This window comes from Melanotaenia boesemani, chromosome 5 (genome assembly GCF_017639745.1).
Source record: "Melanotaenia boesemani isolate fMelBoe1 chromosome 5, fMelBoe1.pri, whole genome shotgun sequence".
Classification (NCBI taxonomy): Eukaryota; Metazoa; Chordata; class Actinopteri; order Atheriniformes; family Melanotaeniidae; genus Melanotaenia; species Melanotaenia boesemani.
In genome coordinates, this window is record NC_055686.1 from 7,258,591 (window position 1) to 7,365,483 (window position 106,893).

General features: G+C 38.9%; 5 protein-coding genes and 1 long non-coding RNA gene across 6 annotated transcripts; 5 read left to right on the forward strand and 1 right to left on the reverse strand.

The window, feature by feature from the left end:
• Positions 1-428: 428 nt before the first annotated feature.
• On the forward strand, positions 429-3,126 carry LOC121640315 (butyrophilin subfamily 3 member A2-like). Its single transcript, XM_041986025.1, has 7 exons — positions 429-456; positions 1,020-1,119; positions 1,342-1,659; positions 1,737-2,021; positions 2,108-2,239; positions 2,422-2,531; positions 3,094-3,126. The coding sequence occupies exons 2-7, from the start codon at positions 1,029-1,031 to the stop codon at positions 3,124-3,126; spliced, it is 969 nt and encodes a 322-aa protein (XP_041841959.1). The 5' UTR covers positions 429-456; positions 1,020-1,028.
• A 14,407-nt stretch (positions 3,127-17,533) lies between these two features.
• On the forward strand, positions 17,534-19,782 carry LOC121640316 (butyrophilin subfamily 1 member A1-like). Its single transcript, XM_041986026.1, has 4 exons — positions 17,534-17,604; positions 18,639-18,739; positions 19,066-19,383; positions 19,478-19,782. Exons 2-4 carry the CDS (start codon positions 18,646-18,648, stop codon positions 19,780-19,782), a joined length of 717 nt encoding a protein of 238 aa, XP_041841960.1. The 5' UTR covers positions 17,534-17,604; positions 18,639-18,645.
• Positions 19,783-19,841: 59 nt separating this feature from the next.
• Positions 19,842-36,672, forward strand: LOC121640317 (spindle assembly abnormal protein 6-like). The gene is made up of 6 exons (XM_041986027.1): positions 19,842-19,977; positions 20,192-20,301; positions 20,815-20,877; positions 26,181-26,264; positions 35,443-35,526; positions 36,643-36,672. Exons 1-6 carry the CDS (start codon positions 19,950-19,952, stop codon positions 36,670-36,672), a joined length of 399 nt encoding a protein of 132 aa, XP_041841961.1. The 5' UTR covers positions 19,842-19,949.
• Positions 36,673-44,711: 8,039 nt separating this feature from the next.
• On the forward strand, positions 44,712-47,708 carry LOC121640318 (butyrophilin subfamily 1 member A1-like). The gene is made up of 7 exons (XM_041986028.1): positions 44,712-44,828; positions 45,051-45,368; positions 45,446-45,730; positions 45,817-45,948; positions 46,131-46,240; positions 46,330-46,404; positions 47,550-47,708. Exons 1-7 carry the CDS (start codon positions 44,735-44,737, stop codon positions 47,706-47,708), a joined length of 1,173 nt encoding a protein of 390 aa, XP_041841962.1. The 5' UTR covers positions 44,712-44,734.
• A 4,263-nt stretch (positions 47,709-51,971) lies between these two features.
• On the forward strand, positions 51,972-95,156 carry LOC121640319 (DNA ligase 1-like). Its single transcript, XM_041986029.1, has 12 exons — positions 51,972-51,987; positions 52,149-52,193; positions 53,306-53,389; positions 72,856-72,939; positions 74,364-74,447; positions 74,727-74,810; positions 74,966-75,028; positions 82,784-82,825; positions 82,961-83,023; positions 83,819-83,890; positions 94,962-95,043; positions 95,146-95,156. Exons 4-12 carry the CDS (start codon positions 72,868-72,870, stop codon positions 95,154-95,156), a joined length of 573 nt encoding a protein of 190 aa, XP_041841963.1. The 5' UTR covers positions 51,972-51,987; positions 52,149-52,193; positions 53,306-53,389; positions 72,856-72,867.
• A 5,685-nt stretch (positions 95,157-100,841) lies between these two features.
• On the reverse strand, positions 100,842-101,212 carry LOC121640241. The gene is made up of 3 exons (XR_006010425.1): positions 101,171-101,212; positions 101,001-101,042; positions 100,842-100,887 (listed from the first exon to the last, which is right to left on the reverse strand). It is a non-coding gene; the product is annotated as an uncharacterized LOC121640241 (long non-coding RNA).
• Between the last annotated feature and the right edge of the window lie 5,681 nt (positions 101,213-106,893).

Below are 106,893 nucleotides of genomic sequence, written 5' to 3' on the forward strand. Positions count from 1 at the left end.
AGAGGTGTGAGTTAATGTAGGAGAAAGTAGCTGCAGAGGATAACATCCAGATGTAATTAATGCTTTAATGGGAAGCTAATAAAAAAAAAAGTGAAGTTGGGTATTCATTGCGCTACTTCAGATGTCCATGAGAAGAAAACTGAAAAGCTAATCCAAGTTTCCAGATTTCCCAGATTTCTATAGAACATAGGACTGCCTGTGTGACACACGCCAATAATAAGCTAATAAGCTGCTAATTTGTTAAAATATTTGAACTCTTCAGTGTTAGTTTCATGTGTTTAAGTTCCATACAGGCTTAAATCTGTAAATATTTACTGATTTAAATGTAAAAAAAAAAAAAGAAAAAGAAAAAGAACTGTGATTACTGTGGTGTGGAAAGTCCATGAAGCAGCTCATTAAACGACCAATGATTTACAGACCTCAGTCAGACGGTGAGACGACTGGATCCGTTGACAGGTATGTAGTATTTGTCTGTGATATAATGTAAAATAAATCAGAAACTACCAGGAATAACAATGTTTAAAGACCAAGCCGTGTCACTAAAATTCACCTTCATGCTGATGATTTTCAACCAAATGATTTCTAAGTAGAGTCTTGTCATTACGGGAGAGAAACTGAAACTAAAAGCCATGAACCTGATGCATAAACATACTGGAAAAAATATTCCAGCATGGTCTGTGATTCTGTATGTGTAAAAGAAAATCTTACATAACAGAGGTGTGAAATATTACTGTTTGTGGAAGAATTGACGTAGCAAAGCATGCATAGTGTAAGTTAATATTAACTGGTGATGATTACAAGACTGGATTAAATCCAAACTTGTGATCAGTTGACTGAAAACAAGGAAAGACAGGACATGCTGTATCATAAACGTTATGTTGGTAAACTGATTGCCTTTAGGTTTCAAGCTTATTTGAAATATATATATATATATATATATATATATATATATATATATATATATATATATATATATATATTTTTTTTTTTTACCAATGTTTGACTCATTTCATTTTCAGAGCACTGCAATGCATCACCAGAGAAATGAATCTGTTCCATCTCATCTAAAATCTCTGGGCGGGATTTTTTTCCTTCTCCTACAAACCCAAGTTTATACAGGTGAGTAAAAATCAAATAAAATGTCAGTGTAGGTCATAGAAGTGGGTTTTTATTACGATACTTATTGCTGCTCTACAGACATGAGTACTAAAGTACAACACTGCATTTATAGTTAAAGTTTATGGTGTAAAAATATAAAACCTTACCTTTGTACTGTAACACAGAAACTATTATATTCTTACATTTTATTTAGTAATATTAACCCAGAGTTGTGATTTCCAGGTCAGCCGGTAGTAGCGACTATTGGTGATGATGTGATCCTGCCATGTCTCCTGGAGCCTGCAAAAGATGTCTCTGGCTTTACGCTGGAGTGGTCCAGACCTGATCTGGACCCCAGATTTGTTCATGTGCAGCGCAGTGGTCAGGAACTTGTGGACAAAACGCATAAACTGTTTGAGGGAAGAACTTCGATGTTTATTGATGAGCAGAAACACGGAAACGTTTCCCTGAAACTCTCCAAAGTGAGAATATCCGATGAGGGAACGTACAAATGTTTTATTCCCGAGCTGAGTAAGCAGTCGTTTGTCCAACTAATTGTTGGTAAGTTCACATTTAATATACATGTTTAAAATTAATTAAGCAGAATTAAACTAAATTCCTAAACATTTCTTTGTTAGCATCAGATGTCGCCTCCTCACCTGTTATCAGTGTAGCTGGAATCGACAGAGACAGCAGAGGACTGGTGTTCCTGTGCGAGTCTGCAGGCTGGTATCCGAAACCCGAGGTGTTCTGGCTGGACGGCGAGGGAAACCTGCTCTCTGGATCTACAGAGATAAACCAAGGTCCTGATGGTCTGTACACCGTCACCAGCACAGTGACTGTGGAGAAGAGAAGCAACTTCACCTGCAGAGTCACACAGGAAAATATCAACCATCCAAGAGAGGGACACGTACATCTTCCAGGTCCAAGTCATTTTCACTACAATAAGTACAAATAAGTAAAACTGTATTCCACTGAAATAACATAATTCTGTTTTGTATGTTTTCAGATGATTTCTTCAGGGTCTCAACCAGTTCAGCTGTTCCCATCATCACTGGTTTGGCCGTTACTTTGGCTGTTTGCCTCCTGTTTGTTTTAGCAGGAGGCGTTTTTATGTGGAGACGGAGACAAAATATCACCAGTATGTCACATATATGTTTCCATGTTGTCTAAATGTCACATTAAGTCAAGACCTTCAAAAGGAATTATCAGATTAAATTGGATTTAGTCTCAACATCCCATTTTATATCTAATTTTAAACTTGTATTTATAAATCTTTATTGCAGTGGAAATTTTCATTTTGCCTGTTCTATTTGTGCCCAGAAGTCAATGAAGCAGTAAGAGAGAACCAGACTGAGATTGCAAAAAGTGTCCAAGAGGAAGAAAATCTTATTAATAATCCGTCTGACTCAAAGGAGGAGACATTCAGCTCGGTAAGAAGCTTTTATCTGAGTTCAAAATGACATGAACAGACTGAGAATCACCTGGAGAATCAGCTGGAGAAGAAGTCAGCAATGATCACAGACCTTCATACAAAAGTATCCACTCCGTCTCTAACAGTACACTTTAAGATTGATTCTAATGTTTATTTATGGATATGAGGCGCTTCTAGTGTTTTTTTTTTTTTTTTTCTTGCATAACAGTAGGGCAGCATTTAAATCTGTCATTAATTTATTCCAGATGAGCATATATTTTATTTATATTTAAAATAAAGCTAGAATTTAATATTATGCAACTGTTATAAATCAGTGTTTTGTTCACATATCTTGAAAAACCTCTGATATTTTAAGGTGTTTTAATATTTGTTGAAAAGATTAGATAAATTTGAATTTGATGGTAGAAACATGTATGTAAAAAGATGTGCCAGGTCGAATGTCTGCAACTCTGCTTCATTCTTCTTCTAATGGCACCTCAGAGACTATCTTAGGTGCTCATCCCACCGATGTTACTGACATGTTGCCAATTAGCTTAATTATTTGCAGCATGTTCCTCCAGCTGTGTGATCCAAACGGCAACTTCCAGCGGTGAAATGTGAAGCCTATGCAGAAGTGCAAAAAATTGCAGTTCACCCCTCATCCACTAGGGGCTGGCTCCAAAACAAAGTCAATCCCCATAGAGTCCCATGTTAAAAAGACCAACTTCACAGCAGACATAAACATGATTAAAACCTGGTAAAAAAAAAAAAAAAAAAATCCATTTTAGGATTAATAGGTCAAGTTTACCTTCATGACAACTCCAAGAGAGTTTATTTTTTTTCTAACTCATCTGTTTGGATGTTATTTAATTTTAAAATACAGCATAATTAGGGGTGTGTCTTTTTAATTGACAGATATCCAAAATCCGCGGCAAGAAAAGAGAGTGTAGCACAAACGTGGTTTTTAGCCGGCTAAATCAGCTAGAGGCAGATTGGAGTTTGATGGTTGTCAATCATCCACCCCCACCTTCGCAGTCTGGATTTTCCGGGACTAACGATACACGTGACGCTACCAAGATGGCGATGGTGGGAACGCCCAATGAGCTTAACTTTTGCTCTTCAGAATCCTGCGGGTGATGTCATTTTTTAGCCAGTTAGCTAATGTTAGATCCGAGTTGGCTCAGTTTGCTCTTAGCTACAGGCAGCTCAGAGTTTGATAGACATCAATCATCCACCCCCACGCTCACAGCCCCCCTCTCAGCTCCACCATTTTGCCCATTTTTTTATTTTTCTGGACCAACAGCAGGAACTTCACTTTTGCTGTTCAGAAACCTACGGGTGACGTCACAGAGGATCCATCCATCTTTTAAATACAGCCTATGGTGTGATTTTAGTACCACTTACTTTTCCAACCTTTTTCTTAAAACTTAAAAACAATTTTAAGTATTTTACTTTCAACATTTGATATGCATTACATGTTCTATCATGAATAAATACATATTTTACACACTGTCCTACTTTTTGGACAACAACTATTATTTTTAAAGTTTAACAGTGAAGCAGTTTTTAATAATCATCTTTGTTTTTGTCTGACAGCTGCAAACATCTGAAATGACAAAAGAAGAGCTGCAGAGTGCCCAAGATGAAGTGATGAGGAAATCAGGAATCATGACCCTCCTTCAACAACTAGTACTCACGTCCTGTCAACATAAGAACACACAATTTTTCCCCCACAGTTCTCAAAGGAAATGGTTACCTAAACTACAGATGTGTTGGATTTAAAACCTTATTAGCTATTAAAGTTTAGCATGGTGTTGCTATGGAAACAACATGCAAAGAAAAAAAATGCGTATTATACAGAAAAAAAAAAACTTATACTGAACCCCCTCAAAGAGAATTTAACTGCTTTTGTGAAGACAAACTTTTTAGAAAAAAATTCAAATAAAAGCTTGACTGAATGATGTGGTGGGATTGTTCACATTGTTTACATGAGAGACTGAATTATCCTTCAATTCAGAATAAAAATTAAATCCTCTTTAAAATGACCTTGTAAACACATAATTTCAAATGAAAACAGCCATGTAATAATACATTATTAAATACATTTTTAAATATTGAAGTAACGGAAATATTTTAATAGTTTTATTTGTTTTTTGTCATTCAGTCAGAAACTCATTTGTCCACTTAAATTTACTCATGAAAGAGAAACTGGTTAAAATAATAATAGAAATTCCTGTAAGTGTTTGTGTTCGTCAGTTTAAAATCTTAATAAATAATTATTTCCACACCTAGCTGGAGAAACATGAAAGTGCCAGGTCCTCCTGGTTTTCCAGAGTAAGTAGTCGCAGTATTATTACAGTAAATCCATTTTCATTTATCATCTCATCCTGAAAACTGTTTACTTTCTTCATAAAACTGTTCCTCATCTTGTTTAATCTCTTTTCCATCATCTCATCTCTCACAGAGATCAAAGAAGCAGCAAAGACATGAGGAAATAAAAAAGGAGGTGGAGTCTGCAAAGCAAGAGGTTTGTCTGTTGTTTCTTTTTAACACCCAAGTAACAGACATGTATACACACACACACACACACACACACACACACACACACACACACACACACACACACACACACACACACGGCTAACACACTAAACCAGCATTGTAGTCACACTCCACTCTTTGATCTCCTGTTAATGAGAAGCTAACCTGGATACACAGCTTTGTTATCCAGACCCTGCAGGAATTTACATTGTTGATCATATTTTTATTCTCCCTCTGGATTTTCTCTGCTGGCTCAGACTGAAACAACCCCGTTAAAAGTTCCAGTCAGAGTTCCAGATGTCATCCTGATGTTACTGCCTCCTGGTGGTTGGCGTGTTTTACTTCCCAGCATTCCCTCCAGCACATTAGTTTTATTCCATAGCGTCATATTGTACAGCATGGTTATCTTGGTTGATTGACAGTTTGTTCCTCTCTGGTTGTTCATGGATACCACGTCACTGATAGAGAGAATACAAGTGAGGTTAAACACTGAACATGATCTTTACTTAGTGGAGCATGGAGCGCTTCCTTTTATTGTTGATGTTAAAAGACAAGATATGGAAGTTTCTCTCTTAATCTTCTCTCCTTATAGTTAGAGGAACTATTTTCTGCAAACAAGAATCTCAAAGTGGAGAAGCAGCAGCTGGAAGATGAGCTGGTTAACATGAAAACAGAGGTTAGTTTTTTCTCTTCTGTCCATTTTAAATCCATGAAAAGCTACAGATGATAAAATTGACACAGTTCCACTTTTAGTTTGGTTTATTGTTCTTCTCTCTCAGATGATGCAGCTCCAGCAGGAGAAGAAAGAAAAAGAAGAATCTGAGAGAAATCTGAAGAACCAGAACGAGAAGGTTTGTCTATTAATGCAAATTATTTATACATTTATTTTTTCTTTTTTAACATTTACAGGACGCATGTTTACGTGGTAACTGCTGGTACACTGCAGCTTCTCCTGATGGTTCAAACAAAATAAGAGAAGCAACCAGACGAGGACTTCATCAGAACATGTGATAGATTGTTTAGTTTAACGAAGAAACTAAAGGAAAACATCTTTACAAAGATTTCAGTCATTAAAGAAAAAACCATCATGTTCTTATTCAGACATTCTCCAACCTGAAGACCAGCTGGTCCAGAGTTTCCTCCAAAATCTACCTGCTTCCTAAACCCTGCAGAACGTTAATCTGTGGGATTTATAGTCATTGGCTGGAATAACACCTCTTCATCTGTCCTGCTTCCAGTTGGAAGAGCAGCTCAGGGAGGAGAAGAAGAAGAGAGAGAAATCTGAGAAAGATCTGAAAGACCTGCAGAATGAAAAACACCAGGTTTGTTTTCTAAAGCAAATTATTTTCTGTTTTTCTCTCTAAATACATCAAAGTTCTGCTGAGACCAAACTGATACAGAAACCCAGAAAACAAGCAGACAAGACTCCAAACAAGTTAAAATAAAAAGAAAGTTTTATCTTTGCGACATTTGGTCCAGATTCTTGAATTAATAAAAGCAGTGGAAGTGGGAATTATAGTTAGAGTGGAGATATTGTAAAAAAGGATTATTTTAAGTATGATATTACTAAAAGCTCGTTTCATTCCTCTCCTTTCCCAGTCTGAGAAGCAGCTCCTGCAGGAGAAGAAACAACATGATGAAACTCAGAAAAAGTTAAAAGAGATGCAGATAAAAAACGATCAGGTTTGTTTCTTACTGCGAATGTTTACTTTTCTTCTCCATGTACTCAGATGATACAAAAAGAAAAAAACCAGAGAGATGAGACACTGAAACGCTGGAAATGAGACATCTGTGTCCCCTGATAGACAAAATCTCATTTCATTCTTCTTCTCTCTCAGATGCAGAAGCAGCTCCAGCAGAAAGAGGAATCTGAGAGATACATGAAGAACCACATCAGGGAGGTTTGTCAATTAATACAAATTATTTATACATTTATTTTTCTTTTCTCCACCAACATCAACGTGTTGCTGAGACCAAGCTGGCAGGATGGATCCAAACGTTCAGAAACCAAACAGACGAGACACCAAAACTCTGAAACTGAAGAAGACAGTTTAACATTGAAGTATATTTACAGGACGCATGTTTACCTGGTAACTGCTGGTACACTGCAGCTTCTCCTGCTGGTTCAAACATGAATGAATCAATAAAATAAGAGAAGCAACCAGACGAGGGCTTCATCAGAACATGTGATAGGTTTTTAGTTTAATGAAGAAACTAAAGAAAACATCTTAACAAAGATTTCAGTCATTAAAGAAAAACCCAACATGTTCTGATTCAGAAGTTCTCCAAACTGAAGACCAGCTGGTCCAGAGTTTCCTCCAAAATCTACCTGCTTCCTAAACCCTGCAGAACGTTTATCTGTGGGATTTATAGTCATTGGCTGGAATAACATCTCTTCATCTCTCCTGCTTCCAGTTGGAGGAGCAGCTCAGGGAGGAGAAGAAGCAGAGAGAGAAATCTGAGAAAGACCTGCAGTCCGAAATCCACCAGGTTTGTTTTCTAATGCAAATTATTTTCTGTTTTTCTCTCTAAATACATCAAAGTTCTACTGAGACCAAACTGATACAGAAACCCAGAAAACAAGCAGACGAGACTCCAAACAAGTTAAAATAAAAATAAAGTTTTATCTTTGCAACATTTGGTCCAGATTCTTGAATTAATAAAAGCAGTGGAAGTGGGAATTACAGTTAGAGTGGAGATATTGCAAAAAAGGATTATTTTAAGTATGATATTACTAAAAGCTCGTTTCATTCCTCTCCCAGTCTGAGAAGCAGCTCCTGCAGGAGAAGAAACAACATGATGAAACTCAGAGATGAGAGATGAGACACTGAAACGCTGGAAATGAGACATCAATTTCCCCTGATAGACAAAATCTCATTTCATTCTTCTTCTCTCTCAGATGCAGAAGCTGCTCCAGCAGAAAGAGGAATCTGAGAAAGACCTGCAGTCTAAAAACAACTAGGTTTGTTTTCTAAAGCAAATTATTTCCTGTTTTTCTCTCTAAATACATCAAAGTTCTGCTGAGACCAAACTGATACAGAAACCCAGAAAACAAGCAGACGAGACTCCAAACAAGTTAAAATAAAAAGAAAGTTTTATCTTTGCAACATTTGGTCCAGTTTCTTGAATTAATAAAAGCAGTGGAAGTGGGAATTACAGTTAGAGTGGAGATATTGCAAAAAAGGATTATTTTAAGTATGTCATTATTTCCTTTATGCTGGATGAGACATTTTACAAGTTTTAACGTGTCGCCGAAAGACTGGAGGGTCCATGTGGAAGTTTCTGTTCAAAAACATTCAGAGAGACGACAGAAAGACAGAGATGCTGCAGAAAGATGTAGGAAATGATACTAATTCAATTCAGCTTCATTTGTTAAGCACCAATTCACAGCATCCTCCTCTCATGACTCAAACTAACCACAGTCATCCAGTCAGAGTTCATACAGGCTAGTTCAGTATTACAGAATTATAGAATACAGAATTACTTGCATATTGAGAGTTGTCGTCCGACTCAGAGAAGTCAGCAGAGAACTCTGACTTGCTGCATCAAAGAAAAACAGTTTTTTTAAACCCAACTCTAGCTGAGGACTAGAAAAAGAACCATAGAAACTGATAAAGTGAGTGGGGAGAGACTGGATGGCACCACTGTCTTCTGGTTCCCAGAAAGGATTCACACATAAACAGGCTGGTATTTCTAAACAACTGTTTCTATCTAGCAGGTGTAACCACCAGTCACATTTCCAAGGCCTGGAAGAGTTTGGTCAGCCTGACCTGACACAAGCCTGCACCATGACCCAGCAGAAAGGCAATAACTTCACTGTTCTGTAAAAGGAAAACACACGTTATGTAAATATAACGTAATAAAGGAAAAGTATATAATGTAATGTAATAAATGAATAACTGTAATAAATGAATAAAGAACAATGATTATACGTGTTTATTATAAGAGTAAATATGAGTGATTATCATATGCAGTAAAATTACTTCCACACAGGTCCTCACATGTTGGGAAATATTCGCGTTATGATGAGGTTCATCTCTGTATGTTAAACATGTATATTTGCTTTGGTCTTATAAAGCATTGTGATGACCTGAGGAAAGGAAATTGAGACATATTTACTCTGACCTGCTTTATTTTCATCAGATTAAGATGTTTCACCACAGCTTCCTCTCCTCCTTCCTCTGTTAGTGATCAGCTGATCGGCTTTTCTGCCCCTGCATCGTCTCTCTTGTTTATCATTCAGCTCGTGTTGAGGAGGAAACTATCAGGACATTGATGTGAAACGGTTTTAATTAGATAGTCTATTGTTTGCATTGATTTAATTTAAATTTTGTTATTAGCTGAGGTTTGCAGGAGCCACACCTGTGAAATCTGCTGGTTATAACACAGCCGGATGGATCAGGTTCAGATATCTAGTGAGAGTGAAAATCTAAGCTCAAACAAGGGGATGTCTTCTCTAAACCACTGGTTTACTGTTTAGGAGACATTAATGTCATGGAGGGAAATTAGAAACAGGTTCTGAAATACAAATCAGAGCAGGACCTTCTCTAGTCTTGACAGGTGGAAAAAATGTTTCTATGCAGGGGCGGGTCTAGAAAGGCTTGATGAGGGTACCAGGCAGGGCCAGGTGATGTTTTTCAGTGCTGATGTAGAAGAACATATAAAGGTGCTTTACAAGCTGAGTTCATATCAAGGTGCCTTAAATCTTAACATTTGTTAGCAACCCCCTCCCCTCCTGGAAGTGTGTTAAGGAGTGTGTAGTTTGTTGTACTTTGTTCATGTAGGTGTGTCCAAATAATTTACAGTAAGTGTAGAAACATGTTTTTAAAGGATTAATTATAAATAAATTTAAACAACAAAAATATATTAGATATTATTCTTTGAATAATCTACGAAGAACTTGTTATAGAAAAAAAAGTGCTTTTTGTAACTCAGTCGGGCAGAAATTCGTGATAAATCCTACACGTCTGCTGTTTAAGAGTTTTACATTAAACATTTCCAGGCTGCTTGTTTTTGTATGAACGAGAGAAAATGATGATTTATAATAATAATAATAATAATAATAATAATAATAATAATAATAATAAAATAAATAAATAAATAAAAGTTCAGAAAACATTTCAATGCAGATATAAAATTCTTTTACGCTTAATATTTTTGGTGAAAGATGAACTTTAAAAAAAAAAAAATTTTCTATCTTGAACGTTTTGATCATGAAGATGTTTAAAAATTCATAACTCTGAACAACAAAAACAACATATCCTCCAGGCTGTTCTACAGTTGCTGCTGTTTTTCAATTCTTCCCTGAAACTCATTACATCACCTAACATGGTTTAGCACATAAACACAAACTATTTTATAATTCCCACATTTACAGAATGTGTAGAAACTCAGATGCAGTAACAGCATCCACCACAGAGACAGTCAGAATACGTGTAAACATGGTTTTTGTTTCCTATAAAACCATTGTGAATTCTTTCTGATCGGATCAGCTGACATGATGCATTTTATTCTGATTGGACATGTGATCAGATTAAAAGTGCTCCATGTAAACACATTACTGATCTAAAACAGTGGTTTTCATCACTTTTCAGGCCAAGGACTCATAAGTGGATGCAGAGATGGAGCAGGTACCATCATGCAGCTGGCTTGCATGTGTACTGTAAGCTTATGTATGAGTGTTACGCTTGTTTAGCTAAAAAGTCTAATGAGATCTGTAGGTTTGGTGACCCAGACATTGTCACTATGCAGCAGCTCTGAGAGCTTCTAGAGGAGTAAACACTTCCAGACAGATGAGTAATTCCACCACCATGACAACATTGTTCCACTATCAAACCTCAGAGTGGGTCTTCTTCTCCCACAGCAACACAGAGATTAAAGAGACACATCTGCACTCTTCTTGAATATAATGACACCTTCCACCTTCTGGTGGAGGACATGTCTCTTGGGCTTGGTGAGTTCTTTAGTCAACACATTTAATATGAAGAAACTGAAGAGGCTCTAGTGTCTAGACCAGTAATGGGGAACCAGACCCAGCCAGCATGTAACAGTCTAGTGGTGGGTCCTCCTCTTCGTGTGCAGGAGGTGTGGGAGGACAGGTCTAGGTTAGTCTCCTACTGGGAATGAACTGGTGTCCAGCTTGAGAGAGTTCCTGAATGTTGCTGAAGATCTTTTTTACTGAAAGATAAAATTTTCTGCCTCCATTTATCCATTGACTAAAATATGTTGGATTCATGTTAATATGTATTAAAATTTGAGGGGAAAATATATAAAAAAATGTATTTAACACTAAATGTCTGATCAACCGAAAGCTTCAGGACCCCTGTAGTACCTCTAGACCTCCTGCTGAAGACCTCTGGTTTAATGCATGAGATGTCTTAAAATAACCACTAGGTGGCAGTAAAACTCTATTTCTTGTTCTCTTTGCTCACAGAGATGATGTCACTGTTTGCTGTTTGGTCAAATAACAGAAACCAACATGAAAATATCTTTGTTTAGTTTTACATAACTGTTCCTAAAAAGGTGGATAAAAACAAAGATGATAAAATATTAAAAATATTCATCATCTAATGATTAGTGAAGAAAATTGATGTATTTCGTTGACGCTTTCTCCTCTTTTTACTTTGTATTATGGGTTGATTTGTACAGAACTTTGGTTCTGGCTTTTTTGTAAATATGTGCAAATAAACTAGACATTATTTACTTAAACGTCACGTTACTTTGCTTGGTATGTATATATATATATATATATATATATATATGTGTGTGTGTGTGTGTGTGTGTGTTTTGTTTCTTTTTTTTCTGGCATGAAGGAGAGTAATAATGGGCAGCGTTGGCATGCTCTCCTCTGACATCACCAGGTTAGCATCCTTCATTGGCTTGAGTCCCCATGATAATTTCTTACACTAGTCTCTACTGTAAAACAAAAAATAGGATTAACCAAACCTATGTATATATCTCTAGGGTTTACAGAGAATGGTCTGAAGAAGAGAAAATATCCAGTGAGCAGCAGTTGTCTGGAGCAGAATATCTTGTTGGTGTCAGAGGTCAGAAGAGAATGGACAGACTGGTTGGAGATGATAGAAAGACAACAGGAAGTCAAATCAGCACCGGTTCCAACCAAGGTCTGTAGAATAGCATCTCTGAACTAGGGCTGCAACGATTAGTCGACGCTGTCGACAATAGTCGACAATAAAAATAGTCGACAACTAATTTACCCGTCGACTATTGTCGGCCAAGAAGAAAAACAAACAAAAAAAAAAACTACAGTGAGACATCATGTTCTTCTCTATCTCCTGAGAGTTGCACATGCACAATAAAGTCCGCCAGGGGAAAATGACTGCTCCGACTACGGAATATAATGGCGCAGACAATGTCAACAGTCTGAAATAACTTCACGTTAAACTTAGAAAATAAATGAAATACATGTGAGATTTGTAAAGAGGACCTTGCGTACCACGGAAGTACGTCTGCAATGCTCGAAAAGGAGGCACGTCAGACTTACATAACAACCTCATGCAAGATTTCAAAGCTGAAAGTGAAATAAGAGCCATTTATTAATTATGACATACATAATCCGATTGGTCAACTAGTCGTTTTAATAGTCGGTGACTGATCAATCATCAGAATAGTCATTAGTTGCAGCCCTACTCGGAACACACAACACATCCATCCTTGAAGCAGACGGGCCACAGCAGCAGAAGACCACACCGGTGCCACCTGTAGGCTAAGAACAGGAAACTGAGGCTACAATTCACACAGACTCACCAACACTGGACAATAGAAGATGGAGAAACGTTGTTGGTCTGATGAGTTGGGATCTCAATCCAATAGAGCAGCTTTGTGATGTGATGGAACGAGAGATTCTCATCATGGATGCAGCCGATAAATCTGCAGCAACTGTGTGATGCTGTCATGTCAATATGGAGCAAAACCTCTGAGAAATGCTTCCAACACGATGTTCAATCTATCACACCAAGAATTAAAGCAGTTCTGTAGGAAAAAAAGGGTCCGACCCAGGACTAGAAGGTGGCTGAAGAGAGTAATCTTAAACATTTGAATGTTTTTATAAATAATCACTTAAACTATTTGAAAATGAATGAGCCATCCCTGTGAAAAGTGATGGACTCGTTCTCAAAGAACTGCTGTCTGTCTGTAACAATACGGACACCTGCCTCGGAAAAAAAAACCAAAAAAAAAAAACACAGTCCATCTAAAAACATCCTTTGGATTCCTTGACATCAAACATCAGTCCCTGTTTTACTGAATCAACTTAGAAGCTTTTGGAGCTATCAAGGAGTAATATAAAAGCAGACGCACACTGTAAATTTGCAGGATTATGTTATTTTTAGTCACTGCTGCTTTAAGAATGACTGTCCAGTTTGCACCCAACAGCAAGATTGTAATGAGGACTGTAACTAGTTTGTATGTGGATCAGCAATCACTTCAGGGTGTCGGATCAGGACAGCAATTATATATATTCAGGTGAGTTGAGATGAATGAGAGAATGTCCAGGTCCAGGATTTAACTTTGAACTTGTCCTTTATTTAAACATGAACATCATGATGAGAGTGGTTGATTAGGATTGTGTGTGTTTGTGTGTGGTTTTCTACAAAAGAGAATAAAAGAAATACAAATTATGAGTACAGGTCTACAATTACATTTCCTATGGTAAATGCAACTAAAAGTGCCCACACGGGAATAAACATGTGACTAAAGGCCCGCCATAGGACTAAGACCCGGTTATAATTAGCTATGAAATGTGCAACCTAAATGCACATAAAATAATAAAGCTACCATTAATTCACTCGACATAATGTATACCTCACATGAACAATGTAATAAGGCATTTCAGATAAAAACAATATGAGCCACAGACATGAATCGCGTCAAATGGAGGCCTACAGGCTGTAATCATACAAGTCTAAATGGTTAGCAGTTAGCTTCCCAAAATACTCTGAGAAGAGCTTAAAAACAGCCATTACCCTTGACAAAACTTAGCAGGAATAGAGCATTGGGGCTTATACAAGGCAAGAGTAAAGCACAAGTAATGTTACTCACTTTTAATGGACGCACGCTATTACTGAGACTGATTAAATGATGGCGGTGTCATGCCAAAACCTCTCTGAGCCACGCTGCGTGCAGATTATGCGTTTGTGCATTTGGGTGGCTGCCTAGTGGCGGAACATAGGAACTACATGCAAACACAATAATCTGAAGATATAGTATAAAGGAGGGCTAAACAGAAAACAGCACAGTCCTTTGTACAAAGATCAAAACCATGTCTGGATGAGATAATAATCAGAAATGTACAATAGTTAGAAATGGTTTCATGTACAAAACTGTTTTAAAAAAACAGCTTCAGTACTCACATAGTCTGAAAGAGAGACTTTTAATGGCATGAAGTCTTTCTGCCAACTGTTAGAGCATCAAACTGAAGCAGCTCATGTACAATGTGGACGATCACTTCCTGTTCCTGCGCAGTTTTTCTGATGGTAGAGGAGATTTGGTTTCAGACTATATATATATATATATATATATAGTCTGAAACCAAATCTCCTTAGAAAATGAACACTTATCCCCTTTTGAATTGGCATTTATGAAAAAATAAATCTCAAATTCAAATACATCTTTTAGATAACCAAAATAAGCTTCCAGCATTTTGCTTAAAGTTTTGTATTCCTACAAGTAGTTTTGACTTCTAATTTGTGTATATTTGTGGACTCTTATAAAAAAATTATTCCGTTATCACAAGAAAATGGTGTCATCAGATCATGGGAGCCCAGCCGCTACCAGCTTCTGTAAAATTCAATTTGGTATGTCATCTGAGATTTCAAATCCTCTCTCTCATGAACTGGAATAACATGCAAAACAGGCTAAAAAAGTGCCTGTACCTTGAGAGAGAGGGGTGATGGGTGAGGTTGTGGGTGACTCCATGCCTCTGAAGTATTCCGTTTGAACAGAGGTGTGAGTTAACATCCAGATCAAATTACCGGTATGCTTTAATGGGAAGTTAATTAAACAAACGGTGAAGGGTATTCATTGCGCTGCTGCAGAGGTCCATGAGGAGATAATTGAAAAGCTAATCCAAGTTTCCAGATTTCCCAGATTTCTATAGAACATAGGACTGCCAGGGGCGTTCCCTCATGCTGAAACACTATACCGTGTAAAAATATAATAAGAACTCTGTTTTAAGTTTTTATTGGACAGGGACACAGAAAAAAATTACCTCAAAGAGAAAAATGTTTGCTTTAGCAAAGCTGCCATTTTTTTTAAATATTTGAACTTGTCAGTGTTAGTTTCATACCTTTAACATCCATACAGGCGTAAATATGTAAATATTTACAGATTTAAAAGTGAAAAAAAAGACAAAGAACTGTGATTACTGTGGTGTGGAAAGTCCATGAAGCAGCTCATTAAACGGCCAATGATTTACAGACCTCAGTCATACGGTGAGGCGACTGGATCCATTGACAGGTATGTGGTCTTTGTCTGTCTTATAATGTGAAATAAATCAAAAACTACAAGGAATAACAAGGTTTAAAGTCCAAGCCGTGTCACTAAAATTCACTTTGATTCAACATTTAAACAGGAAAGATGAGGATTTTCAACCAAACGATTTCTAAGAGGAGTCTTTATTGTCATTACGGGAGAGAAACTGAAACTAAAAACCATCTTACATAGAATAATTGAATAATAATAGAACAATAGAATAGAATAATAGATCTTTATTTGTCATTGCAACAAGTGCAACAAAATTACAAAGTCCTGCAAGTGCAGCTCATGATATTTTGAGCTGTGTTTATGACCCTTTGAAGTGACGTCCTCTCAGCCACCGTGCAGCTGGTGTACCACACACACAAGCAGCTGGTGTACCACACACACACATACAGCTGGTGTACGACACACACATGCAGCTGGTGCACCACACACACACATACAGCTGGTGTGCGACACACGCATGCAGCTGGTGTACCAGACACGCATGCAGCTAGTGTACCACACACGCATGCAGCTGGTGTACCACACACGCATGCAGCTGGTGTACCACACACGCATGCAGCTGGTGTACCAGACACGCATGCAGCTGGTGTACCACACACGCATGCAGCTGGTGTACCACACACGCATGCAGCTGGTGTAACACACACGCATGCAGCTGGTGTACCACACACGCATGCAGCTGGTGTACCACACACGCATGCAGCTGGTGTACCATACATGCATGCAGCTGGTGTACCACACACGCATGCAGCTGGTGTACCACACACGCATGCAGCTGGTGTACCAGACACGCATGCAGCTGGTGTACCACACACGCATGCAGCTGGTGTACCACACACACACATACAGCTGGTGTACGACACTCGCATGCAGCTGGTGTACCACACACGCATGCAGCTGGTGTACCACACACGCATGCAGCTGGTGTACCAGACACGCATGCAGCTGGTGTACCACACACGCATGCAGCTGGTGTACCACACACACACATACAGCTGGTGTACGACACTCGCATGCAGCTGGTGTACCACACACGCATGCAGCTGGTGTACCAGACACGCATGCAGCTGGTGTACCACACACACATGCAGCTGGTGTACCACACACGCATGCAGCTGGTGTACCACACACGCATGCAGCTGGTGTAACACACACGCATGCAGCTGGTGTACCACACACGCATGCAGCTGGTGTACCACACACGCATGCAGCTGGTGTACCACACACGCATGCAGCTGGTGTACCACACACGCATGCAGCTGGTGTACCATACATGCATGCAGCTAGTGTACCACACACGCATGCAGCTGGTGTACCACACACGCATGCAGCTGATGTACCACACACGCATGCAGCTGGTGTACCAGACACGCATGCAGCTGGTGTACCACACACGCATGCAGCTGGTGTACCACACACACACATACAGCTGGTGTACGACACTCGCATGCAGCTGGTGTACCAGACACGCATGCAGCTGGTGTATCACACACACATGCAGTACACCAAGATGCTCTCCGTAGTGGATCTGTAGAAGAAAACCAGCAGCTTCTGGTTATGTTATTCTTCCTGAGCGTCCTCAGGAAGTGCAGTCTCTGCAGGGCCTTCTTCAGTAGCTCACAGGTGTTCACAGTCCAGATCAGGTCCTCCTCGAAATGGAATCCCAAAAAGCAGAAGTCATCCACCCTCTCCACACACTCCCCACTGATGAAATGTGGTGGAATGCCAATTTTTTTCCTCCTAAAGTTTATGATTAGCTCCTTGGTCTTTGATATTTTTATGAGCAGGTTGTTCTCTCTACATCACCCACTCAGCTGCTCAGTAGTCATTGAGGCTGGAGATGTGCTGCTTCTTAGGCAGGGGGACAATGATGAAGAACTAGGCAGGGTGGGACAATGGACTGAGACAGGGACTGGTTGAAGATCTTAGTAAAAACTCCAGCCCGCTGGTCAGCACAGTCCCTCAGCACCTGTCCAGGGACACCATCAGGTCCAATGGCCTTCCATGGATTGACGCGCGCCTCACGCAACATATTTAGCAACAGAGATGTGAAATATTACTGTTCATGGAAGAGCTGACATAGCAAAGCATGCATAGTGTAATTTATGTTAACTGGTGATGATTACAAGACTGGATTTTATGACTCTGTGGTAGCCTCTGCTGTCCTCTACGCCGTTGTCTGCTGGGGAGCAAGCAGCACTGACCGGGACAGGAAGAGACTGAACAAGCTGGTCAGGAGGGCCAGCTCTGTCCTGGGCTGCCCGTTGGACTCTGTGGAGGAGGTGGGTGAGAGGAGGATGTTGGCCAAGCTCACATCCATCATGGACAACACCTCTCACCCGCTGCACCAGACTGTGGGGGGGCTGAGCAGCTCCTTCAGCAGCAGACTGAGACACCCTCAGTGTAGGAAGGAGTGCTACCGCAGGTCCTTCATTCCCACTGCTGTCAGACTGTACAACTTATCTGTATAGTCATAATACTGTGTAATATTTATTTATATTTTACTGTGCAATACCCCCCATTATCAATGTCATCATATTCTCCATATCCCACTATCACCATGTAAATATGTATATAGTCTGTGAAGTTGTTGTTATATTTTATAGCATATATATATATATATATATATATATATATATATATATATATACACACATATATATATATATATATATATATATATATATATATATATATATATATATATATATATATATATATCTTTTATATTTATAATGGTACATATTTTTGCTTTTCTTAGACTTTTTCTTGTAAATAATTTATATTGCACCTTCTTGCTGTGATGCATGTTCACCTTATTCTGTCTTTCTGCACTTTATTCTATAACAAGAGCTGCTGTAACAAGTGAATTTCTCCACTGTGAGATAATAAAGTCTAATCTAATCTATCTAATCTAAAATCCAAACTTGTGATTAGTTGACTAAGAAAACCAAGGAAAAGACAAGACAGACTGTATCATAAATCTTATGGTTATAAACTGATGGCCTTTATGTTTAAAGCCTGTTTGAATTTTTTTTTTTTTTTTTTTTTAACCAACGTTTGACTCGTTTCATTTTCAGAGCTCCGCGATGCATCACCAGATAAATGAACTGTCCTTTTCATCTCATCTAAAATCTCTGGGCGGGATTTTTTTTCTTCTCCTACAAACCCAAGTTTGTACAGGTGAATTATAATCAAATAAAATGTCAGTGTAGGTCATAAAAGTGTGTTTTTATTACTATACTTATTGCTGCTCTGCAGACATGAGTACTAAAGTACAACACCACCTTTCTAGATAAAGTTCATGGTGTAAAAATAGAAAACCGTACCTTTCTACTGTAAAACGGACACCAGTATATTCTAATATATATATATACATACACTACCGTTCAAAAGTTTGGGGTCACTTTGCCATGGGATTCAATAGGGAAGTGACCCCAAACTTTTGAATGGTAGGGTATTTATTTATTCTTTTTTTTGTAATATTAACCCAGAGTTGTGATTTCCAGGTCAGCCAGTAGAAGCAACTTTTGGTGATGATGTGATCCTGCCATGTCTCCTGGAGCCTGCCGAAGATGTCTCTGGCCTTACGCTGGTGTGGTCCAGACTTGATCTGGACCCCAGATTTGTTCATGTGCAGCGCAGTGGTCAGGAACTTGTGGACAAAAAGCATAAACTGTTTGAGGGAAGAACTTCGATGTTTATTGATGAGCAGAAACATGGAAATGTTTCCCTGAAACTCTCCAAAGTGAGAATATCTGATGAGGGAACGTACAAATGTTTTATTCCACTGCTGAATAAGCAGTCGTTTGTCCAACTAATTGTTGGTGAGTTCACATTTAATATACAAGTTTCATTATCTTTAAAATAACTTCAGCAGGATTAACCGCATCATTTTCCAATCTTCCCTTTCATTGTTAGCATCAGATGTTGCCTCCTCACCTGTTATCAGTGTAGCTGGAATCGACAGAGACAGCAGAGGACTGGTGTTCCTGTGCGAGTCTGCAGGCTGGTATCCGAAACCCGAGGTGTTCTGGCTGGACGGCGAGGGAAACCTGCTCTCTGGATCTACAGAGATAAACGAAGGTCCTGATGGTCTGTACACCGTCACCAGCACAGTGACTGTGGAGAAGAGAAGCAACTTCACCTGCAGAGTCACACAGGAAAATATCAACCATCCAAGAGAGGGACACGTACATCTTCCAGGTCCGAGTCATTTTCCCTAAATAAGTAAATAAGTAAAACTGTATTCCACTGAAATAACATAATTCTGTTTTGTATGTTTTCAGATGATTTCTTCAGGGTCTCAACCAGTTCAGCTGTTCCCATCATCACTGGTTTGGCCGTCACTTTGGCTGTTTGCCTCCTGTTTGTTTTAGCAGGAGGTGTTTTTATGTGGAGACGGAGACAAAACATCACCAGTATGTCACATATATGTCTCCATGTTGTCTAAATGTCCCGTTAAGTCAAGACCTTTAATAAGAATTATTAGATTAAATTTAGCTTAGTCTCAATATCCTATTTTAAATCAAATTTCAAACTTAAACCTACAGGCTACATCTTTAAAGCAGTGGTAATTCTTAAAGGTGTTAATGAAAGTATTTTTAATTGTGACTGTGTTTTAATTGTACCCAGAAGGAAATGCAGCCGTAGGAAAGAACCAGATTGAGATGGCAGAAAGTGTCCAAGAAGGAGAAATTCTCATGAATAATCCATCTGACTCAAGAGATGAAACATTCAACCATGTAAGAAGCTTTTATCTCAGTTCAAAATGATTGGTCACTTTAAGATTAATGCTTGTTTTTTTTTTTGTTTTTTTTATGGATGGGAAGTGCTTCTAGTGTGTTTCTTCTTTTTTTTATCAGAAGCAGTAGGACAGCATTTTATTCTGTCAATAATTTATTCCAGATGAGCATATATTGTATTTATAATTAAAATAAAATTAGAATTTAATATTATGCAACTGTTAAAAACCAATGTTTTGTTCACATATCTTGAAAAATCTCTGATATTTTGACTCTGCTTCATTATTCCTCTAATGACACCTGAGAAACTCTGCCTTAGGTCCTCATCCCACCAATCTCCCATCCCACAGTCCTCAAAGGAAATGGTTACCTAAACCACAGATGTGTTCAATTTAAAACTTTAACAGCTGCAAAATTTTCATTTATCATCTACATCCTGAAAACTGTTTACTGTCTTCATAAAACTGTTCCTCATCTTGTTTAATCTCTTTTCCATCATCTCATCTCTCACAGAGATCAAAGAAGCAGCAGAGAATCGAGGAATTAGAAAAGGAGGTGGAGTCTGCAAAGGAAGAGGTTTGTCATTTCTTTTCATCACCTCAGTAACAGACATGTATCCACACACACACACACACTGCTAACACACTAAACTTGCCCTCGTTAAACTCAGGCTGGAGGCATCTTATCAGCATTGTAGTCACACTTCACTGTTAATGAGAAGCTAACTTCCTGGATACACAGCTTTGTTATCCAGACCCTCCGGGGGGATATTCCACAAAGCTGGATTAAGGGAAAGCCGGGCTTATCTTGATAAGTCTGGCTTATTTAAGAGAGGGTTCAGTTCCATCAACATGGCTTATTTGAATGCTCACTGAGTAACCATGGTAATTTATGCACCAGAACTAGCCTTCTCGGGGCAGGCTAAGGTTCAAGCTTAGCTTAGTTGTGTCCCAAAGGTCTGATACAGACTCCCAAAAGAAAGTTCCACCTGGCAGAATGCTGCACTCCTACCAGTCATTCTGGTATAAAAGTAACAACAACAAAAAACAAACAACAAAACAAAACACGTGTTACCATATTACTACTTTGACTGTCTTGAATAATCAATAAATCTGTCAGTGCCAATGTAACTAAAGAAATGCAACTTTACAAGTACTGAAAATAACATCAAAATAAAAAGAACATGGTATTTATTTAAAGTAATTAATAACTTTTTAACCCCCCTTCCCAATTTCATGAACACCCGACCTCCACTACCTCTGGTTGGCTAACAGTAAAACTGGGATCATCTGAGCCCCGTCCATACAGGTCTAGGGCATTTAAAGAGAGAGGGAGAGAAAGAGAAAGCTAAAATAAAGAGATAGATGGAGAAAGATATAGACAGAGACAGAGTTCCTTTTTGGTCACCATGGCTTGGTCTTTTATTAATAACCCTGCAGAGGGCACACGCTTAATTCAACACACATTCAGGCCACCAGCCCCATGGGTTTTTAGGGGGAGGACCCCCACCCGTAGCAGTGCTCTCTTACGTCTTAGTAGCTACAGTGCAACGTATTTACAGCTCAACACGTTTTGAACAAACACATTTTATTAAAGGCTACCAAACACTCTGAAATATGTTCTTTATTATTATTTATGTGCTTTATTTCCACCTGCTGCAGGTACGCTTTGGCTGGTAAGATTGCTTTTGTTGAGATGTAATAGTGCACAATAACAGACAGATTGCTTCTGTTGCTTCATGTACAAAACAATTCAAAGTGTTTTACATAAAACATTACAGCAGGGTGCAGAAAGCAATACAAGTGCATTAAAAAACAAAGATTAAAAGAAATCAAATTAACAATGATTAAAAAAACAGAAAGAAAAAGCTACAATAAAATAGATAAAATGCAAGAAATGAAGTCCCAGTGTGGGGAAACACAGTATTAAAACATGATTTCAGCTTAAAAGAACCAGATGCAGATCTGGACTCTAAATAAAAACTAGTTCCATGCAGAAGAAAACAGGTGGGTCTTCAACCTGGATTTAAATTAACTGAGTGTTTCAGCTGATCTGAGGCTTTCTGGGAGTTTGTTCCAGACATGTGGAGCATAGAAGCTGAATGCAGCTTCTCCATGTCTGGTTCTGACTCTGGGAACTGATAAGAAACTGGAACCAGGTGACCAGAGGGTTCTGGCAGGTTCATACTGGGTCAAGAGGTCACTGATGTATTTTGGTCCTAAACCATTCAGAGCTTTATAGACCAGCAGCAGAACTTTAAAGTCTATCCTCTGACGAACAGGCAGCCAGTGTAAAGACCTCAGAGATGGACTGATGTGGTCCACTTCTTGGTCTTAGTGAGGACTCGAGCAGCAGAGTTCTGAATAAGCTGCAGGTGTCTAATTGATTTTTTTAGGTAGAACCTGTAAAAACACTGTTACAATAATCAAGCCAACTAAAGATGAATACATGGACTAGTTTTTCCAGATCCTGCTGAGATCTTTTACTCGTGATATATTCTTAAGGTGATAGTAGGCTGATTTTGTGATTCCATTAATGTGTTTTTCAAAGTTAAGGTCTGAGTCCATCAATACACCCAGATTTCTGGTCTGGTTGGTGGTTTTTAGGTGTATAGACTGAAGCTCTGTGGTGACACTTAATCTTTTCTCTTCATTATAAATATTTCTCTAAAGTTCATATTGGCGATAATATATTCATAAAGTAGGATGATGCTTATTGATTATTGGGTTATTAATGAACTGAGCAGGGCTGGTACATCTTATACAGGGACAATTCAGCTGCTTTATGTAAACGGATTTATAACACAAGAGGAGACCAGATATAAACCAGAACTGTGAAATCAACATGTAACAATTGACAATGGTATGAAACTTGTATAACTTACACATTTAGTCTGTCAGCAGTTGTTTGCCACTTCCCTCGCTTTATTGATCACGGCTGTATCATCTTTTCTGGGGGTGACACTTTTAAAATCCTCATACATCTCCATCAGTACTTGCGGTCTGGAGGGGCAGGTGAGGCAGTGTTTAGCTGTCATGATAAAAAGGAAAAAAAGTACATAAAATAAATATTAATATTTTCCAATGATCTGTGTTAAAAATGGATTTTCAGTATGACTCTACACAAAAATCCTCCAATTTGAGAATTTCCCGATCAAATCCAGGGCAGAAATCCCAGGTGAAACAGGGGCGAGCTGTGCCTGTGATCCAATACAAAATGGGTTGCGTGATGCACATTTCTGTTCCTCAGCATATCGCCAATATGAACGTTACAGAGATATTTGTTATACACCATGACTTTCTACAGTCTGTGTAATTCTGAGAGAATTATTTCTGCTGATCGAACAATAAAGTGCAGAAAAAAGTCACCCAATGAGACGGGCAGTACTCTGGCTCACCTCAAGGGGAGCATACAGTAGTTGCATGTGGTTGGATGAATAGTAAAATAAGGCAAGGCAGTTTATTTGTACAGCACATTTCATATACAGTACAATTCAAAGTGCTTTACATAAAACAAAGGCATTACAGATATTTAGAAATAGTAAAAGGCATCAACACATAATCACAATAAAATAAAAAATTACATTAAAATGATTAAAAGCAAGATAAGTTAAAAAAAATGTTTAGTTTAAAAAAAACCCATGTTTAGTCTGGACTCTGGTCTGGACTAGTTGACCAGAGTCTTTGGATCTAAGAGCTCTGCTAGGTTTATATTCTCTGAACATATCACAGATGTATTCTGGGTCTAAACCATTCTGGGATTTGTAAACAATCAGAAGGGTTTTAAAATCTATTCTGTGACTGACTGGAAGCCAGTGTAACGGTTTAAAAACTGGTGTGATGTGTTCAGATCTCTTAGTCCTGGTTAAAACTCTAACAGCAGCGTTCTGGATGAGCTGCAGATGTTTAATGCTCTTTTTAGGAAGTCCTGTTAAAAGACCATTACAGTAATCCAGTGTACTGGAGATGAATGCATGGATGAGTTTCTCCTGGTCTTTCTGGGAGACTAAACTTTTAATTCTGTTGATGTTTCTGAGCCGGTAAAAAGCTTCTTAGTGAAGCTTTGATGTGGCTGCTGAAAGTCAGGTCTGAGTCTATCAACACTCCAAGGTTACGAACTTGGTGGTGATTTTAAGAGCCCGAGTCTCCAGGTGTTTGCCAATACTGACCCTCTTCTCTTTGCTACCAAACAGAATAATCTCAGTTTTGTCTTCATTTAATTTTAGAAAATTCTCCTTCATCCAGGTGTTTATTTGCTCCAGACACTGAAACAATAAGTCTATTGGACTGGAGTCATCTGATGACAGAGACACGTAAAGTTGGGTATCATCTGCATAACTTTGATAATTAATGCTATAGTTCTGTAATATTTGACCCAAAGGGAGCACATACAAGTTGAACAGAAGAGGTCCAAGGACTGACCCCTGGGGGACTCCACAAGTCATGGCCACTCTCTCAGATTCATAGCTGCCGATCATAACAAAATAACTCCGGCCTTCAAAATAGGACCTGAACCAGTTAAGGACCACTCCAGAAAGTCCAACCCAGTTTTCCAGCCTGTGCAACAGGATTCTGTGATCTACAGTATCAAACGCAGCACTGAGATCCAGCAGAACCAGGACTGATACTTGACCAGAATCAGTATTCAACCTAATGTCGTTTAACACTTTGACCAAAGCTGTTTCAGTGCTGTGATGAGGTCGGAAGCGGGACTGAAATTTATCAAGATTTCCCCTTTCATTTAAAAAGTCATTAAGCTGGTGAAATACAACTTTCTCAATAATCTTGGAAATAAAACTTTTAAAACAAATATTTTAAATTGTGACATAACATCAAATTATTTCCGGGGTTTAGACACAGACTAGTTTTCTTGTTTGACTGTGTGGAATTAATATTTTGCCATATGTTTTAAGTTTTTGGCTAAAAAAATTGATTGATTGAATTTCTCAGCGGAAAGGAGTTCTGGGTTTATCTGTATAGAAGGATTAGTAAGTTTTTCAATTATAGTAAACAGAGTGCTGTTAATCATTTCAGATGAATGCAGCTCTCTGGCCTTGCACAGCTCATTGTTATAGTTACGCAGGCTTTGTTTGTACAGCTCATAGTGAATTTGAAGTTTATTTTTCCACCATTTCCACTCAGTTTTTCTGCATTCTCTTTTTAGGCTGGTGACCACAGTGGTGTTTCTCCATGGTGTTTTCTGTTTGCTCAAAGTGCTCTTGATTCTTATCGGAGCAAGACTTTCAAATTGAAATGATCCAGGACTCCGTCAACTGACTCTGCTCTGGTTGTTGGTAGTATAACATAACATAAGATGCTTTTTTTTGGTTCTTACAATTGTAAATCTGACTCCAGAGGAGTCAGTGCCTCACCAGCCACGAACCTCACAACATGTCACTGATCTCCATCAGCATTCTTTGTTCAGCTGCTGAACAATGCCGTTAAAAGTTCCAGCCAGAGTTCCAGATGTCATCCTGATGTTACTGCCTCCTGGTGGTTGGCGTGTTTTACTTCCCAGCATTCCCTCCAGCACATTAGTTTTATTCCATAGCATCATATTGTACAGCATGGTTATCTTGGTTGATTGACAGTTTGTTCCTCTCTGGTTGTTCATGGATACCATGATCTTTACTTAGTGGAGCATGGAGTGCTTCCTCTCTTTTATTGTTGATGTTAAAAGCAGACATATGTAAGGACCTGTTGGCTTATACAACCACATTTCTGAAACACACCAACAAACTGTACAAGATTATACTGTTTTCTTTATTAGTGATTGAGAAATGAAATCTGTATATGTTAGAGCACAGAGTGCTTTATTTCCTCCTTTATTCCTTTATTTATTCTTTTTATTGTTCTCTCTTTGTCTTTTCTTCCTCTCAGGTGACCAAATTAATGTCTGAAAGCCAGAAACTCAAAGAGGAGAAACAGCAGATGCAACTTGATCTGGATAACATGAAAACAGAGGTTAGTTCTTTTCTAATCCATGAAATTATTTATGTAGAATTTAGAAAATATAACTTATTGAAGTTATTGTAATCGATTCCTTCAGTCGATCAGATTACAGGACGTAACTGCTGCGAGGTCTCAGAGGAATAATATGTTTCTGGTAGATTAAACACGAGATTCTTCTAAATGTGGAGAATAATTAAACTGACAGAACTCTAGAACAACGTTATAACTGTCTGTCTGTTTTTGTTTTACTGATGTTGGGTGTCAGTGAGATGTCCTGTATCTCTAAAAGTGATAATGAAATAGGAATTAAAGTCAGAGAATCCATTCAAGCCAAAGACGCAACGGTGAGAAAAATCAGAGAAAGATTTAAATGATCAGACAAAGAAATATCAGGTTTGATGATTTTTCTCGTCTCGATCAAACCAAAGTAAAACATATAATAGAGACGAGACACTAAAATACTGAAGTGAAAAGAAAAATGACTGAATCTCATTGAACTTATTGTAACCGATTACTTCAGTCGATCAGATTACAGGATGTAACCGCTGCGAGGTCTCAGAGTAATAATACGTTTATAATAATAACACGTTTGTTGTAGGTTAAACATGAGATTCTCCTAAATGTGGAGAATAAAAAAACTGACAGAACACTAGAACAATATTATAACTATATACTGCTGTTTACTGGTTTCCAGTTTGCTGTACTGACACATTACTGCTGTTTATTGTTTGTCTTTTTGTTTCACTAATGCAAAGAGTATATTGAGTGTCATTTAGACATCCAGTATATCTATATATAATAATAAAATGGGAATTAAAGTCAGAGAAGCCACAGTGAGAAAAACAGAGAAAAATTTAAATGATCAGACAAGAAAGAAATATCAGGTTTGATGATCTTTCTCGTCTCCACAATCACTGATGTGCTGCTGAGACCAGGATCAAACCAAAGTAAAACATATAACAGAGGCGAGACACTAAAATACTGAAGTGAAGCCGACAATCTAAAGTTAAAAGGTTTTAGAGGATATCTGTATAACTTAAAACTAAATTTTGTTCCAGTTTTCACATGAGAAAGAGACGATTCAGAGAGAGCTGTCATCCAGGAAGAAGGAGGTTTGTCTGCTGATGCAAATTCTTCTTTCTTTCTTCTTTCTCTGCTCGTCTCTGATGTGTGGCTGAGACGAAGCTCATTAATCTACATGAAAAACACAGAACACACAGTTCAGACACCAAACAACAGAAGGACCTTTACATGATTCCTGTTTCCCTTTCAGTGTTCTGCATAGATTCTTTCTTTAGTACCAACTTTTCTATCAGAAACAGTTAAGATGGATTGTTTAATAAAACCAGTAAATGGATCTGATTTATTTAAACCTTTTAGTCTGTGGAACACTTAAAGAGCAACATTGAGCCAGTCACACACACACACACACACACACACACACATATATATATATATATATATATATATATATATATATGTGTGTGTGTTTAGTCTTTTGTTTTATTGTGGGGTTCAGTTGAAGCAGTGATTGAACCACCAACACTGGCAGAGTTAAACATTTAAAGTAGCGCTATGTGACCTTCTGACCTTCTGACTGGTTTTGATACCACAGTGACATCAGTTATGTCGTAGTTTCCCAGCAGCATCCTGAAGACAAGAAAGCACTTCCAGCACAGAACTCGTGGGCTGTTTTTTTTTTTTTTTTTTTTTTGCAACACACTGGTTGTTTTGAATGTGTAGCGTTGCTGATTCACCAAAGGCAGTCAGGAGGACATTACTGGAGGAAAAGAGAGACAGGGACAGAATAAGACATGAGACCAGAGTTAACATCAGACTGCAGGTAGGATGCAAGACGGATGCTGGATCAATCGTCTTTAGGAGGCGCTTCACCAAGAACGTCTACCGAGGTTCAGCAGCACCTCTTTCATCAGAAACCAGGAAACAACACAGACCAGTAAACACCATTAATCAGACTCTCCAACATGGTCATGTTCTTATTCAGAAGTTCTCCAAACTGAAGACCAGCTGGTCCAGAGTTTCCTCCAAAATCTACCTGCTTCCTAAACCCTGCAGAACGTTTATCTGTGGGATTTATAGTCATTGACTGGAATAACATCTCTTCATCTCTCCTGCTTCCAGTTAGAGGAGCCGCACAGGGAGGAGAAGAAGAAGAGAGAGAAATCTGAGAAAGACCTGCAGTCTAAAAACAACCAGGTTTGTTTTCTAATGCAAATTATTTTCTGTTTTTCTCTCTAAATACATCAAAGTTCTGCTGAGACCAAACTGATACAGAAACCCAGAAAACAAGCAGACAAGACTCCAGACAAGTTAAAATAAAAAGAAAGTTTTATCTTTGCAACATTTGGTCCAGATTCTTGAATTAATAAAAGCAGTGGAAGTGGGAATTACAGTTAGAGTGGAGATATTGTAAAAACAGATTATTTTTACTATGTTATTAGTTCCTTTATATGTTAGATGAGACATTTTACAAGTTTTAACGTGTTGTCGACAGACTGGAGAGTCCATGTGGACGTTTCTGTTATAAAACATTCAGAGAGACGACAGAAAGACAGAGATGCTGAGCAGAAAGATGCAGGAAATACTTATTAATTCAATCCAACTTTATTTGTAAAGCACCAATTCACAGCATTGTCCTCTCATGACTCAAACTAACCACAGTCATCCTGTCATGAATGGTGGGCGTCGGAAGAGGTGAGGACCCAATTGCAGGCAGTCAGGCAGGAGGCAGAATTAGTGCAGGGAAAAAGGTTTATTGCCAGGATCCAAAACAAGAAAAACAGAAAACACTAACCAGAGGGAACAGGCAAACATGAATGGTGAATGGTGAGGATCCAACCAGCAACAAAAGAAAACCAGGGGTACTTATACACTGAGGGAGTAACAAGACATTAAATCCATAACCGTGACTCATCCAGTCAGCATTCATACAAGCTAGTTCATCATTAATAGCCGAGCTCGGCTGATTCCTCCTGCAGTGTGAGATCTGTTAGACTGAACACCTGAAGGATCAATTTATCCTAAACTCAATGAGGAATCAATATTTCTCATCTTCTGTAAAAACAACTGATCAACAGTGAGACATTGAGACGTGCTGCAAAACTGCCCACAGATACATTTGCCAAGCTTGTGGCTTTATATTCAAAAGTATTTGAGACTGTATTTGCTGTCAAAGGTACATCAACAAAGTATTGCGTACTGTGATTATGTAGTTTTTTATTTTAGTACATTTGTAAACATTTAAAATAAAAACCTTTGTCATTATGAGGTATTTTTGTAGAAATTTGGGAAATAAAATGAATTCATTCTATTTTAAATAAAGGTTGTTTTATAAGAAGATATGGAAAAAGAGAAGCATTGAGAATACTTTCCATATGTACTGTGTATACTCAAAAAAATAATCACCCTTATTTGTAAAGTAAACATGAATCCCAGTCCATGTGGTCTCTCAGGTCCCTGGTTCTCACCATTTTATCCAGCTCATAGGTGAAACTAGCGCCCCTACAGGCAGCAGGAGATATTTCACATCTTACTTTGAATATTATTTTTAAGCAAGTTTTTACTCAAACAAGCCAAAAAATGACAGATTTCAGTCATGAGATTCCAGCTGAAAACTACAGTAAAACAGCAGTTTTTATTCTTTTGTGTTTTATTTATTAAGTTTTTCTTTCAGTTTTACTTGATGTTTACACATTAAAATGTGTTTGTAGTGTTTTTCATTATTTTACTGAATATTAGGTATTAGGATGATAAAACAAATGTGGTTTAACTTTATAAAAATGATGACATAAATTTTTAAATATTGAAGTAACGGAAACATTTTAATAGTTTTGTTTGTTTTTTGTCTTTCAGTCAGAAACTTATTTGTCCACTTAAATTTACTCATGAAAGAAAAACTGGTTAGAATAATAATAGAAATTCCTGTAAGTGTTTGTGTTCTATTGTTAGTTTTAAATTGTAATAAAAACTGAATTATTTCCAAACCGAGTTGGAGAAACATGGCGGTACCTGGTTCTCCAAGTTTTCCAGAGTAAGTAGTTGCAGTATTATTACAGTAATACAATCAGAAAGTTCTAAAACCATTTCCATTTATCATCTACATCCTGAAAACTGTTTACTTTCTTCATAAAACTGTTCATCATCTTGTTTAATCTCTTTTCCATCATCTCTTCACTCACTGGGATCAAATCAGGGAAAAGAGGAAATAGAAAAGGAGGTGGCGTCTGCAAAGAAGGAGGTTTGTCCGTTGCTTATTTTCACCACCCCAGTAACAGACATGTATCATCACACACACACACACGGCTAACACACTAAACCTGCCCTCCTTAAACTCAGGCTGGAGGCATCTTATCAGCATTGTAGTCACACTCCACTCTTTGATCTCCTGTTAATGAAAAGCTAACTTCCTGGATACACAGCTTTGTTATCCAGATCCTGCAGGAATTTACACTGTTGATCATATTTTATTCTCCCTCTGGATTTTCTCTGCTGGCTCGGAGTTCCTGATGTCATCCTGATGTTACTGCCTCCTTGTGGTTGGCGTGTTTTACTTCCCAGCATTCCCTCCAGCACATTAGTTTTATTCCATAGCGTCATATTGTACAGCATGGTTATCTTGGTTGATTGACAGTTTATTCCTCTCTGGTTGTTCATGGATACCACGTCACTGATAGAGAGAATACAAGTGAGGTTAAACACTGAACATGATCTTTACTTAGTGGAGCATGGAGTGCTTCCTTTCATTGTTGATGTTAAAAGACAAGATATGGAAGTTTCTCTCTGAATCTTCTCTCCTTATAGTTAGAGGAACTATTTTCTGCAAACAAGAATCTCAAAGTGGAGAAGCAGCAGCTGGAAAATGAGCTGGTTAACATAAAAACAGAGGTTAGTTTTTTCTCTTCTGTCCATTTTAAATCCATGAAAAGCTACAGATGATAAAATTGACACAGTTCCACTTTTAGTTTGGTTAATTATTCTTCTCTCTCAGATGATGCAGCTCCAGCAGGAGAAGAAAGAAAAAGAGGAATCTGAGAGAAATCTGAAGGACCAGAACGAGAAGGTTTGTCTAGTAATGTAAATTAAAAAATACTTTTTTAACATTGAAGTATATTTACAGAACGCATGTTTACCTGGTAACTGCTGGTACACTGCTGATGGGTATTTTTCTATCATAGAATAAGACACAAAGAACTCAGAGTGAAGTCAGCTTCATCGCGATGGGGAGAGACGGTGGTTCAGCACTCAGAGAGTGTCTGGTGTCAACTCCGAAGTCTCAACCCCAGCACAGCCCCTTTATTGAGCAGATATCGCACTTCAGTAGAGCAAGCAAAGTTCAAACAAAGTTCAAACTCTCAACTTCTGCTTACTCTAGCATTTCCCTCCTGTTTGACATTTAAAGTTATCAATTCCAAGCATAAACCAAACATAAATCAAAAACATGAATCAAAAATATGTGAAGAAATGCAAATATAAAACGAAGTCCACTTTTCAAAGCATCAGACTGTATCACTTGTCTTCACATTTTCAATACAGGCATCATAACAGTGAACATTACAGACCTATGTCTGTAGCATCAACTGGGAGTGGAGCATAGTCCCGTGACAACCTAAGCTGTTGCACATAAGCATGTGAAATTGCTCGAGAAATCATGGATTTAAGACATGGAATCACACAAGAAATCAGAATGTAAAACAGAATCAATACTGATAGGAATGGAGCACACACCCTTAATATCACAGTCCACCATGGTCCACTAGTAAGCCATGACCAGAAACCCCACTCAGGGGGTGACGGACGATCTGTCCCTGAGATTCCGCAGGCCAGCCATTGCCTGCGCCACATCTCCATTAACTTCATCAGGAATATAGGTACAGCAGGTGGTATTTATCATCACGCAAACGCCTCCTTGAGCAGCAGTGAGCATGTCCAAGACCATCCGATTCTGCATGATCATCATCCTGAGTGCATCAGTCTCTATTCTTTCCTTCGTTGATAGCGATGGAAAAGTTCACAAACGTTTTAAACCTGTAGTCAATCGTTTCTAAACGGAGAATGTTCTTACCAACACCGGTGCAGGGAAACAAAGCTAGAGTCACTTTTCCCCCAACAGTCCAGTGCTTGTGTTCTTCAGGTACATCAGTCCCCAGTTTGTCGTCATGTGGAGCGAAGGTGGGTGGAACGATGGGGCTTAAAGCTCTTTTCTTCCTGGAATGTGTGGTTTCGATGTGTTGCAGACTCACCAGAATGGTGTGATCGGACAGATGCACAGGTGCACATTGGCCTGTCCAGTTGAACGGCAGAGACCTTTTTTCCACACAGCCACCAGCCCCCCTCAAGAAGAAACGTGGCCCCTCGTGCCAGGCTGTACCATTTGTCCTTAGGGCTGGACTTGATGTTGTCGCATTGGCCTGGTGGTATGGATCCAACTGGTACTGTCCCCATGGATTGGTTGTAACACCACGAGAGGTTCACGTGGGCAGGTAGATATGCCTGTTGGACAGGTGGTGAATCACCCTGAGGAAGGCGGCCTCTGCGGGACACAAAGATATTGAGGTGAGAGATGTTAAACTGTGTCTTGCGGCAGTCACATCCCCCGAAACGGTACGGGTTGTACCCTCTGCTTGTGAGATAAGCAAAACATATGGCATCACAGTGGGTCATAGCTCGACCTACTGGTAGAGATCATTGACCCCAAATTGCCCTGCTGCTGCTTGCTTCGCGGTTGCATCTGCAAACCTGTTTCCTGTTGATACGTCATCTTGTCCAAAAGGGCTGTTTTAAGCTGTTGCTGATACGGGCCTTTTTCGTCAGTATTATAGGGAATGCCACTGTGTATTTTAAATTCTTTCTCAAACCGTATGCGGAAATCATCCACTTCTTCATTTGGCTTCTGTTTTACAGCTGCAAGGTGGGTGTAATTAGCTATTTTCTTAAAGGCAACACGCACACGGTCAAAAAGTGCATCTAGCTGAGTTTTATAGGCTCCAGTTATGTCACCATCTGCTGGGTAGGGGCTAACTGCTCCTACCGCATCTCTGCCTGTATAATCTCCTCTCACTCTGCCCCAGTCTTTCCCCAAAGAGGACATCATAGCTTCTCCTACCTCGTGAGCATTCAGTCTGTAGGAGTGTATAATATCAGTTATGTCCTGGACCCAGTCATCAGCATTCTCACGAGGAGGAGTCACACCTGCCACTGCCTTGGCAGCTTCCTCAAGAGTCCATGGTCTGAACACATACATGTGTCTGTCAGCTGCCTCAGGGTTAGGATTAGCAACCTGAATCATGGGGAAAGTCTCTGTGTATCTGGCTGGTGGGCGCACACTATCTGATGGTCTTAAGTCATATGCAGGTGGCAGCAACGGATATAACGGGGCTGCCAGGCCTGGTTTAGGTGAATCTGTTACTGGTGGAGCAGTAAGAGATGCAAGCGGGGACGAGGTCGGGGTCAGAGTAGGTGGTAGTCTGCCTCTTCTGGGAGTACCCTGGGTGGCCGAAGCAGCTCCATCCGAGGGGCCTGGTGCGGGCTGAACAGGTTGGTCCCGTCTCCTTGGGTAGACGGGACCGGTCTCGTTATCACCAGGTCTTACAAAAGCTGCCATAGCAGCCTCTTCGCCCTTCTTTCTTTCTTTAGACTTTCTAATATTATCCCTGCGAATCTTAGACTCCTCTAACCACCTGTGCACACACTCCAGCTCCTACTTTTTCTTATCTGCCTTCTTACCAGTCTTACCACTTACACTTGCTTCCAGCTTATCTACTACTGTCTGCCACTCATCTACCTTCAACTTCCCTGTCATCCCATATTTGGGGACCCATTTTTCCAGAAACTTGACGTTATCCGGATTCCTCTGATTCATGTACTTCACATCGCCCTCTAAGGCGACTGAAGATTCACTGTTTCCCATATTGGGTCTGCGTTGTGTTATGAAATTATGACCTTAATCTCGAGAGGTAAATTGACCTACTTCACCAGACCACTGGCTTGTGTTATCACCGTCAGGTTTCCACCAGTGCGATGCTTCAGTCAAATCTACTTCGAGCACTCACTCTCACAGTCACTCACTCACACACGCTTCTGCCTAGGCTCTGTCCCTGTGACTTCTTTCAGACGCTTTACCTTTAACACTGCTCCCAAGGGTTCTCTGGCGTGCGTTTTTACACTGCTCCCAGAAAATGTCTGGCGTGTTCTATAGTGCTGCTCCCAGACTTAGTCTGGCGCACTAAGTGACTGCTCCCAGGTTTAACCTGGCGTCTGTTATTTCTTTCCCTGGCGTCACTCTCTTGCTTATACTCACTCCGGGTTCGGTGTCCTCCTCAGTCACGGATCCCGTCAATCCACCGCTGGCAGGATGAGCATGAAGTAAATCACCGGCCTGTTGGACAATTCAGTCGTCAGGTCTTTCCTCTCAGCCGTCCTAATGATGGCTGCCCGCGCGGGTTTCGGTGTTCAGGCCTCCTCCTGTCAACGAATGGGTATGTTGGGATCCGGGTCACGGCACCAAAAATTATGGGTATTTTTCTATCATAGAATAAGACACAAAGAACTCAGAGTGAAGTCAGCTTCATCGCGATGGGGAGAGACAGTGGTTCAGCACTCAGAGAGTGTCTGGTGTCAACTCCGAAGTCTCAACCCCAGCGCAGCCTCTTTATTGAGCAGATATCGCACTTCAGTAGAGCAAGCAAAGTTCAAACAAAGTTCAAACAGGGAAACACATCAGCATACATCACTTCATGACCCTTATCGCACAGAGCAGTGACCGCCACATCCTGTCCTCTGCAGGGCGGGTGAGACTGCAAATCATTACCCATCCTTAAGGGAAAAACTTTAAACTGTTAACTTTAAACTGTCAACTTCTGCTTACTCTAACACTGCAGCTTCTCCTGCTGGTTCAAACAAAATAAGAGAAGCAACCAGACGAGGGCTTCATCAGAACATGTGATAGATTGTTTAGTTTAACGAAGAAACTAAAGGAAAACATCTTAACAAAAAGTTCAGTCATTAAAGAGAAAACCCAACATCTTCTTATTCAGACGTTCTCTAAGCTGAAGACCAGCTGGTCCAGAGTTTCGTCCAAAATCTACCTGCTACCTAAACCCTGCAGAACGTTTATCTGTGGGATTTATAGTCATTGACTGGAATAACATCTCTTCATCTCTCCTGCTTCCAGTTGGAGGAGCAGCTCAGGGAGGAGAAGAAGAAGAGAGAGAAATCTGAGAAAGATCTGGAAGACCTGCAGAATGAAAACCACCAGGTTTGTTTTCTAATGCAAATTATTTCCTGTTTTTCTCTCTAAATACATCAAAGTTCTGCTGAGACCAAACTGATACAGAAACCCAGAAAACAAGCAGACGAGACTCCAAACAAGTTAAAATAAAAAGAAAGTTTTATCTTTGCAACATTTGGTCCAGTTTCTTGAATTAATAAAAGCAGTGGAAGTGGGAATTACAGTTAGAGTGGAGATATTGTAAAAAAGGATTATTTTAAGTATGTCATTATTTCCTTTATGCTGGATGAGACATTTTACAAGTTTTAACGTGTCGCCGTAAGACTGGAGGGTCCATGTGGAAGTTTCTGTTCAAAAACATTCAGAGAGACGACAGAAAGACAGAGATGCTGCAGAAAGATGTAGGAAATGTTATTAGTTCAATTCAGCTTCATTTGTTAAGCACCAATTCACAGCATCCTCCTCTCATGACTCAAACTAACCACAGTCATCCAGTCAGAGTTCATACAGGCTAGTTCAGTATTACAGAAGTATAGAATACAGAATTACTTGCATATTGGGAGTTGTCGTCCGACTCAGAGAAGTCAGCAGAGAACTCTGACTTGCTGCATCAAAGAAAAACAGTTTTATTCAACCCAACTCTAGCTGAGGACTAGAAAAAGAACTATAGAAACTGATAAAGCGAGTGGGGAGAGACTGGATGGCACCACTGTCTTCTGGTTCCCAGAAAGGACTCACACATAAACAGGCTGGTATTTCTAAACAACTGTTTCTATCTAGCAGGTGTAACCACCAGTCACATTTCCAAGGCCTGGAAGAGTTTGGTCAGCCTGACCTGACACAAGCCTGCACCATGACCCAGCAGAAAGGCAATAACTTCACTGTTCTGTAAAAGGAAAACACACGTTATGAAAATGTAACGTAATAAAGAAAAAGTATATAATGTAATGTAATAAATGAATAACTGTAATAAATGAATAAAGAACAATGATTATACGTGTTTATTATAAGAGTAAATATGAGTGATTATCATATGCAGTAAAATTACTTCCACACAGGTCCTCACCTGCTGGGAAATATTCGCGTTATGATGAGGTTCATCTCTGTATGTTAAACATGTATATTTGCTTTGGTCTTATAAAGCATTGTGATGACCTGAGGAAAGGAAATTGAGACATATTTACTCTGACCTGCTTTATTTTCATCAGATTAAGATGTTTCACCACAGCTTCCTCTCCTCCTTCCTCTGTTAGTGATCAGCTGATCGGCTTTTCTGCCCCTGCATCGTCTCTCTTGTTTATCATTCAGCTCGTGTTGAGGAGGAAACTATCAGGACATTGATGTGAAACGGTTTTAATTAGATAGTCTATTGTTTGCATTTATTTAATTTAAATTTTGTTATTAGCTGAGGTTTGCAGGAGCCACACCTGTGAAATCTGCTGGTTATAACACAGCCGGATGGATCAGGTTCAGATATCTAGTGAGAGTGAAAATCTAAGCTCAAACAAGGGGATGTCTTCTCTAAACCACTGGTTTACTGTTTAGGAGACATTAATGTCATGGAGGGAAATTATAAACAGGTTCTGAAATACAAATCAGAGCAGGACCTTTTCTAGTCTTGACAGGTGGAAAAAACTATTTCTATGCAGGGGCGGGTCTAGAAAGGCTTGATGAGGGTGCCAGGCAGGGCCAGGTGATGTTTTTCAGTGCTGATGTAGAAGAACATATAAAGGTGCTTTACAAGCTGAGTTCATATCAAGTTGCCTTAAATCTTAACATTTGTTAGCAATCCCCTCCCCTCCTGGAAGTGTGTTAAGGAGTGTGTAGTTTGTTGTACTTTGTTCATGTAGGTGTGTCCAAATAATTGTGGACTTGATTTACAGTAAGTGTAGAAACATGTTTTTAAAGGATTAATTATAAATAAATTTAAACAACAAAAATACATTATAGATTTTATTCTTTGAATAATCTACAAAGAACTTGTTATAGAAAAAAAAGTGCTTTTTGTAACTCAGTCGGGCAGAAATTAGTGATAAATCCTACACGTCTGCTGTTTAAGAGTTTTACATTAAAACATTTCCAGGCTGCTTGTTTTGTATGAAGGAGAGAAAATGATAATTTATAATAATAATGATAATAATAATAATAATAATAATAATAATAATAATAATAATATTAATAATAATAATAAAATAAATAAATAAAACTTCAGAAAACATTTCAATGCAGATATAAAATTCTTTCACGCTGAATATTTTTGGTGAAAGATGAACTTTAAAAAGCACATAGACACTGACTACGTTTACATGCAGAAATATTTATTTTATTTGTCTGACTGCAATCAGAGATTCCAGCTGACATGTTTACATGGACGCTGGATAAAATGTTTTAGTCATTTTTAACATGATGGGAAGATTTATTACGATTGTAACGTCTTTGGTTAATTCAGAAGAAAAAGATGAAGATTTTTCTTTTTTTCTATCTTGAACCTTTTGACCCTCAAGATGTTCAATAATTCTTAACTCGGAACAACAAAAACAACGTATCCTCCAGACTGTTCTACAGTTGCTGCTGTTTTTCAATTCTTCCCTGAAACTCATTACATCACCTAACATGGTTGAGCACATAAACACAAACTATTTTATAATTTCCACATTTACAGAATGTGTAGAAACTCAGATGCAGTAACAGCATCCACCACAGAGACAGTCAGAATACGTGTAAACATGGTTATTGTTTCCTATAAAACCATTGTGAATTCTTTCTGATCGGATCAGCTGACATGATGCATTTTTATTCTGATTGGACATGTGATCAGATTAAAAGTGCTCCATGTAAACACATTACTGATCTAAAACAGTGGTTTTCATCACTTTTCAGGCCAAGGACTCATAAGTGGATGCAGAGATGGAGCAGATACCATCATGCAGCTGGCTTGCATGTGTACTGTAAGCTTGTGTATGAGTGTTACGCTTGTTTAGCTAAAAAGTCTAATAAGATCTGTAGGTTTGGTGACCCAGACATTGTCACTGTGCAGCAGCTCTGAGAGCTTCTAGAGAAGTAAACACTTCCAGACAGATGAGTAATTCCACCACCATGACAACATTGTTCCACTATCAAACCTCAGAGTGGGTCTTCTTCTCCCACAGCAACACAGAGATTAAAGAGACACATCTGCACTCTTCTTGAATATAATGACACCTTCCACCTTCTGGTGGAGGACATGTCTCTTGGGCTTGGTGAGTTCTTTAGTCAACATATTTAATATGAAGAAACTGAAGAGGGTCTAGTGTCTAGACCAGTAATGGGGAACCAGACCCAGCCAGCATGTAACAGTCTAGTGGTGGGTCCTCCTCTTCGTGTGCAGGAGGTGTGGGAGGACAGGTCTAGGTTAGTCTCCTACTGGGAATGAACTGGTGTCCAGCTTGAGAGAGTTCCTGAATGTTGCTGAAGATCTTTTTTACTGAAAGATAAAATTTTCTGCCTCCATTTATCCATTGACTAAAATATGTTGGATTCATGTTAATATGTATTAAAATTTGAGGGGAAAATATATAAAAAAAAGTATTTAACACTAAATGTCTGATCAACCGAAAGCTTCAGGACCCCTGTAGTACCTCTAGACCTCCTGCTGAAGACCTCTGGTTTAATGCATGAGATGTCTTAAAATAACCACTAGGTGGCAGTAAAACTCCATTTCTTGTTCTCTTTGCTCACAGAGATGATGTCACTGTTTGCTGTTTGGTCAAATAACAGAAACCAACATGGAAATATTTTTGTTTAGTTTTACATAACTGTTCCTAAAAAGGTGGATAAAAACAAAGATGATAAAATATTAAAAATATTCATCATCTAATGACTAGTGAAGAAAATTGATGTATTTCGTTGACGCTTTCTCCTCTTTTTACTTTGTATTATGAGTTGATTTGTACAGAACTTTGGTTCTGGCTTTTTTGTAAATATGTGCAAATAAACTAGATTTTATTTACTTAAACGTCACGTTACTTTGCTTGGTATGTATATATATATATATATAGATATATATATATGTGTGTGTGTGTGTGTGTGTGTGTGTGTGTGTTTTGTTTCTTTTTTTTTGGCATGAAGGAGTGTAATAATGGGCAGCGTTGGCATGCTCTCCTCTGACATCACCAGGTTAGGATCCTTCATAGGCTTGAGTCCCCATGATAATTTCTTACACTAGTCTCTACTGTAAAAAAAAAAATAGAATTAACCAAACCTATGTATATATCTCTAGGGTTTACAGAGAATGGTCTGAAGAAGAGAAAATATCCAGTGAGCAGCAGTTGTCTGGAAGAGAATATCTTGTTGAATTCAGAGGTCAGAAGAGAATGGACAGACTGGTTGGAGATGATAGAAAGACAACAGGAAGTCAAATCAGCACCGGTTCCAACCAAGGTCTGTAGAATAGCATCTCTGAACTAGGGCTGCAATGACAATAGTCAACAATAAAAATAGTCGACAACTAATTTACCCGTCGACTATTGTCAGCCAAGAAGAAAAACAAACAAAAAAAAAACTACAGTGAGACATCATGTTCTTCTCTATCTCCTGAGAGTTGCACATGCACAATAAACTCCGCCAGGGGAAAATGACTGTTCAGACTACGGAATATAATGGCGCAGACAATGTCAACAGTCTGAAATAACTTCATGTTAAACTTAGAAAATAAATGAAATACATGTGAGATTTGTAAAGAGGACCTTGCGTACAACGGAAGTACGTCTGCAAAGCTCGAACAGGAGGCAGGTTGAACTAACATAACAACCTCATGCAAGATTTCAAAGCTGAAAGTGAAATAAGAGCCATTTATTAATTATGACATACATAATCCGATTGGTCGACTAGTCGTTTTAATAGTCGGTGACTAATCAATCATCAGAATAGTCATTAGTTGCAGCCCTACTCGGAACACACAACACATCCATCCTTGAAACCGACGGGCTACAGCAGCAGAAGACCACACCGGTGCCTCCTGTAGGCTAAGAACAGGAAACTGAGGCTACAATTCACGCAGACTCACCAACACTGGACAATAGAAGATGGAGAAACGTTGCTGGTCTGATGAGATGGGGTCTCAATCCAATAGAGCAGCTTTGTGATGTGATGGAACGAGAGATTCTCATCATGGATGCAGCCGATAAATCTGCAGCAACTGTGTGATGCTGTCATGTCAATATGGAGCAAAACCTCTGAGAAATGTTTCCAACACGATGTTCAATCTGTCACAACAAGAATTAAAGCAGTTCTGGAGGAAAAAAGCGGTCCGACCCAGGACTAGAAGGTGGCTGATGAGAGTAATCTTAAACATTTTACTGTTTTTAATCACTTGAATGTGAATCAAAATGAATGAGCCATCACAGTGAAAAGTGATGAACTCGTTCTCAAGAACTGCTGTCTGTCTGTAACAATACGGACACCTGCCTTGGAAAAAAAAAAAAAAAAAACACAGTCCATCTAAAAACATCCTTTGGATTACTTGACATCAAACATCAGTCCCTGTTTTACTGAATCAACTTAGAAGCTTTTGGAGCTATCAAGGAGTAATATAAAAGCAGACGCACACTGTAAATTTGCAGGATTATGTTATTTTTAGTCACTGCTGCTTTAAGAATGACTGTCCAGTTTGCACCCAACAGCAAGATTGTAATGAGGACTGTAACTAGTTTGTATGTGGATCAGCAATCACTTCTGGATGTCGGATCAGGACAGCAATTATATATATTCAGGTGAGTTGAGATGAAATGAGAGAATGTCCAGTTCCAGGATTTAACTTTGAACTTGTCCTTTTTTTTAAACATGAACATCATGATTAGAGTGGTTGATTAGGATTGTGTGTGTTTGTGTGTGGTTTTCTACAAAAGAGAATAAAAAAAATACAAATTATGAGTACAGGTCTATAATTACATTTCCTATGGTAAATGCAGCTAAAAGTGCCCACACGGGAATAAACATGTGACTAAAGGCCCGCCATAGGACTAAGACCCGATTACAATTAGCTATGAAATGTGCAACCTAAATGCACATAAAATAATAAAGCTACCATTAATTCACTCAGCATAATGTATACCTCACACAAGGCATTTCAGATAGAAAATATGAGCCACAGACATGAATTGCTTCAAATGGAGGCCTACAGGCTGCATTCAAACAAGTCTAAATGGTTAGCAGTTAGCTTCCCAAAATACTCTGAGAAGAGCTTAAAAACAGCCATTACCCTTGACAAAACTTAGCAGGAATAGAGCATTTGGGGCTTATACAAAGCAAGAGTAAAGCACAAGTAATATTACTCACTTTTAATGGACGCACACTATTACTGAGACTGATTAAATGATGGCGGTGTCATGCCAAAACCTCTCTGAGCCACGTTGCGTGCAGATTATGCGTTTGTGCATTTGGGTGGCTGCCTAGTGGCGGAACATAGGAACTACATGCAAACACAATAATCTTAAGATATAGTATAAAGGAGGGCTTAACAAATAAACAGCACAGTGCTTTGTACAAAGATCAAAAACATGTCTGGATGAGATAATAATCAGAAATGTACAATAGTTAGAAATGGTTTCATGTACAAAACTGTTTTAAAAAAACAGCTTCAGTACTCACATAGTCTGAAAGAGAGACTTTTAATGGCATGAAGTCTTTCTGCCAACTGTTAGAGCATCAAACTGAAGCAGCTCATGTACAATGTGGACGATCACTTCCTCTTCCTGCGCAGTTTTTCTGATGGTAGAGGAGATTTGGTTTCAGACTATATATATATATATATATATATATATATAGTCTGAAACCAAATCTCCTTAGAAAATGGATACTTATCCCCTTTTGAATTGTCATTTGTGAAAAAATAAATCTCAAATTCAAATACATCTTTTAGATAACCAAAATAAGCTTCCAGCATTTTGCTTAAAGTTTTGTATTCCTACAAGTAGTTTTGACTTCTAATTTGTGTATATTTGTGTATTCTTTATAAAATAAATTATTCCGTTATCACAAGAAAATGGTGTCATCAGATCATGGGAGCCCAGCCGCTACCAGCTTCTGTAAACTACAGTTTGGTATGTCATCTGAGATTTCAAATCCTCTCTCTCATGAACTGGAATAACATGCAAAACAGGCTAAAAAAGTGCCTGTACCTTGAGAGAGAGGGGTGATGGGTGAGACTGTGGGTGACTCCATGCCTCTGAAGTATTCTGTTTAAACAGAGGTGTGAGTTAACATCCAGATCAAATTACCGGTATGCTTTAATGGGAAGTTAATTAAACAAACGGTGAAGGGTATTCATTGCACTGCTGCAGATGTTCATGAGGAGATAATTGAAAAGCTAATCCAAGTTTCCAGATTTCCCAGATTTCTATAGAACATAGGACTGCCAGGGGCGTTCCCTCATGCTAAAACACTATACCATGTAATAATATAATAAGAACTCTGTTTTAAGTTTTTATTGGACAGAGACACAGAAAAAAAATTACCTCAAAGTGAAAAATGTTTGCTTTAGCAAAGCTGCCATTTTTTTTTAATATTTGAACTTGTCAGTGTTAGTTTCATACCTTTAACGTCCATACAGGCGTAAATATGTAAATATTTACAGATTTAAAAGTAAAAAAAAAGACAAAGAGACAAAAGACAAAGAACTGTGATTACTGTGGTGTGGAAAGTCCATGGAGCAGCTCATTAAACGGCCAATGATTTACAGACCTCAGTCAGACGGTGAGGCGACTGGATCCATTGACAGGTATGTAGTATTTGTCTTTCTTGTAATGTAAAATAAATCTACCAGGAATAACAAGGTTTAAAGTCCAAGCCGTGTCACTAAAATTCACTTTGATTCAACATTTAAACAGGAAAGATGATGATTTTCAACCAAACGATTTCTAAGAGGAGTCTTTATTGTCATTATGGGAGAGAAACTGAAACTAAAAACCATCTTACATAGAATAATAGAATAATAATAGAACAATAGAATAGAATATTAGATCTTTATTTGTCATTGCAACAAGTGCAACAAAATTACAAAATCCTGCAAGTGCAGCTCATGATCTTTTGAGCTGTGTTTATGACCCTTTGAAGTGACGTCCTCTCAGCCACCCTGCAGCTGGTGTACCACACACACAAGCAGCTGGTGTACCACACACACACGCAGCTGTTGTACCACACACACAAGCAGCTGGTGTACCACACAAGTATGCAGCTGGTGTTCCACACAAGTATGCAGCTGGTGTACCACACACGCATGCAGCTGGTGTACCACACACTCATGCAGCTGTTGTACCACACACACAAGCAGCTGGTGTACCACACACGCATGCAGCTGGTGTACCACACACACATGCAGCTGGTGTACCACACACGCATGCAGCTGGTGTACCACACACGCATGCAGCTGGTGTACCACACACACATGCAGTACACCAAGATGCTCTCCGTAGTGGATCTGTAGAAGAAAACCAGCAGCTTCTGGGTGATGTTATCCTTCCTGAGCGTCCTCAGGAAGTGCAGTCTCTGCTGGGCCTTCTTCAGTAGCTCACAGGTGTTCACAGTCCAGGTCAGGTGCTCCTCGAAATGGAATCCCAAAAAACGGAAGTCCTCCACCCTCTCCACACACTCCCCACTGATGAAATGTGGTGGAATGTCAGTTTTTTTCCTCCTAAAGTCTATGATTAGCTCCTTGGTCTTTGACATATTTATGAGCAGGTTGTTCTCTCTACATCACCCACTCAGCTGCTCAGTAGTCATTGAGGCTGGAGATGTGCTGCTTCTTAGGCAGGGGGACAATGATGAAGGACTAGGCAGGGCGGGACAATGGACTGAGACAGGGACTGGTTGAAGATCTTAGTAAAAACTCCAGCCCGCTGGTCAGCACAGTCCCTCAGCACCTGTCCAGGGACACCATCAGGTCCGATAGCCTTCCATGGATTGACGCGCGCCTCACGCAACATATTTAGCAACAGAGGTGTAAAATATTACTGTTCATGGAAGAGTTGACATAGCAAAGCATGCATAGTGTAATTTATGTTAACTGGTGATGATTACAAGACTGGATAAAATCCAAACTTGTGATTAGTTGACTGAGAAAACCAAGGAAAAGACAAGACAGACTGTATCATAAATGTTATGGTTATAAACTGATGGCCTTTATGTTTAAAGCCTGTTTGAATTTTTTTTTTTTTTTTTTTAACCAACGTTTGACTCATTTCATTTTCAGAGCTCCGTGATGCATCACCAGAGAAATGAACTGTCCTTTTCTTCTCATCTAAAATCTCTGGGCGGGATTTTTTTCCTTCTCCTACAAACCCAAGTTTGTACAGGTGAATTATAATCAAATAAAATGTCAGTGTAGGTCATAAAAGTGTGTTTTTATTACTATACTTATTGCTGCTCTACAGACATGAGTACTAAAGTACAACACCACCTTTCTAGATAAAGTTCATGGTGTAAAAATATAAAACCTTACCTTTCTATTGTAACACAGAAACTACTATATTCTAACATTTTATTTAGTAATATTAACCCAGAGTTGTGATTTCCAGGTCAGCCGGTAGTAGCAACTATTGGTGATGATGTGATCCTGCCATGTCTCCTGGAGCCTGCAGAAGATGTCTCTGGCTTTACGCTGGTGTGGTCCAGACCTGATCTGGACCCCAGATTTGTTCATGTGCAGCGCAGTGGTCAGGAACTTGTGGACAAAAAGCATAAACTGTTTGAGGGAAGAACTTCGATGTTTATTGATGAGCAGAAACACGGAAACGTTTCCCTGAAACTCTCCAAAGTGAGAATATCCGATGAGGGAACGTACAAATGTTTTATTCCCGAGCTGAGTAAGCAGTCGTTTGTCCAACTAATTGTTGGTAAGTTCACATTTAATATACATGTTTAAAATTAATTAAGCAGAATTAAACTAAATTCCTAAACATTTCTTTGTTAGCATCAGATGTCGCCTCCTCACCTGTTATCAGTGTAGCTGGAATCGACAGAGACAGCAGAGGACTGGTGTTCCTGTGCGAGTCTGCAGGCTGGTATCCGAAACCCGAGGTGTTCTGGCTGGACGGCGAGGGAAACCTGCTCTCTGGATCTACAGAGATAAACCAAGGTCCTGATGGTCTGTACACCGTCACCAGCACAGTGACTGTGGAGAAGAGAAGCAACTTCACCTGCAGAGTCACACAGGAAAATATCAACCGTCCCAGAGAGAGACACGTACATGTTCCAGGTCCAAGTCATTTTCACTACAATAAGTACAAATAAGTAAAACTGTATTCCACTGAAATAACATAATTCTGTTTTGTATGTTTTCAGATGACTTCTTCAGGGTCTCAACCAGTTCAGCTGTTCCCATCATCACTGGTTTGGCCGTCACTTTGGCTGTTTGCCTCCTGTTTGTTTTAGCAGGAGGCGTTTTTATGTGGAGACGGAGACAAAATATCACCAGTATGTCACATATATGTCTCCATGTTGTCTAAATGTCCCGTTAAGTCAAGACCTTCAAAAGAAATTATCCAAATAAATTTAGTTTAGTCTCAACATCCAATTTTAAATCTAATTTCAGGCTTATATTTATAAATCTTTAATGCAGTGGAAATTTTAATTTTGACTGATTTAATTGTGCCCAGAAGGCAATGAAGCAGTAAGAAAGAACCAGACTGAGATGGCAAAATGTGTCCAAGAGGAAGAAAATCTCATTAATAATCCGTCTGACTCAAAGGAGGAGACATTCAGCTCGGTAAAAAGCTTTGATCTGACTTCAAAATGATATGAACAGACTGAGAATCACCACTGATTCTACATTTCTTTCTCTGTCTGACATTTGAGGTGAAGAAAGAGCTGCAGAGGACCAAAGATGAGCTGGAGAAGAAGTCAGCAATGATCACAGACCTTCAGACAAAAGTATCCACACCGTCTCTAACAGTACAGCCGTCTGAGCAAACGGGTTTATGTTTGTTAAAAACCTGACAAAAGGCACATTTTTAAACATTTGGGCCAAAGGAATAGTGTTAAATTGTATTAAACATTGAATGTTAACTGTTTAATGCCATGAAGAAATGATGCTTAATATTGGGAAAACATGAGGAAACACAGAGGACCTGCGAATCAATAAAAGGGTGTTTTTACCAGACACAAAGTTAAACTAAGCTTTAAAATATGTTTAAACAAGTCTGTCCTACAAACAAGTCTGTTTATTTATGGATTTTTTTTTCATAAACAGTAAGGCAGCATTTTCTTCTGTCATTTATTTATTCCAGATGAGCATATATTTTACTTATATTTGAAATAAAATTAGAATTTAATATTATGCAACTGTTATAAACCAATGTTTCGTTATATCTTGAAAAACCTCTGATATTTTAAGATGTTTGATGAAAAAGATTACATAAATTATAATTTGATGGTAGAAACATGTCTGTAAAAAGATATGCCAGGTCAAACGTCTGCAACTCTGCTTCATTCTTCTTCTAATGGCACCTGAGAGACTCTACCTTAGTTACTCATCGCACCAATATTACTGACATGTTACCAATTAGCTTAATTATTTGCATCATGTTCCTCCAGCTGTGTGATCCAAGCCGCAACTTCCAGCGGTGAAATGTGAAGCCATGCGGAAATTCAAAAAGTTGCAGTTCACCGCTCATCCACTAGGGGCTGGCTCCAAAACAGAGTCAATCCCCATAGACTCCGGTGTTAAAAAGGCCAACTTCACAGCAGAAATAAACATGTTTAAAGCCTGGTACAAAAATCCATTTTAGGATTAATAGGTCAAGTTAACCTTCATGACAACTGTAAGAGGGGTGAATTTTTTTCTAACTCATCCGTTTGGATGTTATTTAATTTTTCAAAATTTAGCATAATGAGGGCCATGGCTTTTTGATCATTCACCCCCACCCTCACAGCACCCTTCTCAGCTCCGCCACTTTGTCCATTTTTGTATTTTCCGGGACTGACAGAAAACGAGCTTCACTTTTGCTGTTCGGTTTTGGAAGACAAGTTTAACAGTGAAGCAGTTATTGATAATCATCTTTCTTTCTGTCTGACAGCTGCAAACATCTGAGATGATAAAAGAAGAGCTGCAGAGGGCCCAAGATGAGCTGGAGAAGAAGTCAGCAATGATCACAGACCGTCAGACAAAAGTATCCACACCGTCTCTAACAGTACAGCCGTCTGAGCAAACGGGTTTATGTTTGTTAAAAACCTGACAAAAGGCACATTTTAAACATTTGGGCCAAAGGAGCTGAAAAAGCAGTGTTATATTGTATTAAACATGAAATGTTAACTGTTTAATGCCATGGAGAAACTATGCTTAATTATGGGGGAAAAAGAAAAAGCTTATACTGAATCCTTAAAAGTTTTTGTGAAGGCAAACTTTTTTGAAAAAGATTCAAATGAAAGCTTGACTGACTGATGTGGTGGGATTGTTCACATTGTTTACATAAGAGACTGAATCCTCCTTCAATTCAGAATAAAAATTAAATCCTCTTCAAAATGACCTTGTAAACATCTAATTCCAAATGAAAATGGCCATTCCAGCTTAATCCGAGATCTGATTTAAAATCCAAATTGAAAAATTGCTCGATCATGTAATAGTTTATTCCACTTTAAATTAATTCCAGTCATTCTGAACTTGCCCGTTCCCTTGTCCTGTTGCGATGACGGTACGGTACTCCGTCTCCCTTCTCCTCAGCTGACCAGAGTGAAGTAGCACGCTGGTGTCAAGCTGCTTCTTTAAAACCAGAAGACCAGCTGGTCCAGAGTTTCCTCCAAAATCTACCTGCTTTCTAAACCCTGCATAAGAGAGGCAAGGATTCCCAACGAGCAATGTCTTGTTTAAGATTTGCCAACAAAGGATAATAGTTTGCCCTATAGAGGTCCTTAAAATTGCATGGGTAACACGGGGGGGGCGACCCGGATCGTGACCAAGGACGGGACTGCAGGGGTCCTCTGGTAGACCAAACCAGTTATGAAATAAATTTAGGGCCAAATTTAAATATTTCTAAAGTCTTGAAAAGATAATCCCACTCCACCCAGTCAAATGCTTTTTCAGCATCAAGGGAGAGTATCACTACATCGTCTTTGTGGCCGGGCGGAGTGGGGGCATACAACACACTAAACAGTCGTCTAATATTAAAAAAAAAAAAAGACTGGCGATTTTTCACAAACCCCGTCTGGTCAAGTGAAACAATAGTGGGGACCACTCTTTCAAGGCGCCTTGCTAAGACCTTTGCGAAAATCTTTGCATCCATGTAAAGAAGCGACACAGGCTGGTATGAGCTACAATTTAGAGGGGTTTTATCCTTTTTAAGTAATAAAGAGATAATAGCTTGACGCATAGATAATGGAAGTGACAAGGTAACAGAAGACTCATTGAAAACTGACAATAATAAGGGGGAGAGCAGGTCTGAAAATTTCTTAAAAAATCCAGCTGAAAAGCTATCCTGCCTTGGGGACTTGCCACTTTGCATGTCTCTAATTGCCAAAGCTATCTCAGTTAAAAAATGTCTTTTTCCAATTCATTGGCCAGATCTGAACTTACAGAGGGAACATTTATATCTTCAAAGAAGGACTCAAAATCAGATAGGTTAGAAGATGAGTCTGGAGAGTGCAGTGATTGGTAGAACTGGCTAAAACATAAGTTAATTTTTTTATTGTCTGAACATTTAATACCATGATCATTGTTTATTGCTGGAATAGTTTGAGTAGCTGATCTTTGGCGTAGCTGATGTGTGAGAAGACGCCCTGCCCTCTCACCATGTTCATAGCACCCATGCCTTGACTTAGAGATCAGGTATTCGGCTTGTTGGGTAGACAGAGTATTAAATTCAGTTTGAAGTGACATATCTGGCGAAGGAGAATGACTATATTCCCTGTCCACAAGCAATATCTCTTCTGTCAACGATCTTAGCCGTTCAGTGCTTCTCTTTTTCTTATTAGCACAATATGAGATTATCTGACCCCTTAGGTAGGCCTTTAAGGACTCACAGACAGTAGCAAATGGCATCCCTGGGGTTTGATTAACATCAAGGAAGAATTTAATTTCTGCTGATGTAAAGCTAACAAAATTCTCTTTCAAAATTCTGAAAGAAGTAAAGCGTTAAATCGCCAAGGGCGGTATACTAATTGTGAATCCGGAATATACAATTTCATACTGGGTGGCCCCTGATCTGAAAAGACTATGGCACCATAGCCACACTCCCTCACCAAGTGCAAAATTCTATTGTCAATGAAAAAATAGTCAATTTGGGAAAACGTCTTATGAACAGAGGAGAAGAATGAATATGCCCTCGAAGCAGGGTTGCGAAAGCGCCACACATCAGCCACACCATACGTTTCCAAGAATGATTTGATCGACTGAGCCGACTTAGTAAGGGTTACTTTTCCAGCTGCCCTCCAATCTAAAGATGAGAGCACACAATTAGTATCTCCACCAATTATGAGGCTGTGCGTTGACATATCTGGTATATTTGAAAATAATGTGTTAAAAAAGGCATAATCATCCCAGTTTGGTGCATAAACCGAGACTAAGACAACCGGAAGTGTGTACAGTTTCCCTACCACGAGAACATAGCGCCCAGAAGAATCTGTATGTAGACTGGAAGCTGTGAATTGTATGTGTTTGCCAATCATGATGGCTACTCCTCTTGATCTAGAGTGATAATTTGATTGAAACACCTGACCAGACCATCTTTTACTCAGACATAAACTATCCATTGAGCAGACGTGGGTCTCCTGTAAAAAGGCAATGTCCGTTTTAAGCTGTTTTAAATGTGTTGTAATTTTCCTAATTTTTAAGGGACTATTGAGAGATTTCACATTCCAACTTACACAGTTAACTGGATAACCAGAAGAATACCTAGTATCTTTTTTGTTAGCCATGTTAAAACCGTGTAAAATGATATACACGAACCAAAGACATCACACATTTGATCCTGACAATAGATAACCTAATGGTAAACAAATCTGATATAGTCCCACTCCTTCTCCTACCAGAACCAGGAGAAAACAACACCTCAAAACAAATAATCCACACATTATAGTGCTTGTATTGAGGAACATAACACTAGCTGCTAGCCGCTAGGGCTCCCGACTAGCCCCAGATGTAATTAGAAAAGAAATATCCAGATAAAAAGGTGATACAGTAGTATTCTCAACCCTCCAAAATTAGTTGGTTGTAAACATCAAGTGGTCTACTAGTATCCCCAAGAAACCGCTTTCTGTATGTAAAAAAGAGTACATATTTCGGGATATAAAATGTGTCAATACAACCTGAAGAATATGCAGACCAAGGGAAACCAGTTCCACAGTCATTCTCCATCATCTGCCACCATGATAATATTCTCCCTCACATAAGCCATGGCCTTGTTGGGATCCACAAATTCTTTATCTTCCTCTCCGTGGGAGATACGAAGTCGTGCCGGAAAAAGTAATCCATAGCAAACATCCTGCCAGTTTCGAAGTAGCCTCCTCATGTCTGTGAAAGCTGCCCAGGCCTTGGCCACGCTTGCAGTGTAGTCAGGGAGGATTGAGATAGGTGCATCATTGAAGCGAAGCAGGCCACAGGTGCACAATCTCCACACAGTCTTGATAATAATGTAACTTAGCGACAATTACTCGTGGTTTACCACCTGGTTTCTTTTGCCCTGGTGTGCGATGTGAGTGATCAATCATTGGCTTTTTCCCGAGCTGTAGCACCTGTGCTAGCATCTTAGCCACTGCCATGGTTGAGCTGGACTCCGGTGTCTCGGGAACACCGAGAATTCTCACGTTGCACCTCCTCATCCGATCCTCCATGTCCTCACATTTCCTTTTTAGCTCCTTTAGCTCTGTTTTTAGCTCGTTCACTGTACTCTGTAGGGCGACAACCTCATCTGACCAAGTAGATAAACTGCCCTCGATATTGTTGACACTCACTTTGACTTGGTCTAACTCTGAGCGAAGCGCCGCAGTGCTGTTTATTATTTCAGATTTCACCGCTAGCAAATCACTCTTAAGAAAATCAAAGTCTTCTGCAAGGGCATCCTTCAGCTCTGACTTAATCACCGCTGAAATATCAGACTTTAGTGCAAGAAGTATTTCAGACTCCATGCCAGACTCGTCTGTTTTGCTGGGATTCGGTGAGGGTGGAGCCATGTTGCTCGTGGGCTTGGAAGCACTCTGGTTCGAGGAGGCACTAGGCCTAGCGCCCGCAGGTCAGGTATATTTGTATTTTCTGAGATTTGTGGCCATTGTCGTACTTTTTGGAGTCAATGCAGCAAGAGGGTCCAATAATTAAACTTCTAGAGTTGAGTTTGAAGGAATACTTTTGAGAAAAAACACTAAATAAGGTAAACAGGCCGCACCCCCACCAAACACGTCCTACTGCTTTGCCGCCATCTTCAGTTCCCCCGTTCTACCCTCACTTTTAAATTGTAATAAATACTTAATTATTTCCACACCTTGTTGGAGAAACATGAATGTGCCAGGTCCTCCTGGTTTTCCAGAGTAAGTAGTCACAGTAGTATTACAGTAATATAATCAGAAAGTTCTAAATCCATTTCCATTTATCATCTCACCCTGAAAACTGTTTTCCGTCTTCATAAAACTGTTCCTCATCTTGTTTAATCTCTTTTCCATCATCTCATCACTCACAGGGATCACATCAGGGAAAGGAGGAAATAGAAAAGGAGGTGGAGTCTGCAAAGAAGGAGGTTTGTCTGTTGTTTATTATCATCACCCCAGTAACAGACATGTATCCACACACACACACACACACACACACACACAGCTAACACACTAAACCTGCCCTCGTTAAACTCAGGCTGGAGGCATCTAATCAGCATTGTAGTCACACTCCACTCTTTGAGTTCCAGATGTCATCCTGATGATACTGCCTCCTGGTGGTTGGCGTGTTTTACTTCCCAGCATTCCCTCGAGCACATTAGTTTTATTCCATAGCGTCATATTGTACAGCATGGTTATCTTGGTTGATTGACAGTTTGTTCCTCTCTGGTTGTTCATGGATACCACGTCACTGATAGAGAGAATACAAGCGAGGTTAAACACTGAACATGATCTTTACTTAGTGGAGCATGGAGCGCTTCCTTTTATTGTTGATGTTAAAAGACAAGATATGGAAGTTTCTCTCTTAATCTTCTCTCCTTATAGTTAGAGGAACTATTTTCTGCAAACAAGAATCTCAAAGCGGAGAAGCAGCAGTTGGAAAATGAGCTGGTTAACATGAAAACAGAGGTTAGTTTTTTCTCTTCTGTCCATTTTAAATCCATGAAAATTGACACAGTTGCACTTTTAGTTTGGTTTATTGTTCTTCTCTCTCAGATGATGCAGCTCCAGCAGCAGAAGAAAGAAAAAGAGGAATCTGAGAGAAATCTGAAGGACCAGAACGAGAAGGTTTGTCTATTAATGCAAATTATTTATACATTTATTTTTTTCTTTTTTAACATTGAAGTATATTTACAGAATGCATGTTTACCTGGTAACTGCTGGTACACTGCAGCTTCTGCTGCTGGTTCAAACATGAATGAATAAAGAAAATAAGAGAAGCAACCAGACGAGGGCTTCATCAGAACATGTGATAGATTGTTTAGTTTAACGAAGAAACTAAAAGAAAACATCTTAACAAAGAGTTCAGTCATTAAAGAAAAACCCAACATGTTCTGATTCAGACGTTCACCAACCTGAAGACCAGCTGGTCCAGAGTTTCCTCCAAAATCTACCTGCTTCCTAAACCCTGCAGAACGTTTATCTGTGGGATTTATAGTCATTGACTGGAATAACATCTCTTCATCTCTCCTGCTTCCAGTTGGAGGAGCAGCTCAGGGAGGAGAAGAAGAAGAGAGAGAAATCTGAGAAAGACCTGAAAGACCTGCAGAATGAAAACCACCAGGTTTGTTTTCTTATCAAATTATTTTCTGTTTTTCTCTCTAAATACATCAAAGTTCTGCTGAAACCAAACTGATACAGAAACCCAGAAAACAAGCAGACAAGACTCCATTATTGATTATTGATTCAATCCAGCTTTTTTTGTAAAGCACCAACTAACAACATCCTCCTCTCATGACTCAAACTAACTACAGTCATCCAGTCAGCGTTCATACAAGCTAGTTCATCATTAATAGCTGAGCTCGGGGAATCAGTGCCTGTCAGAGGTTCTGATTCCTCCTGCAGTGTGAGATCTGTTAGACTGAACACCTGAAGGATCAATTTATCCTAAATTCAATGAGGAAACCAATATTTCTCATCTTCTGTAAAAACAACTGAACAACACTGCTGCAAAACTGCTCATGTGGTCTCTCAGGTCCTTGGTTCTCATCATTAAATCCACCTCATAGGTGAAACTAGCGCCCCTACAGGCAGCAGGAGATATTTCACATCTTACTTTGAATAGTATTTTTAAGCAAGTTTTTACTCAAACAAGCCAGAAAATGACAGATTTCAGTCATGAGATTCCAGTTGAAAACAAGATTATAACAGCAGTTTTTACTCTTTTGTGTTTTTTTCTTTCAGTTTTACTTGATGTTTACACATTACAATGGGTTTGTAGGGATATTCTCTATTTTACTAAATATTAGGTATTAGGATGATAAAACAAATGTGGTTTAACTTTATAAAAATGATGACATAAATTTTTAAATATTGAATTAACGGAAACATTTTAATAGTTTTGTTTGTTTTTTGTCATTCAGTCAGAAACTTATTTGTCCACTTAAATTTACTCATGAAACTTCACTTTTGCTCTTTAGAAACCTACGGGTGACGTCAGTGAGGCTTCATCCATCTTGATATACAGTCTATGGTGTTATCTTTGTACCATTTACTTTTCCAGCCTTTTTCTGATGCCGCTATAAATACATTTTTAAGTCTTTTACTTTCAACATTTGAAATGCATTTTATGGTCTATCACGAATAATTACACATTTTACATACTGTCCTACTTTTTGGAAGACAAGTTTAACAGTGAAGCAGTTATTAATAATCATCTTTCTTTCTGTCTGACAGCTGCAAACATCTGAGACGATAAAAGAAGAGCTGCAGAAGGCCCAAGATGAGCTGATGAAGAAATCCGGAATCATCGTCCACCTTCACAAACTAGTACTCACATCCTGTCAACATAAGAACACACAATGTTTCCCCCACAGTTCTCAAAGGAAATGGTTACATAAACCACAGATGTGTTGAATTTTTAAACCTTACGGGCTATAAAAGATCAGCATGGTGTTGCTATGGAAACAACATGCAAAGAAAAAAAAATGCTTATTATACTGAAAAAAAAAAAAACTTATACTGAACCCTTCAAAGAGAATTTAACTGCTTTTGTGAAGCCAAAGGTTTTTAAAAAAAGATTCAAATCAAAGCTTGACTGACTGATGTAGTGGGATTGTTCACATTGTTTACATGAGAGACTGAATTATCCTTCAATTCAGAATAAAAATTAAATCCTCTTTAAAATGACCTTGTAATTCCACATGAAAATGGTCATTCCGGCTTAAACTGAGATCTGAAGAAAGTGGGTGGTTTATTCTGATTAAAAATCCAAATTGAAAAATGACGTCAAAATCAAAGTGAAAATGATTCTTATCGTGTGTTCTTCCATGTTGTAGTTGAAACAATAGAAGAAGGAAGTGGAGTTTGTTTTCATCTGGTAGAAGTAAATACGTCACATCTGCCCCCTTCCCAAACCCCAGACCTAAAGTGGAATTAAATAAAGGCAGTTAAACATGTTTTCCATGTAAACCTCAATTCCGAATTACTATTTCCATGTAAAAACGAAGGAGAATGTTTTAATTCTGAATTATTTAATTTTGAATAATTAATTCTGAATTAAAAGACATCATGTAACTGTAGCCAATGTCACAGCACTTTTTTTTCCACATGTTGCAATGTTTCAGCCTTATTCCAGAACAGAATAAATTCATTTTATTCCACAAAATTCTGCTCCCAAAATCTCATGACAAAATGAAAAAGTTTTTTCAAATGTTTGCAAATTTATGAACAAAAATATAAGGAATATCATGTATTCATTACCTTTGGTTAAACATGGAGCTCACCCTGTCAAATTTGTAGTAAGAGGAGAAACTTCCAGAGGGAGAAAAATCTCTGCAGCAACCCACCAATCACGCCTGTTTAATAGAGTGTCCAGATGGAAGCCAGCACATGGCAGCCCACCTGGAGTCTGCTAAAAGGCACCTGAAGGACTCTTCAACCATGAGAAACAAAATTCTCTGGTCTGATGAGACAAAGATTGAACTATGTGGCGTGAATGTTGGGTGTCATGTTTGGAGGAAACCAAGCCAATACCAACCTTACAGTGAAGCACAGTGGTGGAAGCATCATGGTGTGGGATGTTTTTCAGCAGCAGGAGCTAGGAGAATAGTCAGGATAAATGAAAAGATGAATGCAGAAACGTACAGACATTCTGAATAAAAACCTGCAGAGCGCTCTTGACCTCAGATTGGGGTGACAGTTCATCTTTCAGCAGGACGATGTCCTGAAGTAAAGGAGTAGCTTCAGGATGGCTCCGTTAATGTCCTTGAGTGGTCCTGCTGGAGCCCAGAGTTGAATCTGATTGAACATCTCTGGAGAGATCTGATAATGGCTGCGCACCAACGCTTCCCACCTAACCTGACGTAGCTTGAGAGGTGCTGCAAAACTGCCCACAGATACATGTGCCAAGTTTGTGGCTTCATATTCAAAAAGACTTGAGGCTGTATTTGCTGTCAAAGGTGCATCAACAAAGTATTGTGCAATGTGATAGCTTAGTATTTTACTTTTAATAAATTTGCAAACATTTTAAATAAAATCTTAGTGCAAGCTCTCATTACGAGTTATTTTGTGTAGACTTCTGGGAAATAAAATTAATTTATTTCATTTTGAAAAAAGACTGTTTTATAACACAATATGGAAAAAAAGAAGCGTTGTGAATACTTTCTGTAAAAAAAATAAGTTATTTGTGTAAAGTAAACATGCATCCCAGTCCATGTGGTCTTATACATACTTTGTTATTATCAGTAAATCCAGCTCATAGGTGAAACTAGCGCCCCTACAGGCAGCAGGAGATATTTCACATCTTACTTTGAATATTATTTTTAAGCAAGTTTTTACTCGAACAAGCCAAAAAATGACAGATTTCATGTTTTCATGAGATTCCAGTTGAAAACAAGAGTATAACAGCAGTTTTTACTCTTTTGTGCTTTATTAATTAAGTTTTTCTTTCAGTTTTACTTGATGTTTACACATTACAATGGGTTTGTAGGGTTATTCACTATTTTACTAAATATGAGGATGATAAAACGAATGTGGTTTAACTTTATAAAAATGATGACATTAATTTTTAAATATTAAAGTAATGGAAATATTTTAATAGTTTTTTTTTGTGTGTGTGTAATTTAGTCAGAAACTTATTTGTCCACTTAAATTTACTCATGAAAAAAAAAAACAGATTAGAATAATAATAGAAATTCCTGTAAGTGTTTGTGTTCTACCGTCACTTTTAAATTGTAATAAATACTGAATTATTTCCACACCTAGTTGGAGAAACATGTTGGTGCCAGGTCCTCCTGGTTTTCCAGAGTAAGTAGTCGCAGTATTATTACAGTAATATATATCCATTTCCATTTATCATCTACATCCTGAAAAGTGTTTACTGTCTTCATAAAACTGTTCCTCATCTTGTTTAATCTCTTTTCCATCATCTCATCGCTCACAGAGATCAAAGAAGCAGCAGAGACATGAGGAAATAGAAAAGGAGGTGGAGTCTTCAAAGAAAGAGGTTTGTCTGTTGTTTATTATCATCACCCCAGTAACAGACATGTATCCTCAGACACACACACACACACACACACACACACACACAGACACACACACACACACGGCTAACACACTAAACCAGCACTGTAGTCACACTCCACTCTTTGACCTCCTGTTAATGAGAAGCTAACTTCCTGGATACACAGCTTTGTTATCCAGACCCTGCAGGAATTTACACTGTTGATCATATTTGTATTTTCCCTCTGGATTTTCTCTGCTGGCTCAGACTGAAACAACCCCGTTAAAAGTTCCAGCCAGAGTTCCAGATGTCATCCTGATGTTACTGCCTCCTGGTGGTTGGCGTGTTTTACTTCCCAGCATTCCCTCCAGCACATTAGTTTTATTCCATAGCGTCATATTGTACAGCATGGTTATCTTGGTTGATTGACAGTTTGTTCCTCTCTGGTTGTTCATGGATACCACGTCACTGATAGAGAGAATACAAGTGAGGTTAAACACTGAACATGATCTACTTAGTGGAGCATGGAGTGCTTCCTTTTATTGTTGATGTTAAAAGACAAGATATGGAAGTTTCTCTCTTAATCTTCTCTCCTTATAGTTAGAGGAACTATTTTCTGCAAACAAGAATCTCAAAGCGGAGAAGCAGCAGCTGGAAGATGAGCTGGTTAACATAAAAACAGAGGTTAGTTTTTTCTCTTCTGTCCATTTTAAATCCATGAAAAGCTACAGATGATAAAATTGACACAGTTCCACTTTTAGTTTGGTTTATTATTCTTCTCTCTCAGATGATGCAGCTCCAGCAGGAGAAGAAAGAAAAAGAGGAATCTGAGAGAAATCTGAAGAACTAGAACGAGAAGGTTTGTCTATTAATGTAAATTATTTATACATTTATTTTTTTCTTTTTTAATATTTACAGGACGCATGTTTACCTGGTAACTGCTGGTACACTGCAGCTTCTCCTGCTGGTTCAAACAAAATAAGAGAAGCAACCAGACGAGGAAAACAGTAGAAACATCTGAACAAAGAGTTCATTCATTAAAGGGAAACCCAGCATGTTCTGATTTAGACGTTCTTACATATATATATATATATATATATATAGTATAGAGAATGCATCTTGCTATTTTCTGAAAGAAAAATAAAAACAAATGTAATTTATATCCTGCATCCTACTGATTCCATATATAATATTTAATCTTCTATAAACCTATAAACTTTACTTGATTTCTAATCCACATTTATTTGGTTTAAATGACTTAAACAGCTGCACACAATGATGTTCTACAGGCTCAAATAACATTCAATATGCTAAAATCTACATAAATCCTATTTAATTTACAAAGAACTTTTAATACAAGAGTAGAACAAAGGGCTTTACACACTCTCTCTTACATACATAAACACACACACCTGTCTCTTAACTGAATATTAAAAGAAAAAATATTAACAGAAAAAAAATACAAACAGTCTGGTATGAGTAAAGTATATAAAGTTTTATTACAGAAGTATAGAATACAGAATTACTTGCAAGTTGAGAGTTGTCGTCCGACTCAGAGAAGTCAGCAGAGAACTCTGACTTGCTGCATCAAAGAAAAACAGTTTTATTCAACCCAACTCTAGCTGAAGGCCAACCACAGAAACTGATAAAGCGAGTGGGGAGAGACTGGATGGCACCACTGTCTTCCAGTTCCCAGAAAGGATTCACACACAAACAGGCTGGTATTTCTAAACAACTGTTTCTATCTAGCAGGTGTAACCACCAGCCACATTTCCAAGGCCTGGAAGAGTTTGGTCAGCCTGACCTGATACAAGCCTGCACCATGACCCAGCAGAAAGGCAATAACTTCAATGTTCTGTAAAAGGAAAACACACGTTATGAAAATGTAACGTAATAAAGGAAAAGTATATAATGTAATGTAATAAATGAATAATTGTAATAAATGGATAAAGAACAATGATTGTACGTGTTTATTATAAGAGTAAATATGAGTGATTATCATATGCAGTAAAATTACTTCCACACAGGTCCTCACATGTTGGGAAATATTCACGTTATGATGAGGTTCATCTCTGTATGTTAAACATGTATATTTGCTTTGGTCTTATAAAGCATTGTGATGACCTGAGGAAAGGAAATTGAGACATATTTACTCTGACCTGCTTTATTTTCATCAGATTAAGATGTTTCACCACAGCCTCCTCTCCTCCTTCCTCTGTTGGTGATCAGCTGATCGGCTTTTCTGCCCCTGCATCGTCTCTCTTGTTATATATATATATATATATATAGTCTGAAACCAAATCTCCTTAGAAAATGGATACTTATCCCCTTTTGAATTGGCATTTATGAAAAAATAAATCTCAAATTCAAATACATCTTTTAGATAACCAAAATAAGCTTCCAGCATTTTGCTTAAAGTTTTGTATTCCTACAAGTAGTTTTGACTTCTAATTTGTGTATATTTGTGTATTATTATAGATAAGTTATTCCGTTATCACAAGAAAATGGTGTCATCAGATCATGGGAGCCCAGCAGCTACCAGCTTCTGTAAAATTCAGTTTGGTATGTCATCTGAGATTTCAAATCCTCTCTCTCATGAACTGGAATAACATGCAAAACAAGCTAAAAAAGTGCCTGTACCTTGAGAGAGGGGGGTGGTGGGTGAGGTTGTGGGTGACTCCATGCCTCTGAAGTATTCTGTTTAAACAGAGGTGTGAATTAATGTAGGAGAAAGTAGCTGCAGAGGGTAACATCCAGATCAATATTTTTTTTTTTTTTTTTTTTTTTTTTTTTAACTTGTCCTGGCCAGCATCATAGCAGCAAAATGATAATCTGGTTGCTGTATCGTGCAGAACAAATTTGCTCTGCCAAGGGGAGGCCTATGGGTAAGGCTCCTCTTGATAATGTGATTAATTTATTTATTTATTTACTTTGAATCACGGAATCTATGTAATCTTGCTGGACCTGACCGGAGGGGACAGAAAAAGATGGAAAATAGCAAAAAAAGAGCAAGAGGGAAAGAAGAAAGGAGACAAAAAGATCACAGACAGAAGGAAAACGACCCTTCAATCCACACCATCACCAGACAACAAACTGTTACACCTGTACATGAACACACCAGAAAATTGCCTACAACTTTTACAAAAGCAGAAACACACACACAGAAAAAAAACAAAAAAAAAAAAAACAAACAAAAACAAAAAAAAAAAAAAAACAGGGCTGCCAGTCATTAAGAGTTTTTAAATAATAACCAAATCAAATCAAAAAGACATAACAGCGACCAGATACTAACTCACAGGAAAAATACAAATTTTTTTTTTTTTTCTTTTTTTCCTCCCCTTTCTTTTTTTAATAATTATCGCTTAATATTAAAGACCCACTAGACAACTCAGTGACTGTGTCAGCATGCAGAGCATGAGAAACAAGGAGTGATCAGTGATGAAGAGTGGTGAGTGAGATCATGCAAATGCGACCTCGCCTCCACGGAGGCCAGAGGCAGACCAGGGCCTGGGCCGGGCCATCAGCAGCAGACCCGGAGCACCAGCCCATGCCACCCCACCACAAAGACAACTCCAGCCCCACCCGAAGGGCGGCAGAGGAGAGCCCCAGCAAGAGCCCCCCACGGTCCCGGGACACAGGCCCCAGTGGGCCAAGATCAGCAGCCGCCGGCCCCGCCAGGGACCGGCCCACCCAGTGCAGCCCAAGCGAAGGGCCCAGGGCCCCAGGAGCCCAGAGGCGGCCGCCCCACCCCCCAAAGGCAGAGGGCCCGCAACATGCCCAGGAGGACCAGGCCCCCCCAGACAGCCACCCGGCGTAGGCCAGCACACACCCCGATGTTCCAGCCGCACACCCCGGGAACCAGGGTGCTATCGGCCCCCTCCCCCCACTCCCCATCTACTTCAACCTGCATCCCATATAACCCCACACTCACACCCTCCCCCGTGCCGCACCCACAATCGCTCACCACCACACAATCACGCCACACCCAACCCTCCCACCATGCCCCATGGGGGACACCCCAGGCGGACCAGCGGACAGCGGGCCCCAACCCCCATAGAGCCAGCAGCCCACCAGCGCAGCCATCCCGGGACCAGGTCCCGGGGCAACCCCCCCCAAACATACCGCCCCAATCACACAAACATCCACAGTATAGACACATACACAACATACAAGCATCCCTGTCTCACACCCCAGCACCTCCCCCTATAATCCCCCGAATCCCATTCAGCCCTCCTTCAAACCCCCTACACCCCCCCTGCCCCCGGGCCATACCCTGGGTCCCACGGTGTCAACCAGACACCAGGGCATGCACCAACCCACACCATGGCAGCACATCCGGGCAGGCCCAGACCCCAGGCACATACGGAGCCCACCACCCCGGAGGGAGGAGGACCACCCCCAGGCACCAGAGCCCAGGACCCCCGCCCAGCCCGCCCCAGAATAGCCGGGCCACCCGGCTCAGGACCAACGCCCACCAACCCAGGCACCACCAGTGGCCTCACCCCCCGCCACGAGGCGACTCCAACCGCTGGCCCCCACAGCCCCCGACGGGGACAGACTCAGAGCCACCCCCACCGCAGAGCAGCCCCTGTCCCGCATCACGGGCAACCACAAAGAACCCGCAACCACCAGTCACTCCCGGCCATTTCTCAAACCCCCATAGCAACGAGGTCACAGTCCTCCACCTACACTAAGTGATGGAACTAAGCACAGGGGACCAGAAGGAATGAGATTCAGCCGAATAGTTCTTTAAGGAGGCAGACATTGTCTCATTACTGATGTGGTCAACTAAGAGATTCCTAAACTGCTGAATACACAGATTATTTTTGTTTTTCCAGTTCACAAGGATAGTTTTCTTTGCGATGCATAATGCTGTGCGTATCATGTGTGCAGAGTTAATTGCCATATTAATGTCACCCAAGTCACCTAGTAGACATAGTGCGGGGATTGTAGGAATATTACATTTAAACCATGTTGACATGTCCACACATACCTGAAGCCAGAACCTGCGGACAGGTGTGCAGGACCACAAGGCATGGAGGTAGTTAACTGGTGTGTTTTCATTGCAGTGTGTGCAGATGTTTGATTGTGACAGACCCATCCTGAACATCCTTTGTCCTGTATAATGAGTTCTATGCAGAATTTTGAATTGTATTAGTTGCATATTTGAATTTTTAGTCATTTTAAAGGTGTTTAAACATATTTGTGACCATTTATCTTTATTAAAGTTACTGGATAAGTCACCCTCCCATTTTGAAGTTGGAAGACAGATTGAGTCTTCTAGTTTAGATAATAGTCTATATGTTTTTGATAATAGCTTTGGGGCATTGAGATTCATGAATTCTGCCACCCTAATAGGTAGCTGTAAGTTTAATTGATTAATGGTATATTTTTTACATATAATAGATTTAAGCTGGCGATATTCTAAAAATGTTTTGCTACTGATTCCATATTGTGAAGTGAGAATATTAAATGATAAGAAGTTTCCATTTTCTATTATATGTTCTAACTGTTTTATTCCTTTATTTTTCCATTGAGTAAAATTGATAAGCTTTTTGTTTTGCAGGATGTCAGGGTTGTTCCAGAGGGGTGTAAACTTACATGGAAAAAGTGAGGATTTGGTTATTTTTAGAAAATCCCACCAAGCCACTAAAGAGGAACAGATATTGATGCTTTTAAAACACTTATGTGTTTTGATGGTTGAGCTGATGAATGGCAGATCAGAGATAAACACATCCTCACACAATGCTTGCTCTACATCTAACCATGTTTCATCCAGACTGCTAGGTTTAAGCCATTTGGAGATATACTGCATCTTGTTAGCTAAGAAAACATGATTAAAGTCGGGTAGCTCCAATCCGCCTCTATCTTTAGTCTGTTGTAAAGTTTTTAGACTGATACATGATGGCTTATTTTTCCATAAAAATTTAGATATATGTGAGTCCAGTGACTTAAACCAACTGGAGGATGGTTTAGTGGGTATCATTGAAAACAGGTAGTTTACTTTAGATAGAACCATCATTTTAACTGTGGCAACCCTCCCCATGAGTGATATGGGTAAGCGCCTCCACCGTGAGAGATCATCCAGATCAAATTAACGGTATGCTTTAATGGGAAGTTAATTAAACAAACGGTGAAGGGTATTCATTGCACTGCTGCAGAGGTCCATGAGGAGATAACTGAAAAGCTAATCCAAGTTTCCAGATTTCCCAGATTTCTATAGAACAGGAGTGTTCCTTCATGCTAAAACACTATACCATGTAATAATATAATAAGAACTCTGTTTTAAGTTTTTATTGGACAGGGACACAGAAAAACATTTACCTCAAAGGGAAAAATGTTTGCTTTAGCAAAGCTGCCATTTTTTTTTATATTTGAACTTGTCAGTGTTAGTTTCATTCCTTTAACGTCCATACAAGCTTAAATATGTAAATATTTACAGATTTAAATGTAAAAAAAGAGACAAAGAACTGTGATTACTGTGGTGTGGAAAGTCCATGGAGCAGCTCATTAAACGGCCAATGATTTACAGACCTCAGTCAGACGGTGAGGCGACTGGATCGATTGACAGGTATGTGGTATTTGTCTTTCTTGTAATGTAAAATAAATCTACCAGGAATAACAATGTTTAAAGACCAAGCCGTGTCACTAAAATTCACTTTGATTCAACATTTAAACAGGAAAGATGATGATTTTCAACCAAACGATTTCTAAGAGGAGTCTTTATTGTCATTACGGGAGAGAAACTGAAACTAAAAACCATCTTACATAGAATAATAATAGAACAATAGAATAGAAAAATAGATCTTTATTTGTCATTGCAACTAGCGCAACAACATTACAAAGCCCTGCAAGTGCAGCTCATGATATTTTGAGCTGTGTTTATGACCCTTTGAAGTGACGTCCTCTCAGCCACCGTGCAGCTGGTGTACCACACACACACGCAGCTGGTGTACCACACACACACGCAGCTGGTGTACCACACACTCATGCAGCTGGTGTACCACACACGCATGCAGCTGGTGTACCACACACACATGCAGTACACCAAGATGCTCTCCGTAGTGGATCTGTAGAAGAAAACCAGCAGCTTCTGGGTGATGTTATTCTTCCTGAGCGTCCTCAGGAAGTGCAGTCTCTGCAGGGCCTTCTTCAGTAGCTCACAGGTGTTCACAGTCCAGGTTAGGTCCTCCTCGAAATGGAATCCCAAAAAGCAGAAGTCCTCCACCCTCTCCACACACTCCCCACTGATGAAATGTGGTGGAATGCCAATTTTTTTCCTCCTAAAGTTTATGATTAGCTCCTTGGTCTTTGATATTTTTATGAGCAGGTTGTTCTCTCTACATCACCCACTCAGCTGCTCAGTAGTCATTGAGGCTGGAGATGTGTTGCTTCTTAGGCAGGGGGACAATGATGAAGGACTAGGCAGGGTGGGACAATGGACTGAGACAGGGACTGGTTGAAGATCTTAGTAAAAACTCCAGCCCGCTGGTCAGCACAGTCCCTCAGCACCTGTCCTGGGACACCATCAGGTCCGATAGCCTTCCATGGGTTGACAAGCGCCTCAAGCAACATATTTAGCAACAGAGATGTAAAATATTACTGTTCGTGGAAGAGTTAACATAGCAAAGCATGCATAGTGTAATTTATGTTAACTGGTGATGATTACAAGACTGGATTAAATCCAAACTTGTGATTAGTTGACTGAGAAAACCAAGGAAAAGACAAGACAGACTGTATCATAAATGTTATGGTTATAAACTGATGGCCTTTATGTTTAAAGCCTGTTTGAATTTTTTTTTTTTTTTTTTTTAACCAACGTTTGACTCATTTCATTTTCAGAGCTCCGTGATGCATCACCAGAGAAATGAACTGTCCTTTTCTTCTCATCTAAAATCTCTGGTTGGGATTTTTTTTCTTCTCCAACAAACCCAAGTTTGTACAGGTGAATTATAATCAAATAAAATGTCAGTGTAGGTCATAAAAGTGTGTTTTTATTACTATACTTATTGCTGCTCTGCAGACATGAGTACTAAAGTACAACACCACCTTTCTAGTTAAAGTTCATGGTGTTAAAATAGAAAACCGTACCTTTCTATTGTAAAACGGACACCAGGATATTCTATATATATATACATATACTATTAATATATATATACAGACACTACTGTTCAAAAGTTTGGGGTCACTTTGCCATGGGATTCAATAGGGAAGTGACCCCAAACTTTTGAACGATAGTGTATTTTTTTTTTTTTTTTTTTTTTGTAATATTAACCCAGAGTTGTGATTTCCAGGTCAGCCAGTAGAAGCAACTTTTGGTGATGATGTGATCCTGCCATGTCTCCTGGAGCCTGCCAAAGATGTCTCTGGCCTTACGTTGGTGTGGTCCAGACTTGATCTGGACCCCAGATTTGTTCATGTGCAGCGCAGTGGTCAGGAACTTGTGGACAAAAAGCATAAACTGTTTGAGGGAAGAACTTCGATGTTTATTGATGAGCAGAAACACGGAAACGTTTCCCTGAAACTCTCCAAAGTGAGGATATCTGATGAGGGAACGTACAAATGTTTTATTCCACTGCTGAATAAGCAGTCGTTTGTCCAACTAATTGTTGGTGAGTTCACATTTAATATACAAGTTTCATTATCTTTAAAATAACTTCAGCAGGATTAACCGCGTCATTTTCAAATCTTCCATTTCTTTGTTAGCATCAGATGTCGCCTCCTCACCTGTTATCAGTGTAGCTGGAATCGACAGAGACAGCAGAGGACTGGTGTTCCTGTGCGAGTCTGCAGGCTGGTATCCGAAACCCGAGGTGTTCTGGCTGGACGGCGAGGGAAACCTGCTCTCTGGATCTACAGAGATAAACCAAGGTCCTGATGGTCTGTACACCGTCACCAGCACAGTGACTGTGGAGAAGAGAAGCAACTTCACCTGCAGAGTCACACAGGAAAATATCAACCGTCCCAGAGAGGGACACGTACATGTTCCAGGTCCAAGTCATTTTCACTACAATAAGCACAAATGAGTAAAACTGTATTCCACTGAAATAACATAATTCTGTTTTGTATGTTTTCAGATGATTTCTTCAGGGTCTCAACCAGTTCAGCTGTTCCCATCATCACTGGTTTGGCCGTCACTTTGGCTGTTTGCCTCCTGTTTGTTTTAGCAGGAGGCGTTTTTATGTGGAGACGGAGACAAAATGTCACCAGTATGTCACATATATGTCTCCATGTTGTTTAAATGTCACATTAAGTCAAGACCTTTAATAAGAATTATTAGATTAAATTTAGCTTAGTCTCAATATCCTATTTTAAATCAAATTTTAAACTTAAATCTATAGGCTATATCTTTAAAGCAGTGGTAATTCTTCAAGATGTTAATGAATGTACTTTTAATTGTGACTGTGTTTTAATTGTACCCAGAAGGAAATGCAGCCGTAGGAAAGAACCAGATTGAGATGGCAGAAAGTGTCCAAGAAGGAGAAATTCTCATGAATAATCCATCTGACTCAAGAGATGAAACATTCAACCATGTAAGAAGCTTTTATCTCAGTTCAAAATGATTGACCACTTTAAGATTAATGCTTGTTTTTTTTTTTGTTTTTTTTATGGATGGGAGGTGCTTCTAGTGTGTTTCTTCTTTTTTTTTATCAGAAGCAGTAGGACAGCATTTTATTCCGTCAATAATTTATTCCAGATGAGCATATATTATATTTATAAAATAAAATTAGAATTTAATATTATGCAACTGTTAAAAACCAATGTTTTGTTCACATATCTTGAAAAATCTCTGATATTTTTACTCTGCTTCATTATTCCTCTAATGACACCTGAGAAACTCTGCCTTAGGTCCTCATCCCACCAATCTCCCATCCCACAGTCCTCAAAGGAAATGGTTACCTAAACCACAGATGTGTTTAATTTAAAACTTTAACAGCTACAAAATTTTCATTTATCATCTACATCCTGAAAACTGTTTACTGTCTTCATAAAACTGTTCTTCATCTTGTTTAATCTCTTTTCCATCATCTCATCTCTCACAGAGATCAAAGAAGCAGCAGAGAATGGAGGAATTACAAAAGGAGGTGGAGTCTGCAAAGGAAGAGGTTTGTTGTTTCTTTTTATCACCTCAGTAACAGACATGTATCCACACACACACACACACACACACACACACACACACACACACACACACACACTGCTAACACACTAAGCTTGCCCTTGTTAAACTCAGGCTGAAGGCATCTTATCACACTCCACTCTTTGATCTCCTGTTAATGAGAAGCTAACTTCCTGGATACACAGCTTTGTTATCCAGACCCTCCGGGGGGATATTCCACAAAGCTGGATTAAGGAAAAGCCGGGCTTATCTTGATAAGTCTGGCTTATTTAAGAAAGGGTTCAGTTCCATCAACATGGCTTATTTGAATGCCCGGTGAGTAACCATGGTAACTTATGCACCAGAACGTTCAAGCTTAGCTTAGTTGTGTCTCAAAGGTCTGATACAGACTCCCAAAAGAAAGTTCCACCTGTTAGAATGCTGCCCTCCTACCAGTCATTCTGGTATAAAAGTAACAACAACAAAAAACAAACAACAAAACAAAACACGTGTTACCATATCACTACTTTGACTGTCTTGAATAATCAATAAATCTGTCAGTGCCAATGTAACTAAAGAAATGCAACTTTACAAGTACTGAAAATAACATTAAAAGAAAAAGAACATGGTATTTATTTAAAGTAATTAATAACTTTTTAACCCCCCTCCCCAATTTCATGAACACCCGACCTCCATACCTCTGGTTGGCTAACAGTAAAACTGAGCCCCGTCCATACAGGTCTAGGGCATTTAAAGAGAGAGGGAGAGAAAGAGAAAGCTAAAGTAAAGAGATAGATGGAGAAAGATATAGATAGAAACAGAGTTCATTTTTGGTTACCATGGCTTTGTCTTTTATTAATAACCCTGCAGAGGGCACACACTTAATTCAACACACATTCAGGCCACCAGCCCCATGGGTTTTTAGGGGGAGGACCCCCACCCGTAGCAGTGCTCTCTTACGTCTTAGTAGCTACAGTGCAACGTATTTACAGCTCAACACGTTTTGAACAAACACATTTTATTAAAGGCTACCAAACACTCTGAAATATGTTCTTTATTATTATTTATGTGCTTTATTTCTACCTGCTGCAGGTACGCTTTGGCTGGTAAGATTGCTTTTGTTGAGATGTAATAGTGCACAATAACAGACAGATTGCTTCTGTTGCTTCATGTACAAAACAATTCAAAGTGTTTTACATAAAACATTACAGCAGGGTGCAGAAAGCAATACAAGTGCATTAAAAAACAAAGATTAAAAGAAATCAAATTAACAATGATTAAAAAAACAGAAAGAAAAAGCTACATTAAAATAGATAAAATGCAAGAAATGAAGTTCCAGTGTGGGGAAACACAGTATTAAAACATGATTTCAGCTTAAAAGAACCAGATGCAGATCTGGACTAAAATAAAAACTAGTTCCATGCAGCAGAGAAGCGGTGGGTCTTCAACCTTGATTTAAATAAATTGAGTGTTTCAGCTGATCTGAAGCTTTCTGGGAGTTTGTTCCAGACATGTGGAGCATAGAAGCTGAATGCAGCTTCTCCATGTCTGGTTCTGACTCTGGGAACTGATAAGAAACTGGATCCAGATGACCTGAGGGTTCTGGCAGGTTCATACTGGGTCAAGAGGTCACTGATGTATTTTTGTCCTGAACCATTCAGAGCTTTATAGACCAGCAGCAGAACTTTAAAGTCTATCCTCTGATAAACAGGCAGCCAGTGTAAAGACCTCAGAGCTGGACTGATGTGGTCCACTTTCTTGGTCTTAGTGAGGACTCGAGCAGCAGAGTTCTGAATAAGCTGCAGGTGTCTAATTGATTTTTTTAGGTAGAACCTGTAAAAACACTGTTACAATAATCAAGCCAACTAAAGATGAATACATGGACTAGTTTTTCCAGGTCCTGCTGAGATCTTTTACTCGTGATATGTTTTTAAGGTGATATTAGGCTGATTTTGTGATTCCATTAATGTATTTTTCAAAGTTAAGGTCTGAGTCCATCAATACACCCAGATTTCTGGTCTGGTTGGTGGTTTTTAGGTGTATAGACTGAAGCTCTGTGGTGACACTTAATCTTTTCTCTTCATTATAAATATTTCTCTAAAGTTCATATTGGTGATAATATATTCACAAAGTAGGATGATGCTTATTGATTATTGGGTTATTAATGAACTGAGCAGGGCTGGTACATCTTATACAGGGACAATTCAGCTGCTTTATGTAAACAGATTTATAACACAAGAGGAGACCAGATATAAACCAGGACTGTGAAATCAACATGTAACAATTGACAATGGTATGAAACTTGTATAACTTACACATTTAGTCTGTCAGCAGTTGTTTGCCACTTCCCTCGCTTTATTGATCACGGCTGTATCATCTTTTCTGGGGGTGACACATTTAAAATCCTCATACATCTCCATCAGTACTTGCGGTCTGGAGGGGCAGGTGAGGCAGTGTTTAGCTGTCATGATAAAAAGGAAAAAAAGTACATAAAATAAATATTAATATTTTCCAATGATCTGTGTTAAAAATGGATTTTCAGTATGACTCTACACAAAAATCGTTCAATTTGAGTATTTCCCGATCAAATCCAGGGCAGAAATCCCGGGTGAAACAGGGGCGAGCTGTGCCTGTGATCCAATACAAAATGGGTTGCGTGATGCACATTTCTGTTCCTCAGCATATCGCCAATATGATCGTTACAGAAATATTTGTTATACACCATGACTTTCTACAGTCTGTGTAATTCTGAGAGAATTATTTCTGCTGATCGAACAATAAAGTGCAGAAAAAAGTCACCCAATGAGACGGGCAGTACTCTGGCTCACCTCAAGGGGAGCATACAGTAGTTGCATGTGGTTGGATGAATAGTAAAATAAGGCAAGGCAGTTTATTTGTACAGCACATTTCATATACAGTACAATTCAAAGTGCTTTACATAAAGCAAAGGCAGAACAGATATTTAGAAATCGTAAAAGGCATCAACACATAATCACAATAAAATAAAAAATTACATTAAAATGATTAAAAGCAAGATAAGTTAAAAAAAATGTTTAGTTTAAAAAAAAACCCATGTTTAGTCTGGACTCTGGTCTGGACTAGTTGACCAGAGTCTTTGGATCTAAGAGCTCTGCTAGGTTTATATTCTCTGAACATATCACAGATGTATTCTGGGTCTAAACCATTCTGGGATTTGTAAACAATCAGAAGGGTTTTAAAATCTATTCTGTGACTGACTGGAAGCCAGTGTAACGGTTTAAAAACTGGTGTGATGTGTTCAGATCTCTTAGTCCTGGTTAAAACTCTAACAGCAGCGTTCTGGATGAGCTGCAGATGTTTAATGCTCTTTTTAAGAAGTCCTGTTAAAAGACCATTACAGCAATCCAGCCTACTGGAGATGAATGCATGGATGAGTTTCTCTTGGTCTTTCTGGGAGACTAAACTTTTAATTCTGTTGATGTTTCTGAGCTGGTAAAAAGCTTCTTAGTGACAGCTTTGATGTGGCTGCTGTAAGTCAAATCTGAGTCTATCAATACTCCAAGGTTACGAACTTGGTCAGTGATTTTAAGAGCCCGAGTCTCCAGGTGTTTGCCAATGCTGACCCTCTTCTCTTTGCTACCAAACAGAATAATCTCAGTTTTGTCTTCATTTAATTGTAGGAAATTCTCCCTCATCCAGGTGTTTATTTGCTCCAAACACTGACACAATAAGTCTATTGGACTGCAGTCATCTGGTGACAGAGTCACGTAAAGTTGTGTATCATCTGCATAACTGTGATAATTAATGCTATAGTTCTGTAATATTTGATCCAAAGGGAGCATATACAAGTTGAACAGAAGAGGTCCAAGGACTGACCCCTGGGGGACTCCAATCGTAACAAAATAACTCCGGCCTTCTAAATAGGACCTGAACCAGTTAAGGACCGCTCCAGAAAGTCCAACCCAGTTTTCCAGCCTGTGCAACAGGATTCTGTGATCTACAGTATCAAACACAGCACTGAGATCCAGCAGGACCAGGACTGATACTTGACCAGAATCCGTATTCAACCTAATGTCATTTAACACTTTGACCAGAGCTGTTTCAGTGCTGTGATGAGGTCGGAAGCCGGACTGAAATTTATCAAGATTTCCACTTTCATTTAAAAAGTCATGAAGCTGGTGAAATATAACTTTCTCAATAGTCTCAATTTTGCGTAATCGTTTTAAGTTTTTGGCTAAAAAAATTGATTGATTGAATTTCTCAGTGGAAAGGACCTCTGGGCTTATCTGTATAGAAGGATTAGTAAGTTTTTCAATTATAGTAAACAGAGTGCAAGAATTGTTAACATTCCTGTTAATCATTTCAGATAAATGCAGCTCTCTGGCCTTGCACAGCTCATTGTTATAGTTACGCAGGCTTTGTTTGTAAAGCTCATAGTGAATTTGAAGTTTATTTTTCCACCATTTCCGCTCAGTTTTTCTGCATTCTCTTTTTAGGCTGGTAACCACAGTGGTGTTTCTCCATGGTGTTTTCTGTTTGCTCAAAGTGCTCTTGATTCTTATCAGAGCAACAGCATCCATTACATTCAAGACTTTCAGATTGAAATGATCCAGGAGTCCACCAACTGACTCTGCACTGGTTGTTGGTAACATAACATAAGATGCTTTTTTTGGTTCTTACAATTGTATATCTGACTCCAGAGGAGTCAGTGCCTCACCAGCCACGAACCTCACAACACGTCACTGATCTCCATCAGCATTCTTTGTTCAGCTGCTGAGAAAATAACAGCTCTTGACTTGCTCCCTTTTTCTGCCAGCTCCTCTTTTCCACCATCCACCCATCGGGGCTTCCTACGTTCCTCAGGACCTACCGCCAGGCTATGTAGATGCAGCTGAAATATGTTAGTGGAACGACTTGAGCCTTAATTTAGAGATGGTGTCAGTTCAAGCGAGGCTTTACTGATACAGCCTGGCTTTCTTTAGCTGCGTTCATGGAAGGATTTTACATTGTTCATCATATTTTTATTCTCCCTCTGGATTTTCTTTGTCGGCTCAGACTGAAACAACCCCGTTAAAAGTTCCAGCCAGAGTTCCAGATGTCATCCTGATGTTACTGCCTCCTGGTGGTTGGCATGTTTTACTTCCCAGCATTCCCTCCAGCACATTAGTTTTATTCCATAGCGTCATATTGTACAGCATGGTTATCTTGGTTGATTGACAGTTTGTTCCTCTCTGGTTGTTCATGGATACCATGATCTTTACTTAGTGGAGCATGGAGTGCTTCCTCTCTTTTATTGTTGATGTTAAAAGCAGACATATGTAAGGACCTGTTGGCTTATACAACCACATTTCTGAAACACACCAACAAACTGTACAAGATTATACTGTTTTCTTTATTAGTAATTGAGAAATGAAATCTGTACATGTTAGAGCACAGAGTGCTTTATTTCCTCCTTTATTCCTTTATTCTTGATTTTTATTGTTCTCTCTTTGTCTTTTCTTCCTCTCAGGTGACCAAATTAATGTCTGAAAGCCAGAAACTCAAAGAGGAGAAACAGCAGCTGCAACTTGACCTGGATAACATGAAAACAGAGGTTAGTTCTTTTCTAATCCATGAAATTATTTACGTAGAATTTAGAAAATATCAGATTACAGGACGTAACTTCTGCGAGGTCTCAGAGGAATAATATGTTTCTGGTAGATTAAACACGAGATTCTTCTAAATGTGGAGAATAATTAAACTGACAGAACTCTAGAACAACGTTATAACTGTCTGTCTGTTTTTGTTTTACTAATGTTGGGTGTCAGTGAGATGTTTTGTATCTCTAAACATGATAATGAAATAGGAATTAAAGTCAGAGAACGTATTCAAGCCAAAGACGCAACGGTGAGAAAAATCAGAGAAAGATTTAAATAATCAGACCAGGAAGAAATATCAGGTTTGATGATTTTTCTCGTCTCGATCAAACCAAAGTAAAACATATAATAGAGACGAGACACTGAAATACTGAAGTGAAACCAACATCCTAAAGTTAAAAGGTTTTATAGAATATATGTCAATAACTTAAAACTAAATTTCGTTTGAGTTTTCATGTGAGAAAGAGACGATTCAGAGAGAGCTGTCATCCAGGAAGAAGGAGGTTTGTCTGCTGATGCAAATTCTTCTTTATTTCTTCTTTCTCTGCTCTTCTCTGATGTGTGGCTGAGACGAAGCTCATTAATCTACATGAAAAACACAGAACACACAGTTCAGACAACAAACAACAGAAAGACCTTTACATGATTCCTGTTTCCCTTTCAGTGTTCTGCATAGATTCTTTCTTTAGTACCAACTTTTCTATCAGAAACAGTTAAGATGGATTTTTTAATTAAACCAGTAAATGGATCAGATTTATTAAAACCTTTTAGTCTGTGGAACACTTAAAGAGCAACATTCAGCCAGTCACACACACACATATATATGTGTGTGTGTGTGTGTGTGTGTGTGTGTGTGTGTGTGTGTGTGTGTGTGTGTGTTTTTAGTCTTTTGTTTTATTGTGGGGTTCAGTTGAAGCAGGGATTGAACCACCAACATTGACAGAGTTAAACATTTAAAGTAGCGCTATGAGACCTTCTGACCTTCTGACTGGTTTTGATGCCACAGTGACATCAGTTATGTCGTAGTTTCCCAGCAGCATCCTGAAGATGAGAAAGAGCTTCCAGCACAGAACTTGTGGGCTGTTTTTTTTTTTTTGTTTTCCAACACACTGGTTGTTTTTAGCGTGTAGCGTTGCTGATTCACCAAAGACAGTCAAGAGGACATTACTGGAGGAAAAGAGAGACAGGGACAGAATAAGAGATGAGACCAGAGTTAACATCAGACTGCAGGTAGGATGCAAGACGGATGCTGGATCAGTCGTCTTTCGGAGGCGCCTCACCAAGAACATCTACTGAGGGTTTCTAAACCCTGCAGAACGTTTATCTGTGGGATTTATAGTCATTGACTGGAATAACATCTCTTCATCTCTCCTGCTTCCAGTTGGAGGAGCAGCTCAGGGAGGAGAAGAAGAAGAGAGAGAAATCTGAGAAAGATCTGGAAGAACTGCAGTCTAAAAACAACCAGGTTTGTTTTCTAATACAAATTATTTTCTGTTTTTCTCTCTAAATACATCAAAGTTCTACTGAGACCAAACTGATACAGAAACCCAGAAAACAAGCAGACGAGACAAACGATGAAAATAAAAGGTTTTTTTTTAATGTAGTTTAGAATATTTGGACCAGATTGTTGAATAAATAAAACCAGTGGACGTGGGAATTACAGTCAGAGAGGAAATGTTATATAAACTGATTTTTTCAGTGTGTGCATTTTTCTTACTAAAAGCTCATTTCATTCCTCTCCCAGTCTGAGAAGCAGCTCCTGCAGGAGAAGAAACAACATGAAGAAACTCAGAAAAAGTTAAAAGAGATGCAGATAAAAAACGATCAGGTTTGTTTCTTACTGCGAATGTTTACTTTTCTTCTCCACGTACTAAGATGATACAAAAGGAAATAAACCAGAGAGATGAGACACTGAAACGCTGGAAATGAGACATCAATTTCCCCTGATAGACAAAATCTCATTTCATTCTTCTTCTCTCTCAGATGCAGAAGCAGCTCCAGCAGAAAGAGGAATCTGAGAGATACATGAAGAACCACATCAGGGAGGTTTGTCAATTAATACAAATTATTTATACATTTATTTTTCTTTTCTCCACCAACATCAACGTGTTGCTGAGACCAAGCTGGCAGGATGGATCCAAACGTTCAGAAACCAAACAGACGAGACACCAAAACTCTGAAAATATAGAAGACAGTTTAACATTGAAGTATATTTACAGGACGCATGTTTACCTGGTAACTGCTGGTACACTGCAGCTTCTCCTGCTGGTTCAAACATGAATGAATCAATAAAATAAGAGAAGCAACCAGACGAGGGCTTCATCAGAACATGTGATAGATTGTTTAATTTAACGAAGAAACTAAAGGAAAACATCTTTACAAAGATTTCAGTCATTAAAGAGAAACCCATCATGTTCTGATTCAGAAGTTCTCCAAACTGAAGACCAGCTGGTCCAGAGTTTCCTCCAAAATCTACCTGCTTCCTAAACCCTGCAGAACGTTTATCTTTGGGATTTATAGTCATTGACTGGAATAACATCTCTTCATCTCTCCTGCTTCCAGTTGGAGGAGCAGCTCAGGGAGGAGAAGAAGAAGAGAGAGAAATCTGAGAAAGACCTGCAGTCCGAAATCCACCAGGTTTGTTTTCTAATGCAAATTATTTTCTGTTTTTCTCTCTAAATACATCAAAGTTGTGCTGAGACCAAACTGATACAGAAACCCAGAAAACAAGCAGACGAGACTCCAAATAAGTTAAAATAAAAAGTTTTATCTTTGCAACATTTGGTCCAGATTCTTGAATTAATAAAAGCAGTGGAAGTGGGAATTACAGTTAGAGTGGAGATATTGTAAAAAAAGATTTTTAGTATGTTATTATTTCCTTTATATGTTAGATGAGACATTTTACAAGTTTTAACGTGTTGTCGACAGACTGGAGAGTCCATGTGGACGTTTCTGTTATAAAACATTCAGAGAGACGACAGAAAGACAGAGATGCTGAGCAGAAAGATGCAGGAAATACTTATTAATTCAATCCAGCTTCATTTGTTAAGCACGAATTCACAACATCCTCCTCATGACTCAAACTAACCACAGTCATCCAGTCATGAAAGGCGGGCGTCGGAAGAGGTGAGGACCCAATTGCAGGCAGTCAGGCAGGAGGCAGAATCGGTGCAGGGAAAAAAAGTTTATTGCCAGGATCCAAAACAGGAAAAACAGAAAACACTAACCAGAGGGAACAGGCAAACGTGAATGGTAAATGATGAGGATCCGACCAGCAACAAAAGAACACCAGGGGTACTTATACACTGAGGGAGTAACAAGACACAGGTGAAGTGGATGACTTATCAGACCAGGTGAACTAACGAGGCAGGAACAGAAAACCACAGAACACAAGGGAAAACTAACATAACCAGAAACCTAAAACCATTAACATAAAGTCCATAACCGTGACACATCCAGTCAGCGTTCATACAAACAAGTTCATCATTAATAGCCGAGCTCAGCTGATTCCTCCTGCAGTGTGAGATCTGTTAGACTGAAAACCTGAAGGATCAATTTATCCTAAACTCAATGAGGAAACCAATATTTCTCATCTTCTTTAAAAACAACTGAACAACAGTGAGAGATTGAGACGTGCTGCAAAACTGCCCACAGATACATTTGCCAAGCTTGTGGCTTTATATTCAAAAGTATTTGAGGCTGTATTTGCTGTCAAAGGTACATCAACAAAGTATTGCGCAATGTGATTATGTAGTTTTTGTTTATTTTAATAAATTTGTAAACATTTAAAATAAAAACCTTTGTCATTATGAGGTATTTTTGTAGAAATTTGGGAAATAAAATGAATTAATTCCATTTTAAATAAAGGCTGTTTTATAAGAAGATATGGAAAAAGAGAAGCATTGAGAATACTTTCCATATGTACTGTGTATACTCAAAAAAATAATCACCCTTATTTGTAAAGTAAACATGAATCCCAGTCCATGTGGTCTCTCAGGTCCTTGGTTCTCACAATTTTATCCAGCTCATAGGTGAACCTAGCGCCCCTACAGGCAGCAGGAGATATTTCACATCTTACCTTAAATATTATTTTTAAGCAAGTTTTTACTCAAACAAGCCAGAAAATGACAGATTTCAGTCATGAGATTCTAGCTGAAAACAAGAGTATAACAGCAGTTTTTACTCTTTTGTGTTTTATTTATTAAGTTTTTCTTTAAGTTTTACTTGATGTTTACACGTTACAATGTGTTTGTTGTGTTTTTCATTATTTTACTGAATATTAGGTATTAGGATGATAAAACAAATGTGGTTTAACTTTATAAAAATGATGACATAAATTTTTAAATATTGAAGTAACGGAAACATTTTAATAGTTTTGTTTGTTTTTTGTCTTTCAGTCAGAAACTTATTTGTCCACTTAAATTTACTCATGAAAGAAAAACAGATTAGAATAATAATAGAAAATATTATAAATGTTTGTGTTCTAACGTCACTTTTAAATAGTAATAAATACTGAATTATTTCCACACCTACTTGGAGAAACATGGTGGTGCCAGGTCCTCCTGGTTTTCCAGAGTAAGTAGTCGCAGTAGTATTACATTAATATAATCAGAAAGTTCTAAAACCATTTCTATTTATCATCTACATCCTGAAACTGTTTACCTTTTTCATAAAACTGTTCCTCATCTTGTTTAATCTCTTTTCCATCATCTCATCTCTCACTGGGATCAAATCAGGGAAAAGAGGAAATAGAAAAGGAGGTGGAGTCTGCTAAGAAAGAGGTTTGTCTGTTGTTTATTATCATCACCCCAGTAACAGACATGTATCCACACACACACACACACACACACACACACACACACACACACACACACACACACACACACACACACACACACACACACACACACAGCTAACACACTAAACCAGCATTGTAGTCACACTCCACTCTTTGACCTCCTGTTAATGAGAAGCTAACCTGGATACACAGCTTTGTTATCCAGACCCTGCAGGAATTTACATTGTTGATCATATTTGTATTTTCCCTCTGGATTTTCTCTGCTGGCTCAGACTGAAACAACCCGTTAAAAGTTCCAGCCAGAGTTCCAGATGTCATCCTGATGTTACTGCCTCCTGGTGGTTGGCGTGTTTTACTTCCCAGCATTCCCTCCAGCACATTAGTTTTATTCCATAGCGTCATATTGTACAGCATGGTTATCTTGGTTGATTGACAGTTTGTTCCTCTCTGGTTGTTCATGGATACCACGTCACTGATAAAGAGAATACAAGTGAGGTTAAACACTGAACATGATCTTTACTTAGTGGAGCATGGAGCGCTTCCTTTTATTATTGATGTTAAAAGACAAGATATGGAAGTTTCTCTCTTAATCTTCTCTGCTTATAGTTAGAGGAACTATTTTCTGCAAACAAGAATCTCAAAGTGGAGAAGCAGCAGCTGGAAGATGAGCTGGTTAACATGAAAACAGAGGTTAGTTTTTTCTCTTCTGTTCATTTTAAATCCATGAAAAGCTACAAATGATGATAAAATTGACACAGTTCCACTTTTAGTTTGTTTTATTATTATTCTCTCTCAGATGATGCAGCTCCAGCAGGAGAAGAAAGAAAAAGAGGAATCTGAGAGAAAAATGAAGGACCAGAACGAGAAGGTTTGTCTATTAATGCAAATTATTTATTCATTCAATTTTTCTTTTTTAACATTAACAGGACAAATGCTTACCTGGTAACTGCTGGTACACTGCAGCTTCTCCTGCTGGTTCAAACATGAATGAATAAATAAAATAAGAGAAGCAACCAGACGAGGGCTTCATCAGAACATGTGATAGATTGTTTAGTTTAACGAATAAACTAAAAGAAAACATCTTAACAAAGATTTCAGTCATTAAAGAGAAACCCAACATGTTCTGATTCAGAAGTTCTCCAACCTGAAGACCAGCTGGTCCAGAGTTTCCTCCAAAATCTACCTGCTTCCTAAACCCTGCAGAACGTTTATCTGTGGGATTTATAGTCATTGGCTGGAATAACATCTCTTCATCTCTCCTGCTTCCAGTTGGAGGAGCAGCTCAGGGAGGAGAAGAAGAAGAGAGAGAAATCTGAGAAAGACCTGAAAGACCTGCAGAATGAAAACCACCAGGTTTGTTTTCTAAAGCAAATTATTTTCTGTTTTTCTCTCTAAATACATCAAAGTTCTGCTGAGACCAAACTGATACAAAAACCCAGAAAACAAGCAGAAGAGACTCCATTATTGATTATTGATTCAATCCAGCTTTATTTGTAAAGCACCAACTAACAACATCCTCCTCTCATGACTCAAACTAACCACAGTCATCCAGTCAGCGTTCATACAAGCTAGTTCATCATTAATAGCCGAGCTCGGCTGATTCCTCCTGCAGTGTGAGGCCTGTTAGACTGAACACCTGAAGGATCAATTTATCCTAAATTCAATGAGGAATCAATATTTCTCATCTTCTTTAAAACAACTGATTGAGAGGTGCTGCAAAACTGCTCATGTGGTCTCTCAGGTCCTTGGTTCTCATCATTAAATCCAGCTCATAGGTGAAACTAGCGCCCCTACAGGCAGCAGGAGATATTTCACATCTTACTTTGAATATTATTTTTAAGCAAGTTTTTACTCAAACAAGCCAGAAAATGACAGATTTCAGTCATGAGATTCCAGCTGAAAACTACAGTAAAACAGCAGTTTTTACTCTTTTGTGTTTTTTTCTTTCAGTTTTACTTGATGTTTACACGTTACAATGTGTTTGTAGGGTTATTCTCTATTTTACTGAATATTAGGCATTAGGATGATAAAACAAATGTGGTTTAACTTTATAAAATGATGACATAAATTTTTAAATATTGAATTAACGGAAACATTTTAATAGTTTTGTTTGTTTTTTTGTCATTCAGTAAGAAACTTATTTGTCCACTTAAATTTTCTCATGAAACTTCACTTTTGCTCTTTAGAAACCTACGGGTGACGTCACGGAGACTTCGTCCATCTTAATATACAGTCTATGGTGTTATTTTTGTACCACTTACTTTTCCAGCCTTTTTCTGATGCCGCTATAAATACATTTTTAAGTCTTTTACTTTCAACATTTGAAATGCATTTTATGGTCTATCATGAATAAATACACATTTTACACACTGTCCTACTTTTTAGAAGACAAGTTTAACAGTGAAGCAGTTATTAATAATCATACTTCTTTCTGTCTGACAGCTGCAAACATCTGAGACGATAAAAGAAGAGCTGCAGAAGGCCCAAGATGAACTGATGAAGAAATCCGGAATCATCGTCCACCTTCACAAACTAGTACTCACATCCTGTCAACATAAGAACACACAATGTTTCCCCCACAGTTCTCAAAGGAAATGGTTACCTAAACAACAGATGTGTTGAATTTAAAACCTTATTAGCTATAAAAGATCAGCATGGTGTTGCTATGGAAACAACATGCAAAGAAAAAAAAATGCTTATTATATTGAAAAAAAAACTAAAAAATAAAACTTATACTGAACCCTTCAAAGAGAATTTAACTGCTTTTGTGAAGCCAAACTTTTTAGAAAAAGATTCAAATGAAAGCTTGACTGACTGATGTGGTGGGATTGTTCACATCGTTTACATGAGAGACTGAATTATCCTTCAATTCAGAATAAAAATTAAATCCTCTTTAAAATGACCTTGTAATTCCACATGAAAATGGCCATTCCGGCTTAAACTGAGATCTGAAGAAAGTGGCTGGTTTATTCTGATTAAAACTCCAAATTGAAAAATTGAGTCAAAATCAAAGTGAAAATGATTCTTATCGTGTGGTTTTCCATGTTGTAGTTGAAAAAATAGAAGCAGGAAGTGGAGTTTGTTTTCATCTGGTAGAAGTAAATACTTCACATCTGCCCCCTTCCCAACCCCCAGACCTAAAGTGGAATTAAATAAAGGCAGTTAAACATGTTTTCCATGTAAACCTCAATTCCGAATTACTATTTCCATGTAAAAACGAAGGAGAATGTTTTAATTCTGAATTATTTAATTTGAATAATTAATTCTGAATTAAAAGACATCATGTAACTGTAGCCAATGTCACAGCACTTTTTTTTCCACATGTTGCAATGTTTCAGCCTTATTCCAGAACAGAATAAATTCAATTTATTCCACAAAATTCTGCTCCCAAAATCTCATGAGAAAATGAAAAAGTTTTTTCAAATGTTTGCAAATTTATGAACAAAAATATAAGGAATATCATGTATTCATTACCTTTGGTTAAACATGGAGCTCACCCTGTCAAATTTGTAGTAAGAGGAGAAACTTCCAGAGGGAGAAAAATCTCTGCAGCAACCCACCAATCACGCCTGTTTAATAGAGTGTCCAGATGGAAGGAAGTCCTCAGAAAAAGGCACATGGCAGCCCACCTGGAGTCTGCTAAAAGGCACCTGAAGGACTCTTCAACCATGAGAAACAACATTCTCCGGTCTGATGAGACAAAGATTGAACTCTGTGGTGTGAATGTCGGGTGTCATGTTTGGAGGAAACCAGGCACCGCTCAACACCAGGCCAATACCAACCTTACAGTGAAGCACAGTGGTGGAAGCATCATGGTGTGGGATGTTTTTCAGCAGCAGGAGCTAGGAGAATAGTCAGGATAGATGAAAACATGAATGCACAAACGTACAGACATTCTGAATAAAAACCTGCAGAGCGCTCTTGACCTCAGATTGGGGTGACAGTTCATCTTTCAGCAGGACGATGTCCTGAAGTAAAGGAGTAGCTTCAGGATGGCTCCGTTAATGTCCTTGAGTGGTCCTGCTGGAGCCCAGAGTTGAATCTGATTGAACATCTCTGGAGAGATCTGATAATGGCTGCGCACCAACGCTTCCCACCTAACCTGACGTAGCTTGAGAGGTGCTGCAAAACTGCCCACAGATACATGTGCCAAGTTTGTGGCTTCATATTCAAAAAGACTTGAGGCTGTATTTGCTGTCAAAGGTGCATCAACAAAGTATTGTGCAATGTGATATCTTAGTGTTTTACTTTTAATAAATTTGCAAACATTTTAAATAAAATCTTAGTGCAAGCTGTCATTACGAGTTATTTTGTGTAGACTTCTGGGAAATAAAATTAATTTATTTCATTTTGAAAAAAGACTGTTTTATAACACAATATGGAAAAAAAGAAGCGTTGTGAATACTTTCTGTAAAAAAAATAAGTTATTTGTGTAAAGTAAACATGCATCCCAGTCCATGTGGTCTTATACATACTTTGTTATTATCAGTAAATCCAGCTCATAGGTGAAACTAGCGCCCCTACAGGCAGCAGGAGATATTTCACATCTTACTTTGAATATTATTTTTAAGCAAGTTTTTACTCGAACAAGCCAAAAAATGACAGATTTCATGTTTTCATGAGATTCCAGTTGAAAACAAGAGTATAACAGCAGTTTTTACTCTTTTGTGCTTTATTAATTAAGTTTTTCTTTCAGTTTTACTTGATGTTTTCACATTACAATGGGTTTATAGGGTTATTCACTATTTTACTAAATATGAGGATGATAAAACGAATGTGGTTTAACTTTATAAAAATGATGACATTAATTTTTAAATATTAAAGTAATGGAAATATTTTAATAGTTTTTTTTGTGTGTGTGTAATTTAGTCAGAAACTTATTTGTCCACTTAAATTTACTCATGAAAAAAACAGATTAGAATAATAATAGAAATTCCTGTAAGTGTCTGTGTTCTATTGTCAGTTTTAAATTGTAATAAATACTGAATTATTTCCACACCTAGTTGGAGAAACATGGTGGTGCCAGGTCCTCCTGGTTTTCCAGAGTAAGTAGTCGCAGTAGTATTACAGTAATATATATCCATTTCCATTTATCATCTCATCCTGAAAACTGTTTTCTGTCTTCATAAAACTGTTCTTCATCTTGTTTAATCTCTTTTCCATCATCTCATCGCTCACAGAGATCAAAGAAGCAGCAGAGACATGAGGAAATAGAAAAGGAGGTGGAGTCTGCAAAGAAAGAGGTTTGTCTGTTGTTTATTATCATCACCCCAGTAACAGACATGTATCCACACACACACACACACACACACACACACACACACACACACACACACACACACACACACACACACACGGCTAACACACTAAACCAGCGTTGTAGTCACACTCCACTCTTTGACCTCCTGTTAATGAGAAGCTAACCTGGATACACAGCTTTGTTATCCAGACCCTGCAGGAATTTACATTGTTGATCATATTTTTATTCTCCCTCTGGATTATTTCTGCTGACTCGGACTGAAACAACCCCTTTAAAAGTTCCAGTCAGAGTTCCAGATGTCATCCTGATGTTACTGCCTCCTGGTGGTTGGCGTGTTTTACTTCCCAGCATTCCCTCCAGCACATTAGTTTTATTCCATAGCGTCATATTGTACAGCATGGTTATCTTGGTTGATTGACAGTTTGTTCCTCTCTGGTTGTTCATGGATACCACGTCACTGATAGAGAGAATACAAGTGAGGTTAAACACTGAACATGATCTTTACTTAGTGGAGCATGGAGTGCTTCCTTTTATTATTGATGTTAAAAGACAAGATATGGAAGTTTCTCTCTTAATCTTCTCTGCTTATAGTTAGAGGAACTATTTTCTGCAAACAAGAATCTCAAAGTGGAGAAGCAGCAGCTGGAAAATGAGCTGGTTAACATGAAAACAGAGGTTAGTTTTTTCTCTTCTGTCCATTTTAAATCCATGAAAAGCTACAGATGATAAAATTGACACAGTTCCACTTTTAGTTTGGTTTATTATTCTTCTCTCTCAGATGATGCAGCTCCAGCAGGAGAAGAAAGAAAAAGAGGAATCTGAGAGAAACGTGAAGGACCAGAACGAGAAGGTTTGTCTATTAATGCAGATTATTATACATTTATTTTTCTTTTTTAACATTGAAGTATATTTACAGAATGCATGTTTACCTGGTAACTGCTGGTACACTGCAGCTTCTCCTGCTGGTTCAAACAAAATAAGAGAAGCAACCAGACGAGGAAAACAGTAGAAACATCTGAACAAAGAGTTCATTCATTAAAGAGAAACCCAGCATGTTCTGATTCAGACGTTCTTACACACACACACATATATATATATATATGTGTGTATATATAAATCAGGGATCATGTCTCCAACATTCTTTCAGTATAGAGAATGCATCTTGCTCTTTTCTGAATGAAAAATAAAACAAATGTGATTTACATTCTGCATCCTACTGATTCCATATATAATATTTAATGTTCTATAAACTTATTGACTCGACTTTACTTGATTTCTAATCCACATTTATTTGGTTTAAATGACTTAAACAGCTGCACACAATGATGTTCTACAGGCTCAAATAACATTCAATATGCTAAAATCTACATAAATCCTACTTAATTTACAAAGAACTTTTCATACAAGAGTAGAACAAAGGGCTTTACACACTCTCTCTTACATACATAAACACACACACCCCTGTCTCTTAACTGAATATTAAAAGAAAAAATATTATCAGAAAAAAATACAAAGAGTCTGGTATGAGTAAAGTACATAAAGTTTTATTACAGAAGTATAGAATACAGAATTACTTGCATATTGAGAGTTGTCGTCCGACTCAGAGAAGTCAGCAGAAAACTCTGACTTGCTGCATCAAAGAAAAACAGTTTTATTCAACCCAACTCTAGCTGAAGGCCAACCACAGAAACTGATAAAGCGAGTGGGGAGAGACTGGATGGCACCACTGTCTTCCAGTTCCCAGAAAGGATTCACACACAAACAGGCTGGTATTTCTAAACAACTGTTTCTATCTAGCAGGTGTAACCACCAGTCACATTTCCAAGGCCTGGAAGAGTTTGGTCAGCCTGACCCGACACAAGCCTGCACCATGACCCAGCAGAAAGGCAATAACTTCAATGTTCTGTAAAAGGAAAACACACGTTATGAAAATGTAACGTAATAAAGGAAAAGTATATAATGTAATGTAATAAATGAATAATTGTAATAAATGAATAAAGAACAATGATTATACGTGTTTATTATAAGAGTAAATATGAGTGATTACCATATGCAGTAAAATTACTTCCACACAGGTCCTCACATGTTGGGAAATATTCACGTTATGATGAGATTCATCTCTGTATGTTAAACATGTATATTTGCTTTGGTCTTATAAAGCATTGTGATGACCTGAGGAAAGGAAATTGAGACATATTTACTCTGATCTGCTTTATGTTCATCAGATTAAGATGTTTCGCCACAGCCTCCTCTCCTCCTTCCTCTGTTAGTGATCAGCTGATCGGCTTTTCTGCCCCTGCATCGTCTCTCTTGTTTGTTTATCATTCAGCTCGTGTTGAGGAGGAAACTATCAGGACATTGATGTGAAACGGTTTTAATTAGATAGTCTATTGTTTGCATTTATTTAATTTAAATTGAGTTATTAGCTGAGGTTTGCAGGAGCCACACCTGTGAAATCTGCTGGTTATAACACAGCCGGATGGATCAGGTTCAGATATCTAGTGAGAGTGAAAATCTAAGCTCAAACAAGGGGATGTCTTCTCTAAACCACTGGTTTACTGTTTAGGAGACATTAATGTCATGGAGGAAAATTAGAAACAGGTTCTGAAATACAAATCAGAGCAGGACCTTTTCTTATCTTGACAGGTGGAAAAAACTGTTTCTATGCAGGGGCGGGTCTAGAAAGGCTTGATGAGGGTACCAGGCAGGGCCAGGTGATGTTTTTCAGTGCTGATGTAGAAGAACATATAAAGGTGCTTTACAAGCTGAGTTCATATCAAGTTGCCTTAAATCTTAACATTTGTTAGCAACCCCCTCCCCTCCTGGAAGTGTGTTAAGGAGTGTGTAGTTTGTTGTACTTTGTTCATGTAGGTGTGTCCAAATAATTGTGGACTTGATTTACAGTAAGTGTAGAAACATGTTTTTAAAGGATTAATTATAAATAAATTTAAACAACAAAAATACATTATAAATTTTATTCTTTGAATAATCTACAAAGAACTTGTTACATTAAAAAAAAGTGTTTTTTGTAACTCAGTCGGGCAGAAATTAGTGATAAATCCTGCACATCTGCTGTTCAAGAGTTTTACATTAAACATTTCCAGGCTGCTTGTTTTGTATGAAAGAGAAAAAAATATGATTTAATTGATAAATTTTAAAAGCCATCTAAGTATAATAATAATAATAATAATAATAATAATAATAACAATTTAAATTAATCAAAGTTCAGAAAACATTTCAATGCAGATATAAAATTCTTTCACGCTGAATATTTTTGGTGAAAGATGAACTTTAAAAAGCACATAGACACTGACTACGTTTACATGCAGAAATATTTATTTTATTTGTCTGACTGGGATCAGAGATTCCAGCTGACATGTTTACATGGACGCTGGATAAAATGTTCTAGTCATTTTTAACATGATGGGAAGATTTATTACGATTGTAACGTCTTTTGTTAATTCAGAAGAAAAAGATGAAGATTTTCCTTTTTTTTTCTATTTTGGATCTTTTGACCATCAAGATGTTCAATAATTCTTAACTCTGAACAACAAAAACAGCGTATCCTCCAGGCTGTTCTACAGTTGCTGCTGTTTTTCAATTCTTCCCTGAAACTCATTACATCACCTAACATGGTTGAGCACATAAACACAAACTAACCAGCCGATTGCTATCCCTTGTGGGCCGCAGCATACAATCCCAAAGAAGACAGCACTCGCCACTTCAGACTGATGAAAATGTGCAACATTTCACTGCACACGTCAAAAGCCCTGAGCCTCCTCAGGAAAAACAGTCTGCTCTGTCCCATTTTTTTTTTTTTTTTTTTTTTTTTTTTAACTTGTCCTGTCCAGCATCATAGCAGCAAAATGATAATCTGGTTGCTGTATCGTGCTGAACAAATTTGCTCTGCCAAGGGGAGGCCTATGGGTAAGGCTCCTCTTGATAATCTGATTCATTTATTTATTTATTTACTTTGAATCACGGAATCTATGTAATCTTGCTGGACCTGACCGGAGGGGACAGAAAAAGATGGAAAATAGCAAAAGAGCAAAAGGGAAAGAAGAAAGGAGACAAAAACATCACAGACAGAAGGAAACGACCCTTCAATCCACACCATCACCAGACAACAAACAACAAACTGTTACACCTGTACATGAACACACCAGAAAATTTCCTACAACTTTTACAAAAGCAGAAACACACACACACACAGAGAAAAAAACAAGGCTGCCAGTCATTAAGAGTTTTTAAATAATAACCAAATCAAAAAGACATAACAGCGACCAGATACTAACTCACAGGAAAAAATAAATTAATAATTATCGCTTAGTATTAAAAACCCACTGGACAACTCAGTGACTGTGTCAGCATGCAGAGCATGAGGAATAAGGAGTGATCAGTGATGAAGAGTGATAAGTGAGATCATGCAAATGCGACCTCGCCTCCATGGAGGCCAGAGGCAGACCAGGGCCTGGGCCTGGCCCCCAGCTGCAGACCCGGAGCACCAACCCAAGCCACCCCACCACAAAGATGACTCCAGCCCCACCCGAAGGGCGGCAGAGGAGAGCCCCAGCAAGAGCCCCCCACGGTCTTGGGGCACAGGTCCCAGTGGGCCAAGGTCAGCAGCCGCCGGCCCCGCCAGGGACCGGCCACCCAGGGCAGCCCATGCGAAGGGCCCAGGGCCCCAGGAGCCCTCCCCCGCGCCGCAACCACAAGCACTCACCACCACATAGTGACGCCACACACAACCCGCCCACCATGCCCCGTGGGGGACACCCTAGGTGGACCAGAGGACAGCGAACCCCAAGCACCCCCCCGGCCCAACACCCACAGAGCCAGCAGCCCACCAGCGCAGCCACCAACCCATTAAGGGTCTTGCCTAACGACCTTAGACAGGAATAAATGAGATTGATTGTTTTTGTATCTGTCAGGCTACAACATAAATGAAAACATCCTGGTTTCTTTTCATTATTCTTAGAACTCTTAACTTAAGTTTAGGTACATGTGTAGCATTCAAAAAAGAGATATAAATGATGTGGTTAGTGTTCTTGTTATTAATTTTGTAATTTTTCTTTTTAGAAAAAGAAATATTTTACTATATTATTCACAACATTTTTTGTCAACTTAAAGTGCAGTCATCCAAAATCCAGTTACACATAAAACAAAACACAATAAGGAAATTGTATGTTAAAAGGAAATTTCTGCCATCCTGTGGACAGTATTTTATTCTTTATAGTGTAGTGTTTGTTTAAACCAACAAAAATAACAAAACCAAACAAAAGTGTTTGTTCATAGAAAAATCCTGGTTTCTGTTCATTATTCTTAGAACCTGAGTCTCTAAAGGCTCAGCTAGCTTGTCTATGTTAAGTAATTGTCTCTCACATGTTCTCTTTTTCTCGTCTAAATTCCACTGATAATGTAAAAGGTTTTCTTTTTGTTTTAATAATTCCTCTGGTTTATCAAACTCTGTTTCTGTTTTTGCTATTTTTGTCTCCACAGATTGAAGCTCCGTCTGGTTATTCTTGATCTTCGTCTCCACCTCCTGAAGTTCTCCACTGAGTCGATGCCTTTGGTTCTCCAGTTCCATTTGTAGTTTTTCCAGGATGGTTAAGATCTGGTCTGCATCATGTTGTGTCTCCTGCAGCCTTCGTAACTCACTTTCAAGCTGTTTGTTTTGTTTCTGCAGCTCAGATATGTCACCTGGTTAGAAAAAAAGGAATAAAGAACATGAGACAGACAAAAGAGAAACACCTAAATGTTTTCTTCTACTGCAGTAAAAGTCATGTTGTATTTCCTTCACCCTGTTTAACTCACTTTTTTCCATTTTGCTTCTGAAGCTCATTTCTGATTGTATTTGAGCTATTCTCTAAATATATAATTATGAAATATTATATATTTTCAGTATATGAGTCATTAATGTTATCCTCACTAATTCATTTACTAGAAAACACGTCTTAAATTAATGTAAATGCAAGAAAGTATTAACAATACAGAGACACAGAAACAGCATTATTGTGTAAGTCAGTGTCTTTCTAGTGATTATTGATGATTATTACCATCAACAAGCTGTAACTTACGTCTGTATTTCCAAATCCAAAGTCCACCAAGGATGCAAGCCAGGACTATGAAAAAACAGGGTCTAGGTTTAAACCAGAACTGATCCATTTCAGCTGGAAAAGCACCTGGTGAGGAGCCAGAACCAGACACAGGGTTTATCATTTACATGTTGCAGTTTAATTATTAACACACACTCAAATTCAGCAGTAAAGAGAAGAAACAAAAACATAAATATTCCAGTTAAATATGTTGATATTACTCCATATGTCATTTTTTTATTATAATTCCAACTTAATCTTAAATTAGTGGAATTATTTTCTATTTTTGCCTCTTTTGTCTGCCTTCTGACCCAAAATAAATGGTAGTTTACAGGACTAAATGTTTAATCTTGATGTAAATTAAAGCCAACAAATGTATCACAACCAGGATTTCTATTATTATTAATATGAAATATTATATAATATAATATATAGTTTGTGAAATATTAACCTAAAATTCAATTTTATAGAAGTAAACACTATATATATATATATATATATATATATATATATATATATATATATATATATGTACATCTATATATATATATATATATGTACATCTATATATATATATATATATATATATATATATATATATTAACCTTTATGACACGAAGGGCTGCAAAAAAACCGCTGCTGGTACGTCTTTATACTACAATCTGGGAGCTGCAGCATGTTATTATATGTTAGTATACGTCCACTCTTACCAGAAACAGCATTAAATCATTTGTTACTTTGGGGTTTAAACTGTGTTTTATTGGATGAAACCAGGTGATGCCCAGTGCAGCGTCTGTGTAAGCAGGAGGTTCTTGTTCAATCATGTTTTCTTCAGTACATTTTAGTTCTTATTTCTAAATCAAATCAATGTCTTAAATCTGTAAAATAAAAACACTTCATTTTCTGTATTTCTGATCATATATTTCTTCAGGGGATCAATCTAATGTGTGAACCACTTTTAACTTTTAAAACACACTGATAAAGAAAAGACTACACTCAGTTTTTTGTGGCTATAAAAGTACAGGACCGATGCAACACATAATGGAGAAGTGGTCGGGGTGAACTTTTACTCTGCAGAAGAGAAATCAACCAAGAAGCCAAAGATGTTTGAATTCTTAAAAAGCCAGAATTTAGGTTCATTTCCTCAGACTGTGACTAATAAAATGCTGTTAACCCCTTATAAACCTTCATTTTTTGCCTGAAACAGGCTGTTATGGATTAAAGTCTTGTTTTGGAGCAACTATTTATCTTACTGGAGTCCTGCTGATGTATCATCTGTATCATCTGCTGCTGGAGTCCAGTGTGGCTTTAAAGATAAACTGCATTTACGACTGGTCTGAAATAAGTGTTGATGACTGAAGCTCGGAAAGATCAAGATTAATCACATTTCAAGAATCTTAGTTTCCCAACGGTGTAAAACATATGAAGGTACTGGGAAGGTAAACTGAGTAAAAAACATATTTTTTTGTCACGTCTTCAGCTCTCAGTCTTGTGTAACACATTCACAAGAGCATTCATCCCGGATAGGGGGGCTTGGGTCAGGAGGCCTGAACCAGGCAGCTAAGGACGTTTCCTGCTGATAGCGAGACAGAAACCATGCTGATACTGGGCACGTTGACAAAAGATAATGAGATAAATAACCATACATGACTATTGGATGAGAATCTCTGCAAGAAGATGTGGTCAGGAACTGACCACCAACAAGGGACAGTAAGGTCAAAACTGTGGATCCTTCCCAACAGTTTAGCCAGTTATTCTCTACTCACACGCATGAACATCCAAAATTTCTGCATCATCCATAACATGTGTTAACACTGTTAAGAATTCAATCAGTTTTGGGACGACTTTGCAGCCTATTCTTGCAGCACCTGACAGGACTAAAGATGGAAATTAGCCTTGCCATAGGTGTGTCCCAATTCACTAACTTCCACTGAAGTTTCCTATGAGTAATTTCAGAGGTTTAAGTGATTCAGTGTCCTGTGTTGTTGTTATGGGAAATTCTTGTTGACTAGGTAGGCTGTCCCATTTCATGAACGTTACACTCCAAAGTGTGCAGACCCTCAATTGGGACACACCTTAAAATTGCATGTGTATGTTCATTAATATGCATTGTCCCTTTATAAGTAAATACAAATAAACACGTAAATACTCACCTTGATACTTAAATATTATTTTTCATTTTTATTTTCTCTGGGGAGGAGGGGGTCTGGGGAGTTATTGCTTTGTTTCTGTTTAAAAAAATCTAAATCAAATAAATAAAATATATATTGAAGAAACAAACAAGTTTGCAGTTAAATCATTTATTTTATCAGCTAAAATATTTAATTTTATAACATTTGCTTTTTATAATAACTGTGTTTGTGCAGATTAAAGCAGGTATTTGAATATAGCTGTGCAGCTTCACTATAACACACACACACACACACACACATGCACGCACGCAAACACGCACACACACGCACACTTCTGCTCAGACAAAGTGCTCTGTGGTGACTGCAGCTCTGTTGATATACTCATTCATGGGTTCGTCATGGCTCTCTGCATCCTCCTCCATCTACATGGTGGCAACGTGTTTTTTTTCTGTGGATAAAGTTAATAGTTTCATAGTTATAATTGTTTCAATAACGTTCATAATTTATGGTTATAATTGTTTTCTTCTTAAGACTATTGCAAGCATATTCTGTGAATCATATTTTGTGAATCTTACACCGTAACTGCGACTGTGTGAGTATACTGTCAGCAGATACATTGCTCATTTTTCTCATTTGAAAGCTGAACATGACCTTGCTAAGAAGGTAATGCAGCTTTAACACTTGTGCTGAACAATTTGACTCTCTTTTGATTCAGAGCTCGCTGTACACTGTTCACGGCTTGATTGTGCCTGTTTTTGTGACCTTATAGCAAGTAAATTTTACTCTACCAAGATTCTGCTGGTCTGTCATTCCCAATTTAAAGTCTGAGATAATTTTTATCCAACACATTCTAAAAGGCTACAACTAAACTAAAGCAGTTTGGTTCCCTAAACATGGTGTTTTCTACAGAAAAAATGGTGATAAATATGACCACAGTGAGAATTATTCACAGCTCACCTCCTGATGATACCCTGACATTATATTAAAACCATAGACTAGATAGATATAGATAGACATAGATAAAAGGTGGACGGAGCCTCCGTGACATCACCCGTAGTTTTCTGAGGAGCTGAATTGAAACTCATTGGGCGGTTCCCACCATCGCCATCTTGGCAGCATCATGTGTGTTGTCATTCCCGGAAAATCCAAAAATGGGCAAAGAGGTGGAGCTGAGAGGGAGACTGTGAAGTTGGGGGTGGATGATTGATACCCATCAAACTTCGAGCTGTCTGTAGCTAAGAGTTAACTGAGCTAACCCGGAGCTAACGTTAGCTAACCAGCTAACGGAGGTAGGCGGGCTAAAGCTAAGGCATGCTGTTAGCCGGCTAAAAACTGCTCTTGTGCTGCACTCTTCCTTCTTTCCGCAGATATTGCAAGGCTGCCAAATCTCATGCACTGGCCGTGTTGACTATGGGAGGTTCAAGAGGATACCCAGTAAGCCATATTACTGTTGGGCCGATGTCCCAGTGAAACAAATAAGTAAATAAGTGGGAACGGGCCTACGATATGATCTGAGAAGAATAAAAAGTAGTGATGTGCAGATCAATAGTGAAATTTCTATTCATCCTGTACCAACATTTATATCACTAAATTTCCAGAATAAGTAGGAACTACTTTTTCTGCCTGCCATAGGCATGTTTGAAAAAGGTGCAGCGTCGCATTGCAGCAGTGCAGTTCTTCCACTGCTCAGTGATCAGTTTGATGTGTGTGTGAAGCCAACAAACTTCATCAACATTAGAGAATCTACTATAATACAGAAGCAGAGGTGATGAGGCAAAAGAGGAGAGGAGGAGGAGGACAGGTGCTGCTAGGGCGGAGACAGACGTTACTCAGAGTCCTTTATTAGGTAATATCAGAGGGATGAAATGTGGAGCTGGTGGATCCTGTATGTGTAGCAATGTCACTGCTTTTTGGGGAAGTGAATTACGTCTGCCTGCTGCTAGATTTAAGTTTTTGTGTTGATGTTTAAACAGCAGGAGTTCCCTACAATATTAAAACTAAGACTTACTGTTTTGTTCGCATGTGCATTAATACATATCAGCCGGGATCTATCTGTTGAGCCTGACAAAAGACTTCCGTGATCAATAAGTTATGCCTACAGATACTGGGGGCAGGGGCGTTGCTAGACATAGGGCTCTAGAAGGGCCCAGGCCCCCATTACTCAGATTATTTTATGACCATTACAGACTTCATCTGCTGAAGTCCATCTGCTTTGCTTTGCTAATCTGACTGCTACTGTTGCTTCCAAACCACTTCTACTGAAACAATAAATAATAATAACAGTAATAACAAGAAGAAGAAGAAGAAGAAAAAGACGAAGAAGAAGAAGAAGACTGAAATAGACTTTCTGAAAAGAAAGAGATGGGGAGCTTAAATAAATGATGAAGCAGATCACAGAGAACAATAATGCACGTGTTGAGGATGAAGTTGTTTCACAAGGCAAAAGTTCACTCTTCTGCTGGATCTGCTCCATGGATAGCTTAGCTACCCTGCTCTCCGACTGCTAACCACTACGGTTCAAACCGAGAAAAGAAAAGGTACCTGCTGGACGGCAGAATCTAGACCAGCCTTGCCTTGTGGACACCCGAATATTTGACCTCCTGCTCGGGTAAATCTGAGCCATTGGCTGCTAGAACCTGGCGGTTCTTTATGGCAATACTTCTCAGCCAGATACTTTGAGGAGCGTGTTTATCAATTCACCGGTGCGTTTCTTAATCGAGAGAGTGCATTGTTCTGATCGCAGGAGTTTTTAAATAATCACGCGGCCGGGAACGCAGCACAGTGAGCGTAAAACATGAACCCCCCCACTCATTTCTCTCTGCTTGTTCTCTCTGTTCAGTGGGTGTATTTGTCAGTTGGGGGCAGTAACTTTTCTAATTAATCTGATTGGCAGGATTTTCAGCTCAAATCTGGTAACAGTGCAGGACTTGGCTTTATTTATTTTATTAGTTTTTTAAGAGCTTGGTGCAACTTTATTGCAACAAGTTTCAGAAACATTTCATATGAGGCGTCATCTCTATCTCAAGAGGGGAAAGAAAAAAGAAAATCAGCTCAGCGCAGAGCTAAACATAAATACGAGTACTATCAGGGCTGGACGGGTCTGCTCACCCTCGTCTCTTTGCTATGTTCTGCTGTGGTTCAACTTAAGGCAGGGTCTGAAAATATCTCTAGCATCAGCAGCGTCTACATAAACCAAAAAAGAAGCGGCATGTATGATACAGTGAGAGGAGGCAAAAAGAAGTTATTTTCTGGTCACAGTGTCGTTGTTGCAGCTTTAAAGGTTAGACATGATGGGAACACGTGACATTTAAATGTCAGTTAAAAAAGGCTTTTGCATGTGCTGTCGTCTACATGAAAGCTTCGTAGTAAAGCAGAGCTACATTAAAAGAATTCTTAAATAATAAATGTATTCACTGCAAACAAAAAAATAAAAAATACTAAGGCAGTTTATTCTTAAATTAGCATCTCTGAGTGCTACTAATATAAAATATAATACAACTATTAATTCCTACATAATCCCATCTCATCCTGCTTTAATGACAAAGAAACAAAACAAAAACAAAAGCATCAGCAGGACGATTGTAAAGTCATCGCTCTAGAACCGAAGACTGACATTAAGTGATATTAAGTGAAATGAGGTGACCTTCCAACACGTTGAACCCTGGTGAAAACTCTGGAAGGACATGACAGGAAGATGGATGGTCAGAAACCATCATGCAAAGCTGAACAGTCTGATTTTATGCAGAAAGCATGGGAGAAAGTTGCCCATCTGCAATGTGGAAACCTGATTTCTGAATGTGTTTTAGTTAATATATTAGTGTTTATCATGTTCTACAAACATCATTCTGTTATGTTGATATCATGTCTTTCCTTTAAAGTTATGCCCTAATGAACAAAAGCTTGGTTAGGGAATTTGGAGAAACTGGTATTTTTACACACAGCAATCTTTTGAATTACAACATGGTCTATAAAAGAGCAAATATCCAGTGAGAAGCAGATGTCTGACAATAATCAACCTTTGAAAGTGACTTGCTGAAACCAGCACATAGCTGGTGGAGGAAAGGAAAAGCCGTACACACTCGCTTCTAAACTGCTCAGCTTAGAGGAATGTTGTGTTTTACCTTTTTTATATATATATATATATTTAGTGTTTTCTTCTGTTAACTCCAGAACTCACATGTAATAAAACAAAAGAAGCTTCTTTTCTTTACCCCTTTGTATCTTTAAAAAGAGAAATCCCACCACCAGGAATTTCAGGGCCACTGGTATGAAGGTGAGAACAGTAATCAGCAGGTTGGGGAGAGGAGCGGAATAATGGTGCAAAGGACGATCTTCTTCATCTGTTGATGGACAGATAACAGAAACTATGCATTTGAAACATTTACACTTATAAGCACAGTAACAGTTTCTGTATTATGCACGATATCTGCAGTTATCCTCACCTCTCAGAGTCAGCCAGCTTCCCGGTGATGTTCCACCTCCAGAGATGCTGCACTTGTAGAGACCTTCATCGGACTTGGACATATTTCTAATGGTCATTTCATCTGCACCGTCTCCCTCCAGCAAGGTGCCATCTTTGTAGAAAGTAGCGGAGAAGCTGCTGGAGTTTGTCCTGTTCCTGCAGCGAAGGGTCACGTTGCTTCCCCCCTCCACAGGAGAAACAGGACTTTCTAGTATCACAGAACCAGCTGAAGAAACAAAGATACTTTTTATAATCCTGGAATGAGGTTAAGTTTCAGGAAAAGTCAGCTAAAAGTAACGTGAAGATGTTGGAAACCTTAGGATAAAAAAGATAAAACACTAGAATAAACAGAACACTAATTAAAAATGCAATAGTTATATACTGTAGTTTCTATAGTCTAAATATCAAATAGACACTGATAGTTTCACAACTACAAAAAGAGATAGCTATGGATATAGAAATGGAATTACACAATTACAATACATTTTAACTAAAAACACCAGTCTGTAAAGGTTATGACTAATCTTTTATTTTCTTTGTTTCTTTTTTGGACAAGAGCATTTTGGGGGGCTGTGGCCTCAGAGTTAACAATAAAAAGATGAAAATTTACTGTTATCAGAGTTAACAGTAAATTCTCATTCTTTTTAGAGACATAAAACACTGTTTATATGCTCCTGTTTACATTTATATGAATGGTGCATTTAAAGTGAACAAAATGCTTAACTACACTTATCAGCCACTTTATCAGGTTCATATGTTCACCTGCTTGTTAACACAAACATCTAATCAGCCAATCACATGGCAGCAACTCAACACGTCTAGACATGGTGAAGATCCAACTGAGCATCAGAATGAAGAAGAAAGGAGATTTACATAACTTTAAATGTGGCATGGTTGTTGGTCTGAGTATTTACACACAACCATCTCTAGGGTTTACAGAGAAAAGAAGAAGAAGAGAAAATATCCAGTGAGCAGCAGTTCTCTGGACCAGAATGTCTTGTTGATGTCAGAGGTCAGAGGAGAATGGACAGACTGGTTGGAGATGATAGAAAGACAACAGGAAGTCCAATAAGAACTGGTTCCCACCAAAGTCTGCACAACAGCATCTCTGAACACACAACACATCCAACCTTGAAGCAGATGGGCTACGGCAGCAGAAGACCACACCGGTTGCCTTCTGTCAGCTATGAACAGGAAACTGAGGCTACAATTCACACACACTCACCAACACTGGACAATAGAAGATGGAGAAACATTGCTGGTCTGATAAGTCTCCATTTCAGCTCCACATTCAGATGCTAGGCTCAGAATCTGGTGGAATCATCATGAAAACATGGATCCATCCTTGTTCTTGGCCCATTTTGGTCCCCTTAGTACTGGTTTAACCACCACAGCCTACCTGAGTGTTGTTGCTGACCATGTCCATCCCTTTATGACCGCAGTGTAGTGTGTAGCATCTTCTAATGCTACTTCCAGCAGGATGATGCACCATGTCACAAAGCTCAGATCATCGCCACCTGCTTTCTACAACATGACGATGAGTTCACTGGACTCGAACGGCCTCCACAGTCACCAGATCTCAGTCCAGTAGAGCAGCTTTGGGATGTGGTGGAATGGGAGATTCTCATCACAGATGCAGATGATTAACCTGCAATGCTGTTTAAGCAAAACCTCTGAGGAAGGTTTCCATCACCTTGTTCAATCTATGACACCAAGAATAAAAGCAGGTCTGAAGGAAAAAAGGGGTCCAACTCGGTATTAGAAGGTGGTCCTGATAAAGTGGCTGATGAGAGTAATCTTGAACATTTTACTGTTTTTACAATAATCAATTAAACAAACTATTTGAAAATGAAAATCTAGGAAAATATGAACAGAAAAATAATATTGGTGGTAGGTGATGGTTTCGTACCAGTGACAGTGATGTTAACAGTGCTGCTTTTCTCGCTGTCAGTCTCACACCAGTACTCTCCAGTATCAGATTCATAGCCACTTCCAATGCTGCAGGTCCCGGTCGATGTGTCACATTCTTGGATGAACTGTTTTTTGTTCCTTATTCTTCTGAGCTGAGAGGAACCTTCACAGTGAAAAGTGATGGACTCGTACTCAAAGAACTGCTGTCTGTCTGTAACAATACGGACGCCTGCCTCGGAAAAAAACACAGTCCATCTAAAAACATCCTTTGGATTACTTGATATCAAACATCAGTCCCTGTTTTACTGAATCAACATAAAATCAGACTTTAACTTAGAAGCTTTTGGAGCTATCAAGGAGTAACATAAAAGTAGACACACACAGTAAATTAGCAGGATTATGTCATTTTTACTCACCGCTGCTTTGAGAATGACTGTCCAGAATGTTTGCACCCAACAGCAAGATCAAAAACATGTCTGGATAAAATGATAACAATATTAAATGTGCAAAAGCTAGCAATGCTTTCATGTACAAAACTGTTTGAAAATTAAGATTCAGTACTCACTGAGTCTGAAAGAGAGACCTGTAACCAGCATGAAGTCTTCCTGCCGAATGTTAGAGCATCAAACTGATGCAGCTCATGTACGATGCAGACGATCACTTCCTCTTCCTGTGCAGTTTATATCTGATGGTAGAGAAGGTTTGGTTTCAGACCACATTTACAGTCACTTTACAAAGTTATCAAGTCTTTTTTTCTGAGGTCTTTATCTAATGTCAGTGTTACATTGTTGCTGTGTTGTTACAAATCCCCAGTTCGCTAGGGCAAACGGGCTGTAGACATTAAACAAAATGCAAATTCTTAATTAAAAGTATTTATTTAAGGGTGATTCATAAGTTAATGTAAAGTTCATTTAATAGAAAACGAGGTCTCAACAAAACCCAGCGGCTCTTCAAGCCAAACACAAAAGGTGAAGGATTAAACAAAGATACCACCAGGGCTTACAATTAACTTACATCACCTAACATGGTTGAACACATAAACACAAACTATTTTATAATTCCCACATTTACAGAATGTGTAGAAACTCAGATGCAGTAACAGCATCCACCACAGAGACAGTCAGAATACGTGTAAACATGGTTTTTGTTTCCTATAAAACTATTGTGAATTCTTTCTGATCGGATCAGCTGACATGATGCATTTTTATTCTGATTGGACATGTGATCAGATTAAAAGTGCTCCATGTAAACACATTACTGATCTAAAACAGTGGTTTTCATCACTTTTCAGGCCAAGGACTCATAAGTGGATGCAGAGATGGAGCAGGTACCGTCATGCAGCTGACTGGCATGTGTACTGTAAGCTTGTGTATGAGTGTTACGCTTGTTTAGCTAAAAAGTCTAATGAGATCTGTATGTTTGGTGACCCAAACAATGTCACTGTGCAGCAGCTCTGTGAGCTTCTAGAGAAGTAAACACTTCCAGACAGATGAGTAATTCCACCACCATGACAACATTGTTCCATCCCAGTGTTTTGATTCATCATTAAATAATTTTTTTTGTTTTTTTGTTTCTTTTTATTTTTTTTTTTGCTTTGTAAATTTTGCTAAATTCTTCGTGTATATTTATTTTAACAAGGAATCCTCTTTTCAAACGAGGATGCAGTGTGGATCCTTGTGTCTTGGATCTGAGTCAGCTGGTAACTGAAGAGGCTCTAGTGTCTAGACCAGTAATGGGGAACCAGACCCCACCAGCATGTAACAGTCTAGTGGTGGGTCCTCCTCTTCGTGTGCAGGAGGTGTGGGAGGACAGGTCTAGGTTAGTCTCCTACTGGGAATGAACTGGTGTTCAGCTTGAGAGAGTTCCTGAATGTTGCTGAAGATCTTTTTACTGAAAGATAACATTTTCTGCCTCCATTTATCCATTGACTAAAATAAGTTGGATTCATGTTAATATGTATTAAAATTTGAGGGGAAAATATAAAAAAAATGAATTTAATACTAAATGTCTGATCAGCCGAAAGCTTCAGGACCCCTGTAGTACCTCTAGACATTCTGTTGAAGACCCCTTGTTTAATGCATTTGAGGCATCTGAAAATAACCACTAGGTGGCAGTAAAACTCCATTTCCTGTTCTCTTGGGAGAGATGATGTCACTGTTTGCTGTTTGGTCAAATAACAGAACCCAACATGGGAATATAATATTTTTGTTAAGTGTCACATACATGTTCCTAAAAAGGTGAATAAAAACAAGATGATAAAATATTTATGATCTGATGATTAGTAGGGAAAAATTTATTCATTTCACTGATGTTTCCTGATCTTTTTACTGTTTTGTGGGTTAATTTCTACAGAACTTTGGTCATTTCTGGCTTTCTTTGTAAATATGTGCAAAAAAAACTAGACATTACAATACACTCATTTAACACACACTTTTATCCAACGCAACTTATAAATGTTAGTAGTATTAAGGGTCTTGCCAAACGACCTTAGACAGGAATAAATGTGATTGTCTTTGTATCTGTCAGGCTACGGCATGTAAATGAAACATCCTGGTTTCAATTTATTGTTCTTAGAACCTGACTCTCTAAAGGCTCAGCTAGCTTGTCTATGTTAAGTAATTGTCTCTCACATGTTCTCTTTTTCTCGTCTAATTTCCACAGAAAATTTAAAAGGTTTTCTTTTCGTTTTAATAATTCCTCTGGTTTATCAAACTCTGTTTCTGTCTTTGCTATTTCTGTCTCCACAGACTGAAGCTCCATTTTGTTTTTCTTGATCTCCGTCTCCACGTCCTGAAGTTCTCCACTGAGTCGATCTCTCTGGCTCTCCAGTTCCATTTGTAGTTTTTCCAGGATGGTTAAGATCTGTTCTGCATCATGTCGTGTCTCTTGCAGCCTTCGTAACTCACTTTCAAGCTGTCCAATGACCTTCTGCAGCTCAGATTTTTCACCTAGTGAGGAAAGACAACTATATAAATATATATATATATATATATATATATATATATATATATATACATATATATATACATTTATTCATATATTCATTATATATTGGATTAACTCACTTTCAAGTAGTTTGTTTTGTGTCTGCAGCTCAGATTTGTCACCTGGTTAGAAAAAAAAAGGAATAAAGTAAAGAAAGACAAATATATATATATATATATATATATATATATATTAATATATATATATTGGATTAACTCACTTTCAAGCTGTCTAATGACCTTCTGCAGTTCAGATTTTTCACCTAGTCAGGAAAGACAACTATATAAATATATATATATATATATATATATATATATGCATATATACATATATATACATTTATTCATATATTCATTGTATATTGGATTAACTCACTTTCAAGTAGTTTGTTTTGTGTCTGCAGCTCAGACTTGTCACCTGGTTAGAAAAAAAAAGGAATAAAGTAAAGAAAGACAAATATATATATATATATATATATATATATATATATATATATATATATATATATATATATATATATTCATATATATATTGGATTAACTCACTTTCAAGCTGTCCAATGATCTTCTGCAGTTCAGATTTTTCACCTAGTCAGGAAAGACAACTATATAAATATATATATATATGTGATGCTACAAGTTTAATGTAGGTGAAATGTTTAGCACTACCCAGTGGCAGTGTGGAAGCAGACAGCTCATTTCAGTTTGCTGTTTCTCTATTGCTCAGCTTGGGTCACATGGTTAGTCTTAGGTGAGACCTGCCATTTTGAACCAAGGTCTGGCATAGCAGGAGGCTTCAGTCGAGCCTCTGCTGAATCATGTGCAATCTGCCTGTGTTGAGCCTCAGAGAAGCTTTGTTTGTAAGTATATTTGCCATACGTGATATTGGGAATAGATAAAGATGTATATTTTGTCCCTATTTGGTATGCATTAGAATTTATAATGGCTTTCTGCTTTCACATATAAAAATTGAATAAGCAAGTGATAATGTTACAGATAATTGTGCAGTAAAGATTTCTTTTGTTTGTTGTAGTTTCACAAGAAGAAAATGTAAGCACGAAGAATGTGGAAAAGCATGTAAAGAAAAAAGAATGGATGCAAAGGACAAGTAAAACTATTGAACTTTACTTCAACGTCTCAATCATCATTCAGCTCTGGAGGGCCTAGTACACCTGCTTACCCTTGTTTAGCTGTCTGTCACTGCGTGGAGAGCTACGCACGCAGGGGGCAGAACAGTGAAAAAACAGCATTACAGTGGCTTCAGCACAGACATCGCTTATTGCTCTGCTCAGCAGCGTCTACACACTGAAGAGAAATGTAAAGTCATGATGGACAGCAAGGCAAACATAGAAGAGCAGCAGAAGGCTGAATCTCAGACTTCATGTGTGAAGTCTTTCAAGACCACATCTGTTGCTAGTTCTTCCAGTAGATCTTCTTCAAGCAGATCTAGCAAGTCATCAGCAAGCTAAATGGCAGCTAAAGCACGAGCCAAAGCTGAGGCAGTTCTTGCTCGGTCTACGTTTGTGAAAAGAGAAACAGAGCTTATGTTGGAAAAGGCTCAGCTAAAAGTGGAAGAGGCACGCATGGAAGCTGCTCTAGCCACATTAAAGCAAGAGGAAGAAGTTGCAGCTGCATTAGCTGAGGCAGAGGTTTTGGAATCAGCTGCAGCAGAACTGGAATCCAAAGCAGACTCCAATGAATTGGATATAAGAAGAGTCCCACACGACTCCGCTGAGAAAAGAACAAATGACCATGTGGAATCTCATTCAAGAATGCTCTAGTCAGAAGTCTTCGCCACATCTGGGGACTCAGACTGCACTTAATCTACAACCTAATGTGTCTGGTCCATTGCCACAACAAGATAGCAAACAGCCATCTATTCATCCAGGTGGAGAAGGATTTGCAATCTCCTCTGGCATGCATCATGGAAATCAGTCAGCTATCCAATATCGTCCTGTGCTCCAGTCACATCGTTTCTCAACTATGAAAGGACCTCCAGCTCATACCCCTTCTCCTTGGATGCAACAGGCCACACAATCGTCAGCTCCTACCCATACAAGCATGAGTGACTTCGCTATTTACATGGCTCGTCGCGAACTCGTGGCCTCTGGGATGATTAAGTTTGATGACCTTCCAGAGAATTATTGGAGTTGGAAATCGACCTTTATGAACGTCATACAGGGATTAGAACTCACCTGCACTGAAGAGCTTGACCTTTTAATTAAGTGGCTAGGCCCTCAGTCATCGGAGTACGCCAAGAGAATCAGAGCTGTTCATGTTAATGATCCTGCAGCTGGGCTTAAAATGGCTTGGACACGTGTGGAAGAGTGCTATGGGTCACCTGAAATTATTGAGAAAGCTTTTTTGGAGAAACTGGAGAGATTTCCCAGGATCAGTAACAAAGACCCTCTTAAGCTGAGACAGCTTGGGGACCTGTTGAGGGAGTTGGAGTCAGCTAAACTTGAGGGTTATTTACCTGGACTCGCCTTTCTGGACACTTCCCGAGGTGTTAACCCAATTGTGGAGAAACTGCCATACGGGCTTCAGGAGAAATGGATGACACAAGGCAGTTTGTACAAGTGGGAACATAATGGTCATTTTCCACCATTTTCATTCTTCACTGATTTTGTTTGCAGAGAAGCTCATACTCGTAATGATCCTAGTTTCACACTTAATGCATCTTCTGGGGTGTCAGCAACAAAACCAGACAACCCAGTAAGAAAATATACGAACTTGAGAGGCCAAGTCTCAGCTCATAAGACAGACATTACATCAATACAGAACGCAAAGTTTGGAGATTCTGTACCCAGTAAGTTGGATGTTGATAGGCAGTGTCCGATTCACAGAAAGCCACATCCTCTGAAGAGATGCAGAGGGTTTCGAACTAAAACACTGGAAGAACGTAAGGCATTCCTCAGGGAGAATGGGATTTGCTTCAGATGCTGCTCATCAACGGATCATAGAGCTCAAGATTGTAAAATACTAATTCACTGTAAGGAGTGTGACAGTAATGGACATGTTACAGCTCTACATCCAGGACTGGCTCCGTGGACCATGCAAGCAGGTGAAGAGCATGGCGGGGAGAAAGGTGGAGAGGCCCCTCCAAATGTACTGCAGTTTGTGGTGAGGCTAACAGTTCCCGTTCTTGTTCTAAAATCTCTCATAAAAGTGCATCCCGCAGGACAACCAGACAGGTCAATAAAAGTTTATGCTGTTCTTGATGATCAAAGTAATAGGTCTCTTGCTCGGTCTGAGTTTTTTAACATGTTCAATATTGGGGGTGCAGAGTCTCCCTACACTCTGTGCACATGTGCTGGAGTTACAGAGATGTCTGGAAGAAGAGGGACTGGCTTCATCTCTCAGCCACTAGATGGGGGTATTAGTGTTCCTCTTCCCACACTCATAGAGTGCAATTACATGCCAGATGATAGGTCAGAGATTCCTACGCCTGAGGCTGCTAGACATCATCCTCACCTTAAGTCCCTGGCTCATTTCATCCCTGAACTTGACTCGGATGCACAGATTCTCCTCCTTCTTGGTCGGGACGTCTTACAGGTGCACAAGGTGAGAAATCAGTGTAATGGACCAAATAACGCTCCCTATGCTCAAAGGCTGGATCTTGGCTGGGTGATAGTCAGAGATGTTTGTCTGGGTGCAGCACACAAGCCTAAAGAACTTAGTGTATACCGAACCAATATTCTGGAAAATGGTCGTCATTCTCACTTCAGTTTATGTCCCAGTCATGTCATTCTAAAAGAGAAATTTGCTGTCAAGACGAACATAAAGCCACTCGGCTTGTTAAATAAATGACACTCTTATTTAGCTGGTAGTTCGCTTCAGCATGCTGATTATGATTCGTTGGGGAAAAGGATTTTTGAAAAGACAGAGAATGATAATAAAGTTGCCTTATCCACAGAGGATAAGCAGTTTATGGAACTGATGGACAAAGAGATGTTCATAAATGAAGCAAACAGTTGGGTGGCTCCTCTTCCTTTTTGTGCGCCGAGTTCTCTCCTACCCAACAACAGAAAACCTGCTATAATTCGTTTTAACAACCTCCGTTATACTCTGGATAAAAAGCCAGAAATGAAGACCCATTTCTTGGCCTTTATGCAAAAGATTTTTGATCAAGACCATGCTGAATTGGCACCTCCTCTGCAGGATGGAGAAGAATGCTGGTACCTTCCCAGTTTTGGAGTGTACCATCCACATAAGCCTGGTCAAATCAGAGTTGTGTTTGACTCCAGTACTCCACACCTTGGCATTTCCTTGAATGATGTGTTGCTTACTGGACCAGACTTGAACAACAGCTTGCTGGGAGTATTAATGCGATTTAGATGCGAGCTGGTAGCCTTTACTGCAGATGTTGAACAGATGTTCCACAGTTTTATTGTCAGAGAGGACCACAGGAATTTCCTTCGATTCTTATGGTTCAAAGACAATGACCCAAGCAAAGATGTTGTGGAATACCGGATGAAAGTCCATGTATTTGGCAATCGGCCTTCCCCAGCGGTAGCAATTTATGGGTTACGTCGAGCTGCTATACACGAGGAGGATGAGTTTGGAGAAGAAGCTAAGCAGTTCATTCACAGAAACTTTTATGTGGATGATGGACTTAAATCACTGTCATCCGCATCTAGGGCCATCAATCTCCTGAAAGCTGCGCAAGGTATGCTTGCTATTTCTAACATCAGGCTCCATAAAATTGCATCTAGCTGTCCAGAAGTCATGAATGCATTTCCATCAGCTGATCATGCAAAACAACTAAAAGACCTTGATATTGACTCGCCTCCACTGCAACGCAGTCTTGGATTAAGCTGGAATCTTGTACATGACACATTTACGTTTTGTGTAGCCAGCAGCAACAAACCATTTACAAGGAGAGGAGTTCTCTCAACCATCAACAGCCTTTTTGATCCACTTGGTCTTGTGGCTCCTGTTACAATTCAAGGAAAGTTTTTGCTAAGGCAGCTCACCAGTGATAACAATGAGTGGGATCTTCCGCTCCCAGCTGAAAAGCAGCAAGAATGGACAACTTGGAGAGATTCTCTGCAAGAGCTGGCACAGTTTGAAATCCCTCTAGCCTACACTGCGGTCTCTGTTTTCACTGCCCGGCGTACAGAGATCCACGTTTTTTCGGATGCTTCGGTAAAGGCAATTGCAGCTGTAGCTTATCTGAAGGTAATAGATAAGAACGGACAATGCCATGTAGGTTTCATCATGGGAAAAGCTAAGTTAGCCCCTGTATCTGTTCACACCATTCCCAGGCTTGAACTTGGTCCTGCTGTTTTAGCGGTAGAGCTTGCAGAGTTGATGGTGAGTGAGCTGGATATCAGACCCAACAATCTGCATTTCTACACCGACAGTAAAGTGGTTCTAGGGTACATCTGCAATGATACCAGGAGGTTCTATGTGTACGTCAGCAACAGAGTGGAAAGGATAAGGAAATCATCACGTCCTGAACAGTGGAAGTATATCCGAACTGAGCAAAATCCTGCAGATGTTGCAACTAGATCAGTGACTGCAGCTCAACTCTTGAGTACCATCTGGCTCACAGGCCCAGAGTTTCTCTCATGTTCTGTTGAAGCAGACGTAACCATGGAGACTGAGTATGATCTCATTGAGCCAGAATCTGACAAAGAGGTTCGATGTCACATCACTACAGTCACTAATTCCAACAAAGGCCTTGGTTCACATCGCTTTGAGAGATTCTCTAGATGGCAATCTTTAGTCAGAGCCTTTATCTCTCTGATTCGTGTTGTTCAGTTTTTCAGATCTAAGAGAGATGGCGACAAACAAGGATGCAATGGTTCATGTCATCCTAAGCCTTATGTGTCTGATCTACATACCCAAGCAAAGGCAATCATCATTGGATGTGTTCAAAGGGAAGCATATTTGGGTGAGATTTCTTGTCTGGAGAAGGGAAGCCCCATATCTAAAACCAGCCCTTTGAGGAAAATTAATCCTATACTTGACAACAAGGGTCTGCTCAGAATAGGTGGCAGACTCCACCATGCCCCGATTGAGATGGAAGAAAAACATCCTCTCATTGTTCCTGGTCATAGCTATGTTGCCACTTTACTTATAAATCACTACCATGACAAGGTCAAGCATCAAGGGAGGATATTTACAGAGGGTGCTATCCACACAGATGGAATCTGGATTATTGGTTCAAAGAAATGCATTTCCAGCATTCTGCATAAGTGTGTCGTCTGTAGAAAGCTACGTGGGAGAATGGCAGAACAAAAAATGGCAGATCTTCCACCTGA

What these genes read in the sequence shown, in the direction of transcription:
- LOC121640315 (XM_041986025.1), top strand. Translation starts at nt 1,029, where the DNA reads ATGCATCACCAGAGAAATGAATCTGTTCCATCTCATCTAAAATCTCTG. An exon ending in GTTTGTCCAACTAATTGTTG is followed by an intron (nt 1,660 to 1,736) that starts GTAAGTTCACAT and finishes TTTCTTTGTTAG; the next exon opens with CATCAGATGTCGCCTCCTCA. An exon ending in ACGGAGACAAAATATCACCA is followed by an intron (nt 2,240 to 2,421) that starts GTATGTCACATA and finishes ATTTGTGCCCAG; the next exon opens with AAGTCAATGAAGCAGTAAGA.
- LOC121640316 (XM_041986026.1), top strand. Translation starts at nt 18,646, where the DNA reads ATGCATCACCAGATAAATGAACTGTCCTTTTCATCTCATCTAAAATCT. An exon ending in ACAAACCCAAGTTTGTACAG is followed by an intron (nt 18,740 to 19,065) that starts GTGAATTATAAT and finishes TGTGATTTCCAG; the next exon opens with GTCAGCCAGTAGAAGCAACT. An exon ending in GTTTGTCCAACTAATTGTTG is followed by an intron (nt 19,384 to 19,477) that starts GTGAGTTCACAT and finishes TTTCATTGTTAG; the next exon opens with CATCAGATGTTGCCTCCTCA.
- LOC121640317 (XM_041986027.1), top strand. Translation starts at nt 19,950, where the DNA reads ATGTGGAGACGGAGACAAAACATCACCA. An exon ending in GAGATGAAACATTCAACCAT is followed by an intron (nt 20,302 to 20,814) that starts GTAAGAAGCTTT and finishes CATCTCTCACAG; the next exon opens with AGATCAAAGAAGCAGCAGAG. An exon ending in TGCAGAATGAAAACCACCAG is followed by an intron (nt 35,527 to 36,642) that starts GTTTGTTTTCTA and finishes GGTCTTATAAAG; the next exon opens with CATTGTGATGACCTGAGGAA.
- LOC121640318 (XM_041986028.1), top strand. Translation starts at nt 44,735, where the DNA reads ATGCATCACCAGAGAAATGAACTGTCCTTTTCTTCTCATCTAAAATCT. An exon ending in ACAAACCCAAGTTTGTACAG is followed by an intron (nt 44,829 to 45,050) that starts GTGAATTATAAT and finishes TGTGATTTCCAG; the next exon opens with GTCAGCCGGTAGTAGCAACT. An exon ending in GAGACACGTACATGTTCCAG is followed by an intron (nt 45,731 to 45,816) that starts GTCCAAGTCATT and finishes GTATGTTTTCAG; the next exon opens with ATGACTTCTTCAGGGTCTCA.
- LOC121640319 (XM_041986029.1), top strand. Translation starts at nt 72,868, where the DNA reads ATGTCTGAAAGCCAGAAACTCAAAGAGGAGAAACAGCAGCTGCAACTT. An exon ending in TGCAGTCTAAAAACAACCAG is followed by an intron (nt 74,448 to 74,726) that starts GTTTGTTTTCTA and finishes TTCCTCTCCCAG; the next exon opens with TCTGAGAAGCAGCTCCTGCA. An exon ending in TGGAGTCTGCAAAGAAAGAG is followed by an intron (nt 83,024 to 83,818) that starts GTTTGTCTGTTG and finishes CTTCTCTCTCAG; the next exon opens with ATGATGCAGCTCCAGCAGGA.